The 143603-nt window shown below is 40.7% G+C and overlaps 7 protein-coding genes and 1 long non-coding RNA gene across 21 annotated transcripts in view; 5 read left to right on the top strand and 3 right to left on the bottom strand.

The window, feature by feature from the left end:
• Positions 1-59824, top strand: part of macrod2 (mono-ADP ribosylhydrolase 2) — a 424084-nt gene extending 364260 nt beyond the window's left edge. Inside the window, exons 9-18 of the mRNA XM_076891831.1 lie at positions 23942-24020; positions 30519-30557; positions 32191-32250; positions 36811-36849; positions 37278-37316; positions 39409-39651; positions 40197-40259; positions 56478-56513; positions 56932-56994; positions 58490-59824. Coding sequence (XP_076747946.1) covers positions 23942-24020; positions 30519-30557; positions 32191-32250; positions 36811-36849; positions 37278-37316; positions 39409-39651; positions 40197-40259; positions 56478-56513; positions 56932-56994; positions 58490-58509 — 681 coding nt within the window. The 3' untranslated portion in view covers positions 58510-59824. The remainder of the gene's footprint in view (positions 1-23941; positions 24021-30518; positions 30558-32190; positions 32251-36810; positions 36850-37277; positions 37317-39408; positions 39652-40196; positions 40260-56477; positions 56514-56931; positions 56995-58489) is intronic.
• A 15958-nt stretch (positions 59825-75782) lies between these two features.
• Positions 75783-112520, bottom strand: kif16bb (kinesin family member 16Bb). The gene is made up of 18 exons (XM_024804748.2): positions 112313-112520; positions 112172-112235; positions 111972-112079; positions 111716-111832; positions 110245-110342; positions 107162-107277; positions 106934-107076; positions 106535-106703; positions 105782-105901; positions 105464-105639; positions 105302-105361; positions 105153-105221; positions 99138-99257; positions 98974-99019; positions 98754-98891; positions 97354-97433; positions 92797-92885; positions 75783-75834 (listed from the first exon to the last, which is right to left on the bottom strand). Exons 1-18 carry the CDS (start codon positions 112357-112359, stop codon positions 75825-75827), a joined length of 1770 nt encoding a protein of 589 aa, XP_024660516.2. The 5' UTR covers positions 112360-112520; the 3' UTR covers positions 75783-75824.
• Positions 112521-112841: 321 nt separating this feature from the next.
• On the top strand, positions 112842-115328 carry mad2l1bp (MAD2L1 binding protein). The gene is made up of 3 exons (XM_004559780.4): positions 112842-113489; positions 114279-114559; positions 114664-115328. Exons 1-3 carry the CDS (start codon positions 113141-113143, stop codon positions 115189-115191), a joined length of 1158 nt encoding a protein of 385 aa, XP_004559837.2. The 5' UTR covers positions 112842-113140; the 3' UTR covers positions 115192-115328.
• Positions 115280-118509, bottom strand: ephx5 (epoxide hydrolase 5). Its single transcript, XM_004559779.5, has 10 exons — positions 118364-118509; positions 118186-118249; positions 117882-118098; positions 117621-117801; positions 117296-117505; positions 117093-117222; positions 116603-116814; positions 116353-116461; positions 115979-116104; positions 115280-115889 (listed from the first exon to the last, which is right to left on the bottom strand). Exons 2-10 carry the CDS (start codon positions 118206-118208, stop codon positions 115688-115690), a joined length of 1410 nt encoding a protein of 469 aa, XP_004559836.1. The 5' UTR covers positions 118209-118249; positions 118364-118509; the 3' UTR covers positions 115280-115687.
• Positions 118510-118552: 43 nt separating this feature from the next.
• Positions 118553-120263, top strand: cst3 (cystatin C (amyloid angiopathy and cerebral hemorrhage)). The gene is made up of 3 exons (XM_024804675.2): positions 118553-118817; positions 119427-119537; positions 119839-120263. The coding sequence occupies exons 1-3, from the start codon at positions 118620-118622 to the stop codon at positions 119917-119919; spliced, it is 390 nt and encodes a 129-aa protein (XP_024660443.2). The 5' UTR covers positions 118553-118619; the 3' UTR covers positions 119920-120263.
• A 764-nt stretch (positions 120264-121027) lies between these two features.
• Positions 121028-125468, top strand: LOC101488042 (cystatin). 4 transcript variants are annotated; one of them, XM_076891826.1, is made up of 5 exons: positions 121028-121244; positions 121319-121423; positions 121889-122000; positions 123659-123870; positions 124480-124644. In XM_076891826.1, the coding sequence occupies exons 3-5, from the start codon at positions 121994-121996 to the stop codon at positions 124627-124629; spliced, it is 369 nt and encodes a 122-aa protein (XP_076747941.1). In that variant the 5' UTR covers positions 121028-121244; positions 121319-121423; positions 121889-121993; the 3' UTR covers positions 124630-124644. The 4 variants fall into 4 exon arrangements, with proteins under 4 accessions (XP_076747941.1, XP_076747943.1, XP_024660488.2 ...); XM_024804720.2 differs by lacking the exon at positions 121319-121423 and adding an exon at positions 125044-125468 and having other exon boundaries at positions 121110-121244; positions 124480-124590; XM_076891828.1 differs by having other exon boundaries at positions 121028-121423.
• An 859-nt stretch (positions 125469-126327) lies between these two features.
• On the top strand, positions 126328-130127 carry LOC101464526 (glycine N-acyltransferase-like protein 3). Of its 2 annotated transcripts, XM_076891825.1 has the most exons (6): positions 126328-126477; positions 127155-127271; positions 127346-127453; positions 127550-127668; positions 127911-128045; positions 129275-130127. In XM_076891825.1, the coding sequence occupies exons 2-6, from the start codon at positions 127197-127199 to the stop codon at positions 129678-129680; spliced, it is 843 nt and encodes a 280-aa protein (XP_076747940.1). In that variant the 5' UTR covers positions 126328-126477; positions 127155-127196; the 3' UTR covers positions 129681-130127. The 2 variants fall into 2 exon arrangements, with proteins under 2 accessions (XP_076747940.1, XP_024660435.2); XM_024804667.2 differs by lacking the exon at positions 126328-126477 and having other exon boundaries at positions 126557-127271; positions 127550-127667; positions 127913-128045.
• A 9326-nt stretch (positions 130128-139453) lies between these two features.
• LOC143421810 (uncharacterized) overlaps positions 139454-143603 on the bottom strand; it is a 16058-nt gene continuing 11908 nt past the window's right edge. For 2 of the 10 annotated variants that reach the window (XR_013101388.1, XR_013101395.1), the window contains 3 exons: positions 141399-142380; positions 140192-140912; positions 139454-140049 (listed from right to left, as the gene is read on the bottom strand). This is a non-coding gene — a long non-coding RNA (uncharacterized LOC143421810). Of the gene's footprint in view, positions 140050-140191; positions 140913-141398; positions 142395-143603 lie in introns of all 10 variants that reach the window. The other 8 variants (XR_013101391.1, XR_013101397.1, XR_013101392.1 and 5 more) reach the window with 8 other exon arrangements.

Raw genomic sequence — 143603 nt, 5'->3', positions numbered from 1 at the left:
TTTCCAGCTATTCATAGTTCAGTATTTATAGTAAGGTTATGTTTTATAGGAACACCCCCCTCTTACCTGCTACTGCCAGTGACTTTTAGCTGAGCTAACATGCTGTAAAAGCTGTGGGGAACTCCTTTCTTTTCTAAAGCAACAAAGATTGTAGTTGGTGGGTCTTTAATTAATTAATAATGAAATGATATAGTCATCCACAATATTAGCACCTGTCCACTGTTTCTGCAGAACACTGACTATAGTTACCCTGAAACTAACAGCTAGTCAATAGATAGATAGCTAACTAGCATTAGCCTTTGCTTTGACAAAGATTTTTTTCACCTCAAAAACTGGAGAGAAAAAAACACAACTCTGTAGACTTTTGTTAAAAAGACGTTTTAGGGCAAAATGGGGGAATTGGAGGTAATGAAATAGGAAAGAGAACAAGGGTAAAAATTTGGTGGTCTTTCTACTTAGGTTGGCAGAAACAAAGAGGGAGCTAACAAGAAAATACAAGAAGAGAGTCCAAAAAATAGTGGACAAAAAAATGACATCAAAAGACAAAAGGATATTAAAAATATGACAAATAAATTAGTTGCCAGACCAAGAGCAAGAAAAATACAACTTTCTGGCAGGTCAATACAAAAGGGGGGGGTTAAAGCCATTGATGTGCAACAGTTTCTGAAGCTATGAAGGGAAAGAATAAACTGTTCCCCATTTTCTGGAGCTACACCAGCACTAGTTGTCTTTCTTCATGGGCGTCTAAGCTAGCACAAACACTGTGGATACGCCATTATCATTTAGGCTCACTCAATCCTCTCTGGTCCTTTGCTACACCACCGGCATCATCAGCACCCTGCAAGGCAGTGCAGACAACTGACAGTAACCAGTCCTACACAGCAGTCTTTCATTTCCCTTGATTTTAGTCTTTCATTATTATTCAGCATTCATTGTCATTTTCAGTTTTACACCCAGTTTTCTGTCACATTTAGCCTTAAGGTTTGGCTTTCTGTTGGAATTTACCCTCTGAGTATTCCGCTTTTGCGTGATTGTCAAAGTAGTGTTTCTTGATGTTATATTTAAAAAAGTAATAATAAAGTTTATCATAACATAAAACCTGTCTATGTATCAGGAACTCAAAGCTCGTACTGCTGGACAAAATTCACCCGCTGTCGCCAAACTCTTTGACTTTTAGTTGTCTCTCTGGCTCTCCTTGCCTGTAGCACGCCACAGCTGCACATTTCTTGGTGTTTTGCTCTCGACCCCACGCTGCTGGAACTGTTTCCATTGTTGCTGAATACTTAACCCCCTCAAAAATGAAAAAAACCACAAAAAAATTCATGGCTTCCAAATCAAAATTTTCATCCCCTTGGAAAGGAAAAAATGAACATAAAAAATACAAATAAGATGCTTCCACCAGGTGGAAGACTGCTTTCTTTCCTGGCTGCAGTATATGTGGACTGAATCTAAATTTTTGTGGCCTAAAACAGATGGAAACTTGACAGGCCTGTGCTGCATTTCTATAATGTCCAGAGTTGGCTGGTATAACTGTTTAGTCTAAATGAATGGCTGCACATATCTCATCTGACATTTTGGCTGAAGGATTCAAGTTAAACTAATAATAGAACAACTTAAACACGGTTTATGCAATTCTCTCTACTTATACACACAGTTGCAGGTTACATACTATATTGCGACAGTGAGAATATAATCACATGCCATGATAGCTTTAAAGACTCAAACTTCACAATGCCTCTTTAATCGTTTTTCCAGAATGTTCCGTGAAATGCAGAGGCGGTGTTTAGTGACAACAAACAGAATAAATGTACAAAGAAACTCTTCTAACAGAATGAAATATCAAAATTAAAGAAGTCAATGCAGATATACATATTTGTCTGTTTTTTTTTTTAGCTATATACTGTGGCAATGTGCCGCATGTGCATGATATTATGCAAGCAGTATCTCCACAATCATGTGTGGGGAGGGGGAAATAGATAAAATAATCCCCCTTTGATTTTGCTGTTATTGTGCCGCGTGTCATCCTTCACCCATCTGGCACACAATTAGGATTAAACAAACCAAGAAATTAGGAGCGCTAGTTTAGCCGAGCCTGACCACCAGAACCGGTTGAGCGCCAGTGTCAGAGGAGAAAGCACCGTAGCATCATGGCGGTGAAGTGAGGTGAAGAAATGGTGTGTGACTGGGCGGATATGACAGAAAGTCTAACTGTCACCTGGGGTCCCCGAGGCCCAGCTGCTCCACAGCCAGAGTTTAGAAGAGAGAAACAGTCGTTAACCCTGTCACATTGATTCAGCGCTGTTAGCTTGCTTCTTGTGACCCATACTGTGAAATAAAGCTGCTGAAGGGCTGTAATGATATCCCTTTTTGCCGTTGTCGCAGTCTTTACACTCTTATTTGCTCAGTGCGCTTGTTTATTGTGTCGTCAAAAGCCCAATGTGTAGTGTTTTCTTATTTCTGTGACATATTTGATTTTCTCCTCCCTGCATGGCTGCTCAACTGCCTTTTGATTTTCTGACACCTGGGATTGTTAGGAAATGCTGATAGAACCCAATGCCGTGTGATAATGAACGAATCTGCTGTCAGTCAGTGTTAGATCTTTCCACTTTTGTTGTGTTGTCAGTCAGGAAGTGCAAACGCACACACAGAGAAACATCCATTTACTTTTCCTCTCTGACTAATGCTTTTCTTCTATAGCGAGGAAGCTCTCACTTCTTTCTGCCGCTCCGTCTCTGTCCGCATGCTGTTTGTTCATCAGACGAACCATCTGCTAAAGTTGTGTGTTTTTCTCCGCACGCCGTCCCCTCGGCACACAGCTTCACGTGGCGATGCTCTGCCAATTATCTGATGCACGCGGGGTGCCCAGCCACGAAAGCCTGTGTGTTCACACCAGGTAGCCTCTCTGCGTGCCACCGGATAATAGGGCGAGCAAGTGGGAGACCTCTCTTCAGCTCTCCTCATCATTCACTTGGCAAACTGATTAACTCCTCTCCGCGACCAACGATAATCTACAGTATTTCATGGCCCATATCAGAATTAGTACGTCTTCATTTGCTTAAGCCAGTCTTTACTTGCAGCTGTGTTTGTGCCACGCAGCGACTGTCGCCCCTTGTTTTTGTGCAGTGTACCATGTAAAACAATAAGGCTGGCGTTAGCGCTTGTAATCACACTCATTCATCGTTGTTTTAATGCGCGACACGGGTAGTTTCAGAAATATTATACAAGGAGAAATGCGGCTGAATTTGATGGGAAGTAAATTAACAGGTCACAACGTGACAAATGTGGCAGCGCTCTGATTTATAGTGAATAAAAATAGAAAAGTATAGAAATGAATGTGTGCCAGTCTAGCACCAGCCACATCCCATAGAACAATTAATTTATTCATAAATATTTCACATACGGCGTTTAGGATCTTGTGTCAGTGTGACAGGGAATCACGTGCCACAGCAGACTTTCATAGCTGCCTTTGTGCGAGAAGATGAAAAACGTCTCTCCCACATCATCTCCTGCAATACTTTCTTATGCCCTCTGTATATCAGTCACCTCTCCCCCCCTTCAACTCAATCCATATCAATACTTCATCTAAATTGATTTGGATTTTTCTTTAAAGTTGTGAGAGTGTGCCGTGTAAAGCCTGTCGTACAGCATGTCAGTATTACTCTCTGGATTGATCTTTTATTTCATAGTAATTGGGAAAATTGAACGGGGAGATAAGCAAGGCAGTGTTGTTCAGAAGCTTTATCTGTTGTGCAGTATGGCTTCAGTCAGGTCACATGTGGTAAGAGTTAAAGGAGGGGGACCCATGCAGCCTGCTGAACACTGACTGAAATGTACAAGTGTTCCTGCAGGGGATGGGGGGGTGGCTGAAATTTAGAAATGTGATATGGGGAGGGGGGCTCAGTGGAAGAAAAACAAAGTTATTTAAGCCGCAAGCCTTTCCTTTTATTAAAATTGTATGACGCTCTTATTGAATTAAACATGTTTAAGGTGAGGGCAACAAAAATGACCTGTGTGGATTCAGCTCTTTCTCTGAGATAGTCATCTTTTTTTCACATTTTCGCTCAAAACATGACCTAACCTGTGTGGGTGTGCATTTGTGACTTTCCCCTTGTCGAAATGTCTTGTTTTTCCCCCCCTCATACAAAAGGCTTTCCGCTGCAGCTTTCCTGTTATTTGCTGGCATTTTTGAAGGTGTTATCAGCGAGCTCTTTCTTCAGCACTCCATTACATTCTCACTCTGTATCTAATAATCTTGTCATTTTCCACCACATTTCCTCTACTAAGCAGTCAATTAGTGATGCAATACTTAGCTGCCTCCAAAATCCTCTGAAAATTTGTGTCTAAAAGGTTAATGTAATTTCAAAAGCATAAAGTGGATGGAATAGCCTGGATGTAAGTGTGTCTTACTCATTAGAGTTCATCTCCACGCCCACTATCCCAGCCTGGAATGTGATGGAAAACAGGCATTTAAGCAGTCAAATTACTATGAACTAGATGACATTCACTCTATGCATAATTTATAGAGGAACAGAGATGCTGTAATTTAAAATACATCTATATGTATTTAAGGGGTGATTGTAAAATGCTTGTCGCAATATTTCATCTAACTTCCTCTGACGCGTTCTCGTTTTGTCTGGGTTTACCGTTGTTTCCGCAGAGTCAAAAGCATCTGCAGCCATTGTGTTCTTTGCAGTTTGTGACATTTATCAACATCACATCTGACAATAAAGGCGCGATGTTATGAAGATATATAATTGAAGGGTTATGAAGTAACACACTTGAGAAACCAAGCCTCATATCTGATTTGAAAGTATCCATCAGCGGTGTGATATCCCTGCTATAGCTGTTAGAGTTCTGGGTAAAAGCTTTGGGTCCCTGTAGGCAGCGTGTCTGTATTTGTTATTTTTAAAAATGGCACAGTTGCTCTAACCTGGAGAGACCGTGGATTCAGCTTCCATGAATAGAGGCATTTATTCTTTTCTGTTGCAGCACCCTTTTTGTAATGTTGGCAGATTAGGTGTGATGTCAAGATGTCTGTCAGCCTCGGTGTATTCTAGATTTGCAGATGCTAAAAGGACTTGATGCTACCTTCAGAAACCAAATATAAATTGTAATTATTCAGATGCGCCACTTACAGCGCTTCTTTAAACGTTTGATCAGATGTTGAATGCACTTTTCGAGAGGTTAATTTTCAAACGGAGGTAAAAAACAAACCCAAAGCTGTATGGTAAAGCTATTTAAATCCACGCTGTACTTCTCCACTTCTCGTCTTGCAAGTCGAGTTCAGTGAACAAAACCACATGAGCTGGCAGCTGCACTTACTTACATCAGGTTTCTTCACAATCCACTTCTAAGGACTGTGCTCGCGGCCGTTTCTCAAGACGCTGGTTTGTGATTTGTGGCATGCAGGACGGATCTGAAGGACAACCTTTCAGTTACAGACGGAGAACAGAGGCAGAGCCTGAATCTCCCCTTAATCTTTTGAAGTAACTGGTTTATGTCTGAATGTGACAGGTCACAAAGCCCGGACCCATGCTGATTCACCGGGTCCAGCTCATATTATCTTCAGTACTGATTCTTCACCAATGTGCTCTTTTGTTCTCCTCTCGCAAACCCATTGGTTCAAAGGTACAACCCATTATCCACTGCTAGCAAGAGAGTAAATATTTTCATCCTCCGGGCTCACGTTCACATTCAAACAGCAGAGATAAAGGCACAACATCTGCGATAGGTTTATAAAGCTTCAGACAAAAACTGAACAACAGAAAATTGTCTTTGGCACATTTTAAATGCATCTTGAACCTTTGACTCATTGTCACCCTTTTTATCCTGCCTCCCTCACTAGAGGATAGCGATAAGATGTCTCATATCCGTTTACTTTTCAACATTATTCATGCTCCTGGAGGTGTTTTGTAGTTTTGTTCCCAATGCAAGCTCAGTGTGCCTGCGCCAAAGGCTTTGGAGAAACACGAACTGATCCGAAAAACAACCATTTCCTTGTGAATAATGTATTTTTGATGTTGTTTTATGAATTATACAAAAGGTTAAGTTAAGTCATTCGAAGAACAGGACATTACAAAAAGAAAGAGCTTTGTCAACTCATTACTTTAGATGTCGCTGCATCACACATGTGAGGTGAGAGTGTCACTAATACCAATTAACCCACTAACCTGAGTTGTTGGGCAGGGCATGGATGGTGCTGGAGGGATAGGTATCATACAGAGACAGATGTTTTCTGAGGTTCTGTTGAGTTTTTGGAGTGAAAGACCGGCTTTCTAATGAGTTCCCTGATGTGCGAGCAGATGAAAGCGGTTGTCCTGCAGTAGCACGAAGCCAGATTTCAACTGTTACTCGCGGTTTTCTCTAAGTGCCTGTGTATATAATAAGGATTTCATCTTATTAGTATTTTCGTCAGACTGTAGCGAGCCTATTTTGATCTCGTGCCGTTGAAGCAGACACACAGGAGTTGCTCTCTCCTCAACAGAGCAATAAAGACCTGTGCAACATCCATGAGGCTGGAGCCATCCCAGATAAATTAGTTACCGAATTAGCTCCTGTAGAATTCACAGTGGATGTGTGATTGATGTGATCCCGGGTCTGACCTCTGCCCCTTTAAGCCCAAGGCTGTTGTGGGGACCGGCGCAGTAGTTATGATGTGTACCTCTCATCAGCCGGCAGCCAATCAGAGGGAGCCCCAGCCTAGCTCACCTCATGCTGAAACAGCATGATGGTGTTTTTATTAGCTTTAAAAGGATTATAATTGTGTGCTAAGTACTCGCCTGTCCGTCACACAGATGGAAGTTGAACCTTAATCCTCATTCTGGAAGATTTCCTGCAGTTTTAGGTGGAGAGGTTTTCATGCCTGTTTTTTGTCTTTTTTGTGAAACTTCAAAATCCTCTTTTCTCTCACAAACCCTCTGGGAGTCTAGTAAATGTCCCCTGGCACCTGGATAGCTGGGCATTCTTATAACACACCATAACCTGGGATGTTTAAATGACACCGTCTAAAGCACATCAACTATCAACTTTCTAAATGTGTTACAGATGTTTGGGGGGTTTTTTCCTCGACAATGTTGGCAAGCCAATCCTCTAAAGCACTAAAACCGAACAAGTCTGAAGTGTAAAACATGTGAGACGATTTATTATTCCTGCAAAACATACACAGTCCCACATATCGGCTTTAGCCTTGCGCCGATGGGACATCCACAGCTCTTTCTGCTTAATCTGAGCCGCTCGTATAAACCAGCTAATTAGAATTAGTTTGACTACACTTAAGCTCATGAAAAGCGTATCATGGACGTTTATCCAATGCTTAATTGACACCGTAAAGGAATACATATTCATAAACACACACACCGCCTGCTCAAAGCTGCCAAAAACTGAATGTCAAATTTAATTGGGGTGTGCTGAAAGATAGATGTGCCTGCTGATGTAAAATATAGTATATGTATATATATGGTAGTTTTGTTTCATTCATATTCATGCAGTTGCCACAATTACAAAAGTATGCCAATTATAACACACCACGATGAATTTCAATAGGTTAAAAAAATGTAAATTTGGGTTATCACTCTATGTTGTGACAGTTTATACTGCCTCCGTATACATTTTCTTTCTGCCTCAGTGTTCAGATTATACGGTGAACATCGTGCGTAGTACGTGGCATTATCAGTTTTTTCCTTGGGCTTCATGAAAAACCATCTCACCCGTTCATTTCCCAGCTTTGTGTTATTTATTTTGGCTGTTTTACTTGTTCTTTGTAGAGCGAATTTTTTGAATCAAGCAGCACAGATGAAGAATAAGACATTGTGATTGTAGCTGAAAGATCAATGAGCAAATAAATTCCTCTCTGAAGTCTGCACTCCTTTTTCATAAAAACCCGGCGTCGTTTTTCAATAGACTCGTGCTACAAAAACAGAAGGGCTTCACTATGTCGTGCTGAATCGTAATTTTTTTTTAAAAAATCGAAAAACACAGGGATGTTATCCCCAGAAACCTATTAAAACTCAATCAAATGAAATAAGAAAGGTGCAGAAATGAAAGCACTGTCAGACTCGGCGGCTTATCTAAGTGAATGCAGGAGAGATATACCTCTCAGGTCTGCATTTCCCTTGAGCTGCTGTGATCTCTTCTCAGCTTCTTTCTCAATATGTCATAGTGATAAAAGAGTTGACCGGCTGTGTTTCCGTGTCTGCAGCATGGGCTGCAGGAGAAAAGCTGTCTGCTGACCCCGCCGACCTGCAGAAACCGCAAAGCAGGAAGTGAAGTTTGCCTTTCGGATTCTTACATCTTACCATCTGCCTCGGTTTTTAAATGTACCCAACCCTACCGAGTTCAAATCAACATTTTGGCTGTCAGCCAAAATAAAATGAGGACCCAAACGTCGAGCGCACACTTGAATTAAAGGTTTTTGTTTCAGCGCACAGCGCAAAGGATGCACAACGGACAGCGTGTTACCGCTGCGTGATCGCTATTGTCAACATGCCTCTCTGTATGTTTAGGTCACAAAGACAGTAGGACACTGATGCACTCTGTGTCAGTACCGAGCCACAGCCATATCCCCGCGGAGAGAGACATATCAGAGCATACCACTGTCACTCTGAGCTATAAATATCTGACAAAGGACCATACTGCAATATGTACTTGTTGAAGTTCCGCCATTTATTTAACCCACTTACATTTTCTAGAAAATTCTATTTTTTAATCCTACAAATTGAATTGTATTGCGTCTCCGTCTTGCAAGAATTAACAAAAAGATTGAAGTGGAGATGAACAGATGAGATAGGCCAAGCAAAACAAAACCATTCCAGGAGAGAACGGATATCAAACTGAAGATGCATTTGTGGAAATAATTCTATTTTCCCAGCGCACAAAGATAAAGCGAGCGAGTGCTTCGGAGTGCAGACGTGTCATAGTCCTCTCATTAGCTTGCCATGGTTCCAGTTAGTATCTTAATTAGATTATTGGAGGAATTATGGGGAACTGGGAGCTCTGTTTGCCTTGGGCGCCTTTACGTTTGGTTACAGACTGTTTCCAACTAATTGTTTTGTTTTGTTGCTAAATCAGAGCCGCCTGATTTAATATGACCTCTTCTGTGGTCAACTGCGGCTTCAGAACAATTTTCCTTCTCTTCTGTTTGATTTATTTATACAAATGTGTTGTTTCTGTCTGGGAGGAAGACAGATAGAGAATGTTCTGTTGCAATCAAACCAAAACTTGCAAACACATTTCACAGTACATCAGGAAATTGGCTCGGGGGTTAGAGTAGAGGTGAGATCATTCCAGCCTGCTTTGTTACCTATTCTCTCTTTGTTGTTTTGGATTTCCATCCTTTTTTTTTTTTGAGCTCTTCATCTGTTGCAATCTTCTCAGCTTCAGTTGTCTGAAAACATAAAAGCTTTAGCCGAAAGGTCATGTTCCTAACTTGCACATGCAGGTTAATAATCCTTTATATTCAGCCAGAGTGGGAAATATAGCCTCAAAATTACATTGTGATGTTTCCAGAGAATTTGTGATAGTGATAATTATGATGCTATAGCTAAAAAATACAGAAAGACTTGCAGCAAGAAGTTTTTATTAGTGCAAACAAAATGAATGTTTGCTTGCCTAGAAAGCAAAAGTACAAAATATCTGCTTAACACTTTAGTTTAAAAGTAACTAAAGTAACAAACTAAACAATACCTAAAGTACCTTCATCTTGTAACTCTTCACATGATAAAACTGAAACTGGGATGTCGTATCTTGGATCGAGCCTTTTAACCAGATACATAAGGCCCTCCTTTACCACCATAAATCGCATCAGTCATGCTCTTACTGTGACATGGATGCAACTAGCGAGTGCTCCAGCAATGCTAAGTCGTCATCAGAGCCTTGGGTGCTCCGGTTTCCTCCCATAGCCAAAAGACATCCATGGGATTAGGTTAACTGGGGATTTTAAATTGGCCGTAGGTTCAAATGTGAGTAAAGAACATCTTTGAAATTTGGGATTTCAACAATAAAATAGTAATATTGAGAATGAAGTGGTGTCTTAATTCTTGATATTCCAACTTTGTTCTTGAGACTTGGACTTTTTCTAAAAACGCAGAAAACAAAATAAGAAAAAGATGTTTTTGCCCTGATGGTTTCCATTTCACTGAATCTGGGTCTATGAAGATTCGAGATGAATATTAATGCATGTGTAAAGAACACTGAAAGTTCAAAGGACCTGACACAGTTCTGTTGTAATAAGCGATCAGTGTTGGCCTATACTTGCTCAGCCTTGTGTTTCGTATGTCCAAGCACAGACATATCACAGACAGATTAAATTTTCAGTGGCTCCTCAATGCCATTTTCACCTCTCAGTGCAGCCAAGCGATGGGCTTCCTTTCAGAGATCCCTCTAACCAATCATGCCTAAAAAGCTTTCCAAAGTGCTGAGTGGAGGAGCACTTGAGTTTGAGGAAGGGTTATGTTCTCTGAGCAGCAGGTAGAACAGAGTGGTGTGGAGAGCGGTGATAAATATGGTTCTTTTAATACAATAGCTTTGTAGGTCAGTCAGCCAGCTTCCCCTGCAGAGCCTGCGCGGCACACAGACAAAGGAGCACGCAACCTTTAAAGAGGGATTTGAAAAGGTCAAAGCACAGGCATGCAGAATGGTAATATAGAAGTACGCTTCCAGAGGTCAAGGGTCAATATGGGCTTTATTCCTCCGTGCTACTCCGACCCTACATATGGCTGTATGGAGTATGTTAGGGGTTCTTTTTAATAGTATTTTCCAATGATTTTGCACTCCGTGAAACGTAACAGCAACTTTGTAAATTGCTTTAAACTATTTATCTCAAGAGTTTATTTTCCATGTGTGGTGTTGGGTTGACCCATTTCTGAGAATGAGGTAGAAGTAAGAAAATTAGTGTCCGCCCGGACCGGGTTAGAGGTGCGGTTAAGACAGGCTTTCACACCACATTTCTTCACTCCCTCGTAGAGCCTGTCCCTGTTCATCTTTACAGCTCAGATGTTGTTTAAAGTTGCAATTATCCACGCGTTATGCATTATTTTTCCCTCCTGGTTCATGCACTGGTTGTTATTTTTCGATCTCGAGATTTATATTGGTCCATGTTTTCCTCTTGATAAAGCATGCAGGATTTCCTTAAGACTGAACCAGCTGGGTCTCTGCCACATGACAGAATGCTCTCCCTCTTTACTCCACAGTCCCATGTGATAGCACTGCATGCTTAGTGACTCTTATTCCATTGATCTAATTAGTCCCTAGACACTTCTTTAACGTTCTGTATTTATCAGAAACAGTAATTAGTAGCTCACCTAGACTGGATATATTACTTTGAGGGCTGTGGATGTCCTTGTTTATTAAAGTATTACCAATAGTGAGGTGGGGGGGGGCTCGTTCTCATCCCCTGGCATTAGCCACTTGGTGAGTCTGCTCATTCATCATATACCCTTTCTGCAGTATGCTTTCTTCTCCTACTTATCCTTGTTTGTCTTTTTCTAAGTGCACATATAAAGCAATGTTGGATTAGCATAATTAATTACAGCAGCTCACAGAGCCCATGTTACACAGCTGTCGCCAAGTGTCACCCATCTCCTGTGGGTAGTTACTGAAGTATTAGGCTGGAAGACAACTGGCTCTTGCTTTGGTTCTAGTCAAGTTTAAGGAAGATTACAGGAGACAGTGTGGAAAACAGTTTGCTGGGCAACGGGAGGTCATTGATTTTCTAAGCGACAGCTTGACCAAAAAGGACACACTATTGATTAGAGTTTTCCTTGGGATATTTGTAGAAAGCTGGAAGAGACTCAGAAAGCTTTAAAGCACAAGTCTGTATATGTGCTGTATGACTGTCCACACAGACTACCACAACATCTCGCACTAATTTGGTTGCTGTAGAGATTCCCCTTCTACTCTACAGCTCTTTTTCTTCTAATACAAACACCTCTTTTTATTTATACCCCTGAACCTGCCACCTTCAGACGCTGTCTTACAAACACATTTTTTTCCTCTCCTTCTCTTTTTTGCTTCTATTATTTAGCCATAGCATCACATAGCAGCAGGCTCCATGCTGTCTGAACTGAGCGAGGGTCTGTGTGCACAGGTGGCACAGCCTCAGTAAGTAATTATTTACATCTTCTGGCGTGCCATTGCGATCTTACCTAGCCTTATTAACCTAAACACTCTTCTGCACAGCAAACAGTGGATGTACTGCACACATTTGCAGTTGTTGCAGTGAAGGCACTGCGAGTGAAGCAGTCATCATTGCAAACTGTTATAATATATTTAGATATAATATATATAAAATACAAATCTTAATAAGCATCTCTGCCATTGCATTGTTTACAGGTATAGGCCTGTTTTGGGGTATTTAGGTATATCATCATTTTTCTTCTTCAGTTTTTTTTAAAAATATGTTTCTTCATCAAAATCTGAAAAGTTTGTGGTTGTTTCAAAAGTTAATATTGTTTCATTTCTAAAACAAACTTGACAAAGATTGGCTTCTCACAGCTGCTGTCCAGCTTTTTAGACAGATTTTATTTGAGATATCTTACTCTAGAATTTCACTGTTTTTGTTTGTTTAAGAAATTTTTAATTTAGTGCCTTTGTTTCCATGAACTATCACATTTGATCCTTGAGCCTCAAACTGACAGGACAAAGGCTGCTGCTCGTGGTAAAATCCAGTTTAACCCCCTGCGAAGTCATCATGTCTCTAGAGGTACGACCCTCTAAAGTTACCAATGAAAAAAAAACAAGAACATAACAGCACTGTCTGATATCCCTCTGTCTCGCCCTAATGTGCGTTAGCTTTTTGCTTATTTACCAGTAAACTAATCATTGGATGCCACTGCATTTTTTATGTTTTGTTTTGATCTGGCACCAAGTGACAGGTTGGATTCACATTCAGGACTTGAGCACAGAGCTTGATTTTTCTCCTCTCCACACTAATTCGACCCACTTTATCAATTTATTATTACTTTTGAAAGTTGTTTTTGTTGTTTGGTGTGTGAAAGGCACAGCCCCGCCTATTTCAGTAACCCTCCATGAACTCTTTGATCAGTCAGGCTTCCAACTTTCTCTGTTGTCTTTTAAACTGTTATTTGCATCCACATTAGTACGTGTTTCTGCACGCTGCATGTACATTATCTGATATGTAAAAGTAAAATTTCTATTATATTTCTAAAACTATTATAATTTTTTTTACTTTTTTATTCTGAAGCACTTTGTGATATTTATCTTAAAAGTTGCTATATGTAGATAAGAGATTACCTACTTACTAACTTTAAGAAAAAAATAAACTAAATCTGCAACCAGTAAACACGTTGTCATACAGTGGTGCAGAAAAGGCTCCTTATTTTTCTTGGGTGTGAGTTTAAGTGTGTTTCTGTTCCCTGAAGTGCACAGGATGCAAATACACATAAGAAAACAGACAGTAATATGGATATATTACTGTCTGTAATATGGATATATGGATATATTACTGTCTGAGAGAAATCATGCAAATCACTGAGAGTAAAGAGTATTACCTCCTCCTCATGATTGTGCTAGTCTATATGCTAGCCTATATATGATAACAAAGATTACTTTTAAGAGACTTTCCTCACTCTGCATTTTGCAGGAGTGTATTCTAAATTTAAGGTCATGAAGAGTTGAACGCGATGTGCTCTCAGTGTTATCGGTGGCTTTTTGAGGTCTTTGGTTTTCTTTTATCTGTAGCTAAGTTGGATTTTAGCTTGACGGCACTCACAGCTGGATGCTTATTACGTTAACACTCAGCCATAAACGCCAGTAAAATCCCAGCCGGATGCAAACTCATTAATTCTTTCACATGTAAGCTGCAGATACTCACATCCAGAGTAAACACAAGCAGGACATAAAGTCAAAAACTAAGAAAAAGCACGTTCAGTGTTTTAGTTATTTGGCTCTCCATCTGCATTTTCAATATATTCAGTCATACGATAGAACTGAGATGTAATCTGCCTTCAGGAATTTATACCAAGACATATTAAATTTCACTGTTAATGCTTAGATAATTTTTTTTTAAATCTCAGATGCTAATGAAATCCAGATATCCAGATGTGCGATGTGCGTGTTGGGGCCAGCTGTAAAGGTAACCACTTTGTCATAATATAACAGCACGTAGCTGAGCCTTTGAGTGACGAGATCTTCTATTACACAGATGTTTGTCATCAAAAAGAAATATTTCAGTGGGTGACACTTATTTACACAAATCTGCATGGCTTACCTCTGCTTTGGTTGATTAACCCACTATAAACCTCGTGAGCCACTTACATCTACAATATCTAATCAGGCTTCCATCTGTAGAGCAAACACCTTCAGGCACCTCCTATCAGTCTCCTGCTGTCAGTTACAACACAGAAAGAAGCAAAACTACAAAACTGTATTTTAATCGCTGACTGTGTTTTGTGCTTTCTGTAAAACTCATTTATCTCACGAACAGATGGATCTCCTATCATTGTTGTACTGTTCAACTAAGCTGTGTTAACTACCTTTTAGCATATTATAGTCTGCAGTCAATATTCTCCTACATTTCTTTTATTTATTCACGATTTATGCGTCTTATAATGTTTAACTATAATCTCTATTTTGGTGATTGTCCTAATCTACAAGGCTGCCACTTTAAATAAACACACTCTCTACCGTTTGCATTAAACGGGACGTTTTAAATTTGCTTAATGCGTCCCCATTTCAGATCTTCATTCCACTTTATAAGTTATGTCAAACACCACCTCTGGTTTCAGGCTTGCTTTCATGTTTGATGTCGCCCACGCAACCATATGGTATTGCTCTCAGGATTTTTTCCCCTTTTTTGTGTTACATTTCTTGCCATTACTCACATCCTGTGTTTTCTTCAGCAGTGTGTAAATCTGTCAGATCCTCTCAGTGGCTATCGCGGTATTTTAACGTGAAAACGGCCCCTTTTAACACAATTCTTTTAAATACTCAGGGTCCCCTTTTTTTGTAATGAAAATCTCTGATAACTATTCCTATGACATCACAGGATGGTTTTTAGAAATATGATGAGAATATTTAAATTCCGAGTTTGTCTCTAAATGGCAGATAGAAGAAAAATAACAGATTTTGAATTTGACATTAAATAATGAAGTATTGAGGATTACTCAGACTGTCTCGCTGTTAAGAACTGGAAGGGGGGAAAAGGGAAAAAAGGGCTTTAATGAATCTTTTCTGTGAGGTTTCAGCCAATTCTAATGCAGAGACTGGATGAAGTAACAAAAGGGAAAAAATATTCATATTTCCGCCTGAAATTGTGGCTTATTATAAACGTAACACAGGGGTAATAGCTTCACTTAGAAGAACGTGTGTGCGAAGCAGCGTACTTTTTAATGCCTGCGCCTCCTGACCTTATGGCATTAAGCGAAGGAAAAAGAAAAAACAGGTGGGTAACACCTCAGAGAAAATTATTAGCATTCCCGTGTAGCAAGAGATAGGAGAGCCCACACGCTGTCTCACTCATCGTCATGCTCAAGTATTGGCTAGTTATATACGAGTAATGCACAGGATGAATGTACAGTCTTCTAGTAGTTGTAGCACAACTCTCTTTCCCTGAAGAAGCATGGATATGTTATTTTCTTTTTCTTTTTTTTAAAGATAAATTTTAGATCACCAGTGTCCTCTGTGCCTCTCCACAGCCTGTTTGTCCTCCATTTACAGTTCATGGCAGCCGGTGTGTAGTTCAGGGAATTCTGCTTTGGGGATCTGTGATTGGATTTCCATTCATCTGGCAGCTTTTGTGTAATACTCGAAGTGGAGAGGACCTGGCTGGATCACACCACATATTTCCTCCAAGGAGAGCCCCTTCAGAACCAGTCAGGCACAGGCAATGCAAACATGCAGCTGAAAAGGAGAAGCCAGACATGCCAAAAAATCATTCAGAGACTCACACTGACTGCTGCAAAATCCTGCGCACTGCAGAGGGATAACATCCAAAGTGATTTATCTGGGAAACAGAGAGATTTTTGTTTTCAGCGGTAAACATCATTGGGTTTAGATTACACCGCAGTTTTCATAAATTTGCCGCTGCGGGACCCAAAAGTATTCACTCTTGTGTGAAACTAGTATCTGACAATAAAGAATAAATAAATAAATAAACCACTGTGTTATGACTACATCAGCCAGCAAGGTCTTATAGGTTCAGGGTGTCTATACTCCACTTTCCCTCACAGGCAGCTGAGTTTACACTTATTATTTTTGGTTCTTTTTTTTTCTACTAGCATTGAGTGTATTTATTGTTACCACTAGAGGCAATGTGGGGCATTTTTGGGGGAGTAGTTTCCCAGGCTTACAACCAGTTTTATCAGCAAGTGCAATTGTGGGCATGTGGAAGCATGTTTTCATATAACAGATAATGCATATCAACAACTGATGGGCGATAAAAGCTAGCAACGATAGGGTAGGAAAACAGAAAATGAGCAGAGCGTCAGAAAATTCAAGGTTTCGTGAGGTAGGAAATGCATATGTTTCATCCAGTTGTGGAGACAAACTGTATTTTTGTAAAGAAAAGCTGGTATCATCCCTTCACACAATTTAAAGATGCGTAGAAGAAGACAGCAGCATAAATCAGGTAGTAGATATCTAGTAGTAACATCTCTTAATGAAGCCATGCCTTTTTCAATAAACTGTCTTTGGACTTTTCATAGAATATGTGTTTTTGCTCTACAGACAGCCATTAGTTGCAATGTTGAAAGATGTTACAATAGGAAAGATATTTGAAGTAAAACGCTCAAGAAGCCAAAATAAAGAAGTTAACCACATTACCTTGACTCAAAACAAAAAGAGAAATATTGTGTTTCCTTTTTAGCTACATAAAAAGGTCTGACTTTATGCATCCGTGAGCGTTTGAAGAAGTTATCACAGTACACCTCCTTCCACCTTAACACAGACACACACACCTCATCAGTATAGGTTGTTATAGGCCAGCGGCAGTCCAGAGGTCAGATCATTACCGATGCAGTCATGGATCATAGATACACCTCTTATATTCGTCCTTCCTTTATCATTCCCTCGTGACCTCATCTGCTGTTGCACTTCTCATCTTTAGGATTAGAAAACGAGCCGATCTTTCTCCTTCACACTTATGCTATTCCCTATAGAATCAACACAGGTATTCCATCATTATAATTATTTGACCATTCATATTAACTGGCAAATTTATCAGCGGTGGCTATTGCACCATTAATCACATTCTTCTTCATTTTGCAGAAGTAAAGCAGCCACTACAGAATATTACAGCTGTTGTGTTGGATGTTCTTAACATACTGAGGAGTCCATAAAGAAGTAAAATGCACCAGATGAACTGTGACTTTTCCCTGACGAAGTCATGTCTTTTTTTTTTTTAAATCAGATAGCACAGAGCTTGTGCTGCTGGCAGTGGGAGCTGGCAGGAACGGCTCAAAGCCTGTGAAAGTCAAATGCTGTCTCTCTCAGTCTGAGAGAACAATTTTTGAAAATGTGAGCTACAGTAAAATGCACGATGCCTGAAGCATGCTGTACTTCCAATTTTCGTCTACAGTGCCATGCAGCAATGAAGCCTGAATAATACGGTGGGGACTATTTGTTCAACTCTAATGTGTAAAATATGTGAGGCACATGCAGCATTTGTTGAATTAACATACAAATTGCTGATATATTATCTTATGGAATTTTCCAAATCTAGCAAGGCAGCGTTTTCTTGTCAAAACGTTTTATATTCTGCACTGCGTACAGCCTTAGAAGCGGCGCAGTGATGTTTTACACTGATGAAATAACCAGGCAGCTTACCAGAATGTTATCACTTCTATTTAGTCACACTGTGCTGAGCACTCATGCATAATTGTGTACATAAGCGTCTATCAAAATCGGAGGTCTGTTTTACAATATTAAGCCAACTCCATTGACGATCCCCTTGCCCTTATCATGATACAGTGGGCATCTAACGCCGACTGGCTTTTGGAAGTAAGAATTTGAGCTCAGCACTTTCTTCCAGGCTTTGGTCGTAACCGTGCCTTCTCAAAGCCCACTGTCAAGCTCGTCCTTTGATGTATGGATGGAGGCATTTTGTTCAAAGGGATAACCTTTTCTGGGCACTTCTTTGAAATGATAATTCACCAGTCTGCTGCAGGTGAAGCCGGAGCTCTCTCGGCAGAGAGGGCAATCAAAGTCAAATGGAGGAGCCACTCACGGCTTTGCCTGCGTAACCAGTGCCAGCGTCTGGCATCTACTGTCAGTCCTGCTCCCAGCTTAATCTCTGCTTTAGATAAACGGAGCAGGCACGGGGGATGTCACAGCGACAAGGAGACTTGAAGTAGCAAAACGTGCAACGGCCCGTTGCGCCATTGTGGTCGCGAAAGACCTAGATGTTTCGGCGTGGTTGTGTGTTTACATAGACGATACATAAACGCCATATGCAAGCTGAGTTTTTCCTTCGCTGCAGGCTCCGCGCATCAGTGGTGAGGGGGACACAGCTGTGTGTAATTACGTCAGTAATAAACCTGGATATGGTCCACCTGCCTCAGAGTGAACCCTCTATCCAATCCAGCACGTTCGACAACAAAGGAGACGAGTGCGCACTGATTATGGCTTTGATGATGCAGCTAGACGGCAGCGTTTTATGGAGATATTTCTGTCTCACGAATAATTCCCTGAAATTATTCAATCAGTATCAAACAATGACATGTGCTAGTAGTGTATGATAACTGACGTAAAAGACCCATATGTCACATATCGTCACATATGTTACATATGTAACGTCAGAGATGAATAAAACCCAAAAAAAACGAACACAATACAGTACGTATGGTATATACAGTAATATGCTCCTCTGCGCTAATGGATTGGTGACCTGCCAAGGTGTACTTCTACCCAGGGTCCATTCAGTAACAACCCTGAACATGTTTTGAATAAAGGGAATTAATTATTTCTGCTACAAATACTGTATATCAGTCTCTTGTTGCTGTCCATCTGGATGTAAGCTTTCAGGATTCTACATCCGCCAGCGCGCCTGTAACGAGGCGGCATAGGATACACAGACACAGCTCTCCCTTGGGTTCAGGCTCCAGCTGGCGGAGACATGCTAGGGCAACCTGTCCCTATTATTGTTTGTGACAGAACCAAGAAGGAAATGCAAGTAGCAAAAGTGCGTACGTGGATCCTGCATGTCAGATTCTGCTGGCAGTGCCTCCAATGTAATTATGGGCATGGGTGGCCAGCTATGACAGCTTATCTGTTAGCCAGCCAGTAGGTGTCTGCTGCACCTGGTGAGCTGCATGCCACAATGATGAACCACCGATACACAAATTAAAAATCACGTACAGATTTTCATGAAAACACGAGACGTTTGCTAATGGCAATTTCATATCGTCTCATGCTGCTCATGAACACAGCAGCACACGCGTCTGGCACCATGTCACAGAGCTAGCCACTCCCAAATCTTGTTTCTCAGCATTTCATGTGCCACGCTAATGAGTTACAAATGCATGGGGTGAACTCATGGCATTATCATTTTAATTAGTCTCATACATAGACAGTTTGGCTGAGACCTGTTTGTTCACAATTATAATAGAGAGTTATAGGTTTTGAGTTGATTAGGCTAGATGAACAAAGTGTTTTAGAGAGCATTTTAATGAAACAACAGAAAACAGGCATACTTCGTTGTAAAAATCACAACAAATTAATACTAATTCATCAGGAATGAAATACTGAACAACCTTTGTCTCCTTTAAAGTTGAGATTTTGTGAGAAATGTAACTAAAAAGAGACCCAACTAATTTGAAAATACTTTAAACCCGATACTAAATTGAACGTAGTTCAAAGGCATCATGTCAAATTCTAAAATATTAAGATATTATTGGAAAGTGTTAATTAGTGAGAGAATCTATCAAAAGTAAAGGCAGGGAGAGGCCTCGGAAGATAATGGGAAATAGTGGAACAGTTTATAGTTTACAGTAATGTTTTCCCACTTGGGGATTTCATCATATACATAATATTTAAAGATTCGGAGAATCTGGAGAAATATCAGCAATCGCATTTGCAAAGTGAAAGGCCAAAAACAGAATCTCTATGACTGTGTTGAAAACCAATATGCAGGAAATCAATGCCTTGGCAACGCTAAATCCACAAATCATAATTAAAACTTGGCCACGCAGAGAGAGAGAGGGAGAAAAAAACAAGTTCCCGAAATATCGCCACCTGCTCTGAGCCCAAGCTTGCTTATTTAAAATGGGCAGAGGTGGAGTCCAACTTTGGGCTCAAGAGTAGAAGAACCATCCAACTTTTAGTTCACAATTCATAAGCCAGGATTTGTAATGCAATTGGGGGGTGCCTAAGAGACTTTGCCAGTCTGTGAATATACGGGTTTTAGAACCATAATAAGTCATAATAAGTCAAAGGAAGTAAACAACATAATTTCAATGATTCAAATATTTTGATTTCTATCCTTTAAATCACTCACTCTCACACTTGGTGATTTTCATCTGTGGGAAGTTTACTAAAATAAGCATTGTGCACTATTTTTAATTAGCCCTGTTTTAAAAGTGTTGTGATTAGGATCTCAACACCTTTAAAACAGTGCTGGAATACATTAAAAGATATCTTAAATTTCACTTTAACTGCTTTTAAATTAAAGAAGGGCCTGTTTTGTTTTAATAAAGCATCCACAAGCTTACTCATGCCTAAGCAAAGACAGAAAACACATCATTTCTCTCAATAACCTTTGCAGCATTTCTGTTAATATGACCGTCCGCACTGTGTACAGCCAGGGGACCTGGTCCTTTTGTGCTCACCCTAACAAAAATCCCTCCAATCAGCGATGAGTAATGAGTGGGCAGGTTATCATGCAGTGATCCCAGCTTTCTAATTAGTCTTCCATTAACTTTTCCAACCTTGGTAACCACAGGGTGCACACTTTACACACACACACATGCACGATTCACATCCTCAAACTGAAATATGGGATCTCCACTCCAAAGTCAAAAATCTAAAATTAAGTATTTAATAACAGTTTATTTACTCTGCAGTGTTCATTTAATCCTCACGTTCACCCTGGTTGGCCAGAAATGGCTTTTTTGTAGAACCAATTTTCACCATGTCGTCCTTCCAGAATAACAGCAGTCACATTATGTGTATCATCCCATAAAATGATTTGTGTGTTGTTCCCTGTCCATGTAAAATAATGATTAAAACATCAGGTGCACAGGGGTCTGACTGTTATTCAGGGAATCTGTTAGATGGATCATTTTCCGATGACTATGCTACAATACCTGTGCACGCAGGTGACACGCTGCCTCTGTTTTTTTAAGGTACAAACTAGTGAAATGTACTTTTTTTTTTTAAAGAAAGAGTCACAGATCAGACCTTCTCTGGCTCTTATGAATTCTTTGCAACACTTTGTTTAGATACAGGCTGAATGTCAATGTTCAGCACCGGCATTTTTGGTTTCATTTGGCATCCTGGTCTAGCTGATGTCTGTCAAAGACCATACAATGTATTTCTGATCTGCAGAATAAAAGACGCTGCCTGAGCCTTGTGCAGAATGTGGACGCGGAGCAACAGAAACTAGACAAAAAGATTGACAAGGGAGAGAGAAACAGAGAGCGTATACATGACATGGATACAAAGATTTTCTGTTTTGTTTTTTTGACTTTAGCTCATATTCCCTCAGAGCAGTATTTCCCATTTTATCGCATCTAATAGTGCATACGCAGAATGTAATCAGCACCCCTGGTATGTGTGTGTCCAAATGCACGCGCACACCAGCCTCTTTGTGCGATGCAAAGCATGAATCCATGATTCATCCTGTTTCACAGTGGGCAGTCGGTTTTAGAATGGAGCGGCACAAAAGAGTGATGGAAATTCCTGGGGAGCTGCTGTCCTGTGGCCTTCCAGCACCCAGTGGTATGCACTATCTTGCCGTATTATTGCTTTTTCTGTTTGTCAGCAAGCCCACGACTTCAAAGGAGGCTTAAAACATTCTTTCATTTTCTGTCAGGGTTGAAGGGTTGAGAGAGTGAGTCTACATTTTATGAACAAAGCCCCCCCAAGACATCTAGCAAAATAAAATGTTACCATCCGAGATGCAGCTCCTAACATTTACTCCAAAGCACTGATCATAAACTATTAATAGATGTATGTCTGTATGAGCACCAGAAGGGTGTCTCTTTGAATTGGATCCTTGTGCTGGGTTAGGTCAGGAATGGGGGTAAAGCTGGTGGGCCCCCTTTATTCCACTGGAACATAAAATCCTGCACGGAGGAGGATGGCGAGCAGATAGCTAGCATTACGGCTGTTGTGTAAAATTGCCATTATTCAGTCAAGCGATTATCTGCTGCCGTGGTGTGTAATGCGTCTCTGTGACCGTGACTGATGCCTGCACATCTAAGACTCTGCTGGAGAAGGGTGAGACTGAAAGAGGTGACCTCTTTCTTCTGAGTTCTATGAATCGTTTTTAGATACACTGTCAAAGTGTGGAAAACACAGTGCCAGTGGATCTGTCTTAAACCCAAAGCAGGCCTCTTCTTTTAGAAGGTGAAAAATTAAACTTATGTAGAGGTAAATAAAACAAAAGTTTATCTTTCTGATGCATTTATACAGATTTATTCAGATTACATGATTATTTGCTAATATTATTAAGTCTTCCAGGCAACCAGACTTCTGTGTAACCTAACATCTATCCATCCTCTCTGTGCTTTAAGGTTGAAACCATTCAGTATTCAGTGTGCTTAGAGTTCCTAAGTGAAAAACATAACAATTATGAATTTAGACTGGGCCAAAAAAACAGCAGAGGAAATAGCAGGTTAATTAATATTTAATATTTGCAACTATAACTTCTTGCCAAGTGAAGTGTAGGAGTCAGTGAGCTCATTCCGCCATTTATCTGCTGTTTGTTTAGTTTATAAAATAGAAAGGAGCCTTCATAACCCCCTGTGCTGAATTTTGTAGACCTTTTTTTCCCACTGGCATACAGTAGAATACATTTGTTTACTTTATCTTAGCAGCAAGTAGAAACCCATGGCAATAACAGAAGACAGTAGGCTGTGGCATCATCAGTCAAGTCACTTTATAGCTCTGGCTTGTTTTAGGCTCTTATGCATCACACAGTTTCAGAGGGTCTGATTGGGGCCAAATTTATTAGCATGGCAAGCATAAAGCCAGATGCATAAAGAACTAACTTCAGTGACAAAAACAACAAGGAAACTTGAAACAGATGGTATCCCCCCCTCCACCCCTGTGGAGCTCTGCTTCCACGTAGAGACAGAAGCACCTGAGACAGAACTGTGGCAAGATGCTTGGAACAACCTACTAAATAACAGTGCACTGACACAGTGCAGAAGACCTGCCTGTTTTAAAGGGAAATGGTAGCGGCTCCAGATATTTCAGGGTCTGACTGAAGTTTAATAGCTAATGAAACGATCCTTGTTGTTAGTTTGGGAAGCATTCTCAGAATACTGTTTTTTATGACATCGAAACAGGAAATAATAAGTCAAAATCTTGTTTTATATTAAGCGCTTTTGATTTCACAAAATATGTATCTGTGGCATTTAAATGAGGTTTCAGTACAAAATGTAATTACTCCGTGTTTTTCTTTTCAGCATTTTTAATTATGGCTTTATAATTAATTTGCTACTCCTCTTGTAATTTTCAAGTTTATTCCTTAACTTTTAATGTTGATTTAATGTCCGTTCCCATACAGAGGCTTATGCCCTTATCACACGCCCCATTAAATAATGCCTATTCTGATGTAATGTGCCGTACTATGTGCCAAAAGTTGTCCCAGCTTGTATTGTTTAGATGGTCTTTGGGGTAACTAATTAGATTACCGCATGGCGACCACTATTGTCAGATCTAAATTTGTCCGGTTAGTTTTTCTTCATCAGATTCACAGAGAGCCCTTTCAGCAATGAACATGCTCGTTAATTACTCTTCCGTATCTTTTCTTCTTCCCGTGCAGATCAAACGGGTCATTTTCTGCGTCTTCCTCGAGACTGATTTTGCCATCTACAAGAAGAAAATGTCTGTCATGTTTCAAGGTACGTGTAATCACTCGCATCCTTGCTGGATCATTACATTTCTTCTGCTACCTGACACTTTGTTGTTGAATTGATTAACACGCTGACTTTCTTCAAGTTTTCCAAGTTTTGGACAACCTGTGATGTCACCGCCTAAGTAACTGAACATATGCATACATGTGTTCAGTTAGTTAGGAAGTGACCTTGTGTATCCTTGGAAACATCTGCAGCGAGAATTATCCTGTTCCTGGAAGCAGTAGTGTAAGGACCTGTCAGGTTTGGGTGACACCTTCAAATGCAAACATATTCAGCGCAACCAACCGCGCAGCCTTTGGGGAGATTAGCGGTGAGAATTTATGCCGACAAGGTTGATAAAATAAGTGTCAGGTTCTCTACATATTGCCTCACGATCTACCTGACCTATAATAGCTGTCTAATGGTTCGTGTGCTTGCCGTGAATGAGCGAGCTGATATTTCACGTGATCACTGATAGTTTGATGAGAATTTAATGCCGGATTTGATTGACTGTAATAATAGTACACAACAGCAATTGTCTCCTGAAAAAAGCTAAAATATTCCGGGATGCATAGCAACTGTGACCATCCTCTTGGTTACTGCTCTCCAATTGTGTGTGTGTGTGTGAAATAAACAAACATCCATTATCTTCTACTCCCACTCTCCTTTCTGTCCCTTGCTCAATTCCCTCCCCCCTTTCATGCCATCATCTTTTTTTCCGGGGACCGGGAGCAGTCACCAGCTCTGATGGGGGTTCCACAGAGGATTGAGTTGAATAGCTGGGGAGCTGAAAGAGGCTGGCTGGCTTCACCAGCCTAGCATTACCTTCCATTTACCTCACTTTTCACTCCTCACCTCCCCAACGGAATACCGGCTCTCAGGCCTTCATCTCGCTGCTCCCAGATGGAGAGTGTTTTGTTCTCCCTGCACTCCCGTCATCTCTCCCGCTCCCCGCCCAGACTCTTCCCTAAAAGATTACATTCCGAAGAGAGACCTTAATTATACTGCCTGCCCCCATGCACCCAGCACCCGTCTCATCATATTAGTGCTTTGAGATGAGAATCTGGAGCTGTTGTTCTCCAGTTATCACTCTCACCATTTAAAAAGTGCTGTGAGTGGATAAATGGCCTGTATCTCCCTGTGATTGGGAACAGGGAAGAAGCAAAATGACAGCTTGTGTGTATGCGTGTGCGCGCCACGTAGGGCATTCAGAAAAGTTTTGAGACTCACATTACTCTGAGCAAAATCTTTAAAAACTATTGTGTACCAAAATGTAATGAGTTGCTAATAAGGGAGGCCGAGGTCAGTCTTTGATTAAATTTGGGGTCATTTCAAAAGGTTACTACAGCACACACCGTGATGCAAGTGCTTTTGACATCAGTGTCTTACCTGTCACGTGTCCTTTGACCCCTGAGGTCAGGGCCACCTTTGCCCATCTTTCCTCTTTGTGGGCAGGAGAGGATAATTGGCTTAATAAGCATGACATTCCCACTCAGGGTCACTGTCTTAGTTAGCCAGACACCTTCACACCGCCCTCACCCACACCTCTTTTCATCTTTCACCTCATCTGTAAGTTGAAAGAATTTAATTCTCTGTCAAAACAAAACTTCTTTCAAGTTTTACCTTAAGGAAGAAAAGAATACTAAAATAATTACTTATGCTGTGAATGTAGACACTCACAGAAGCGACAGGATTCGTGTGTTTTATCCAGCCACGCTGCACTACGTAGATGGCTTCCAACAGTAGTTGAAAGGTGTTCTTTGAAGAAAGAAGTGCTGATTGGTATGATTGCATCATGGTAGGTAATGCATAACCCCATAGTGTGAAAAGACTTGCATTTAGCCTGCGCAGAATGGCAGTAGTGAATCAGAGGCTGTGAATTAGCTCTGCAGGTGTGCTCGAACACTTTCAGCACGTCTCATCATCCTCTCTGCTAGTGATAGACAGTCAGGTAGATCTTACGGCAACACTGAATGCATCACACAGAGACTTGAGACCATTCTGTCTCCTGCAGCATCCTCTCGCTTTCAATAACCCTCTGTCACGTCTGCACTTCCTGTTCTCCTTACTTATTCTCACACACGTCTCCCTTTATTCCTGTGCTACATGCCCATTTCCTTAACCCTTCACACCCTTCATTCTTCCCCATTACATTGAGGAGAAGCTTCTCCATCACCTCCTTTATTTGCATACTGTTATAGAGCTCTTGTGAATGGTGGCCTTGATCTTTCTGTAATTTGTATGTGTGTGTGTGGTTATGCGAAACTCGGGATCTTCCCCGTGACATCAGTTTCAAGGATGTCTACAGTGGCAAGTACACATACAATGGATTTTTTTTTTTTTTTTTATTGAAGTCTTACTATTCTCATTTTTCACAGTATAGCCGCTTTCCTCATATTCAAGCAATCTGTCAAGTGACAATGACTGGAGCAGGAATGTGTAAACAGGACATTTGCATACAGGAAATTGCTTTATTACAATGTGCATTTCCACAAGCTGTCAGTGTGCGAGAGCCAAAATACGGTTACTCCTTTGCAAAGGGAGGAAACTGAAAAATAGCCTGTGCTGACATGAATACTCAGACACACCTGCATGCAGGCACATAAACTGTGGCACACGTTCACAAAACAGGAAGTGGATTTTTTTAATTTGTTTTTTTAAAGATTAGAACTGCCTGGTATTTGAGCAATGGAGCAGCTGTTTGATGAGTAACGACGGAGTCCTCACAGTCACACAGAGTATTTTATGTAGCTCGTGAAGATCGGCATGCTTTTGGATCTTTTGGAGTCATGAGTTTTCCCCTCTAACATCAACAGTGAATCATGCAAATACACGAACAAGCTAAAGCACACAGCAGCACAAGCTGTTTGTTGTTGGGGTTTTTTTAGAAGGCGAAACTATCAAGTATGAACATTAATTGATTAAGTAGCAGAGCTCAATCAATGCAATTAATCATAAAACACGATTCTATTATGTATTCTGATTGGCGTGATTGACCACACGCTTCCCGTGCCACATATTATTTGCGCGTATGGAAGCAGTCAGGCATCTGTAGTTGTAGAGAGTGAAAGCATGTTGAAATTGATTCTGGGTACACTCCTCCACTAATATGATCCGGGTGGCTGCCCACAAGCTGGGCTCCATCTCGTCTTCTCCTCAATCAGCCACACTGCTGACAATATTAACACAGACCACAGGACTGCAGAGGCTGCTGCATTCTCTCCAACTGTTTCACCCACTTTCCAGTTGACATTTATTTACATAGCTTTTTAATACACACTGTATGTTCCTCGCCTCTTAACCCCTAACCCACACACACGCACACACCCACCCGGCCATCAAATGTCCATAGTAAAAGAACCCCCTCAAACCACACCACTGCTGTTACAGCAGTAAAGCTGTGGTATGCACAGGCTTTTATCACACACATGTAATTTGTTGACGGAGCATATGAAGGGCTACAGGATCCCTGTGAGGGGTGAAAATGAAGTCTGTGTTGGTTTCACGAGGCTATCCCTCAGGGCAGGGAAATGAGGAGACCACGGTGTGTTAGTGATGTTATTGTCAGGGAGCACACTGAGTCTCTCAGTCAGCTTCGGCAGATACGAGGTTCCTGCTTTAGCCCTTCATATTTGAAAAATGTTGGGAAGCCTGTGAATAAATCAGACATGAAAATGGACAAATGTTATGAGCTGCTTATCTGTGTTTTTGGTGTTGGCTGGTCATGGTCACTCGCTGATAATTTAAACGTTCAGAATTGCTCGGTTTAGGGACACTATTTAAATTTAAATATGGCCATATCGTTTCTCACAAGGTATTCCTATTTGTGCGTGAATATGTAACCCTAAAGGAATAGTTCATTCATCGTCTATTAGGAATTTAATGATAGGGTCAATACTTCTTTCCAAGAGTCAGATGAGAGGATCAATAATACTCTCATATCTATTTGTTAAAAAGCTGGAGACAGCTAAGCTTAGCATAGCATAAAACACTGGAAAAGAGCTGAGCTCCATCAAAAGTGGAGAAAAAATACTGAGGACCGTGCAAAAGCCTTGCAGCAATTCTTATTTCTTGTTTATTTTGCTTCCAAATAGCCAGACTGTCTTGTCATTTTTTAAAGTGGTCTTGCACAGTAGTTCTGATAGTCTGTGCATGTTTATCTTTTTCACTCATTTGTACACCACCATTTTCAAAGGAGTGGTTTTTAGTTTGTTAAGCCACTGGACACTGAACCATGAATCATTCAAACATAAAACAGGCACCTAACTTGAGGGATGACTCAGTGTTGTGTCTACAGACAGCTTAACAAAAAAAAACAGTTTTAAATTGTATCTTTGGGCATTTTGTTACTAGAAGCTTCTCACAAAAACGCATCATTTGTTCCAATTTCTTTGGTTGAAGCTATGAAAAATGCCAAAGATAACACAGCCCGACAGACATAAAATATTATTTTTGCACCAACAGGGTGATGCCCGAAGAGCTGTTGACCAAAACACTTGACAGATCTTGATATGGTGTGCAGTGTGTTCTTAAAAAAATCTCAGGTAACTGGACAAAACAAGTATCTGAAAATCACGACCATGGTCGTTCAGCTGATCCATCTACTGTTCACTGAAACCTCATCAGATGTGCTGTTATTGGAAGCGTGGCTTTCAAAAAGCCATTCATAAGAAGGGGAAACATGCAGAAAGGGCTAAGGTATGCTAAATTAAACAAGAACTGGACTCATAATCAGTGGCAACATGTCCGATCCACTGTGCTGACCCCTTTGGATATAAGGGGGGAGTTGCACATTAGATTGTACAGTTTTTACTGTACAATCAGTTTTCCCTATTTTTACCTTATATACTCAATTTCTATATATGTTTGCACGCTTCGATAAATCTCTGCACCGACTTCTAGTTTTCCTAGAAAATATAAAGAAATGAGTGGTAGCTCAAAACTTTTGCACAGAACTGTACCTATACATTATTATTGGTCCAGTTCGGGAACATTCCTGGAGTTTCACTGTCACTCCGATTGGATAATTATTTAATTTTGCTACGTGGTTGTAGATTTCTCTTCCCCTGCTTAGAAAGTTTATGCTAAGCTAACCATGTACCAGCTATTGTTTCGCATTTAGCATGCAGACATGAGAGCAGAATCAATCTTGTCATCTATTTCTTAGAGCGTGAATAAGCCTGTGTACTGTCAAACAGCTGATCCTTTCTCATCAGTTATCATATCACGCCATCCTGTTTAAATGTGTATGCGTTTGCGATTTCTTTGGTTTTATGGCCTAGAAAGAAAGCAAGAACCAAAAAAAGGTGTCACACGGGTCGTTCTGGACTAAAACATACTGCACCTTCCCTGTATTGAGCCGTGATCATAGCAGAATCATGTGTGGCCGGAGATGAGACACCTGATGTTTCCATTCTTGCGCTGTTGTAGTACTGTATCAGTGGACCTTCCTTTGTTTCCCCAAGCAGGGTTAGATTAATGCACTGTACCCTTTTATTCAGTGTTATACAAAAGAAAAGCCTGTCGCTGGATCCACTGGGAGCTCTGATGGTTACACTTCTACAGAACAGATGACAACAGCCTTTCATCAAAGCTAACGCTTGCTTTTGCTTGTTAACCACAGTGCAATCATTTCACAGACTCCTGCACAGCCACACACACACACATAAAAATACACGTGCCCTCACAAATAATGTAATCCATTCATATGAACTGTGCACATGAAAAAGGCAAGTACACATGTACTGTGTATATAGTGGCCTGACACAAGGCATCTAGAGGCATGCTGAGCTGTGCAAGATCTGAGTGTCTATGAGTGCGTATCGTGTGTAGGAGCCGTGAGCAGGCATCCACAGTTCCTCTCTCGCCTCATCTCTCACTCTGCAGTTCCTCCTGAAGCATAAACATCCAAAGCATCCGTCTCATCTCGCACTGTGCAACTCAACTCATCCACCCAGAACACCTCTAGTACACTCAGTCTGTCTCACACAATAGACTTACAGACAAAAGAAGAGAAAATCAAAGGGGTTTTTTTTGTTTTTTTTTAAAGACGCAGTTGTCCACGCCAGCCTGGAGTCCTTGTATTTTCAGGAAATGGGAGGCTTTATGTCATTTATGCTGAGCCTACCAGCATAGATATAATTGGAAAAGAATGTTTCACGAATGTGACCCCCTCTCCCCAAACATATACCCACATACTCAGTCATTTGGTGTAATAACTCTCGATATCCGAGGCCATCTGGTGGGAAATTGAAGGAGGTTGTTGAGTGTGATGAGGAACAGGAGGTGAAAGAGTTTCAGCGAAAAGCTTTTGGAACACACAAATGTGATCGTATTTCCCCGATTTACAGGGGTGGGTGCAGGTTCGAGTTTCATTGTTTGGTTTCAGCAGTCGGCATCATAACACTGTGATATTCTAATATTATAATCATGTTGCCATGAGTCGGCTCGTGCATTATAAAAGAGCCTGGTTTGACACGCTGTCGTTTTCTCCCCCTCTGCCAGACAATGACATGGAGGTTACAGAGGAGCCGCCGAAGGAAGGTGAGTGACAGAATATTTCATGGTTGCCTTTTCACCTTAACACCTCCATTAAAGCACACAGAGGGTGAGTGAGTGGTGTAGCTTCAGCTTATGACAGTGATTTGCTGGGTTTCGCGAAGCAGACGAAATTGAATGTTTATGCATTTAGCGACAAGTTGAATCCCAGGCCTGACTCATCGCTGTTAAAAATACTTCATGTCAGGTGCATTACATTACAAGAGCTTATATCAAAGCCAATTCCCAACACCATTCTCTTCATCCGGCTTACGGGCACAATGCCTTCAGACCACCTAAAGCGAGCGACAAAGAAGCAGCAGAGCTACATCCCTCCACAGCGTGCACCGGGTGATAGCACAAACACAAACTGTCAGCGCATAATGCTTTTATCAACACACCATCTTGGAACGAAGCCTGAAGGTACCAGATACTGCTTATCAGGATAAACTACTGACATTTGTCTGTGCGCTGATGTCCTGAATAAGCAATGACACAAACTGATGGCCACATAGAAGCGCGTGTGTGCGTTTGAATAGCAGAAACAATAGCCATAATAACATAATAACAATAACAGCAGTTTGGTTGTTACTTGCAGACGTACAGTATAAAATTCAGTTTTATGAGCTGTTTGATAAATGTTTGATACCGCCTGTAGCAATTCTCTCCAAGGTAGAGTGTTGCAAAGCAGTACATGAAGAGCTTTTATTTTATTTTTTTTAATTGTGATCACAGTGGGATTAGCAGTGAGGTTTTCCCACATCTAACTGCTCAAACCTCATAGTACATGTGCAGCCATCTGAGCGAAAAGCAATGTTAGTTTTACAGTCTGCAGAAGAAAGTCTTCAGATTACTGTAGATGTAGAAACGAGGGTGCTATCAAAATGTTTTCCTCCAAAAGTCACCCCCATGATCTACCAATTACACGCATGTGTGTTTTCACTTTGGGTGAACATAAAAGGGCTGTTTTATAAGCGCACTGTAAAATGTGATATTCCAAAGTGAAACAATGTGGCTGAATCGTAAAGGCTTGGTCGAGAGGAACTGTTTTCTTGTCTTGACCAAGTGTGCTGGGTTTTTATTATTGTATTCCTCACCAGCTATTTTATGCTGCATACAGTACCACACTATACTGAAACAACCCCTGATAATTCCTGGCTCTGTTGTATCATCATACTAGCCCTTTCCTGGTCCAGTTTGGCCTTGTTTGATGGGCTTCTGCACTGGTGCCAAAGACTGGCCTTTTATTCTGCTCCATCAGCCAGAGTTTGAATCAGTCAGCCTGGAAGCTATTCAAAGGCTCAAATGACTGCAATTCTCACACGGAATGACGCTTTTGTCCCAGACTGTGGTCTGGAGTTGGTGTCAAAGCCTCACATTCTTCCCCTTTTCTCCCACCAGCGTCATTTTTATCAGGCAGGTATAAAACAAAACACATCATGCTCTCCCACGGGCTTTTGTCGCGTGGTCCACAGAGACAGAACGGCCAAGAATAATCACTGCTTCAAAGAGTCAGCTTTACTCACACCATCTCACTCACCTTGATGCCAGAACGACATGCTCCTTGCTTCCTGGTAGCGTTTTGGGATAAGGATGTGTCTGCTCAACTGAATCACCATTTATTTTTGTTGATTTATAGATAACACAAAACCACCTACCAAAGCAGCAACCGAGGAAGAGAGTGAGGACAACACCAGAGGTAGAGTGCGCTCGTTCTGACTGTGCACGTTTGTTCCGGCTCCTTCTTCTTAACGTGCCAGGGAAACTTTACTGGCAGAGGAAACACTGATATGTGTTTACTTTAAAAACAATTGTTGTGTGTGTATAAAGTAAAGGAGCGTTCTCTTGGTCAGTAATCTCTTGCTCTTCTGATGCCAAGTTCCTCTTTGGGGAAATGAATACAAGATGAAGCTCGGTCTTTTTAAAAGAATGTTTTCTTAGAGGCAAACTTGTTTAAGAAGCCATTATCTGGCTATTCTGCAGTTTCAGCCCCTTTGGATGTGTAATATTGAAACAATTATAGGCTTCTCCGATACGATGGACCAAAGATAATTAGATTCTTACACTGGAGGGTGTTAGTAGGCAATTAAAATCGTACACCATCCATTTGTCTTCAAGCCTTAAGGTTGCAAGGAATTTTTTGAAGATAGCAGTCATGGCTGTTGTCTTTGGGGAAACCGTTCCTCTCACTGATTGTGAGAGGCTGGTCTAGATAGTGCAGTCACTTCAAGGGCGCCACAGCATTCTGTGTTCCTCAACAAAGCACAATAAGTCTTTCTCCCTGCCTCTTCAACATACCTTTGCCATAATCCACAGTAATTCAGTATGATTCACAAATTCAATCATCAGCATTAGAAGGGCATAAGTATTTTGTAATAATCTTTATAAATCCTAATTTATCAGGCCCCGCAGCTTAATAGTAACTAATCCATTCACAAAAGGCCTTGGCACAGCTTTCTAGCATGGGAACAGTCAGTCCTTGACACAACCTCTCTCACAGGGAGGCAATGAAATGATTTTGTGCTGCCTGCACTGTAAAGGTTAGGTCTGGTTCAATGTAGCACATAGGTGGGATTAATCATCGAAAACACTCAAGATTGCACAAAGCAAAGGAAACGCTAAGTGCAAAAACAACCTGTCAGTTACATAAAACAGACATTATAAGGTGCTTGAGAGCCTCGTGCTACTTGTGTGTACCAGAGCAAGCTCTTCTAGCAACTAAAATATGTATTTCACTCTTTCATGCACTATAGTCATTGGTGTAGTGAAGGACCTTTTTGTAAAAAAAAGCATCAACTCTGCAGCAGAGTTGATGAAGTGTGTCTGTCAATATGCCTCTGTGGGATCCATTACTCTTCAGGGAATTCACGCCACAGTCCATGGGTCAGATATGAGGGGCTTTTAGTCACAGTACCGATGAAGGGAAAACATCAAGGTTTTCACCAATGTTTTGCCCTGATAAATACACTGGTTAGTGGACTGAAGGTAATTATAGGATCTCTCCGTCCCACACAGAAGCACTGCTGCATTTACAGCTCTTTTGTCACCTCACAAGCAAAAGGCCTCTTTCGCCTCAGTGGACTCAAGGAAGGAGACAGTTAAAAGCACACAATTAACACATACACCCAGGCCAAACATAAAAGAGCAAGTAACCTGTGGTAGAACTCACCATTCAAACAACACAGCAGCTTCTGTTTTTGAACACTAGACAGCATCAAAATACAGCTTATTATAATGCATATATTTCATTTAATTTTCAAAAAGGATATTCCACTACACAGCATAGCATACATGATGCACGATTAAGTCATATTAAAAGAACAACGCAGGTGGCTTTCAAGTTTGATCAACAGCATTTTATCTCTTCTTCAAATGAAGCTAACATGATCCAACGTCATCGGCAAACATCCCTGGGGAGTATTTGAAAGGTGGGGGTCACAGACTGACTCTGTGTGTGTGTGATGAGCTGTGCTGTGATGTAATCCACATGAAACAGAAGCACAGCATGCAGACGCCACAAGCTATAGAAAGAAAAACCAAGAGAGGTAAAAAGGTGGCTGAGACACGGAGGTGAAAGCTGGCACGGAGTTCCAAGCTGGACTCGAACCTCTTTAGAGCACACCTGAGTTGGCAAGCAGCACTACAGTGCCCATTATTTGATATCAGATTGGTATTAGTGAGATTAGTGTGTTACAGGACACAGTAAAATATGGACATTAAGCCAGAAATCAATGCCTGTTTGCCTGGAATGCTTGAGAGTAGTGGGAAAGACCAGGGATAGAGAGGGGGGGATGGTGAGAGATGGCACAAAGTGGACATGCAGATTAATAACGCTACGTGTGGACAGACAGTGAGCCTCTCTGTGGGATGCCATCTAGCTCCGTGGTACCCTATAAAGCATCTCTCACAAACGTGCTTACTCTTTACTCTGTGCACACATACCTCACGTGCAAAAGGTCTTTGAACGATTGCTATTGCTCATGTTTTTCCTTTTTCCTTTACAAATGTCTCATGAATTTTTCACATTCCCTCATTTTTTATCTTTTTTTCCTGTCCTTTGCTCCACGTTGCTTTAATAAAAGGAATAGTAGAAAGGCCTGGGGGAGGGGGAGGGGGGATTGGAGCCGAGCTAATGGTTGGATGTGAGTGTGTGTGAGTGTGCACGCATTCCAGCTAACTTGTTCCCATTTCCATTTATTCCCGTGTGAGATATTGCTTTTATTTACTAGTAAACATCAACTACAGGTGATGTTTACTTAACAGGCGTGCAAGTAGGGTACAAAAGGAAGGTTGAATATCAGCCTATAAATTGTTTATGTCCTTGTAATACTGTAGCCCTGAATGTGATGTAGACATTAATAAATCATTTAAGTGTGTGTGAGACGAACATTTTATTCGGAAAAACATTGCGCTTTTGCTCAGTCAACATAAGTGCAGGCGAGTACCTAAAATTGCCTTTTTGTCACCATGTTTCTTGAAGTGGAATTCATCAGAATATTGACAGTAAAAGTCTCGAGGTGTTGCCCGAACCCTTCTGTGTGAAGTATGTCAGACCCTTATTTACAGTGATGACAGTATTGTATAGCGAGCACTGGGGAGGAAAGCTATGGCAATGCTGCCACCTGGTGTTTCGTATTCATGGATGAGCGATATCCTAAAGGTGTTATTTGGGTTTTTACCTTTTAAAGAGACAGCATTTAAATTGATCTTACCTCAGAGCCTTTAGAAGTCACATCTGCACAATACATTTATTTGTTTTTCCTTCATTTTTGCATGTGGTCTTTTGGTGTGTGTGTGTGTGTGTGCATTTCATCCACAATCTGTCCCACGTTTTCCTTTATCACAAATTGAATGCAGTTTCATTCAATAAGCCAAATACAAATGATCAAATAACAAAGAGGAAATTACAGTCTGCCTTTTGTCATATCTGATAAATTGTTGTTTGGGACAGATAGATACTTTGGACAGATACAAGGCCCTCGCATAATTTTAAACAAAAAAGGTGACCTCAAGGCTAGCGGAGGATTCATCTTAAGTTGTTTTTCCCCCAATGAAGTATTCTTTTCAGCCCCCTGTCTGTGGCTCTATCTCAAATGCCAGTCATGATTAATAGAAAGGCTCGCCATCTACTGTGTGTCACCAGCATTCTGCATGATGGACAGAGATACTTGAGACAAACATGCAGCACTGGTAGAACTGGCCTTTTTCCCATTTAATGGAGGCTGGCATTTTTATTGTTCTGAGTGCAGGGCAAAATTGCATAGATATGAAAAATGGTTTCTCTCTGCAGCTTGTTAAAAAAGCAATTATAGAAGCTGCACAATAGCCATTGTAAAGCATGTTCTCTTATTGGTGTCATGGCTTTCATTTACTCAATTTGTCCCAAATGTCATTGGTTTATGTGCCTGTCTGTGTGTAAGAGTGCAAGAGTGCAAGAAAGCGGTGAGGAGGGTGGGAGTAGTAACAGATAGGATTTTTATTCATATCAAATTCTGCCTTTTGTGCATCCGGTGGACATTTCTATGGAGTTCAGTTTATAGGAGGATGTAACAGGATAAAGGCTGTAATGACTTGAAATTATAGTTTGGTGATGGCAGCACCTGTGTGTAATGTACGAGTAACGTTCTTCAAATATATGTGTAGCATATATATGCTTTTATATAAAAAGCTGTAAGATGATTCATTTTTATTTGTTTATAACCAAAACTGCAAAAATATTTTTATTCAGTCTAGCTGACCAGGGTGAGTTTGGGCAACACTACAACATCGGCATGTTACCTTATGCACGCAACATAAAGTAACATGCCCTGCAAATTTTCAAAGCACTACTGTGGCTTATTACTTCCCCAATGCTACAAATTTAAGAGCCTCTTTCTTATAACAAAGACCCAAAACTGCTGTCTTAAAGCTAGATATGTTAAAGACCTCCTGTGTTAGTCCCCTGTTGTGTTTATGCAAAATATAGAGTAATTAAAATGTTATTAGAAACATCAGTAGCAAGTATCTGTAAACTCAAACATGGACAGAAAATCCCAACAGTATAATGCTGTTTCAGTAATGAAAAATAACTTAAGGTTGGACGTTGCTGCTTTAAAATGCGGCGTCAACACCCTCAAAATAAATCCTTTGCATTAGGAAGATGAAGAGCTAACAGTGATCATTATTATGACTGTTTCCTTTGCTTTTTAAAACGAATGACTGGTATTATTCATACCGATGCCTCTGTTTGGCTGATGATTTTTTTTCTCTCCCTTTTCAGGTACAGAGGGAGGAGGTGATGAAGATAACGGTGACAATGGTAATGTAGCTCTACGGACCATTAGCGCATGTTCTGAGCCTCTCGGCTCTACCGATGCTTCTTGATGTCATTTGTCATCAAAAATTGAATTTTTTTTCTTTGTTTCAGTACAGTCTTTCCATCCCGTGTGTCACCACTCTAACAAAAAAAAAGTTATTTTATCACAGAAGCGTGGAACAAAGAAATCCCTCAATTATGTATGGCTTTAGAAGTGACATTCTTTTTCCCTTCGTTTTTGTCACTTAATTTATGCATGTCTTTGTGGATCCATTGCTCTCATACTGTAGAACAAAGGCAAAGCTACAGAAAGAGATGGAATGAAAAGGCTGTTTGAGGTGATATCGAAAGCCAAGTCTATTCAACTCCAGACGCTGGCGCTAAACCCGTATGTTTTCTCTTTTGAATTTCTCTTGTCTTTCTAAATACAGATGAACCTCAAGATGTGGAGATGGAGAGTCAGAGTCAAGGTAAAGTACAGTTACAAATCAAGGGTCCAACGGTGGAATTACGTGTTGTCTGGGTGCAGACTTAAGCTACGTCCGGTATTTTTGAAAATGGAGATTTTCCGTTTTCGTTTTTTTTTTTAAAAATCCCGTCCACACGTAAACGCAAAAACGAAGGAAACCGCTGCTAGGAACATGCCAAAGCAACAGGTGGCGATATTCCTAACCGTGTAGAAATGTTGGCCAATCAGAAGTCTAGAAGCCTGGGTGGGAAAGAGTAAACAAAGATGGCGCATTGAAGCGGAACAGTCTGGAAGGGCAGAAACTGTGTCTATATATAAGCATTTAAACACTGCAGAGAGTAGAATTAACAGTAATGGCATTTTGTCTAAGACCGCCATTGCAGAAATCCATTTCACCGAAACAATAACGTGACTCACATTGTGACGTCAAAAAAGGCGCACACCTTTGACGCTGGTTTTCTCGTCCACACGGAAATGCAAAAACGGAGTTTTCGAAAATTTCCACGCTGGCAGGAGTTATTAAAAATCCCCGTTTTCAGTGACCGAAAACGCCGTTTACGTGTGGATGAAAGGTGCAAATAGAAAAATCTGCTTTTCAAAAATATCCCGTACGTGTGGACGTAGCCACACGTACGTAGATTACTGTACCCAGCACTCACTCAAATAGAATTTTAATCATTACTTATTATTAATCTCTGGGTCTCCTCCACAGTGTGTTATTTGTTTTTTGTCCTGTCTTCCTCCCATAACCCCCAACTGGTCGCGGCAGATGATGGTTTCTTCCTGTTAAAATAGGAATTTTTCCTTCCCACTGTCACCAAGCGCTTGCTAAAAGGGGGTCATTTGATTGTTGGGGTTTTCTCTGTATTATTGCAGGGTCTTTACCTTACAATATATACACCACATTGTTGATGTGATTTGGCAATATGTAAGTGAAATTGAATCGAATTGAATTTGATTGAAGCGCACAATGAGAGTTGACCAACATCCAGCTTCTCAGTCGCTCGATCTTTTTAGAGTATTTCTTCCTTTTTAAATCCAACCTGAGCCATCTTGTCAGCAGAGCAGAAATAAGTAGTACACACTGTTTTAAATGTGTATGTATAACACATCCAGAGGCTCTGATGTGTTGTATTGTGCTGACAGCAAGAGCCTCAAATGAACTGTGTGTGTGTGTGAATGTGTTTTAAAGGAGCAACTATTAACTTTGAGCCAGAACCATTTCTCTTTTCTGAATATCCTCTGTGCTGCTGGTATATAATTAAGATTCTGCATTTGCATACTGGCAGCGCCTCGTCTCTCCTCTGTTTTTGTTTTATTCAAATCCAATCCCATTGACAGCGATTTGACAGATAGAGCTTCTCTGAACATGAATTTTGTAGATATTCCATGAGCAAGTTATAGCAAATGCTACCCTGGGATGGTATCCAAGAGCTGAGATATGTAATTACTTTCTCATGAGACATAAACAGAGAGTTAGGAGCTTGGAAGAGCAAAAATATACAATTTAAAACAACACCTGCAAGATAATTCTGCAAAAAAAAAAAAAAATGCTGCTGTTACATCATTCTCAAGTGTGTGTGTACTGCAGGTGAAATCCAGCCACCACAAATCAATATGATGTTCAATCTGTGGTCTTGGTTACTTAGTAAAAAATGTAGTCTTTGTGCAAAAACCAATATTAGCCAATTTATCTACATCAGATACTGTTTTCATCCACATTTAGCTTTGTGTTATTTTTTACACTCATATTTTGTTCTTTGACTACTAATACTGTACATATTTTTGAATATAGATGACTTTTCTTTAAAAAGTTAAAAACTCTTTTTGGCTGCACGCCCCCAAAAGACACCCTTAAAACCTCCACCATTCCAACTCTTTTGACGATGTTTCCTTCTTTTCTGTTACTTCCATTTAAACTGACAAAGAGCTACCTGTTGGTGTGAATATGTTTGACAGATTTCTGTCAGCAGTAATGAAGCACAGGTTGGTTTTGTGCCACATGTAGCTAGATTTAATAGTAAGAGCTTTGACTCCCAGTGTCTGAATTAATCCTTCAAAATGCACTGCCATTTATTTATTTGTGCCTTTAGATGGTGATCCAGCAAACGCAGAGCAAAACCCAGAACAGTGCGACAGTAAGAATGAAGTTCAAAAGAAAGATGGCGATAAAGACACCGATGGGGATAAAGACACCGATGGGGATAAAGACACCGATGGCGATAAAGAGACCGATGGCGATGAAGAGACTGGAAATATCAATGAAGGAAGCCCCGCCCACGATGAAAACAAAGGTCAAGAAACTGGTACCAACGACAATACAGAGGGGAAGAAAGGTATGTACAAGAGAGCAGTTTGGCTGTGTGTTTTATCCATTCGCATCAAAACCTCTGAGATACTCAGTGTTGATGATAAAAATGATTTCTGATGATGATGATTTCCTTGTTTTTCTGTTGTTTCTTAAATTACAGTTTAATATCCGCAGGGTATTAGGCAGGAAGATATGAATAAATCAGTTCAGTTCATGAAACGTAGTATAGTAAAATAACTAAAAACTAAAATAACTAAATGGAAAAACAGATTTTAAGATTTTTTTTCTTTTTATCAGTAATGTAATGTTACAGTACAGAGCTGGTAATAAATGCACAAACGTCTCAGCTGTACAGACAGAAGAAACAGACCCAAGTGAGGAGGTCTTGGATCTAAACTGTATGCAGACCGAGCCTCACGGTCCACAGCACATGCATGTTTTAAGGCATATTAACAGAGCTGCTCTGACTGAAGACTAGACAGGCTGAGCTGGGGTTTTTTGCAGGCCAATGAAGACTCTTGTGTCATGTTAGAGTAGTGTAGTGTAACATCTGCTTCTTTTCCTTAACAGAGGAAGTGCAGGCTCCTCAAATGGAAGTAAATGTTGTGGAAAATCCTGACGACAATATGGAAGGTAAGATCTGATTTGTTGGATTTGATTTGTATGAATGTGCTTTTCTGGTCCAGTGTGATGCACTTGTATACTTGCATACTGAATTTGTATTTTTGTTGGTCTGTTAGTAGCACTAGTTTATACTTGGAATCAGTTTCTGCCCACCTGAAACATCAATCAGTATAGAAAGTTACGACTGCAGGGAACCACAAGTGGCCAAACACATCTCCAGCAGCCATGATGGTGATGCTGAGAACAGCCAGCATCACATTACAGCATATTCTAAAGTTATCAGTGACTATTATGACTGTGTGGAATCGGCATTGTTCTTTACTTGGCAGATTTTCCCTGAACTGATCATTTCAGTCATAAAAATGACTGTATTTAGCTGTCAGCTTGGTGAAGACGGCGACAAACCGTCTATTTCTCACTTTGATTAGCTGGTATCGCTTTGAGTAACTGCAGCCACTCCAATAATCAGGCTTGCTCTGCAGACTAATGGTATCAGCATATTTATCCCCATACCTTGCATAGCAATGATGCTGTGTATCATAATTGTAGCATGCTAAATCACAGCCTTTGGTTTTTACTACTACTAAAAACGTACTATTTAACTCATAATGCAATAGTGCTCTTATTTTCTCCTAGCAGAGTCTGGTATGGAGTAACATTTTAAAGCTTCTGATTTGTGTAATAGATAGCTTAACGTAGCAAGAAGCTAGGATTAGAAGAGACTTTGCAGGAGAGTCTTGTGTCAACAAATCCTTTGAAAAGTGTTGAGTCTATATCCAGGGCCTTGCATGTCTTATTGCTTTGTCCTATAAACCAACACTGATGTCCCAAACAACTGAAAAACAGATCAATGGGCTAAACCATTGGGTTATTTGTACTTCATCAGTGTGAGCATGGGCACTCTAGTTTATTTGTGGTCATCCATATACCCTCCTGCTGCTAGGATGGCTAGGCTCAGGTAGAGCAGGTCATCTACTGATCAGAAGGTTGGTGCTTCAATCCCTGGCTTCTCCAGTGTGCATGCCAAAGCACCTTTGGGCTCATTAATTAAAGTGTGAATGACACAAATAAAGCATGTGTAGGAAAAAAAGTACTTGTTATAGAAAAGCGCACCATCTAACCAGACTATCTAAGAGTAAGGAGTATATACTAATCCACAGATGGAACTTTTTAAGAAAACAAATGTATATTTTATAGTACTTTAAGCTCTATATATGTGTACTTATTTAAAATATTTTCATGTGCAGTAAGAAAGTGTATTAAGGCTAGATGTAAAATAAAGGATTGTTATGTCAAGTATTCAGACATTGTTGTTGTTAACCAGAATGAAACCACTAAGTATGCTTTACTATAGAAGAAAACAATCTCTTAAAGTAATCTGCTGAAATTGTACTTTATAGTTACTTTGTTGCCATCTCTTTTTTAGCAAAGTTTCCATATATGTAGCCGTTATTTATTAAACTTCTTGAAGCCATTCACTTACGGGCTTCTCTCAGCATAGGCAGTTTGTTTCTGCACAAATAGATTATCTGTCTTTGTTACCACATTTTTCTCTGGCTGAGTAATTCTTTTAAGAAGTTAAGGCTAAAGTTTGGAACCCCAGCCACCCCACTTCTACTAACACAAAGGTCTCAGTCACTCTCTTGCCTCTATTTCACTTTCTCCTTGACTGACATTCAATTAATTTAGGGTGAGAGTGAACTTTCCTGATAGATCTGTCTCAGATAGCCTTCTCCGTTCTCCCTGAAAGCCAGTGAAATATAGCCTTCAAACTCTACAGGATTTTCTTCAGTGGAAAGCTTCACTCCACCCTGTTGACTGCCTCTTGCCTGAGCCCGCTACTGTCTGTCACCGTCTAGGCTTCCATAGGCTACATACTGCGTGGTGGCACAGTCGGGCGGTAAACAGTGGTGCCACTCCTGATTGCAGGCAGATTGCATTTGGTATAGATGAGCAGCAGCCTTGGACGGAGTGCAAACCCAAATAGTCTGAGATATTGAATATCATGCAGACCAACACAGCTTGGCTTAGCCATTCGTAACCAGCTATTCACAAGACAAGACCAAATGATTCCAGAGCAAATAACCTTTTATTAAACATAAGTGTAATCAGGCTGCCTGCTCATGGCTGTAAAGGTTAAATCTGCTTCACTGAAAGAGGTAATATAATAGTTCATAATGATGGGACGAATGCATGAGAAATCAAACAATTTGAGGATATAATATGAGGTTGCTGCACATATACACACATATGTCTGTATGTGAAGCCTGTGTGTGTGCACACAGGGATCTTCTGAGCTTCCATGTGTGACCTTCTGCTGGATTTTCAACACTGACATGACATTATATATCCACTCTGTACATTAGGTTCCTCTTCATGTTACTTATTGATTGCTTCTGTCAAAACATCAGGCAGTAACTGAAAGCACAACGTACCTCGGTTAAGTTTTGTAACAGATTTGTGCATTTCTAGAGTACATAAATACCTTTGAAGATTATCTTGCCATTCAGTCAAACAGACGTTACATCTATCATATCTTATATTTGCCTCATTTCCCCAAGAAAGGACTTATGTGTCTTATTTAACTTTTAATCTTTGATAAGCTGAATTATTTTTCCTTACTTTTCAAACTGCCTATAACTAGTTAATAACTTATGCTGGTTGCCTGGCTTTCCAGTGCAGCCTTTCTTTGCAAGACTACATCTCCCAAATTATTCACAGACAACTTTTATTTTCGTATCCCTCCTTCCCTCAATGGGTTGTTGTCCTCCATAGTGTTCGTCCAGTAGCAGCATGGATTCTGGTCCGCGCCACTCTGTCGCTCTGAGTTTGACATTGTTGTGTGTTGCATTGCAAGTGCAACAAAAAGCCCTTCTAAATCTTTGAGTGGCCAGAGCGTATGGGCTGAAACTGATTGGAAATCGCTCCCAAATGTATCTTGGATCCAAACTGCAAGAATGTTGTCTGTTGTCCAGACTTTCTAAATCCATTCTGGATAAAGTCTGAACGTGCCATAAAATGGATTTGGGCTGGCAGTCTGTGCAATCCTGGGTAACTTGGCTGCATGCACTAATCTCAAATGTGTATCCGTAGGATCAAAATCATTGGAATATGGTTAATTATATATATATACATATGTTTTTTACCAGTGATCTTGCCTTGCCATTTCCCATTATGTGCCCTCTTAGTGTGAGCTAACATTACTAATTCAATCATCTCCAAAAGTCTGTTTTTACAAGAATTTGCCATATCTGACTTACCTCGCCGCCTGCCAGGAAGACTGACAGTAGCAAAAATACACCTTTACTTGCACTTCAAAGACCAAAGGCACTTGTAAACAAGCATCTGGCTTTGGGCTCGGTGCGTGTGTGTATGTGCGTTTGAGTTTGTGATTGAAAAACAAAAAGAAACAGAGAGGTAATTACCACGAATCCCATAAAAATGCATGAAAACTGATGGCCACGGAGCTACATTGTTTAATATTTCTTCCCCAAATGTATTACAAAATCTTTTTTTAAACAATTCTTAGCTCCATGTATCTGGTTGTTAATTGCGTGAATTTTTTAAACACTTTCTAACCTGCGTAGTAACCCTATAATTTCAAAACATTGACTGGATTCGTACGCCATGTTGAGCTTAACTAGTGCTTTAAAGCATTGCAAATGAAAACTCTAAACTTCAGTCTGAACATTAACGAGTTAAGATGAAACCATGGTTGCCAATTTGCTATCAGTATCCAAGATTAAAGATAACTCGGATGCCCCTAATCACAAAATCAAGGGAAAAAATCAGTTGAGAAAGGAAGACTCGTTGGCTCTTGTTGAGTAAAGCTTTCTAATTTGTTGCTGGGATAATTGTTCCGTTGTGTACATCATTTTATTGACCACAGAGCAGGATTTGCAGTAACTGTAGCAGACATCAAAGAGCTACACTGTTCCTGAGGTTGTGGATGCATCCTTATTTAAAAATTACCCACTTGGTATTTTCTAGTCTTTTAAACATTCATACCAGGAGGCCACGCTGATTAACCTCATAATGAGCAGGTTACAATATTCATATTATTATTCACATTGAAGGATTCATTACAGACAGACTGTGTATGTCTCTACAATTTTCTTAAAAGGCCATCCTGTTTTCCACTTGCACATTTATATCTGTGGTCTCCCAGTTGCCAACAACGTTGGTTGACACCCCGTAGCTCTCACGTAGCTCAATATTACACATATGGAAGTGTGTATCACAGCTAAGCATGTCAGTCCCAGAAGAATCACACTAAATATCGCAAAGCTGAATAAAACAGTTTTGTGTTGTTCGTTTTCACTGTCGTCATCTTTGTAACTTGTTAATGTAATAATTTATTCAGTGAGTCAGGTTTTATCACTTCGTATTACCAACTACGTCCATCTCGTGTTTATCTTTCTCGCCTGTTTGTATACTGTAAATATGTTGCTCGGTTCAAGTCCTCCTGTTCTTAACTATATATCTATATCTGTCTGACCTCAATGCAACTTTATAAGCATCTAAAAGCAATAACTGAAGTGAAGATTATATTATGGGTTTTGATCTTGAGTATCTGTGCGAGGAAGAGATATATATGGAGGAAGGCACAGTAATATATATGTATATCTACACACACACATCATCTTGCACGAGAAATACGATTCTTTGCCTGATAGGAGAAATGCTATAAAGGCTCCACATACTGAATCAAAGCCTAAGCAGCCTATATTTATGAATATTCATAACACACTTTAGAATGAAAATCGCGGGGCTAGATTGTTATTGTGTTTGGAGGATCTGTTCAGCAAGCCTTGTTCTGGTGACTTGTGAGAGTGGGCACCCGCTTCAGTGAGCTCCTGGAACACTCATAAATTAAAATAAGACTCTTTGCCTAAAGCTAGGAATAAATAAATCTGAATTGTGAGCAGAGATTGTTTTTCCTTCATGCAGCATGATTTTCCTACAGTAGTCGATAGCTATTGTCTTAGCTCCAAAGGTAAGATTTAATGGCTGCAAAGGTTCAATGTCACTGAATAAACAGCAGCTCGTCCATAATTTCTTATCAGGTTTTTAGCTGGCTTTACCTACGAGGAGCTTTTGCATGTAATAGATTGCAAATGTTTTATTTATTTTTGTGCTCTCTGATGATATTTATTGTTACGTGCTTGTCAATTTAGTATGTGAGCATTAGACTTGCTCAATATATTCCTTGAAAACATTGCTCAGGAAACCTTGCAATTAAGGAAGCCAGAATCTTCTATATGTAAGTGATCCTAAAATTTTCCTACCTTTGATTAAGCTGGCCTCTGGCAGAGGCTGAACAGGGTTGAAAGGAGCTCCTTGACTATGGAAGGAGGCTACTTTAGCGGGGTGGCTGGGTGCAGACCAGACGGACAAATAAGGGACAGACTGTAATGGGATACTAAAGCCAAGCAGAAGGAAGCTTGCAGGGGAGACAGAGAGACATACCCAGCAGGTTATCACAAACATTTTAGCCTCAACACAGCAGAGACAAGGCCCCATTACAAAAATACAGAGCTTACATCCCCCCTGCTCCTCTGTCCCTTTTTTCTTTGATTCCTTTTCACTGCTCAGACTTGTTCTGTTGTTTAAAGCATCACAACAACTAAAGAAAACGCAACTTCATCATAATTATCCAAGTTTTCACTTGTTATTTGAATGCCTTCATGTCACAAACTGCAAGCACCAAATGTGTATTTTTTTTCCCGCTGCCCTGGTGGCCGGGATGTTTTGAACATGCCGTATTGATGGCCGTGACTGCTTTATTTAGCACTGTGGCTTCGCCACAACCACTCACAGCTTACTGTATGCGATGTTATGATCAAAAAGCCCAGCTGCATCCATGAGTACCATATGGTGCCCAAGAACATGCACACAATCCAGCTCTCGCCACTTCACAAACAATAACAAAAAAAGTTTCAAATAGAGGTTCAAAAAAATCCCCTTCTAACAACCGTCTGGAGAATTGGTTGCATTTTCTTGTTAGGAAGGTTTATTTGGGGGGATATTGATTTCTATGTATTTTACTTCCTTATTGTAGCAGCTTGAGTGGTAGAGACCAACAACAAGCCTAAATGGCTCTTCTGAGTCCAACGCACTCGGAGACTCGAAGTTCCAGTGAATTTATCCCACAGTTACTAGTATACTCCACTTAGAGTTTGATGTCGCTTTGCATTTATGGTCCTTTGTCTACAAAAGCAAAAAAGCTTTACTTAATTGGTTGTATTGCACCCCTTTGTCTTGGTCTTTTGTGAACAGTGGGATACTGGTGATGTAAACCTAATTTTGGAGAGCAGCGCAGCCTTTCCTGTGGCTAAGGGTTGTCAGCACACAATTAACTTTTGGCATAACATTGTATACTGTAACACTGTGTGGCTCCTAGGGGAGCAGGCTGCCACTAAATGAAGATACTAGGCTAAACTTATATTTTATAGCCTTTTATACCGACTGTGAAAGTTCAGTGTGAGCAGCTTTACCAGTCACATGCTGTGGCATTGTTTCTGAGTACCGAGTGGTCACATTAATTCAGCTTTTCTCCTTATTATTAAAATCAGTTTGACTCCTGCTTTTGATGTACTTTGGCAATTTTGGGTTACTCTGTATCAAATAAACATAACAGAGATAAAAACACAAACGTTTCTGAAGCTTCATCGTGAAATCCCCACTGAAAAAGTGTAGCATGTTCATATCCAGTTCATTTAGACCGATAATGGAACCAGCAGTTAACTTCGTCTTTAAGCTGCTCACACACAGTTCGCATCGCCAAAAATATTTATCACGATATATATTTGAAAATTTGCGATAACGATATAACTGACGATATAATTGATGCGAGACAAAATACAACTCCACAACATTACTAGCGCAAAAAGACAACCTTCCATTTATTTTCACTTAAACAAGAAGCTGGTTTTTATGTACATTAAAGCTTTATAAAAATGTAACAGTGCAAATGCAAATTCCTTGCTGAAAGTTTAACCAAAAGGCATTTCCACTAGAAATGGGCTGACATGTCCTGAGCATAACCATGTATAATATCCACTGAAGTTAAAAAGAGGTGCTTTGCAACATTAAACTGCAGTGTGCAGTACGTATTTTTCAGACCATAAGGTGCACGGGATTATAAGGCACATTAAGCGAAACAAAGCAGTCAGATAAATCAAACTTTATTAAACTCATTCTTCTTGCTTCCTCCACTTCTGTACCATTGATTTATTAATGAATGAATTCTGCTCTATTCCCATGTTGTTGCAGTATATTAATGACTAACCTCGTATTGTGGAAGGATTATCTCAGTTGTTCTCCTGACTGAAGTTTGGTCCGTTTACAGCATCCTGCCATGTGATTGCATTTGTCTCTAATTATCAGGAACTTTAACGTTAACTTTTATAAGTGGAAAAGTGTTAGTGTTCGTCCTCCAGCTTCACTGTTTATGTTATGCTAACATAGCTGTGTCGCTAGCGATCACGTAGCACATCATTATATACCAGCTAGCCCAACTTCAGTAACCCTACAAACGCTGCTGTTTAGTTTCCTGTCTTCATTTATGTTGGAAGTGATAGCAGAGCTGTACGTTTGAATTTTTTCAGAAATCTCTCAGTCAGAACATGCAATATCATGCTTAGGTAACTAGCGAAACTAGCGAGCTAACTTCCGCTAGCTTCCTGCTAACTTCTAACTCCGTTAAATGTAATAAATTTTATTTTCATGGATGCCTGGAAGTTAAACTTCATAGTTTCACCTGGTTAAGCAGCAATGCTGATCGTTTTATTAAAGATGAAAGAATTTAGACAGTTTTTAACTCTCAGTGATGCTGCAGTGTTCGTTTGGCCTGAAGAATACGGAGTTTAGGACCCAGATTACTCCCAGATTTAAGAGCATCTTAGTCCGACAAATATGACAATAACAACGGCCGCTTGCATGTTCTGCAAAAAATGTGCTTTGTTGTGTATCTGACGGACAAACACCAAACCAGTTCCACATCACTGAAGTTGCACCATTTTTACAAACCAATTCTGGTTCATCTGTTTCACTCAACAATCGGCCATGTGCGTATGAAAACAAAGGCACTGCGCATGCGCGTTTTACTCCCATTCTATCGCGATATTTCATTTTCCTATCGTTGCCTAACATTATACCGGTATTACCGTGAACGGTATAATATGGCCCAGCCCTACGAGTTACCATGGCGATTTAGCCAGGTTAAAGAGAGCTACTGTGGCGCTTCTGACTTGAAGCTCGCTCCACGTAGCTTGTTAACTCTTTCGCGTCGTTTCATAGCACAACCCTCTAGTCAGAATCGTAATGCCAACACAGAAGCATCTTGAACCTTCTTTCTAATGACCGATAGGCAGTGACTCCTCTGGCTGCAAAAAAAAAAGTATACATATACAGGAAAACATCCCTCCTGCTCCTTTTATCCGTGACCTCAGTAAACACTTTCCTGTCAAGGCTGAGGATACAGCCGTCTTACAGTGGCACTGAGAGCTTTGAATGCACTGCAACTCCACAAACACAGAGAAATAAACGAACCATCTTCACTAATGTGACAGCCCATTGCGCATCATTTATGCTGCAAAGTGTGAAAAGCGAACCACATACTGGAACGTGCTGCAAATATACAGAAAAACTGTTAGTAGCAACCAAAAAAAGCACTGTTGTCGAGGGGCACTAAAAACTGATGAACATGGCTAGGTACAGGCTTGATGTTGCCATGGTGACACATGAAACAACTGACTCTACTACCTAGCAGTGTGCAGCTAAATATTCTGTATTTGAACACCTAAACAGTTCATATATTTCCCACATAGCAGCCTGGATCATTTTGCATTGTGGAGAAACACAGAACGCTGGTCATTTAGTTGGAGATGGAGAGCAGCACACACTGTCTACAGTGTCCATTACGTTGGCCACCTTTGGCCCAGAAGCTGGCTTCAAAGAGAGGGGGCCTCATCCAACAGGCTACACTTTTTCTCTTCTTCTTTGAAGCTCCTCTTTTGATCAGTTCTCTTATCCCGTCCCCACCCACTGTTTGGTTCACAAAAACGGCAAATGAATCAACTCTCAGCAGAGAGAGAATTTGTCAGCCAGAAGAGAGGCAACAAATGTGTTTTTGAAATGTCTGGAACATATTTTAGTCACAGTCACCGAGGCACACGTATTATAAAATACACACAGACACAAAAGACGCTGTTTGAGTGATGATGAGTGATCTCTGTATGGGTTCCCTGTCTCCTGGAGGGGGAGAGGAAGACTTGATGGGAGACTTGATGTCTACAGTTTTTATAGAATATAATGAACTGATTTACTGAAAATTTAAATATTCATTAGCTGCAGTCCAACATTATACTATATATAACATCAGCCCAATATTGTCTTCTATTGTCAAGCTCAGTTCTGATGCTCATGTGCCAATTTTTGGCGCTTTAGTTGGGCGGGCAGGGTCCACATGGGCACCCTGACTGTTCTACGGCTATGCAGTCTAACACACAACCAGCTGTGATGCACTTTATTTTTAAACTTTTCATCAGTTTGAACTACAGTAGCTCGTCTGTTTGGACCACATGGCCATTTCTGACCAATGACCATGTCGGTGGTTCACCACTGTAATTTCTTTGGACCAGTTTTGATAGATACTGATTACTGCAGTTTAGGAGACGCTCTGACCCAGTCGTCTGGCCATCACAGTCTGGCTCTAGTCAGACTCACTCATACCCTAACGCTCACCCATTTTTCCTGCTTCTACCACATCAACTCTGAGAACAAAATGTTCGCTTGCTTCATTAGTTTCAACTTCAGTACCATACAGTTTTTTGCCGTCATGCTATGTCATTAAAATGTATCACTGAAAATATATCTGCAGAGAAAGAGGGTGAACAGCTTCATCCTTTATCATGATGTCTCCGTTACGTCCACGTCCACTGCTGAAATATACGTGGTGCTTTTAATGAGGTTCGCCAATCAAGCTGCTCCTTTTCTGACCTTTCGGTGATAAACAGCTGCTCTGCCCGGGCTTCTGTTTTCTCTGCAGTCTAGACAAGCACTTTGATTATATTGACCAGTCCAATCCATAAGGAAAACCTTGAGCTGCCCAGAAGAGGCATCACTTCATAACTGCAAGTCAATGCATAACTGCAAAGACGGCAACACACACACACACCCGGGCCATCCTCTGCAAACATGCCTCTTCCACACCTCGCTCAGACGTGACGTGTCCCATTTTAATGTATCACAGGGGTTAGCCGGATCACCTAGCGCCGGATTCATCTCTCCCCCTGCAAGACCGTCTGTGTCTTGATATAGTAAACCACAATAGGTATTGAAAACAGCAGCGGGCATCTACCTGCAGCAGGCCCTTTAGCAGCACAGGGAGAGTCTAAAGATTATGTAAAGTAATTCAGTGAGTGATGAGAGAGGAGCAGGCCACCACTGACAGCAGGTTTAGCAGGTATGTAGGTCACACAGGGGGAGGCCTTTTTTGCATTTTTCCCTTCCGTGTCTATTTTTGTGTTGTCTCCCTCTCTTACTTCTTTACTTAATCAGTTATTCACTTATTCCTTTCATCTCTTTGCATCACAGTGTTCTGGCTCTTTTTAAAAAAAATCCACTCTGTTGTCTTCTGACAGACGGTGGTGACTTTCTCACACTACCTTGGACGAAATGGGCAATAGAAAAAGACTAAAAAGAGAGATTAAGGAGAGACTTTGCCAATGGAGACAACATTTTTACTGGCTTTCGTGTTTCTTTCAAACCCTTTGCATTATCAAAGGATTGCCACTGGTCATTTTTGTAGCATATCTGAACCCCCTTCTTCTCTTGCCATTGCTGGCTGCCTTTTAATCATCTTCACTTCTCCCCGAGTAGTAGCTTAACCCCAAAGCAGATGGTGTCCTGTTCTCTTTTCACTCATTCGGAGTACTTTGTGTTTTCTCATCTTGTCAAGCATGGCCCAGGCCTCTGTAATGAGTTTGGGCCTTTTCAGTCTGTTTAGAGGACCCTGACACAACTCTGAGCCGCCCCACCGCAGCCACCACTACAAGGTTACCCAAACCCGCAGGGGAGCACAATGCTACTTAGTGTCCACAACCCCTTGGCCTTTTCTTGGGGAGAAGAAAGGCAGAATATTAATGAAGACTCTTGGCTTTTCAGGAGGATAGCAGTAGAGAGGGGCGGTCAGTGTTTACTGAACAGGCTTGTTTTCATCTCCCTAGCCCGCAGGTCACAGCTCAATGCTCTTTAATTGGCTCAGATTGTCAGACAGTGTTCCATCTCGTAGAAGAGAAAACTCTAGCTATCAAATGCTGCCTCCAGCACCACCATCACCCCCTACTGCCTCCCTTTACAAAATCCCCTCCTCTTTTTACTGCTTTGAGAGTGGCAGCTCATGCAGCTAAGCTATTTCCACAAGCATGTACTACAAACTTAAAATTAACATATGAAAATGGGTTGCTTTCCACATTTACCAGCTCATTAGTTCTTTTGGTTGGGCACTTGTTGAGCTCCACCCATTCTTGTTTTGCCTGAGCAGGGATGTCTTTAATTATCTTTGCAGTAGGCATATCAGACCCAAAGCTATTAGCCCATGCAAAGTTCAATGAGGGACTCTTTGATACTTGTTAAATATACATAACCCAGGACAGACCAGTCCCGAGTCCCCCATAGACCACCCAGTTTAAATAATTTTCCTCTCATCCCCCTGAAAAGAATAGAGCACCGACAGATACTGGCATCGACCTTGACATTTTCCTTCTTTTTTCTCTCAAGATAACGTGCCATTGAACAAGCCGTGGCCCTCCAACTGCATCACAAAAGCTCCAAACAACAGACTGAACTCAGGCAAAATAGAAGTACTTAATGCACTCGGTGCAAGACGTCGCGCATTCTCTAGTGAACCGTTCATGTGCTGATGGCTTTCAGTTGTTCCTAGACTGATATCGCCATGGCTCATGTTCATTGTTAGAGTGGAAGCAGCTGGACACCTGTGTGATCTGCTTGGGATCAAAGCTCCGAGATGTTTTCAGACACAACAGACCAGCCTGCCATGCCATGCTTTAAGGATCAAATGAACAGAAGAAATTCTCCTAAGGGAACTGACACTGTAGAGCGCAGACACTTCTACACCTCGATCGATTTCTTTTCTTTTCTCTTTCATTTTTTTTTAACTGCTCAAGATGACGAGATTAAAAAAGACTGTGAGATGTCCTGTGGCTAAAGGACAAAGGGAACCTCCTGTTCTGCTCACGGCTCCTGTCTGGAACATTAAACAGAGACGGTTCCCATGCTGCTATGTGGGTGACCCATGGGGACTGCCTCCCTTGCGAGCCGGCTGAGTTGGAATGACAAGACCATTAAAAGTTGCGTAAAAGCAGAAATGCTGGTGGTCATGACAAACACCATTTAACAATGATGAGTACACTTATCACACAAAAGCTACAGCTAATCAAAAATCCGTCTCCTATTCAAACATTGTTTTCACATTTTAACTCGTCGCTGCTGCAGTTCAAACACACTTGCTGTCGTCACTGAATATTGTGCTGCGGTATACTAATGCTGACCAACAAAACGCTAACTACCGCTTGTCTAATAAATGAATGGAAGGTGGGGGGATGTAATTTTCTGCTTGTCTGCATGCGAGGGTGACTTATGCCCAACTCTCTTCCTTCCTCTCCCTTCTCTCATGTGTGGAAATGTGAGCGCATGCAGTTTTCCTCCTTCTTGATGGTTTTCTCTCCAGGATGTTTTTAACTGAACTTCTAAAAGGCTGAAATGACAGAAAAAAATGTTAAAGAACTTAAAAGTTAGTTAACGTTTGAAATGTTTCTGATATTCCGGGTGACCTCTGCCCATCTCTAAATTAGTCCGGCTTGATCTCCGTCTCCTTCGTCTTCACCAAAACACGATGATATCATGACCGATAATAACTGATTACAGTTCAAATATGTGGAATCAGATCAAAAACCCTTTTGGAAAATCTCATTACCAGTCACCTCATCCAAGTTTGCCGGTCTCAGTGAAGTCGAGTCTCTCTTTTGCACGCCCTCACTCATAAATTTGGGGTCGCTCATCTGTTGGGATGGCAGATTTTGCCACCTAATGTAAAGTCTTTCATGCATAATTGATCAGTAATTCCAGTTATGACAGCACATCTGAAAACTGCTGTGCTGATTAAAGAAGCAGTGCATTTGTCTAGTTCGGTGTCTGGGATTAGAGAAAAAACACAAGAGATGTCAGTGTGTTGTAATAAAAACATCATAAAACATAAAACATACTAAAATTATGGATTTCATTATCTTTACCCGTAAGATTGGAGCATAACTGGCAGAAATCTTTGGCTTCTATAAGTTGTGAAATCTTTACATTTTAAGATTTGTTCATGCGTTGTTGCAAAAATTAACTAAATTTGCTAACAAGCTGACAGACAGACAGTAAATAAGGTTATAGAAGTATTTGAATTATTCCTATGATAATGTTATCGTGAATGAGCCTCGTGGCCGTGATCGTTCGAAAGTAAAAATCTGATCTCTCGCAGCCCTGAAGTGTTCTGCTTTCTTCACAAAACAACACAAAGTGGCTTTTAGTAGAGCTGAAAGAGAATTAAGAGACCTTGTTGCGCAAGTGTACGAGAGGACAAGTACATTAGAATCTCTGTTTTACGAAACAGGTCCTCAACTGGCAATTTTAATAAATGGCAGCAGCAAAACACCAGCCTCGGTGTCAAAATTGAAAAGGTGACTCCTGCGTCCTGGCCTTCAAACCAGCGTACAAAGAAAAAGACCAATTTCCTCCTACAACAAGACAACGACCCAAAGCGCAGCTCCAAGCTATGCACGAAGAATTTCGAGTGGAAGAAGTCAGCTGATAAGCAATCAGCAGAGAGGCCAGCACAGTCACCAGCTCTCAATTATTTTGCCCTCTTTCTGTAGACTCACATTAACCCATGTACATACAAATTCTGTAACCAGGGCTGAATGCTCGTAATTTACATACCAGCATGGAGGCTAGGGGTCACCATCAAGGACCCCTCAAGTCCTTGGTATTAAAAAACATTGCTGTAAGCTGTCCACTTTCCCCGCTGAGGGAGTAGTCAATTCACTCTGTTTTTCTTCTATTTTTCTTATCTGCCCTCTGTGGACTGTGCTTCTCCTTCACCAGAGGCCCATTTTTCTTCTCCCCCCCAAAAAAAAATCTTGTTTATGTGTTTACCACAGCACCCTCTGATGCTCCTCTAAATGATAGCCCTTTCACTGTCAGCACACAGGAGTCAAATTAGAGAACGAGAGAAACCAATGCTGCTGTTCCCTCCAAGCTTCAGTCAGAAAGAAGCTGAAGCCACAATCATCTGAAAATCTGAACTTTTTTTTCCTTCGTTTTGATCAGTGTTGGGTATCGAAAGGGGAGGAGGATGCTACCCAAGCTCCAAGACCGTGTTGTCATTACCTAGGAGAGAACAAAAAAGGAGCATCTGGAATGAGGCCGCTGCTTCAGTGAGCTCCTGCTGCTACGCGTAGACACGCTAAGCTAGTTCATACGACGGAGGCTGTATTCCAGTGTCGGGCACATTTCCCATGTCTCGCCATCAGCTTTAATGCACATAGAGATTATGTGGAAAAGCGTTAATGAACGGCATATCATTTGATGCGTATGCATAATTAATTACTTCACTATTGATGCCATACGGGTAACACATCCAAAACACATCTGGCACAATGTGCGTGTCATGCTTCCTGTCAGTTTAGTCTATTACAGCAGGAAAATCTGCTTCTTTGATTAATTTATAATAAGCCAGAAGACATTAAAGGGAAATTCTGGGTTATTTAGAGCTGCTTTCCTTTTCTGGTTATTTTTCATCTGGATGAGTCATTTTGGTTGGTTCTGATAGCGTTTTACTTAAAGTCACGTCTGGGATCTGGGGACAGGCTGGCAAAAAATTCAAATTAAGTTTTAAATAAGTTCATTTAAGCCAGATAATTTAAACCAATTACTACTTGGAGGAGACAAAAAACAGTTTGAAGCGCACTTGTCGCACTGCTGGCAAGCACAAACGAATCAAGATTTGTAGTCTACATATGGTGCGTGCGTTACTATTTTCCCACATCAATTATGCTCCTAAGTATAATTACGTTATTACTGATAGAAATCACAGGCATTGTGCCAAAGCAATAAAAAATAACATCCAAGTTATAAATAACCAGAAGATAAAAAGGACATAATATAATTCCAAGGCCGTTTCCATGCCACAGATCAAACGGTAAAAGAAAGCAGGGGGATATTGTTGTTGCTTCATCCTTCCTGCTTTTCTGCAGTCCTTGAGTCCCGGTGGTGTCTTGGAGAGGAGAAATTTATCCCAATATGTTGCAACAGATTAAATCAGTTTTATACTGAAGAAGCAGTATAATGGATTTTCTACACAGCTGACAGAGTCCTAGTGAGACAGCCAGCGAGGGAAAGCTATTGTGCAATGCACAAACTTTCATCTCGCTTTGAGGACCTTAGATACCTGCAATTACAACCGTGAGTGTATAATGACCTCAACCGCAGCCTTGTTCCTCTGAACATACAGAACACCGGAGCAGCCTTAGACTCCATGGTTGCTTCTATCATCCCGAAGCAGTTGTATTTGTTTACATCATCACCAGACTGCCTGGGGAGTGTGGTTATTTTTATGGTCTGCTTTGTTTGGTTGATTGCTGTTGCGAAAGGGGGGAGCGCGAAGGTTTGCTCTGGGAGTGACTACGAAGGAGTTGTGCGACTACAGAGGTAACGGGGAGGATAGACGGGGAGAGGGAAGCGTGTAGAGGAGGGTTGGGGGCGTCTGTGTGTGTGTGGTGGGTGGATGTTGGGGGGGTCTCAAGCTGCCTTATGGGAACGGTGGTTTGTAATTAATTTTGAATGCATCTCTCTCCCTTCTCAGATTTTGTTTTGTTCCGTTTTGAAGTGTTGCACTTCAGGAGGGCGCTGAAATTCCAGGCTTGAGAGTTGAAGCATCAGGATAAATGGAAATGTTTGCTCATGAAATCCTGGACTAGTTCCAGGATGATCGACTCTGTTGGTCATAAAGCATTTTGACAAAAGCACAAAGAGTCGCTGAATAATCCTGAATAATGGCTGCGTTTACCCAAATTTGAGTCTGTTTAACCGTATCCGCGTGCACGAATCGACTTTTAGAATAGCTAACATGTGCGTATTTGTGTGTTCTCCATGTTACAGATTCTCAGACGAACGACACTGGCACCAGCAGTGGAGGTGAGCCGAGATTATGCGTTTTCAGAGTAGAGACTCCCTAACAGCCTGACAGCCACATCCCTTCCTCAATTTCTTCCCTTTTTTCACAACACAGTACATATTAGCCTTTGATTATATAAAAGATGCATTTAAATTTTAGAGCTGGGAAGCTGCAGACAGCATCAGAAGTCGGTTTTTTAATGAATTCACATATTAAAAAAATCATTATGAGATGTTCGCATAATCTTCAGTCCTGATCTGAAGCCGTCTCTCTTAGCTCCACTGTAACTACAAACCGAACTCAGGCTCACAAGCTTGGCGAGGCAGCGCTTGTTTAGGTATATTGATGCTTCTTGGCACAGAAAAGTGGGAAGGGCTTCCTGATTTTCATGGCCTCTTGTAATATTTCCCCGCTCTCCTTTCTTTTACTCCCTTCTAGGAGAGACGAACGATCCTGTCGAGGACTCGGAACAAGCTGATTCAACTCTAACTCAGTCCAAAGGTAAAAGCTTGAAAGAAGCACTCACACCCGCTTACTGGCTCACACTGATGTCACACACATCTCTATAAGTGGATTCTTATTAGTGGCCACAGCTGCTGAATTAAAATTCACTTCTTTTCGAGAATCCTCCGCTTCGCACAGCCAAGTGTTACCCAGCTTCACCCTACTTGTCTCCATTCCCCCTCCCCGTCTGTCTCCATCTCCTTGTCTCTGTAGGGGCAGGCAGCCGGCAGTACGTGTTCCTTCAGGGCCAAATGCATTTGTAAATCCTCTGTACCCATTTCAGGTCTGCAACTATAACCCTGATATTTTAGTATATGCGCGTCGGCATGTCTTTGGAGATTGAGTATGATGAATTACCTGCACCCTCAACTATTGGGCATTTAATAAATCAAGTGTGCAAAGCATATTGTTTTAACATGCAGCCAAAACAGACTGTAGGGGTAATAATAATGCCAATAAATCATATCTGATAAGGATACTACACTGGTCTTATCCTCAGGTCTTCGTTGAGATTTAGGCTAATAAGACAGCATATAATTTGAATGTAGTCATCTATGGAGGGTGCTATTAATTTCTGTGAACACGCTTGTTCTCTGTGTGGGTCCAAAGAAGCGATGAGCCAAAAAAGAAAAAAATGGCTTTCGGATTTGGGCATCGTATAGTTTCCAGGTAGAAAAAATTCATTTAAGCAACTGCTACGAACAGATTGTTGGTGTTGAATAAATAGGACAGGGAAGCAGCATATGAAATAACTTGGCAGAGGTAGGTGGGTTGGTGTAGAAAGGAGAGAGCTTAAACAATGCCAGACAAAGCAGCCAGGAAAAGGGGAAAAAAAGCCTGTTGCTGGACAACCGAGTGCATCAGGGTGGGACTGTGTGCGAGGGAGATGGTTAGTTCATAGTGTGCCGTTAAAATTAGCCAGAGTACAACATCAAAACTTACTGTATGACATTTTTAGAGCAAAGTTGATGTGTTGTTTTATCTTCAAACACAAAAATCACGTCATTTGCGGTGAAATGGGAACAGAGGAAACGGATCTGCCTCGATGTCTCTGTCTGCCGCACACAATTTTTCGAGCATCACTGAGCTGGATTTTGACGAAGCTTTGAGTTGTTATAAAGTACGTGTCATCCCTGTTTACTGGCATTTACAGATTAGTGCTTTTGTTTCATTTGACTTGTATTTATGTACTCCTTTACAGTCTAATGCAATCCACAGCCAGAAATCTTGAACTCTTTTCACAATAAAGACAACATTTGACGACCTCCCCTTTACCCTTAATGATGATCAGTATATATCAATAAAGACGTGGTTTGATGACCAACAGTTTTTGGGTTTTTCCACTAACCTCTGATGATGCTGATGCTGATTCTGATTACGCCAAAAAAACCCCAAAAAAACGTTCAGTTTAGAAAAGAGCTTCAAGGGTTGCTCCTAGTACGCCTCCAAGACAGAGTGTTGAGGAAATGTCTTGTCATTTGTTTCCATCCAGGCACTGAGAAGAAAGACTGACCAGCTGAAGGGAAGACAATCAGCCTCATCTGACAGCCAGCAAACTGTGCGAAGGCCACACTGGTGTCAGCCTGGCCCATGTCAGTATGGGCTCTGACACTGGCCCAGGAAAACCAGTTACTCACAAGATGCTCACATTCCCAACTTTACTTACCCTCCCCTCTCTTGGTTAAACTATTCATCCCTGAAATATGTATGTACTATATGTATATGTATGTACAAAACCTTACTTATAGGACTTGAACATATCAACCAGAAAAGATGAGCCATACCTCACTGTGTGTTAGAGTCATACATCATTCTGCCCGAAGGGTGCAATGAGATAAACCAGGTTCAAGTCTTGCTATTTGATAAACCCACTGTGAGAGCATGGCGAAGCTGTCATTGGACAACAGCCACAGCTCCTACATGTTGACACTCCCGGCTGGGTGATGCTAAACATCAACCATCCTTTTTAGTTTTTACTGACGCCACCAGTACAGTCACGATGGCGCTCGGTAGTGGGACGACAGCCTGCATTTGTAATCTGCTTTGGAGTGCGACACACTGACACCTGCCACGTCTCCTCACACACCGCCGCAGCTTCGATTTCCATTCTTTAGTCAGATCGGCCAATGCCCCGATTCGCGTTGCGGTCTGTGAGGCGACGTGCCGCTTGCCAGGCCTTTCATCTGAACATCACTAATCAAGTCTCATCTCCGCTGCTGCCGTGACTGCAGCTTTACTCATTTTAACCAGGAAACTGTTCATTAACGCCCGTGCACATAAACGAGGATGTGAGTGTCTTTTCAACAAATCGATTTGAGTCTTCTTTTTAATTTCCCCTCCCTCCCCTTTCCTTTTTCTTTGCCATTTCCAGTGCATGCCAGGAAATTGCTTTGAACTTCACCTACATAAACAAGAATTGCAGTCTTCTTCGCTTTCGCTTGTCTTCTTACCAGATTGTCTATAATTGTATCGAATGAATCTGCCTTATTTCATATCAAATTACAAAAAAACCATCACAATCACAGACCTGAGGAGGAGATGTATGAGTTCTTGGTTGTGTATTGCTTGCAGATGATTTGTATTTTTAAGTACATGTAATGGCTAACACCTGTTTTTTTTTCCTTTCTTTAATTTTTAAAAAAGGGGTTTTGGTTTGTTTCAAATGTTGGTATGAGTCATTAATTATTTTCAGTGGTGCCATACTAAAGATCAGAGAAATTACAGTTCTTAGAAATGATGCCTTCATACTTTGATGTTTGCTTTGCTAAATTATAACACAAAAAACAACTAATAAAATTTAAGGTGGAAGCAATGGGTCAGCTTTTAATGTACCTTGTTTTGTGTCTTGATTCGTTGCCATCGTCATGACAGCAGCGTATGTTTTATTTTATTCTAATAGCGACCAGCACAGTCGGTTTCCTCTCAGCTGTGTGTGAAATTCAACAACTGTAACAGAGCAATCAGTCGTGTGTCTCTGGGCAGTCAGAAACAATTAGTCTGTCCTTTGATCTCCTGCATGCTCACTCCCTGGCCCTCAGGCTCTCCCTTGTATCAAACGAGACAAGATATCTGGCAGAACCTCTAACCCCAGAGCCCTCCCACCCTCTGAGAAACGCCTGAGACCTCACAAAAAGCTTGTTACCACAGTCTCAGTCTCAAGTTATCAAAGAAGCTCTTATCTGCAACAAAACCAGCACGTATATAAACAATTAGTCGCTGTGGCCACAATTCAAAACCTGAAAGTGGCTACACAGCACCTTATACTTAAACTCACCTTTATTTGAATCTCTGCTGCACACTTAACGCAAAATCACGTGACTGCCTGACACATACAATGCTGCAATGAGAAAAAAATACATGAACACAATAAAACACAGACTTCAACTACAGTACAGGAATGTGCAGACATTTGATGGTCTTCAGATGGTATTGCATGGTAGCTCAAAGTCTGATGGTACTTGTCATAGTTCCATCATGTTGACACAGTCTCCAACACGACTGGTTGAAATGCAGCCTCAAACAAAGCGTCCACTGTGTGTAGACACTCACTGCTGTATCTCTGCTGACCTCCTTCATACTTTTTGACAATGAACTGAACCAAAACGTATACATTTGGATTTTTCACTCCATAACACCTGTTGCCACTGATTTTCAGTCCAGTTATTGTGTTACTTAGCATACCTCAGCCTTTTCTCCCTGCTTCCCTTCCTTATGAATGGCTTCTCGACAGCCACCCTCCCACTGAGGCCGTTTCTGATGAAGCTTCAGTAAACAGCAAATGGATCAGATGAAGTGCCAGATGCATCTATCTGATCCTGTCTTTGGTGGATTTCTCCTGGATTTCTCCTGATTTCTTAAGGATGCGATTTTTGGATGCTGTTCATCAGCTATAGATACATTTTTAAAGGCTGTTGCTTCTTTTGTCCTCCACTTGTCCAGTTTCCTTATTTTTTATTTAGTATGCTTAGATCTGCCAGGTTTTCAGCTAATAGCGCCTTGGGAATCACCTTGCGTTACAAAAATACTATGTTATGCTTGTCAAACTGTGTTATGTTTGGCATTTTTCATAGATTCAACTAAGAAATGAGAACTAATTCATTTCTTGACAGGCTGGTGTTAAAGTGCCTAAAGATACAATTGCAAATTGGTTCTTTGCTAAGTTGTCTATTATATGTGGACACAGCACAGGTTCAGCACTTGAGTTAGGAGCCTTTTTATTCTTGAATGATTCATTTGTTAGTGTTAAGTGGATTTAAAATAAAAAAATATAAACAATTCCTGGGAAAATCGTCTGGTACAAGGACTGGAATGGAAGTGAGTGGCAAAAGCAGCCAAAAGAAAGCCTGGAGAACTATCTCTCAATACCACTTTAAACATTACAAGAAGGTCCGGCTACTTGGAAGAAGAATACAAAGCAATGAGGGGTGGCTGAAGACTTTTGCACAGTACTTTTTGTCCAATTTGAATCAAATTTGCTGACTTAATGACACCCCACATATTAAAAATTAATGTGTGACATCACCTACTGGTGTGTGTGGACCTGCATGTTGAAGCTTTTTGGACCCAGAAGTGAACACATTTAGAAGAGAAGAGGAAACTCAAAGTACTTACCTTACACTAGGTCAGGAAAGTGCACAGCACAGACATAGGTGCCTGCTAATCCGTGCTAATTAACACACTAATAAATCAGTCAACAAAATTAGAGCATAGACAAGCTATACCAAATAGTGACACAGTAAGCAATATTTTTGTTCACATTCTTTAGAAAAACACCACACTACAAACAGTCGATACAGTTCATTAACTTGTATTAGCTGAGGTGAAGTCTCAAGTCAACGCCAAATAAAACGGTCACGCCACTTACTAATGCAAAACCTTTTGCCTTAATGAAATCTAAAGGAGTGAATCATGAAAAATCTTACTCCACCTCCCTAGACACCCGTCTGATTCACCAACACCAGGTTTCCATATAAATTCACAAGCAAGAGTACCAGTATGGCAGCTTTGTGTGGTTCAGTGTAAATAAGCAAAGGTGTTGTCTGAATACCATTAAGGCAGTGTTATAGATACATAAAAGGAGAAAATACCCAGCCACACTCAAAACCTCTAAAAACTGAACAAACCACTGTTTTGTTTTGATTACTCTTGGTACTCAGAAAGGGGGACATCTACTGTTACTACTGTGACAACAAGCATGTGAGGTATAATTACAACTACTTTGCTAGGCGGCCACCAACTCCCCAAAAAGAAACAAATTCTTGCATGTTTCATTACCCAACAGAAATGGGCATTCATCAAGAGCTGTTGGCTTTGCTGATTTACGCCGTAATCCAAGCACGAAACAGAATGATAATTAGACAAGAAACAAAATTTGGAGGAGACAACACAGGCTGCTGCTGCAAAGAGCTTTAGGTGGGGAAACTTTATGAGTGCAAAGCGAAAAACTGTACTTTATAAACATAGCTGCTCTCCTGATTGCAGTATTTGCCATTAGCTCAACCCTGGTTGCAGGTTATGTATACATATCATTTCTGTACATGTGACCTCAATGCTCTTTAGTTCAGAGAACACCGAGCTCAGATGAGAATGTGACTCCAGAGAGAGGTAAGGTAAGACGACTGTGTGCTGCAGACGCCTACTGCACTAAACGTCCACCATGGCTGGCCCGGATGGCTGTCAACAGGTTTTGTTGTGTCATAATTGTGCAACAGCCACTCAAAATGATGGATACGTGTGCAGATGAGTGTTGTTAGACCACTGGGTTGCATACTCTTGTATTAGTGTAATCACTACATTACAAGTGCATGCTGGCATGGTTGGGCAGTTGAGATCCCAACTTCTTGAAATACAACACATGTTTTTAGAAAGCTGAGCTAAGTTTCACTAACTAGCTAACACAGCATTTTATATAAAGAACATCATTAAGTCAAACATGGTAGTGGTAGTATGACGATGTGGGACTGCTTCGCTGCTTCACGGCAAAACCTGTAAAAGACGCACCAGCCCACCATGTCCATTTCACATGTATGCAGAAGCAGACATACAGTAGCAGCAAAGGGAGATAATATATTTAAAGCCACTACAACTTTTGGATGTGTACACTTCCCATTTTGGAGCGGCACATTGTGAGATGGACATCCTCAGTTCACGCCCAGGAGCTTAGGATCACCTGGGTTATGCAGCAGCACAGTGATCCAGAATACACCAACAAATCCACCTCTGAAAGGTTAAAAAAACAAAACAAAAAAGATTTTGAGTGGCCTAGTCAATGTCCGGACTTAAATCTGATTAAGGTTGTTTGGTATGGCCTTAAAAAGTTTGTTCATACTTGAAAGCCCTCTAATGTGTGTTGTGGAAGTTTTCCATTTAAATAAAGCCTGCAGATGAGCGGTGAGCGGTAGCTAACGTTCTTTAATCCAAACACACAAAGAGCATACAACCAAGCTTGATGGAGAGCCTACATGACCACGGGGCAGGGTCAGCAGAGTCTCTCTCTGAGCCTAGCATGGCTCTCAGTTAAATACCTTCTCCAGGAACAAAAGGCAGTACACAGCTGTTTCACACCTTAAGGTTCACACTCCCTTGCTACTTCCCAGAGTCCTCGAAGAGACAAAAGACTGGTCCTGTGGAGTTCCTGTTTCCCCCAACATCCTTACTACATCCCCTACCATTTGTCTTAAGTATGAGTGTCAGACATGTTAATACAATAAAATAATGTGATTAATACCCAAGTAAAAGAAATTCTATACATGTGGTTGGATTAAAACATTTCTGCAAAGAAGAGTGGGTCAAAATGTATCCACAGCTACTGTATCTGATAGGCTCATTGCCAGTTATTGCAAACACTTGATTGCAGTTCTTGCTGCCAAGGGGGGCATAACCAGTAGTATGGATGATTTTCCCTTAATAAATGAAAACATCATTTAAAAAAATGTATTTTGTATTTATTCAGGTCATCTTTCTCTAATATTAAAATTTGTTTGATGATCTGAAAACATGTAGGTGTGACAAACATGCACAACCTAAACTATAAGACTAGGAGGACACCGTCAGACTGCTAATCAACATACAAACAAAAAGTTTGTCCTAACAGTGGGAAAAAAACTCCAAAACACACATATTGTGCTGTTTCCACCAGAGAAGCATCTATCAAATATGGAAACATGATGTTTTAAATATTGTGTTGTGATCATTTATATTTGATAACTCAATCAAAAGCAAGCTTTAAGAAACAGGTTTCCCATCTGCTGGGAAAGGCAAATTTAAAACCAGAAAGTTTCACATGGTGTTAGCAGCCACCGTGTTTGTATTCCTTAACTTGTCGCATGCCAAGCAGATGTCAGCAGTGATTGTCCCCGGAATGGAGACTGTTTAAATTTTAATGTCTTCATTTAAATGTTGCATGTCGGAGCAGAGGGTTCCCTGAACCTGAGCAGTAGGTAGTGTCGGGGGAAACGGCTTCAGCACAGACTCGCTGCTGCGCGCTCGCTCCTTTGCATACAAAATATGTCAACGCTAAAATAACAAACTAGTTAGAAAAAAACCCCCACTTCTGTCCTACTTTATAACAAACAGTGATGGATTTTCTTGCTTACATACGATTTTTGATGTTAAGCAGCTCTGCAACAACAGGTAAAGCTACTACACCTGCTTCACTCTCCAATAAATCATGAACACACACGATAGGGTGGTTTGTGTGTGTTACAGTTGTGCTGATTGACATGTGTAGGAGTTAGCGTCTCGTTAAGCTGCTGTGGGCTGATGTGATTCGCTCCATTCATTCCATTTTACAAATGAAAGCTCTGAGGACCTCTTCTTATATAACCATGAATTACCATGTTCTCTCGCCTTCTTTAAGCTCTCTCCACTTCTCTTATAACTCCACCCACCTTCTCCCAACTCTCTCGCTACACTACAGCAACCCAGTGCCACAATAGCTGTTAACACACCGCAAACAAATTGGAGAGAAAAAAAAAGTGTTAAAAAAACAGCTTTAAAGCTTTAAATCCCAGCGCTAGATAAGCTGTTTTTATCTGAAGTGCAGAGTTTGTCCTTCATGAAAATTCATCGTCCACACAAGAGGCAAAGGCAACACTATAGGTGAACTAAGCCGAGATAAACACTCTAATTGGGATGAAAATTGACGCCGTTCATTATGGATGCCTGTCTTCAAAGGCGGCGAGAGCCACTGAAATGTTGAAAGGAAATTGACTTGCAGTGTTGCTAGTTTGCTTTGAACATGTGAGAATATGTCGATTAAACTCCACCAGCACAAGACGGTTATGCAGATTCCGTTTGCTGTCGGACCAAAAAAAAAAGCATGTTTGTCTCGTGGTGATGGCCCCTCGTGACGAAAAGAACAAAACAGAAAGACGAATAATGATTTCAATCTCTTTATCTGGCTTTCTGTTGGTGCTCTAATTATCAACTTGATAATATGCTTCTTCAGGTGATGTAGCAAATTCTCAACGATACTTAAGTTATAGTAGAGAGAAGACTGAGCAGCTCATTGATTAAAGTATAGAGGTGGGTGGATAATCCTAATATCGATATCATGTTAGGTGTGGCTGTGTGCAGACAGGAATAGGGCCCAAGGTGCAGACTCCGGAGACAGTCGTGAACTCAAAATGGCTTTAATGTGATACTCAGAATATAACATAACTGAAAAAACTCAAAATAAACTTAAACTGGAGGAATGACAGAACACACAGCAAGGTAAACAGTAGATCGCGACATGGACACAGAGAAACACAGGGCTTAAATACACAGAAGGAGCAATCAGGGAATGAGTAAAAGGAGGGAAACACAGCTGGGACAAATCAGGCCTAACGAGACCAGGGGAAGCAAAACCAGACACATTAACATCAGACATGGACTTCCAAAGTAAAACAGGAAACATAACACAGACTCACAGGCAGGCACTATAACAAAGGGAACAGAGACGTGGGACCAGGGCAGACACAGACACTGACTGGATGTGGGGATACAGCAGACAGGGGAGACAGCAACATGGAACACAGACAGAAAACCAGAACACTAAAACTCTAACCAAACCCCACCCAGAGAACCTAAACTAAGAATGATCCTAAAACCCATAAAGCAAAGCTAGAAAATAATGAAATAACAAAATCAAAGAACCAAAAACACAAAACACTGGGTCAACGAGCCAGGGACCCTAACATATCAACGCTGATATTGGTGTCGATCGATACTAGCATGATAGTGATTTAGTGGTCATTAAAACTGATGATGATGACTCACTACCGAAATTTGCAGAAATCACAACGCACAATTTAACCACCTCTAAGCATGATGACAATGCGCGAAGACAGCTGTTCATCCGACCTGCTGCACACACACGGGATGTCCGGCTGGGAACCGAAGAAAGCACACAGTCAGGTCTGAAGTTGTTGGTATGAGCGTCACTCGTGTTTTAGCCAAAGGTTGTTTTATGTTCCACGTTAATCGCATGGGAAGCGACACCCATTAGTACCGGGTATTCAATTAAATTTCAGCAAGAAGCAGCAGGACTGGCGGGTGCAGTCCTGAGAGACTTGCAGCTCGTGAGCACACATCGAGAACACGCCCACCTCCAAGTTGAAGAATATTAAAATTTTGAGGTGGCAGCAGGGGATTTATCTTGTTTATGCAATAAAAAATTTATACTCTCCTTCAAAGTGACAAGATAGAGGGGAAAAAAATAATTTAGGCAGTGGCGAACAACCCCGGGTACAACTCCAATGTGCAAATTAAAATTTTTGAAAAGTGTCTGAAGTGGCCTTCAAAAAAAAAAACACGAGTGCTCCGAGGGGGGGAAGCAGTTGCATGTGGAACGAGATCATTGAATCCACCGTGAATGCTTTTCGCAGGAGGGTTGCCTTGTCCATTCAGCTCCACAGCAAAGCGTTGGAGGCTGCTGGTGATGGTCACGGTGCTTCAACCTGCAGCTCCAACCTTCAAATGGTAGTAACACATATCTCATGCATTTGTTTTTCTCAATACCATTCATCTCGCTTTAGCACGCGTTTGATCAGCTCTGTAAATATGGGTCAAATCAATCATCTTTTAAACACAGCAGTTCCTGTTACTATGGTGCTGCTAATTGTTGAAGAGGAGCAGGACCGGCTTGGCTTGGAAGCTGTCACTATTTAAAAAAAACAGAAGCATATGTTGCTTTTATGTAAACTTGGAAAGTAATCAGGTTAAATCATTTTTCTTATGATCGGTTTATGAAAAGTTTAAATCATCGCTCGGAAACTGAATTTCTCTTGATGGAGTATTTCTGTTGTGTTTGGGCTTTTAAAATGATTATATTTGTAATATTAGATGTAAATGCGTCCAGCGAGGCGAGCATAAACCTAGTCCCTAGGAGACTGCTGCATGAGCTGGCATCTTCTGAAAAAAAGTTGCCTTGGGAAAAAGGATAAAAGCTAGGCTATTGTCTACCATAGGGATTGTGGAAAACCCATGTAACCTACCCCTGTGGATTCCGGTGAGGTTACACATAGTTATATAGATGTGCACAGCTTTTTGTGGTCAGAAATGGCTGCCACCACGGTACTCATGCTAATAACCAGTGTAGGTTTGTGTACTTGCTCATAGTTTCTATTAAACTTACAATTAGTGCTAACTTGAACTTACAGTTTAAAGTACTTTAATTTGAATGTGCTTCGTAAAAGTGAAATGAATTAAAATTCAGAGTTTAATGGATCCACTTCAGCCCCTCAGCACAAAATACTATAAAGTGTCTGCTCATCGCTGCAGCTTCTTTGTAAGACTTTCTAACCAAGCACAGAACTGGCAGGCAGTCTGAGGAGTGAGGCGCGGACTGCAGAGGGCCAGAGGGAGGCCGCTGGCGTCATCACCTTCTTATCACTTTTTGGCTGCACGATCGTGCAAGAAGGATGGGAGAACTCAGGTTGCACAGGTACAACATATACTGCAGAGGGAAAGTGAGAACCAGGACCTTCAACAGGGGTGCCAAACATACGGCCCGGGGGCCAGAATGAGCCCAGCAAAGACTCCAGTTCAGCCCACAGGATGGCATTGGCAAATGTGAAAGAAGGCATAAATTTCAACTTTAAAATATATTTTAAAAAGTTTTACAGCTTTTTCATGCTGAAAAAGACCGTGCATAGGAGATAAGATAGATAAGATACCATCAAAGTAATTAAGCAATAGATAAACATGTAAATTAAAGAAAAGTTAGTTGTTTTTTAAAAAAAAAAAGAGCCACCAGAATAATTTACACATTTTTCTTTAGTTTAAGCCCAAAGATTCGTGCTGACATACAAACCTTTCATGTAGAAACCTAAGAAATATTTTTTGTCATATTTAAACAGGGATTAAAGGTGTAGTCAAACTGTTTTCACTGACAGAAAAGGCAGTTTCATCCCTGACCTACAAGAAAGCCCAACAGTAACATTTCACTGCTGTGAAGCAACGGAAACACAGCAGTGAAATTTGGGCACAATAATAAAAAGATTCACTTACTTTTTTTTTTTTACTGTATTGCCATTTCCTTTGCTAAACTGTAGAAGTCTTTAGTAACTTTCACATGTCTCATTATCTGCTTTTTGTCACTATAGTGATTTTGTTATGTCACAGCACTCATCGGGCACATTTTAGAGTGAAACTGTACAAGTCTCTCTCTGTTTTCCCTGCTCCTCACTGAGCAGTAAATTAGGGCTGGGCAGAGCATGTCTCTAATGGTTTTCCCATCATCTTTATAATTCACAGGGGTGGTGTTCACACCTGACTTCATTCCACTGCCGTTTTCAAAACATTGCTTGGTTCAGTGTAAAATAAGTAATTTCACTGGGCTGTGAAACGAATGCGTGTGGCGCGGCTGTGCAGCAGTTAACTTGTTTTGCTGCTTTATGGCTCGAGCTGTTTACAGGCGAGATCAGAAAAAAGCCGTCAGGACTAATGTACAGCCTCGTGTTTAACTGGACACCCATCAGCAACGTCTGCTGATGAGCGTTAGTTAAATTGGCATCGTTAGCTGCACGTTGTCGTCATTATCCTATAGGTCAAAGCTTTTATGTTGAGAACCAACCCTCTATTTGGAACACGTGAATAAATGCATGTAGCTTGTTTGAGTGCAGTATGCCCTTTGCGAGGGAGTTACACTGAAACAAGAAATTTAAATGATAATATTTCTTTATGCAGCACTAATAAACTAAGTGCTATTAGGAAAGGAATGACAAAAATGTTGCTCCCCTTTTTACAATTTCAGAAGTAATTATATTTTTTTTCCATGTTGATTTTTTTTTAAACCAGAGAATAACACCCTGAAAGCCTAATGAAAGAAAATGAAAAGCAGCAGCTCTAAAAATCCTCAGTAATTACACTGGACATTAATAAATGCATTAGCTTTATTATGCTCTAACTTTTTGAGCTGTTTGGTTATGCTGATGTTCAAATTCATTATGGCAAAAAAACAAAAAAACAAAAAACCTGCCACCTGTAACTTGAAGTTACCACGAAGTGTGGGAATGAATCATCAATGCACGGAAAGATCGAGAACTTGCAAGCCAAGCAGAGGGGAGACCGGGGTTTTCACCTTGGCCATCTAATATGAATGGACTCAAGTATACAGAGACTGAAAAGGATACATTAAGAAAACATTAGGCAAGTTGGGGTTCAATTTAAATCTCTACTTTTCATTTGCCAGTTTTTACAAAGTCAGGTGTCATTTACATGTGCAAACACTTAAACAGATAATAATATATACATTTGTGTGATGGGTTAATCTGCATGTCCCTGTCAGGTGGAAACGGTGCCAATCCTGAGACAAACAATACTGTTTTAACAGGATCCAGGTTATTTCTCAAACTTAGATTTCAAGTCTAAAATGTGGGCGTTTCCACTGGTTTTCTTATTTATTAAATATAAAAACAAAAAAATAACTAACTGCCTCTATTTGCCCTCCTGTGCTGAACCACATTATCAGGTTAATAGCTGATCTCACTACTTACCTCTGCCTACTATACTCTGATGTGTGCATGTTTATGTCAGTCAAAGCGTGGCAGAAACCCCACTTCTCATATTCAGTCAGGCACCAGCAGCTGTAGTGACACAATAGAGCAGTTTGAGGACTGGTAAAAACCTTTATTTATCCAAAAAGTGAAAATCTTCAGATTCAGGAAGTCTTTTGCAAGAGTCTCCTGGGCCACAAATGGCAACTAACATGTTTTCGTCCCATGGCAGAAGAAACCAGCTAAAAACATGCAGAAACTTGAACCATCAGCCCTCTTGCTGTGACATAACTGAGCTCTGACAGAGACACTCAGATCAGTTGCAGATGTTACAGTATTAGAACTATGAGTCCTTCTAACCCAACGCACCACCTTGTTGGTCTGGACACTTATGTCTGCATTTTGGTCTCTCGTTTGCAGACTCAGATCAGTTGACATAAAAGTTGCTGTTTGCTCTATGAACACTCTACGAGTGAAGCAAACAGCTGGTGCCACATTCAAAATTTAAATCAGGTAAGGTCTGTTTGTTTGGGTTTATTTTTTGTGAGCAAAGTTATGACTGCACCTCCGAATTCAGGCTTTGCTCTTTCATCGGCTTCTGTGTACTTAGAGGCTGAATTTCACCGACTTTAATGTGACACCAAACAGCTCGAGCAGTGATGGTGCATTTACTATCAGTATTATCTGCTATCAGGGCATCACAGTATAAAGCAGTGGTTTCTGATATCTCTGGCCATTAAACTGTGCTGCTCATGCTAACGTTTTCAAATCTAAACCCGAGGAGGAGTCGGAGCTTCCTTCCTGAGAAATGAACAGAAATGTGCTGTAGGCATTTTATCTGAATAAATAAAAATACTGCTGCTGTAGTGACTAAATCCATTGTGGTAATTCAACACCAGGCTTTATTAGGAATACTAAATCTGTACTACAGACAAGGCCTCAATCAAACCAAGTAACATTATAGCCCACTCTGTATGAAAATGAATCTTGATTATTTTTTGTGTTTATTTGCATGGATCTGTTTTAATAATTCTCCTGAAAACCCCGAAACAAACAGTTCTCAGAGGAGTGATTCTGCTGAATTAGTTTGTCTAAAATATGGTAACTAGCGCTGCCAGTTTAACTACAAGTGTGTTAATATTACATAGTTTTTTGTTGCAAATGGGCAAATTCACAACACTAATCAACAAAACGAGTCACCATCTTAAGAGCTATTCGAATGCTGGCAGAGTCCTGTGCCTGTGTGATTAACCTAACCACTCCAGGCAGCATGTTGGCCATTGTCAGCACTCTCGGTTGCCAAAAAAGTTGCCACAAACTTGCACTGACAAATGAGTCTAAAATGTAACACCGATTCCAGCCTCTTTTTTTTTTGCGTGCTTTTTCTCCTGTTGTCACAGCTGATTGTTGACAGTGCTGCGAAGAATTGCGCTTACTTAATTATTTTTTCCAACAAATTTGAGATTACATCTCGTTGAGAAGCAGATAAGCTTGATTGCTCGAGCATTTCAGCATCTCGCCTGTCACCGCTGATGGAACCTTCGGGGTTCTCTGGTGCCTCCGAGAACTGTTGCCGTAGCAACAGGCTGTAGTATGCATCCAGAATCAGGTTGGTAACTTCAGGTGAATGAAGAGAGGAAAAGTGAATGGGACGCTCCAGTCATCCTGTCCAATTTTCCGCGGCACCGTTTGCGGAGAAAATGCGCAAAAGGGTCAAGTTATGATAGGCTGATGTAATAATAAACTGCATGTGATGATGAAATAAATAAATGCACGGCTGGAATAGTGCACTACAACCATTTCACACTTCACAGGTGAGTAGCAGTGTGGTTATGACACCTCCAACTGATCGTGGTAACAGTACACTACTGCTGGATTTAACTTTTGACTAGGAGCTGCTTTGCTGTGAAAGGCAAATTAGATATATCAGACCATTAGGTGGTGGAGGTGACATGCTCCTCTCTGAACCCACCACCTGTAAGCCACCTTTCCCTATTACAGGGCCGCCATTGCATTCATTTCTCTCTGTGGAAAGTTAACAGTGAGAAACAGCTATCTGCTGTGGTAAGTATGTGTACGTGGTGTGACCCTTAGGTGCACACTGTATGGGTGTTTATTAATTCACAGATAAGGGTGGAGGCCGCTGTTCCTTCCCACTAGGATTCATTATTTTCTGTTCCCAACTCCTGCTGGTTATGTTAATGTATCGTGAATTTCCATAACAAAATAGGCATCAAGGTAGGCAGAAAAATCACTCCAGCACAGCATGCAATTTAAATGTGCCATTTCGCAACGAGTCATTCAGCAGTGAAGTGTGGATGGTTACAGACGCGCTAGCAGTCATCATCCCGAGCTACCGCAGGGGAGGGTGGAGGGTAAAGCACAGCAAGTAAGGACATTTGTCAGTGTCCCCTTTGCTTTTTTAAGCACCGTCGTCTTTTGTCCTCTTTAACGCTTCGCTCTCGTTAAGCTGAATAACTCAAAATATATTCTTCACATTTCATTAAAAGTGAGACTTTTCATTTGTTTACTACGACAGTAATGGGAAAACAATTCAGGGAGCTTAACACTGCTGTTGATTTATTTTGATGATGCATAGCATTAAACTCGATTAATAAATATGATTCATTTAGCATCATTGTCAAATTGTCGAGCCTCCTGGAGAGGTGCTAACAATTCAAGCGAGCTGACTAAAATGACACCAAATGCCTCCTTTCAGGCTTTTCTGTCACAGAACGCCACAGCTTCTCTGCTAGATGCGACTCAAGAAACACCTCAGACTGCAAAATACAGGGAGATTTTCTCATTCGGTGTTAATTGGCTCATTTATTATTTAGAAATGAAAGAACGGGGATTAGAGCAACTTGCCTAACAAAGTTTGGGTCTGTCGGTGCGGAGATGTGACAATGACATTAATGGAGGGAGGCTGGAGTGTCTGCAGACAGTCCATGCAACCCATCTCTCTCTTGTCAGCAGGCTAAACGCCTCCTGCCACAGCTGACAACTTTTGCAATTGATTAAGTCAGTCTTGTTGACAGGACGACACAAGGTCACAATTATGATGAATGCTCTGCTGATTCTTTTAGTATTATGGAAACTCGGGGAAACAGTTGAATCTGCTTTTGTTGAGCGTATGATTATTAGATTGGACAGTCAACATGCGTTAATTCTGCCTGTTCATGCCAGATTTATGAAAATGAAAAAGATTTCAGAGTTTACTTGGATGAATCTTAAACACGTCCCAATGTTGCACATTTCCACACACATACACGCACAGAGGCTGAAGCAGAAGGAATGAAAATTAAATTTCTGGAGCTGAATCGGTTTATTCATCGTACCATTTCATTGTGCATGTATCAGTTCACCGATCTATTAATGTAGTCTGTGGGCCTCTTTCACCTTCAGCATCTGCGCACCTCAACATCTCCCATCGCTCCAGCTCTTCACGGCTCAATACTCTCTGCTCTAATATATATGACCGATCCTTTCAGAAGCCAATTCAGAAGCTAACCACCACATTCCGGGACTTCTATCAGGTCCTGATAACGTGAGGTTTGACCATCTGTCAGCGCTGTGACTGCTGGCTATAAACTTCACGCTCTGTCTTTTTATTCATCTGTTTCTCAGAGGAGAGATGCAGCCGGCGCCCGAGAGCCACAGGCGGAATCAGAGACGAGAGAGAAATCAATTACTGCCTTTGCCTCCGCCTAAAACAAGCCGTGTCGGAGACCATCTACAAAAGGAGGACAAAAGGGGCCAGTGGCCCCTCAAACTCTCAAACCTCAGGAGACGGGGCGGAGAGCATCCTGTCACGAGCTCTGACACACAGCCATCACTGCCACCGGTGCAAAATAGGCCCCTGTCACACCTCAAAATGGGATCCAGCCACTTCATGTGCAATCAGGCCTGTATCAGTGATTGATGACCACAAAGAAATAGGAGAGAAAACTGAAACAATTTTGAAAAGTACTCTTTACAAAATAAGAATACTACTAGCTACTACTTTTCTAGAGTTATGAAAAGAATGTGCTGCCATTAAAGAAATTAATAGCCGTGTGTCTGTTTGTGTCGTTTGTTTGACCTTTCGTTCTGACATTACCGGTTATATATTTGATAATTTAGTATACAATGGATTTACCTTCAGAATGACTATCTGCCACAGCCAAAGCCTATTTATCTGTCTGACAGCCAGAAAATAGCTCAGTTTTGAGACAGCGGTAATAATATAGTCAAAACATCCAGAGCAGGGTTTGACATTAAATTTGTCAGCATGAAAGCTCTTTTTCATGTGTTAATGTTTCTCTGTTTTGCATAAAATAAGTCCCTGAACTGCATGTAAGGAAGCTGAAATTAACTAAGAGCCATTAGAGAAAGGAAACGTCTTCAAATATCTTTTTTTTTCTTGCTGAAAGAAGCTCTCGAATTCAGAATGACCGCAGAATCTGCAATCATAAATGCTAAGTGAATGAATACAAGTCCAGAATGCAGAACTCTTTAAATAAAACAGGAAATCTGTACTGAAAAAGTGAAAGCCTTTATTCCACAGTTACTACTGAGCCCTGATTGCTCCAAACACTGAAACCTAATTCTTCCAGCACCCTTGTCCGGGAGCCAGAGAGTTAAGCAGCGTGATCCTCACTAAAGTCGAGCCACAGAGATATGGACTCGATACCATTCCTTTATTTTCTACACCCACATGTTCCAAACAGCTGGTAAGGCCAGAGACAAAACGCAGCATCTGGCAGGGGAGACTGTGGACCCCTTGCCACGGCGTGCATTTGTGTCTGTCTGTCTTGGTATGTGCAAACGGAATGGGTGTGTGCACGGCGTCCACAGAGAGGAGATGTGTCACAAATCGCTGCTTCCATCCACGCGCCAGGGACAGCGTGCCCATCAGCTTAGCATGATTACGGGCATGAGAGAGGCTCAGATTGTGGGATGCTGGAGCGTGAAGGCACTGGAGAGGAACAGAGAGGGACGTGGCAGGGCCAGAGAGGAGGGCTGGAAGAATGGAGGGGAAGCCCAGCTGGCGGCTGCTTCTAATTGGGCTGAGCAGGTTTCCATGGCTGACCAGACCCATATGCAGTGCGGATCTAAAGAGAGAGAGGCCCGCAAACAAAGTAGCAGGGCAGGCCAGGCCGTTGGGGTGGTGGAGAGGGGGGGGGGGGGGGGGGGGCGTAAAGCGGGCAGGGGGGCGAGAGGCTGGTCACACTCCAGTCGTCACAGCCTCTTTGTGACGGGGGCAGAAAGAGCCAGCTGTCACCCCCTGACAGGAGTGCGCACACACACACACACACACACACACACACACACACACACCCTCCTCGATGTGAACTGATAACACAGGCTCAGTGAACACACAAAACAGAACAAAACAGAACACAACAAAAACAACACACTTATGAAACAACTACTTTAATCAAGGCATCCGGCACTTACCGAGGGAGTAAATGAATAGGACGAATAGGACACACACACACACAAAAACATGAAAGAAAAGGACCTGATGAGAAGAACCAGGGGGTATGAATGTTTCGCATTCTTCCTGCCGGATATTTACTGCATGCCATTGGAAACAATTAGAAGTGATTAAAACGGAGGTGAACTGACAGGGATGGTGTCGATTCCCCTGCCTCCACCAAGCTACTACCCACCATGGCTGGTAGATGAGGGTACTAGTGCATGTCCTGCTGAGGGGAGGGGGGCGAATCGATTCCCTTCACACTCTCAGCAGCATTAATTAATGATCTGTTCTCTGTATTGTACAGTGACTGGCTGTCATGCTATACCTTCTCTCCTAGCTTCGCTCCACTCTTCCTCTCCTGAGTCCTCTTCCTTCCTCGCAGGCTACGTCCTCCTTTCATTTTACAAAGACATAACACAACGCAGATGCACTTAAACACAAACGCTGACACAAACAATAAATGTTCCAATAAGGATTAAAATATTGAAACTGAATATATGTTTGCATGGAACATAAATTCTTGGAGCGTCATTCACAGGCCTTTGTTTTTATTTATTTGTTCCTTTTACAACCAAGCAGATGTCTGGAGGGCAGACCACAATCATGTTTATGAGAAGGGAGAGGGAGAAGAGGCAGCAAGTCAAGTCTAGAGACCTGCGCGGCTCACTGGTGCCCCCTACTGTATTAATAAGGGTACTTGGCACACAGTGCACTACATGCTCAGCTTTAATGGGGACCCAAAAAGGGGGGGGGGGGGGGGGACAAAAAACGCATTCTTGATATTTTCTTATAGCCTCAAGTCTGCAGATTGATTTCTCTGTTCACAAACGTGTCAGCACTTTCTGTGTGGATACAAAAAACACATTCAGAGAATATGCATAACAAAAGTAGGCAGACATGTTTGGTGTTCTATCAACATCCTCCAGCCCTTTGACACTGGAGTCGGGTGTTTTAAGAATCCAATAAATCTGAAAGTTTTCAACTATGACTCAAGAAGCTTAATTATATGTGAAGCACCTTTATTGCATTTTATTCATACCCACTCCTACTGACGCGAGTGGTTAGGCGAGGAGCTAGAGGAATAAGAAGAAGTGACTGCAGGAGTCTCCAGGGGGCTGAGAGAGACAGTAAACTAAGCCATGAAAAAAAATCAGATCACCTTGAATTTGCATAAACAGTCTTCAAACGGCTGCACGGAGGGTATAAGTGTTAGCCATCCAAGCCTGAATAACTCCCAGTCGTGGATTAGTATTGGGTTCACCCAGGTCATTTAACACTTAAGACAGTCTCCGGGGAGCCTATTCATGTTGGACAAATTGTTTTGCCTTTACTGCAGCTCTGCGATGTACACGGGTGTTCGGAGGAGTAATTTGCCTCCTGTATTGAGGGACACTTTGCACCCTGTTCCTTCCACTGAGACAGCAGCGCCGTATCAAAAAAAAAATTAAACGGAGGCACAAGCAACACCAGCACCAATTACACAGAAATAGTAACTGCATGGGTTAAGGACACGGAGAATAACGAGTGAATGTGTTGGCTTTCCTTCTTTCGGCTTTAAGACAAGCACACGTCAGATGAAACATGGAACACAGACCTTAATGAACCTAGTGAGGACTTGGAGGTGGACATAGCTTGTCAAGTTAAAGGAGGAATGAGAAGGTTATCAAGAAACTGTGCGCGTGTGACCTGCAGAAAATTGCTTTTGTTGGCTAAGAGTCAGTTTAGTTTGGCTTTATGACACTGTAGAGAACAGGAACATACATCCCTTTAGCATCCTGCCAAGTGGGATTTACTGGGTGTAAACACATTTCCTGTTTGGCACAGTGCAATCATTTGAAAACACGAAGGACCTCCAAGATATGCTGAATGGTCAAGCATGTTATTTTGCTCCCTTTTTCTTTGGTCTCATTTGCATCAGGTGAGCCAGCAATACTTCTGCTATCCAGTAGCAATCATTATCCCTGCAGAAAAACATTTGCAACAAAATGCATCCCCAACTGAATACAGTAGGAATGTAAAATAGATTTGTTGCAAACTAATTATGCATTTCCCATGCAATTTATAACACAGCAATGCCTGCAGTAACACTTAACTTCTGGAGTATGATTAATAGCACCACGCTGGAAGCTGGAAGACTGGAAATAGTAGGTGTGGAGAAGGAGCTCACATCGCCAGCATCAGCAGTCTAGACCCACTCCTTCTGTCACCACTCTCACCCCGCTTCCCATAAAAGTAAAATGCAGCAGGTTTGGAAAACAGCCTTGTCCTGTTTGTCAGAGGGCTTGTCGTAAATATCGTGTTTGTCAGGGCCCCACAGCAGAAAGCTTTGGTGATAGCAGTCATCACCACCATGCCACTTCATCTGCTAGTGCCAGCCTCACTTAGTGCGAACGATTGTTTCAGATAGTGCTAATTTGTGGCACTGCAAGGTGATAATCCTTTACTTACAGCCTCAATGATTTTTTTCTCTTCCAACTCGCAGTGTGTAAATGACAACAGCAGAGCTTTGATAAGGTTTTTGATCAATACCATTATGAACGTTTTTTCCCCCCCTTCAGTGTGTAATTACATTAAAAAAAATCTAATTCACCTGCTCAGCAGCGGAGGACAGTTACGGTTTAATAGAAAAAAAAGCAATCATAATTTTGTCAAGCTAAATTATAAAGCACTACTATCAGCATCTCTTGCATTGGTAATGAATTAACTCAATTTCTTTTGGAAATAATTAAGTAGATCACTCATCTCTTTTGTTAATATGTGGCTTTATTATTTGTTTCAATTACCGCCCCGTAGGAGCCATGACACAGATTTATCAGTGTTGTTGCAGTTGGCTGCTTGGTGGCTCATTATTTGATGACCTGTATTTTTCCCAGCTATACTTTAGTCATGTATATTGTTGGACCATGAAACTGAGCTATACGCCCGATTTAAAATCACGTCATTGAACAACAGTCCTCGCCACTGGCGTACGCGTGACGATAGTATTTATCACATCGTTCAGTGTCTTCCTTAATTCACATTTGTAGCTGAACCAGCTGATGTTAAGATCTTTGCGAGGCCAGGTTTGCACTCGTCAGCCACCAAGGCAGTAAGCTTTATTGCATCTTTGTACCTGGGAGAAAGAAGATGAATACAGTTATTGACCAGAACTACGATCATGCAGTACTGAAGACTGTGTTCCTAAGGGGCAGTACAGCATTTATAGTTTTACACTAGTCTACTCTATTTCCAGCAGGATAAACACAAATCTTTCGCCTTCATTTATTCTGAAATGAACAGCGAGATCCTGTCCCATCTCCACAGACACAAATGAGACTCCCGAGCAGAGACCTCAAGGTCAGATCACCATGCTCCAGAAAGGCTCCACTGAGCATAGCATTTCAGACTTCACTAATAGAAAAATCCATAACAAACACGAATAGCAAAAAAGCGCATTCTTTATTCTTGGGTGGTTTACATGAAGCCACCGCAGAATTGCCTGGACACGCAAACAGGGCTGTTTCAACTTCGTGCTACTTCAATCAGATGCAGCGCGACACAAACAAAAATCCTGTTAAAAGGACATCCCTGCCTCTTCTTATGGACATTATGCTAACCCACCAGTGCTCCACTGACTTCAGCCCAGATTGAATCACCATTATAATGGCAACGACACTGACGTTTGCCCGCTAATGAATCTAGAAGTCGAAATAGAAGTGTCATCTTTCCAAATGAAATATGCTGACATGACACACACATACAGACAGCTGCACCATGTGACCGTCAGCCATTCTTCTCATCATTCACTAATCCCTCAGCTTATTTACAACGAGCTGACTTTTTGACTGGAGACTCATAAACCGCAGAGATGCGATCGAGCTTTATTGAAGGGCACGCGTGTGAAATATCATTTTCCACGCACCAAACACAACAGGAAACTCCTAATAAGAGACACACATTAACACTTCAAATGTCTGTGATCATTGCAAGCCCATATAATTTACCCTCTAAAACGCTCTTTTTCATTGCCTTATATTCATTTATTTTGTCTTATATGTGCAAAGCTCTTCAGTTAACCATTACTCATGAATATCTGAAAATCTCTCTTTTTCCAACTTTTATGAGAGTCTTCAGAAACTCCTCTAAAAGTGCAGCCACTCAGAGCAGCTCCTCTTCTCTGTGACCCGCTGCACAGCACCTCCATCTCCTTTTATTAGAACATGATCAGAAACTTTCAAGGTCTCAAAAGACTTCACTGCCAGCAGCAGAAAAATATGATCTGGGCCGCCGTTTTAATATGTCAGCTTGTACACGGCACATTTAGGGGGGGAAGAGTTGCACAAAAGGTGGCCATACAAGAAAATCGTTAAGTTGAAGCTAATTAGCAGTGAGAGTAATCTTTTTATTTGTGTATTGAAAACTAAATGAGCTTACTGTATAACAAAAATGGTCCCTGGAGCAATTAAAAACACAGATGAACATCTTAAATAGTCACTTGAGGAATATTTTGGCAATAAGTGTTTAATCGGTTCTTCTTGAGCTCGTATATTAACATCTACGGTGTTTGTTTTGTTATGCCATCGCAAGCACTGATAAGCTCTAAAGTCTCTCTCCTGTTACCTGTGCCAGTCATTTTGATCAGCAGGGGCTAAGCTTGGTTATTCATGTGGCCAACAGTTTAACTACACACCATAAAGTTCAACTGTACTGCCGTGATACAGAAATCAAGACTAAATTAAACGTTTTCGCTCCACTGCCAGTTTTCTAGCCTTAAATATTATCAGAGTGAGCAGTGACTGAAATGCTAGCTTTTACAAGTCAAATTTAAATGTCACATTTCATCGCAAACTTTAAAATTAACTTTGACATCTAATAAATTAAGAATGCATGTTTTATAAGCTCAATGAAAAGCTGATTTTTTTTTTAAAAAAAACCCCAAAATTCATGCTTTTGCCTGGAGGTCTGGTTAAATCAAACTTTAAGTGTTTTTCCACTTCTTGTGTATAGACCAGAACTGTCACTGGACTATTAGCCATGGCGGTAAGGAAGCCTCTTATGGAAGTGCCGGGTACAGTCACAATCAACAGATGGCGAGCACTGTCTCTTCCCTCCCCCTGGGGCAACAGTAAAATTGAGCTTGTGAAATCTGTCACAATCCATGGTGGTAAATGTCTCGCAGTTCCTGCAAATGCTAATGAAGCTCATGTGAGGTCCAAAACCGAGCAGGGGTGGGCAGGGAGAAATGGAGCCCAATTTAAAAATGACACTGTGTGACAAACTCATTCTTCTAGAGGGCAGAGAGTTTTCTATGGCCTGCGGACACACAGGCACAAATGAGCGCAGTCGAAAGTTGCCAGTGACATTCAGGTCACCATTGTGTCCGTTTCCTTTGAGATCCACCCCCCTCCCAACATGTTCCATCAAAAGCCTGGATAAAACCTGCCATTACAGGCAAACACTAGACTTCATTAGATGGCAGGATGGTGACAGAGTTAAGTACATTGCCCTCCTATTGAGTGACATGAATTTAAACAAGCATGGATGCACATACTGGACACAGACCATCACTCAGCTGGATTGAACTTGAAAAACAAAATGTCACCCTTCAAAAATGGCACTGAAAGGACTTTTTGTTTTTAAATATACTAAACATATCCAGATTTCCCACTGCTTCACATGCCCACACTGAGTTAATTATAAAAAGTTCAGTGTTTTAAGCTACTTTTTCAAAGTATCAGATCAATGAGAAGTCCTCCAAGGATAAATAACATGAAAAAATGGTGAGCACTGAGGTGCAGATGAGTGATTGGGTAAATATGTTAATGTACATTATAAATGGAGCATCTTTTATTGAAAAAAAAAAAGTTAAACAAATTTAATGATTTTCACTGAACTAAAGTCTCAAGATTTTTCTCTTAAGGGAACTTAAGCCAAGGATAAGAAACTTTACTTAAGCAGGTTCCATGAATCGCATTTTGTTACTTGTGCCCATTTAATGGATACATGTGATCTCAAAATCCGCCCACACCTGCTTCACCTTCCCTTTGATATAAAACCCAGCATAATAAAAAGCTCGAGTCCAGAACAGTCAAAGACTTAAAGTGAAAACATAACTTTTTGGAAGACTTGACAGATGATCAGAGTCAGACATTTATTATTTAGCCATTTAATAGTGAGCGTGTGCAGCACAAATTTAAATACTCCTAAGATATATACCTCATACCCATCATTAAATCATCAGCATGATAGCATGAAGGTGTATTAACAACCAAAAGACAACCAGCCCTGATATTACAAACATCATTGTGTCATTACAACTTTTGCACTGAGGTAGCTAGCAGCTAGCCTGAGCAGTTCAGAGTAATATCACCAGCCACAACCAATTTAAGTCAGTCAGTGCCCAGTAAGAAAGTCCCAGACTTACATACCGGAAGGTGTATAGTTAAAGTTAGAAACGTGATAGTGAAACATGGATGTGTTTTTTCTTCTTAGTTTAAGAAAATGCTTAAGTAGCCAAACAAGCAGCTTTAAAAATCACCAGAGTACACGGGTAAAGAAATGTCTGGCCTTCAAGCACCGCATGCTTGCAGTAGCACTCCTACTAGAGCCAAGGAAAGGCAAATCAAATCCTGTACTCGCCTAATTTTATGCATGTCTGCATCACTGGGTAGACATGAATACAGTTTTGATCCTCTGTGTTTAAGGTTATTGTAAATTACCTTCTTTTTTTTTTTTAAAAGCACTTTGGAAAATAACAGTTGGCACTGTATTTATTTCAAGGTTTTACAGGTTGATTTGCAATAAAAAAAAACCCCCAAAAAAAACAAAAAACACCAACTTTATCAGTATTCGATGCTGATCTGTTAGCCTGTTTTCCAAAGGCACGCTGTTAATACCAGGTTAAATCTGCAAACCAGCTTCTCCAACAGATTGTTTATTGGCTTAACAAGATGTTTTCTTATTCAAGAGTATCCTAATTTGTAAGTGGGAAACAGACTCTCCAGGCAACAGAAACTAAAGGAGATGGGGGTAGTTTGTCAGAGAGAAACAAATTTAATTATTAAAAAAAATTATATAAACATCCTCAGGACCAATTTAGCACCATGCAGTAGGGTAAAAACGAGTCTCCAAAATCTGAAAAACAAAACAACTCAATCGAACTACTGGGGCTACTGTGGGGCTGGAAAGATCAAAATAGCCTTAAAGATTTAGCCCGTTACAGCTAAGCAGTGTCCAAACTGCCTATAGGTCACGTTCTCATGATTCTAAAGGAGGTGGTAAACAAATTACACTGTTATGTGCCGTCAATCGTGGTGCGTTTTAAGGCCGGAGAACCCAGTAGGACATCACACTATAATCACTAGACATTCAAAGCCTGTCAGTGGGAAAGTATCAGCTGTCAGAGTGAGTGCTTCCTTTAACCAGGCTGTGCACAACAAGCGCTCCTGTCCATTGATAGACAAACACGCAGCGATAGTAGATTAGCCGTGTTTCATGATTAACAGAAAAATACGTGATTAAAAAAAGAAAATTTATCCAGATGCAACTTGCCTCTCAACTGTCAATCCTGAAGAATTACATGAAAACCAAAAGAGGCATCCTGCACAATACAGATGCAAGGTTATTCAGATGTCAGCCAAATGCTGCGAGGAGGAAACCAGCCCACATTAAACATGAAAAGCACAATAATGAGTACAGTTCCCCAAATTTTAATAATAAGTGTTATGTGATACTGGATGGAGAATTTATTTTAAAGCCATTATCAGATTTTGGCAGAATTTATTAACTAATCTGCAAGAGGAAAGTCTCAATTTGCAGTTTAATGTAAACTAGTCATAACCTGTGACAATATTTGCAATAAATTAGCCTTGATCTAATGTGAAAATGAAAATCCTCAACACTAATCTTTGTGTGGCATGTAAGAAACAAGCCTCATTTTCAATACATGAGATTATGATCAGTCTGCCTTTTGCGTTTTATTCGCAAGAAAGTTTGATATACACTAGATCGTTTGAATGCTAATTAACTGTCAAGCAAAAAGGGAGAAAATCTTTTACATCCCCGAGCTTTCATTCTGGTCCAATCCGCTTTGCTACAAGGTGTGAGGAGTTTGAGTCGAGCCCAAATCTCCATCATTCATGCTGGAGCAGACAAGGGGATTGATTGCACTATATTGCCCCTGCAATTTTCCTTCTTGGATGGGGTCACTCAGTCAAGAAAAGGAGCACAATCTTTGGCTTTAACCCTTGAAATGTGATTTAAACTCTAGTTCTTTCCCGGAGACACAGCATGAGCAACCCATCTGTAATTTTAGTTCTTCTACAAGGCTTGTCATCAAGTGCACAGTGTTGACTGGCAGAAGTAAAACCATTGACCAATTGTACAGGTAGTACAAATACAACTTGACCTCAGAAACCGATTGCTCAGTTGCAGTGGAGACTCTTACATCCAGTGGGGGCACAGGTTTATGCAAAGTAAAGAGACTGGGCCGAAAGTGAAAATGAGTCAAAAAGAGCCAAAAAGAGATGATAGGAAGACAAAATGACAGACTTTAAAGGAAGCAATAAAATGCATCAAGCTATTTTTGCTGTCTGCATTTCAAGTCTCAACCATCAGAGCTCATCTGCATTTTAAGTGGTAAAAAAAACAAACTCCGATTTTACTTTAACATATGCAGGGATTTATTGAAAAATTTAAAATATTAGAATTTTGAAAATGAATAATAAATACACAAACAATGCAAGTCATCTTAAGAATTTGGTCACATGAGACATTTAAAAGGCTTCAAAAACATTACAATGTCTATTAAAACAAATGAAACTGCTAAGCACACTTCTTTGATCTTCAGTGCTAGACCTTCAAACTATTTTCTAAAGACATCAATGCAAGAACAAAGAAATTCAAGCGTTTTAAAGATAAAATCTTCCAAGTGCCAAAGTCACGCAACATTAATATCACAAAATTTTAAAAAGCAAACTTCAAAATTCACATTTTCATTATAATTTCATAGCGAAAAAAAAAAGATTCTTTGCACTATCTGCTTGGGATGCACTTTTGCTCCCTGTGAGTGAGTTTTCAAGCTGGGCTGTTCATTACTGGCCGTTCAGTCCTTGATCAGACATTTGACAAGTGATTAATCAGGCGGGCGGCCTCAGCGGAGCAACTGAAAGTTAATTTCCACACTTCTGCATGCGGAGATGAATTTAAAGCATGTGCACTCAGGGTAGCTGCCTTAGTCACGCTTTCAGGGTGACCCCTGCCCTGTGCTTTTGCAAAGATTACATCCAGCCTGACAGGCCGGTTCTCGTTTTCGTCGTGCACCAGTATGCAGCGAACATCCGAGCACCACCGAAGAGTTAAGCCGTGGAAGTGGGGACGGCAGGGAGCTGTGGTGACAGAGTGTGAAAGTGAGTGACAGACAGCATCCTCTCGTACCAGACCGAGGTGTGTATCTGTAAGTAAAAACTGAGCCACGTGCTTACTGTGGGTACTAGGACTGATATGCACTGCTACACTTGTGTAAAGTTTCAGCTGCACCTCTCCCAGAGTGGTTTCGTGATTCATATTACAATGAAGAAGGTATATCAGATCGGCAAGACTCTTCTGAAATTGACAGCAAACCCTTAAACCAGCATCCAGCAGCAGCTCAGGTACACTGACCCACCAGCCTAGAGACATCTCTGCTAAGTTTCCATGCAGCAGTGGGTGCCGAGGTACCCTGCAGTCCCCAGGGCAGATGATATTAAGTATGGCCCTACACAACAACTGAGTATGCTTTTGACTGTAGGTATAGACAACAAGGACGCTTTCTTCTGTAGCACTTATCAAACGCAGACTTTGGCCTGCTAGGCCTATCTGAATGTCCTTCAACTGACACAAAGGGAGGTGATGGAACAAAACTAAGAGACCAGATTCAGAGGTTAGTGTGTAAAGCGCAGATTCCATCAGGATCAAGAGGGCAGACTGTGGCTCTGGTTTGTTGCATTTAGCTACGTTCAGCCAGTAGAGAGTAAGAATCTTCTGAGTTGGGAGGCCTGAAGTGGAGATGACAGACTGTAGATGGTCCATCATGCTTTGGGGTGGCAGATTTTGCAGGTTTGCAAGGGAATCAGGAAATTTTATCAACGTTTGAATGAAAATTTGAACTGTTTTTGAGTTTTTAAGTTCACAGGTAACCTCTTTCACACTGCTGTGCTTCAGTTGCAACCGCTTTGTAATAAGTTCATCTCCTTGTTTCACATTACCATCAACCATGTTTCGTGTTGACTCCATATCCCACATACTTTCATTCCTTTTCAAGATATCCCCTGAGACAAGCTGTACATCATTTGGCAATTCATCAGCCTTACTCAGGGTTTGTGTTGGTGTCGGGACAGGGAGTTGTGCGTTTTCAGGATTAATGCAGCCTTGAATCATCTGAGCAGCCTCCTCAGACTGAAGGAGTTGAATTATATCCATCTGGACCTGCTGTATGAGAGGCAGCTCTTTCACCAATGAAAAAATGTGACTGTCCTTTAATAGAGAGAAGATAAAGCTGCTTCTAAATGTGGAGAAGACATGGCTGTCCCTTAAAATAGACAGAACACTGCTTTCTCTTACCAGAGAGATAAAATTGTTTGACCAACGAGCCCCAACAGGTTGAAATCTGAATTCTGTGACTTGCTGCAATACAGTGGAAGAGCTCCAAAGCAGACGTCCTGCATCCTGGACAATCCAAAAAACTCTGCTGAACAAAGAGCTCAGCTTCAGATTCTGAACTGCAGCTGCTGCAGCCTTTGTCGCACACACTCCAGGGATCTTCTCTAAATTTTCAGATTCATCCATCTCTCCACAGCTACACTCCTTCGTGATGGTGGTTTCTTTGGGTGGACAAAAGCCTGTGTGACTGTCAAGAGGCTTTGTGTCAAGCTGAGAATGAGTGTTGCTCTGTGGGAGGATAGACATGGAGCTGGTTCCTCTGCTGCTCTGCAGGTGGGACATGCCACTTAATGAGCTCCCACCAGAGCGAGGTCTCCCCTTGTAGCAGTCAGTGCCATCATCTTGGATCTCATTAGCATTTCCCTCTGGCTTTGTGCCACATCCATCACCCAGGCCCAGGACACTTGTCTGCTGGAGGTTGGCATCCCCTGACCAGCCCTCTTCTCCCTTACAGCTTGCAACTTCAGTCCCACTTTGAGCTTTCCTCTCAGACCTGAGCCCAGGCCCTGATTTATGACACAAGTCCCGCTCCTGGCCATCCCTGGCGCTTACTCCATTCTGCAGGTTCTCTCCATCCGATTCAAAACTACCGTGTGAGATGAAACGTCTTCTAGGTAGCCCAGTGTCCTAGTTTACATTGAGTATGTGGAAAACAAAAGGACATTTTTAAAAATGACTTTCAATAAACTCTCCTTAAAACATGTGTATTCATTTATATCTGAATCGAGACATGCATAGGAAAACAAACTGAAGAACACCGCATTAAGAAGCAAATATAGAACAAGTGTACTCTCATTGCAAAATGCTTTCACGAAATGAGTGTCATTTTCTTTGAAACCTCTAAAGGAAAGTTTAATAGGCATTAAATATGTGCATAATAAAAAAGCAAGAGAAAGTATTTCATGGCTCATAAAAATCTATATTAAGCCTGGCTGGAGAGGGGGTGGATATTGACATTTGCTCTGACACTAAAAAGGGACTAGAACTTCAGTTGTACAGCGACGATATAGCACTGCATTAAACAAAAACTGCAAATCCAAGTCTCACTATTGGCACACTGTGTTTTAGCTTTAATACATTTCCTTAAACAAACAACAAAACAACTAAGTCATATCTAATTCCATGCAGAAATCAGCAGCAGCTTTATGACTAAATCCCTCCATTATCTTAAGTTTGATTTTCTTTTTGGCAACTGCACAAAAAAAATAAATAAATATAAAAATATGCATACATACTGTAGTCGCAAACGTTCTTGCTGGGGTAGGGGCAAGACAGACGCTTGAGGCTTTGGACATTACTTCTGCATTTTTAGCCGGATGGATGTGTTGGCTGAAGAGACAGCAAGCATAAACAATATTCAAAAACTGTGTCAATGGGAGGATGTGGGAGCACAATACAGCTGCAGTTATATGCTTATATGTGTTGCTAGGGTCTTTGTTTTCAAGAAGCAATTTAATTATTTGCTGTAGTGTCACACTGGAGACATCAGCTTGCATAGAAAAGACAAGGCTGCAATACCCTCCCGACCCTATCCTCACAAAACCCATCCATTAGATTTGAAAAGCAAACAGCCCAAATGGCTGGATGAGATTAGAGCCACTCGACTAGCTGTGAAATTAAATAGAATCTGTGCATGTTGATTTGAGGATTTACATACAATACTCAGCACTCCAGAGGGAGGAGCAGAAACCAAATATACAGCTGAGAAAGACTTCTGACAGTAAACATTGGCTTTGGCTGAGATTTGTATATAAGCAGCAGGTTGATGAAGGGTGCAAGCGGGAGCAGTAAAGCATTGACAGCATCAACAAGAGGGACACAGTGCAGGTCCTGCTGATGATTAAAGGATTTTTGCAGATCCTGAGGATCAGTAGAGAGGATGTCCTGTACTCTGCGATGTTTGCTCACCAAAGGAAAGAAAAAAAGAGAAAACAGGTACTGGGATTCCCAAGCTGACCACATTTTTGCAATCAGTGTTTCCTGCTGTTCACAAATTGTAGCTCACATGCAGAGGCTCAGAGTTCTGTGACATGGCTTCATAAAATCGGTACACAGAAACTGATTCATTAACACCACCACAAAGTACAGTTTGCCTCCCTGTTGTTTCCCTCTGTTCCTCCATGGCCTCCTAATCCTTGTGTTGATTGCGTTCCCCACTGTTTTCCTGGACCTGCTGCTATCCAACCCACAGGCTAAGCTCTGTTTCCACCCACGTAGTCATACAGACACCACCACAGATTTTATGAATTGTGATATACGAAGTCCTAGGTCAGTTGACGTGCACCCTGCATCAGATCTCATAGTATAATCTAGGTAAAAATACATTGTGCGGCCATTTTTAAAAGATGTTCATTGTTGACTTAATGACTTAAAGTGAACAGAAGAACAAAGAATAAAAAGACTGACATTCAGAGCTAGACAAGTGTTAAGTTACACAGGAGCTCCCAAAGTGAGGAACTTTAACCAGTGAAATTATACCATTTCAGGTGATGTAAGCTCGTAATAGCAGCTTGTCAGCGGTCAAAAATGGAAGAGAGAAAAATGCTGGCACTTGGCCTTCTGACCAGAGATGGAGGATACTGAGAGGGTTGTCAGATAAGGGACTTTCAGAGCATAGGGGGCCATTAAATGTTGTTTCGGGTCAAACACCAGTTGGCTGGTTCCATCGCTGGAAGCGCTCACAGTCCAGACTTTCTGGGTTTGAAATGGCTGCATTTCAACTTGGACTTCAAAATTGTGGCTCTGCTACGCAGTCCATTTAATAAAGTATGAATCAAACACAGTGGGGTCCCTTTTACAAGGGAAGAAGTGAGTCTTATGGGCATAGATTTATACACAATATGAAAGCATATGACCTGGCCTCTACAGGCAACATGGCCCTTTTCCTGCCTCTCCTAGGAATATCCATCTTATGTCTACATACTGAAAGCTCAAGTCATGACATTTATAGTGCATTTGGAAAGTTCTCAGACGCTTTGAATTTTTCTACATCTTCACATGGATACAGTCCATTTTTCTTCAATAATCCACACACAAAGCTATGAGCGTTATGCATACTGACACACCTTTAGTTTGAAAGACTCGTTCATCTCTCCCGAATCTTTCAAGTTCAGTGTGACTGGATGAGAATCACCAGTTCAGAAGCCTGTACTACAAAGGATTTGGGGTCTAGCAAGGGGGGGGGGGGGGGGGGGGGGGGGGGGGGAAATAAAAAATAAAATAAAAAAATAAAATAAATCACAACCACAGGTTTTCGGTACACTAAGTTACCATTGTGCTAACAGGGGTACAGCAGGGTAACTTATGCTGCAGGCCTTATCTGCTTCAGAACAAATTGGTTTTGAGAAGAGACAAACAAGAACGATATCACATACGGACCAAACTCATAACATCACCATTCCTAGTGAAACAGCTTAGCCTGCTTACAGTTATAAATTCTATTTTTGTTTTTCTCTTTAATTGCTCTTGATACTTAATACTGCCACAACTGCAGATGAAAGAATAAGGCTAAAATGGTTTTACACCCAGTCATTTAACAGAATAAGCAACCATAATTACTCCCTTCACCTCAGGTCTTAATGACATCTTAATAAGTCTATTATAGTCAGCATTTATATAGCACTTTCCCAGTCTTAGCTGACCACAATGTTAAAGTGCACACATAATCATAAAGTGCCTTAATATTCTACAGCTGTACAGACCTACCACTGATAACCATCTTTGTGTGACTACCGTATTATATCCTTCCTTTGTTGTGTGGGCTACTAGACTCCACTGACACTTGGTTTTTCTCGGCTGTATTTTGCCATTTTGTTAGATTATAAACAGTTGGCCCCATAATAGATGGTGAGTAAGGACTTTGGTTCTCGTGGCATTCGGCTGTATTTTACCTCACAACAGGCTGTTACGTTCCTTTCAGTTAGGACCAAGTTCTCCATCTCTACCATAAAGGACTGATTGGTGAAGTGATGCAATGACAGTTGTCTCCATACAAACTCTGAAACATTCACTGTGACCACCGTCTTCCTGGCTGCTTGTCTAACCAAGCACATTTGTCCCACATTACCCCACTTGCCTGGTTGGCCAAGACAAACTAGTGGTTTTAAACTTCTTCCACTGGAGAATAATAAATACTACAGCTTGTTATAGCCTGTTCTGTGCCTTTACACAAGATTTAGGTGTATACTTTGACCTTGTATCCCAGTTTGCCCTAAAACTTAAGACCTAAACCATCAAATGTGAGATCTTTCATAAAAACCTTTCATGTCCGATGAATACAATCAGGCACAAATGGACTCTAAATTGTAAAAGCATCTCAAGGACTGCTGGTAGGAGGATGAATCAAAGCCCAAAGGATCTGAATAACCCTGTAAATTAAATATTTTCAGTATTTCTTAAATTATAAAAACACATGAACAGTTCTTGCTTTGACATTGTGCAGAATCATGTGTAGATTGATTAACAGGGAAAATTAAATTAGACCGTTTTTAAAGACAAATCTGAAATCTGAAAGAGTGTACATGCCTTCCAAATGCACATTTCATATTGTCCTCTAATATTTATTCCAAATCCCTGAAAAGGCTAGTGAAGAGAGATTTTGCATTTTTGCTGTTTTTTAAAAACCCGCGAGTAATTTTAGTCTTCAAACATCTGAACTGGCTACAAAGTCATCTAATTTTGTATCATATTCAATTAGGAATTCGATATCAATGAAAGGACTGAGTTTGAAATGTTATTATGCAGATTTGTCACAACATCTGGAGAGGTGATTTTACCTTATTCTTGGAGGCAAAGCCAGGTGAGGAAAACAAAACGATTTGTGGTGATGCATTAAGCCTCTTCCTGCCCAAATTATTAGCGCTCTCAAAAGTGTGCAACCCCACTGAACAGGCAGGTTGCTTTTGGTGCAACAGAGCACCTCCCCTAGTAGCTGCGAGTCCTTTCACTGATGGCTTTTGTCATTCCCAGACCCCAACAGATCTCCAAAGCCAGCATTTGAATTTAAATGATTTGCTCTTATTTATTGTTCAGGATCATTTCCAAAATGACTCAGTAAAGTGAGATCCATTCTGTCCTTGCTGCGAGGGAGATTCTGCTATGCAAATAAGTAGAAAAAAAGATTGAACACATATCTGAATACAAAGCGAAAAAGTCCTTCACTGAACCATTATGCTCAAACAGTGCATATGGGCACTTTGCCAGGTGAGAGGAGGCGATGTTAAATACAATGAATACATCATTTAATATTTTATGATGTGTGTTAATTGACACCCAGAGCAGAACCCAATAACCAAAGTTTATTTTGCAATGTGCCTCATATGCATTGCATGAGTTTTTCCTTCTGTCGACAGTCTCTCTCTGATCTGCTATGAACACTGACAATCTATCTCCACCACTCACCACGACTGACTTCCTTTCTCCCTTTAGCAACAGACCAAGTTTCTGATGTAGGATAATGAAGACACTATTCTGCCAACATAAGCCGTGTAGTAACCCATATACATGTGTATTCACCCTTTCATATCTAAATCAAACATCACCAGACCAGTGGATCGGGAAGCAGGTGTCAGACTGAAAGCAGTATTAATCACATGAGTAGGATGGGGATACTGCGGTGTGAAGGAAATTATGTGTCAGACAGCTCCACATGCTGTAAAACATCAGGGTTAGCAGATCATGAGACCAGGGATGTCTCTCAAAACGCTCAGTGTTAGTAGGTGGTGAATAAGATTTTGGACATTAATTCACTGAACACTGAGACACTGGCATCAATCAACACTCACAATTTCAAAGGAGTGGCAGGGCATGAAGATTTCACCTTACCAAACGCTGATAAACATCATGGTACGCTATTGTTTAAAAATAAAAAATAAAAAAATAAAAAAATTTTAAAAAAAGGGGGGGGGAGGGGGCTGCAGTGCAAGTACCTTTTTTTTTGTTGGCATATAGTCAAACCTCAAACCTGGTTAGCTATTCAAAATTAGAAAAGAGGCTGCTATTTTGCATCACTGCTGCTCATTAAAACAGTCTTTACTCTACCAAATTCACAAATCAAATACCAATAAATGCCAAAAATGTGATAGACAACAGAACGGTTTGAAGCAAGTGAACTGTACTTTAAAAATAGATAAATCAAACACCCCTTGGATCATTCATTACTGATGATACAGAGAGGAAAGTGGGGGGGGGGGAGAAGGCCTAAAAAGAGAAGAATCTGCTGCAGATGGAGTAAAACAAGGGAAACTGCATAACTACTAATGAACATTAGTAAACCCCCCCCCCACTTTTTTTTTTTTTTTTTTTTTTTTTTAAACTGTATTGTGGGAATTTTCAGGGGAGCTGAACTTTAAGCTTGTTGCAGTAATTTTGAAAATGGGACACTGGGCAGGTCACTACCTAGTGAACAAGGTGCCATTCTCGGACATGCCCTTGGTTGTAGGAGAGCTGCCTGCTCCGATTTCCATGGGCTCAGCAATAAGCACTACAGAATGGCTTTTTGTATGTTCCCACCTCTCCTCACAGAAATGGTGCCATGATTTATGTCTTTGATTTGGTCTGTGTGCCCAACGAATGCTGCTCAATAAGCAGGCACGTTGCGGAGATTGAGGTGGAATGAATGCAGTTATGCTGGGCTCACAAAGTGCAGAGAGCCATTACACATGTCTGCATATGTCTTACCATCGATTTTGCACCATCGCCTTGGACAAATTCTCAGTAGAGTTGGACGAGTCGGTCACAGATGGGCTGAACACAGATGGCAATCCACTCTGCAGACAACAGAATGACACAGCACTGAAATCTGCCTCGGTATAAGAAACAAGTGACAGCTGCCTATGTTACATTTGCATTTGACCAGAGGTTTAGTTGATGCGTCTTCATTTTTAGTGTTTGCAGAAATGTCTAAACAGGTAATAGAAAAATACCGTATGAATCCATCGCACATGGCTAAAATAAAGTGGTAGTACGTAAAGTATTTCATTCTTCAATACAATTTCCATATTTAGTAAAACTGTATTAATATTCAGACAGAACACTTTAAAATATATATATATTTTTACACAACAGATACAGGCTACAGTCTAGATGTGCTAGCACATATTCAGACTAAGCGAAAGTGAAACTCTTGAGACCATCTCATTTAGAAGCGATGTTAAAAATGAATGCTAAAGAGTCTCCTTGGAACCACAGTGGGGCCTGGATGCCGGTGCTTTACTTGGCTGTAATAGCGTGCCGCTTTCAATAATGCAAAGAGCAGAGAGCTGTCAAAAGCCAGAAGTACAACTGTGTCTAAAATGGTGTGTGAATCAATTTTACAACATGAAATGCTATAAAGCACAGGGTGCTCAAAGTCGCAGGCTTGACAGTCCATTCACTGACAAAGTTCTTTTTTTTCATCTCGTAACTTTACTGAGCACTGATACTTTAATAAAAGTTCCAATTTCTTAGTGTGATCATTTTAGCAACATTAACATTGTACTACTCATTTCATTCGAAGTGCAAAGCACCAGGGTTGATAATCAATCACGCTTATAAAATTATTCATCCCCCAGTTTATTTGGCTGAAAACACCAAGCTACAAATATAGTTTTCAATGTTAAAGAGGCTCAGTGTATGGTGCCTTAAGTGCTCCATGGACAGCCTGAGAAACTCAGCCCTCGTCCACCTTTCCACTACATTAAGGTGGACCGCATCTGACATTTCTTTAACTGTCCAAAACCAAAAATGTGACATTTAAACACAAACGTTGAGAGAGAAGTTGTGGAATACGTGTATGCTTTAGTTACATTTTCAACACTTGTGTGTAGCCAAGTGCAACATTATGATCTTCTTGGAGACTAGGTCTGAAAATGTCCACTCAGTGTCATGACATGATTTCACTGTGCTATAAAGCTTTGAGTAGTGAGCAGCCAAGCAACATTACAGTCTCTCAGCGTCATCTAATGGTTTCAGAGCTCCTTTTGTTAACATGCTCCCCTAGTGTTTCTCATATAGAGGCTCACAGAGAATAGTCTTTATTTTACATAGAGAAGGTAAAACACTGTATTCGCATTTTTAAATAACTAACCTTACTTTTCCTTTTTGAGGTGGTTTGAGTAAATCTGCGACAAAGACGTTTTGTCATATCTTGAATAGATGAACCTTTGAAACCTACTCAGCAGCAGCTGCACCATACAGGATTTTAACAAGAATCTGTAACACACCGGGACTCACTCCACATTCAACTTCTAGCTACAAATGGCCACATGAGTGAAATAACTCAAGCATAATGATTCAGATTTTCAGATGTTTTTTCTGTTGATCAGCGTAAAATAAATCCCAATGCCTGCTACCATGTAAAAGACAAAAATGTCAAAAGGACTCAATGCTAATTGTACACTGTTCATTTTACAGCATAGCTCTAAATATTAGGGGTGCAACGATATTCGTATCGATATTGAACCGTTCGATACAGTGCTTTCGGTTCGGTACGCATATGTATCGAACAATACAACATTTGTAATTTATTTTATCAACTTTCCTTCTGACGATGCTGTCTGTGTGGAGCGCTCAGTGAATCTGCGTTCGACTACTCCGCCTAGGCTGCACTGTCGAGCGCAGATCCACTGAGCGCTCAACACAGACAGCATAGAAGGAAGAGCGCAGGGCAAGCTAGCAAGACAGAAGTTAAGCTCTCCTTGTAACATGGACCTCCCCCACCCTCATTCAGATCTGGCGTTTGGAATTATTTTGGTTTTCATGTGACGTATGACCCTGAAGGTAAGCGAGTCATGGACTCAAGTAAAACAGTATGTTGGATGTGCCATGCAATGCTCAATTACATGGGTGGGAACTAGTGTGTTAGCGCAGTTAGCTCGTTAACGTGTTGGCCGTCTAGCCCCATGCACGGGGCGATCGGCGGTAGCTCGTTAACGGAGATTTGCCGTGTTGTGGCGTTAAGGTCATTTCAACGAGATTAACCTGAAAGCACTAGTGGGAACACAACGAATATGACTGCACATTTACGCCGACATCATCCTAGTGCAAAGACAAAAACAACAAGCATGCTACTAACTTTAGCCGAGTCATTTAGACAGCTGTTGGCACATGATTCTCCTTATGCTGCTGAGAATATAGCCCAGAAGAAGCGGATAGTATAGCTTTTATTTTGGAAAGAGACATTTCTCTGTAATAAACTCTTTTCCAAAGATGAGTGATTCCTCAATCAGATACAGGGCTTGCAATATCGCTAGCCCGACGTCCCGGAGCTAGCGATTTTTTTCCAGTCGGGCTACCAAAATCTATCTCTGCCCTGCCCGTCGGGCTATTGTAGGAAAAATATATGTCAATGCTTTTGCATTCTTTCAGAAATGTAGCTGGGTAATTATGTCATTGGCATCGGTGAGCCACTGTCAATATGTGACATATTGAAATCGCGTTTGAATTTGCGCTTGTTTTTTTGCTTTCACTTTGCAAGCGTGCGAACTGTGTATAGAGAGCGACAGCACTGATCTGTGAGTGATGATAATTTGCGCACCAATTCCTCTGACATTGTCTTATTAATCGTTAGCTTACTATGCAAACATGACAAGTGAAATCTCCCGCAGCAAGCTTAAACATGTGAGAGGTTGATCGCGCAGAGAATCGCTGAGTTTATGTGAGTGCGTGTGTAAAAATAGCAGGATATATATTTGACTACGATGACCTGGATGACTGAGAACCTTCACAGACAGATATATATTTTAGTTCTGCTGAGCCAAATAAGACAGGTCGGGGTGAAGAAGTGACAGCCAAAGAAAAGCTTACCACAAAACGGAGAAGTTATGACAAATCAGACTATAAGGCAAAAAGAAAGTGCAGCTTTATGGTTTCATGGACAAAATAATTTCTGTGGCTGCAATATGACGAGCTAAAAAAAACAACACGCACAAGGGTTAGGGTTAAATTTAAAAACTGTACTTTTGAGTTAAAATATATATTTATAATTTTAATAAATGACAAATTAAAAAGGCATGAACATGTTTTTTGTATCGAAAAAATATCGAACCGTGACACCAAAGTATCGAACCGAACCGTGAATTTTGTGTATCGTTGCACCCCTACTAAATATATATGGAAAATAAAAAGTAAATGAGAGATTGCTCTGTCATTTTAAAAGACAATTTATTTGTTGCCACAGTGTTGATGTTAGAGTTGTTTTTAATTTACTGGTATTTATTTTTCATTCAGTTTAAACTAATTTAGCATCAGTATTTGCTGACTGTAGCTATATGCAGTTTAAAAATGTTCAGAACAGTGAGGATAAGAGCTGAGCACTTGCATATTCTGCATGTTGCATTTACATTACAACATTTGGATAAATGAGACTTAAAGCCATATTGTTAAAATGTTTAGGTTTTATTTCATTAACAGATGTTTTTCACACCCAGTTTCAGTTTTTAGTTACAGTTGAATTAACCGTAATAAATTTGAACAGTAACAAATGCTGTGGCAGACTTGCAGTTGTCGAGTAAATCCTCGTTAACTTTTTAATTGATTAATAGCGTCAACTTTTTCTACTTTAATACTGGATGAAATGTATCCAAGTCTTCTTACATTTATTTTATCACCAACTAAAAATATGCCTTCAATAGATTTTAAATCAGGAATGCTTTACATTGATATATTACTGCAGAGAAAACAGTGCCTGCAGTATCCAAGAGTGTGAGGGAGTTTGTGCTTTCACACAATGCTTCTTTAAAAATACTAAAAGCCAAGAGGAAGCTGTTGCAAAAAGGACGAATAGCAGCCAGCTTTGAAAGGCACTGCACCTGGCCTCCTTTCAGGAACAGCAGGAGGCTTTTCTAGCGTGAGAAAGTTCTAAAGTTGGGAACATATTGTCCATGATATGAGCCAATTATTCAAAAACAAAAAGAGAGTTTTATATAAACAAGCAAAAACCTGCACCAACTGAAAAGCTCATAGTTAATATTCTGATCAAAACAAAGCCATATGGATCCCACTGGTGATGTGGTGGAACTTTCTCATGTAGATTTTGAACATGATATCAATATGAGTAATATTTGTCAAAGGTAGCAGGCATTACAGCAGGTAGTTATGGCAACAAAGAGCATGATGTTTACTTGCTTTTACAACATTACCAGCAGAAAATGCAGCTGAGGCACTCCCCCCCCAGAGACACTACACTTTAGAAAAAGTCTAGTAGTAGAAGACTCGGGATCTTTTCTGCATGCGGTGGTTTTTAGTATTTTACCATACCTGGTATTTCAGTCTAAGTTGGGAAGCAGTCGGTTGGTTAAACCAGAGTGTGGCTCCTTTTCCCAACTGTATGATGGCACCTAAAAGGAGCCCAAAGAGATAATACATGAAAAGAAAATGGGAAAATACCAATTAACTAGTCATTATGAACTTCATTACTATTTGGTGTCCAAAATAAAGAAAGAAAGAAAAATAATATGATGTGATTCATAGGGAAAACTGGTACAGTCAATGACAGATGCCGGTGACAAATCTGCCAGGAAACCTTTGGAGGTGTGGCACAGTCTGCATAATTTTTCTGTTGCCATGAGAATCTTCCCTTTGTTGTGGGATAGCAGTGACCCATATCTACACTGAACACTGGAGAAACTCGACTGAAAGCACAAAAATCCCCCACACAGTTTCGTCTGGTGAGTTAATGAATTGCCATCAGGAACACAATCCCCAACATGATTGGCAGTGGACAAGACCAGGGCGATAATTTACCAGAGAAAATGGTCCAAGGAAACTTGAGAAGTCTTGTAAAGCTATAGAATTGAAGTGATATTGGGGTTTATATATATCAGACTCACGTTCATGTGGCCATATCCACAGATTTTCACGAGGTCTCTCCCGCTTTTCCTTCTCCTCTCTCAGCAGAGCGACTACTAATCTTGCTTCTACTAATGACTTCTGACGAGTGACAAAGTACCTGAGAGAGCGGCCTGTGATGGAATCCAGCTGCTGTTGGGCTGAAAATTACTATCATTTGTTCAAGAAAATAGGTTCAGATGCAGCCATTTCTGAAGGGGATATTGGATAAATTGAAATGCTTATGAAAGGGACTAGCATAGCCAGGCCCTGTGCTGCCTGGCTCTGTTTAAAGTTTTTATCTCTCAAAAGCCAAGCAACGGGGATGTGGAAGCAGGAAACAGTGAAAGCTCCCAGCCCTGGCAAGAAGTGCCGGCTCAGGGGGGCCAGAGTTCCAGCCCGGCTTGCCTCTGTCCTTTGAAAGGTTAATGTTCTGGCCCACTTCAAACCTGTCGGCCCTATCAACTCCATCTGCCAATTAAATGGAGGGCCTGGGGCTTTGTCTGGAGCTTTGTCCGGGGCCTCTCGCCCTTCAAAATGTTTAGTAAAAGAAATGGCATCTGCCCTATGGAGAGCTGTGTTCAGAATCCGCTCATGCCCCGAGTGCACGGCAGTAGGAGAACCGGGGAGATAAAGTGGATTTCATTTGAAGATGTGATGCAGCGATCATATATAACTGCATTCAAAATGGATGAAAGTCGTATTGGCTCCCACAAGCCAAAGGATTATGTATGAATGAGAGAGAGAGAAATCTTTTTTCTTATAGATTTCCAGCACCAGTGTTCATTAAAGAATGTCAAGAGTACATTAAATATTACAGAACTGCTTACCCTGAGTCAGCTGGCAAGGATCGGTGACCACAGAGCCATTGACTAAGCACAGTGCACCATCCTGAGGGAACAGGGTTACAGTCCCAGCAATGTTCTCAAGCACACAATGCACACTGAGGAGCCCAGGCCCATGGAGCACTACAGTACAATTGTGAAAGTCAGTATAAGAAAGCAGCTGCCAATCTGAAGTAAGAAGCATGTCGTTAAAACCCCAACTCACCAATATCTTGGGTGCATGATGCTTTGCCAATTATGGTTCTGCCTTCCTATAGATTAGAAGATCATAAAAATACACAAAAAGTTATTGTGTGACAAAATAATTGAGACACTTTCCGATTAAATCAAGAGTAGTGCATAAATATGAAGCTCAAATAAACTATTCACTTTCAAGTAATAGAGGGCGATTCCAGTGCTTTGCAGATCTTCACCAACACCGATAAGGTGAGGCAAACAGCAATCCAACACCACTCCACTCCCCTCCTTCCTCAGAGTCACCGTCTCCTCCTACAGAGAACAAGAGAACATACCACAAGACAAAAAGCTTATTTAATAGCCTGTAGCTGGAGTGGCATACAATATAAAATAAAAATGCTGACAGACAATTAATGGCAACCAGCAGAAAGCTGAATTCTTTATGACTGCTCTTCCTTGCCTGAAGGCCAAGCAGAATTGCAGCATTCCAACCATGTGTCACCATGAAACAGCAGATTGGCTACCGGCAAGAGAGACACTATAAATCATTTAGATTATCATGGCGAGAGTCAAACTGTACATCGTGATCAGTGAGTGCGACAGACGCAATACGGCTCACCCAACACACACACACACACACACACACACACGTTATAACATGTGCTGTTGCCTTTAGTGGTACATGGCAATCAAAATACTATAGAGCTTGTAAAGTATGTTGCCGTTACTTGAAGATGGCAAACCTCCACTGCTTTCATTTCAATTTACAGTGTTGCCCAAAGCAGTGTTGTATGGAAGGTCACACTAAAGTGAATGCCTGTGCTTATTTTAGATTTTTTTTCCACCATAAAACATTGCATGAGTCAGCACAAATGTAAAATAAATAAATAAAAAATAAATAAAATCACAAATCAATTAGTGAACAGCATTAAAGAAATCACCACATTTAACTTATGGATCATTACTGCTCTGTAGTTGTAGATAAATCAGAAGTTAAATCAGAAGTCAAAAAATAAGAATTTACTTTACTGTAAAATCTGTTAAGGATACCTCTGCTAAATAATAATTTGATAGTGTTCTCTATGGAAATCCGATAGGTAGAAATATCGATTTAATCCTCAAAAGCCATTTCTAAAGCTCAGGAAAGCTACACTTAAAAGTCTGATCTGCTTCATATTCCGCTTCACTGCCTCCAGCAATTGTTGCAGAGGAAATGTTGCAGCATTAGTCAGGCAGCTATACTGCATACGTGTCTGTCAGGCAGTGATATTCATTTTACTTTGTATAATTCCATTCTTTACTTGACTAAAAAGGTATGGTTCAGTTAAAGAAAAGACCTGACAAGCTGCTGACTGAGTAAATACACAGAGCAGTTCATTTGCAAATTATAAAACAAGAAATTTAACACTTTGCTTCGGATGAACTGTAGGTTTAAATGACACAGAACTGAGCAATAAAGAGAGAAACTCAGCTCTCTAAGCGTTTAACCTTTTCCTTGCAGTGTAATGGCTGTTGCTCTTGAATAACCCAGAGTCTACCCACGTATGAGTGCCCTATGACAAGTATCCTCCTGTTAAACTGGTGGACCATTGCCTCACATTGCCACGGATTAGGAAAAGTAACTTTCAACCTCATCCTGCTGCTCTATCGAATAGATTGGACCGTGAAGCGAGAGACGCGTCCACCACCAGCACCACCTCTCTCATCAGCAGTTGCGAGATGGAAGAAATCCTTTTTTTCCTAATGAAGAAGGAGAGGCATCGACCACAGCCCCTGTACTTAATTAAAAGGGATTTTTCACAGACTTCATTAGGAGGTGAGGAGCAGCCTGGCAGATTAATGCACTGTGTCCACTTTCCTCAGACACCAGGAACAGATGAGATCCTCTTATTTTCCCCTCACATTCACACACTTGCTCCTCACCACACCCAGTCACTCTGTGTGTAACGCAAGGACACACTCTGTGTTCAGACTCAGGCAGCTGGTGAACATACTGTAATTAACCGTGGCCTGGACCAGCAGCCAGTCTTGGGCAGCATTTAGGATTCCATTAAAAGCCATCATTTGTGGTTGGGTAGAATTTTAATGGACTTTACAGCACTTTGACAGGTCAGGTTCCTGACTTAGACAATATGCATTTCAAAACACAGTCAACCAATCGACTTTTCCGACTTCTTTGTCAAGTGGAGCAACTTGCCAAAACAGTCTATGAAAAAAATAAATGGCATTTAGATTTCTTTGTCACATTAAAAAGGTTGAATCCCAGATTGCAATGTTTTTAAAAGTTAAAATGACATGTAAAAGAAAGGCACGTTTTCAAATGGCATAAAGCCTTTTGTTTGCAATGAATGCTAGTTAAGAATTGAATAAGAATCAAAGAGACCTGGCACCTCATTAAAAGTGATTTATTTTTAATATGCTTTGTTATCTGGGAGCATACTACATGTGAGAGCTGAATTTCAACCAACTGGTTATCAACTGTTGTTTTATTAGCCTGATATGCCTTCTAGCCATCAGCATGTGGTCATGCATTCATGCATGCAGTCAATAGCTGTCACATGCAATGCTTTACATAACATGCTGAACTTTCACCGATTCAAGGAGACTGCAGCGACATTAACTGTTATCTTGCCAATATGTCAAGTTTAACTGATTTTAGGGACAGAGCAAGAAGAGTGTAGAGGTGAAGTCAGGACCGCTGTAATAAAAACAGATTGTTATTTCCATCTGCATAATTTATATTTGGCAGTATGGCCCTCTCCTCCTTCCACGTGCATAAATGGAAAGCAAAAGGTGGGGAGAGCAGCAGCAAGACCTGGCACAGAACGGAGCAAGCAAGTGTCAGAGACAATCCTGCAGTACCTGGAGTTGAGGTAGGTTGCAAAGTGGCTTGCGTGTTCTCCAATAACTTCAAAATAAAGATAACTAAATAAAACCTAATCCTTAAGAGACAAAAACTATTATGAAGTCATCGACAGCAAAAATGAAATTAAAATATTCTGGAGAAATGAGATCCAATCAGAACTAATTAAGTTGTGTTAGAAAGGCAGGCCGGGTTAGTTCCCCCAGGCGCTATTTGTAAACTGTACAACTAACTCCCATGCTCAAAGTTTCTCACAAAAACAACAAAATATTAACACTGGGGAGGAAGAGAAGTCATATGGACACTTTGCGTTTGATGTCAAGGAAAATAAGTCTTCCTGTAAACCCTGTGGAACAACACTCACAGGTCAAAGCAGAACAAATTTAAACACTTTATATTTTAAATCAACTGAATCAACTTCATAATCAATGATCTCATGATCTCTGGTAAACTAAAAGAATTCAGATGCCTCAAGTACGACTAAAAAGGCGTTTTAACAAAAGGCTATGATCGAAACTGAATCAAAATTTGCTGACAAAATTAACACTGGTGGATTGCAGGTGTACATTAATGCAATGAGCTAGCACTGTCATCAGCTGATTTGTCAGGAGTCAGTTAAGAACACCTTTGTTTGTTTTAACTATGCTCAGTATGAAAAAGAAGGAAAATCAGTTCAGTTTTGTGCCAAGATTTGCCCACATGTGAAGAAAGGCTTATACAGCTTGTGAAATGCTATAATAATTACATTGTGTTAACTGCTGACACTACAAATAAAATTCACATTAAACATAGCGAGGCTCAGAGCGGGGTTTAAGTTGTGCTGTTGTGCTGATTGTAGCATGTCTGGGAAATGCAGAGACTACGACGATCAAAGAAAAGCCGTGGTTCATTTTATCTTACTGAAATAGAAGTCCCTCCCACAACACTGTGTTACAAGGGGACCCAAAAGGTTGGCTGGGGGAGCAGGGTGCAATTCTGCTCATGAAGTAGGAACTACTTACAAATATCTGTGCGTGTGTGTGTATATTATAATTTTGTTTAAGGTTCCCCCCACCCCCACCAGCCTCCTTGCAGTAAAACATTTAACTTTACCCTCTTCCTGCCTTTTTTGTTCTCTCAATCTCTTGCCGCCTCCGTCTGGTAAGAGGCTGCTCCGGAATCCATCTCATATTAATTACTTTCTCTTTCCCACATGCCCTGTAACCAATCTGGGAAGCTGACGATGAATAACTTTGCATTCTAAATCTGCTTTGAATACAGAATTCAAAATTCTGTTTACACCGCTCTTGGTCAACTTGTCTCCTTAAGGCCTGAGCAGAAATTCTCATCAAGCTTTCAGCAACAGGAGGACCTGAATTAAACACAAAATATATGAAACTTGGAGATGTGGAGAAGATGGTTCTTAAATTAAAAACCCTATGCTAGATATAGAGAACAGGTAATGTACATAAAACCCATTTCCAACCCTTTTTCCTCATATGAAACGTGTTGATGCCATACTGCATCTGCATTCAACCTTATAGCTAAAGCTTTTCCCCCCTTAGGTGCTTTTGCTGAATTTTAAAATGACCATCTTCCATTTGCACTTGAGGTGCATCTCTGTACTGATCCTAGTACAGACTTCACCTCTAATATCTGCAGCATTCCATGCAGGAATCCCACTTATCATTTTGCACCCAGGCAGAATGCAAATGCACAAGAAGACAAATGTCAAATCCATAAAGTCAATCATCAAACACTTAGAGTTTCACCAACACAAATGTGCCTACCGGTCACCAGTGCACTGGCCTTTTCACCTAGGTGTCACATTGTATCATGCATTTTAAACAATGTGTCTACATGAATGAGCACAGCTGTTTAAAAAAAGAAAAAAAATAAGATGGGTGATGTTGCCTTTGAGCATAAAGTTATCACTGCTCGAATATGCAAACAGATTTATACCATAGTAACTCTAATTAACATGCTGGACAGACAGAAATGAAAGTACCATATGTCAATAATCAAGACCTCTTAATTAGGATCCGTGACAGAAGCTAATGAGTTCCGATACATGCCCGGGAATAAAAGGGCTGTCAAACCACTAAATGTCACCTACTAACCACCATCTGAATAGAATGTTAATTATTCACCGTACACATATAGCTGACATTCATGTGTATGGTATTTAAATTCTTACACAATGTCCTCATAAAAGCAAAGTAAACCTCTTACTTTGCTGCTGCATTACTAATGGCTGACACACACACATATTCAGACATCATTCAAAATCTGAAACAACAAAATAGCTTAACGCCATGAAAAACCACTAAAAGGAATGCATTAATAGCATGTATAATGACAGAGACAAGAGGTCACGCCATACTTTTCATGACTGGCACGCTTCACGGTTGAATGCATAATGCAAGACGCTTCTTGGCTGAACACAAGGAGACCCAAACAAATGATATTTGGTGTTTTTTGGGAGGTCGGGCATAAACTCAGCAGAGGAACAGAGTTAAGTTTCACTTTCGGCTGGCATTGCTGCCATTTTTTGTTTCACCTTGGAGTCTTTCGAAGCTGCTGCCACCCCATTTTTGCCTCAGAAAAGTCATATTTGTTGAGGGAGAAGACATATCTGTTCTGTTTCTCTTTGTAATGCTCCCCAAACACTGTTGCAACCCAACTTTACAACCATTATACAAGCTCCCCTTTTGGATGCCACTTGCATCCAAATAGATGTAAAAATTTTATTTAAATGCTAGACTGAGTCTACTCCCTGTGAAGCAGTTATTCACAAGACTTGCAGTGACACCAGCTGGCAGGATCTCCTCACTGCAAGCAGTAAAACCTACTAAGACTGCTTTGGGGAGCTTGCTGCTTTGCTGATTAATAGTGTTAAAAACCTTTTCTATACTCTGTGCCCTCCTGTTCTAATCACATATCTTTCTGCTCCAAACTTTAAGTGGAATCATTTTTATATCTTTCTTAACATAATTTATTATAACACAAATAATTCCAAAGAGGGACATAGAAAATTAGGCAAGCAGCAAGGGCGCTTAACATTACTCTTAAACTGCTTCACATTTTATTCTAAAGTGTTTATCCCAACTCTGTGCAAAAGAAAAGCAGGTACAGGGGTTTGGGCTGTCTGTACATCTGATTAAATGGAAGAACTACAACAAACCTATTCAATGGAACAATGCAGGGCAACAAGTACTTCTCTCCGGTCTTATCCTCTAGCTCATATCCAAGAATCAAATATAACCCGCTGGCATTTGTGAGTCAAACACACCAATGGTAAATTGGCCCCGAGGATTCTCAAGCAGACGTTCATATTTAAATGCATGAATGAATCATTTTTGTACCTGCAGAATATTCAGTGTCTCCCTCCACGTGCTGCTTCTGTTCTTGGTCAATGCTACTGCCTGGAGGGACTGCAGAAATAACAGGTTTATTATTTACAAAAGGGAACTTCAAAATGCCTTTCATTTCTATTCTGCAGAGGATGACTCACCTTTGTCTCATTCAGCTCCTCCTTTACATCCACAGAGGATAATGGCACCTCATGCCCAACCTAAAGTAACAGCAAGACAACAATACAACCTACAAAATAAGCTTTGAACAAGAAACACTATAAGATGTTTATGCCTCCTGTGAATGTGAGCATATGCAGGACCTGAGTGGCTTCTTTTAGTAGTTGATTGAGTTTGGTAACCTCTGACTGCAGTTCCCTCATCACCTTCATACTGCCATTATCGTTCACTGTGGGAGAGTTCACTATGTTTTTAGTTTGACTGGCAAAACGCAAAGTGTTCAGGGTCTCCATGTAGTTCACATCAGCAGGAGAAATGGCTGCCGGGGGGGGGGGGGGGGGGGGTCATCAAGAGAGGACATGTTCATGAGGAGTGTGAAAACAGAAGATGGAAAATAAAAGAATTATGTGGTTAATAATGCTTCCAATATCAAAAACAGGTAAGAATTAAGTAATACATACTTGCTATCATAGTAGTCTTAGAGTTTCCACCCAGGCTGTCTTTTAGCAGCCATGTCAGCACAGAGTCTCTGTAAGGAATGAAGATCTGTTTTGTTGTTGACACTCCTACACCAAGGTCAGCTGAGAGTATCAAAAACAAAAGTACTCAGTCAAATACTAGAAAGGTAAAATGTTTCATCCACAAGTTGTATATAAATTCTGAGAACTAAATGCTCACTACTAAATATGTATTCTTCAGAAAAAGGCATCTAATTATCAGTGGAATATGCATTTCAACCATAATTTCAAGGGTCGTTTATTTTGTGTTTTAAATTACTTGACTACTTAAAAGATAAATTCAGCCAATGTGATATCCCTCACTGGTCAGTGAAGTTATGTCTAAGCATATCTTGCTTAATATCCTTTTTTTATCCTGTAATTGACTGTCATTTGCAAAACAAATATTAGTATTAATATTAGAAAGTAAAGACTGAGACATAAACCCATCTAAAGTCTTTACAAGGAAGCATCCCACAAACATCTCAACAATAAACCTCATTTTTAAAAAAATAAGCAGAGTCGCCCTCTGCTGGCCATTGTAAAAAGTATAGGTCTAAGAGCCCTTCTGCTGCACAGCTACATCCATCTTTCATATAGATTTCTATGTAAAGAGTTTGATTTGACAGCTAAGAAAAAAAAAAAAAAAAAAAAAAAATAGGGTTGTAAATAGGTCCCAAACAGTAATTCCACAGCAAAATGACTGACTGCCTTTACCTAGAGCTGAGATCACATGTCCCAATGTGACCAGAGATTTGTTTATGTCGGCACTTTCCTTCAACCTGCCTCCTACTGTGCGTGTGGGATCAACTTTCTCGCTGCCTGCCAGGTCTACCAGGTGGATCTTACTCACCGTCTCGTATAACGGTTCTGCATCACACCACACCTGTCCCAGGAAACAAAAAAGGCAATATCACAGAAGAATATACTTCCATATACAAGTGATATCACAAACAGAGAAAATGAAAGCTTGTGAAAAATAACACCACAACAGATCAGGTCTCATTATCTCATAAAAGTCTCAGCGGTTTTGGGGGACGGCTTTTGTTAACACCCACAGATCTCTAGCAAACATTTTACTTTGGCCAAATTCAAACATCAAGCACTGTGTTTCACCTGGGTGAACATTATGGTGAAGATGGCATGAGAGCGCTTGCTGAAGTCATTCACTCCCCTGCTGGCTGTGGTGCGCTTGGCATTGCCGAGAATGATCAGGCCCTCCACTTCACTGTAGCTTTGTACTAAATGCTTGGACAGATCTATGAGTTATATATATTTTTTGCATCAGATTTTATGCAAACACAGCTAGGATGGACATAGAATACAGGATAAAAACAGTCTTACTCTCTACATAGGGACCATGCCTAGGATGCTCCCTCACGCTCAAGCCCCCATCATCTGTAGGTGATGCTCTCTTTTTGAGAAGATCCTGCATCCGCTCATTGCAGATCTCAAGATAGCTGGTACAAAGATAAAAATACAATGTAGAACCATGATTTATTTTTAAAAAAGGTGACAAAGATGCAATGGAATATCTGTTTTCATTGTTAATCTGCATGCCAAATACCAATAAAGTTACTATTAACTCTCTAAGAAAAGAGATGCACAGTGAGGCCAAATGGTTCTTCTTATGGCGTTCTGCATGTACTGGCAAAAGAAATAATGAAAAATATGGAAAGCAGGTTTGACAGAGTGCTTTAACCTCCTAAGACCTGAACTCTTCCACGGCATGCATTTTTAATTTCTTTGATATTTGGGCTGATTGGGACCTGATAAATATCAAAACAAAGAATTACCAAATGTTTGGGTTTTTTTACCCAATTTGTTTCTGAGAAAAATGAGAGCCACATATGAGGATATTCATTTGAAATTTTGATAGAACAGTAGCAGTATAATGTCCTCGTAAGTGGATATCAGGCCCCTGTAGAGCAAAACTGAGTATTTTGGTCTAAATAACCCAAAATGTGATGTCCACATATGTGGACGGCAGGTCCTATGAGGTTAATCAAAGTTATGGTGCATCTGTGCAAGACGCAATGGGACTAGTGTCTGATTCAAAAACAAACAATGTGGGGCATAAAGTAATTAGGCTTTAGAGAAGCATGCATGGCAGTAATAAAATGGGAGGAACCATGCCCTGCTCATGTAGCCGTGTATGTTTTTTCCCAGCACAGGGCTGAGAACTCAGACAGCAAACTTAGCATTTTGTTGTTGATGTTGTTTTATTTTGATGTATTCTGAGGGAAAAAAAAAAAAAAAAAAAAAACACAAAGTCAAGCTCTGCAGCTTCTTTCGCTTATAAAAAAAAAAAAAAAAAAGAACAAGTACAGATGTGTTAATTGTCAAATGTTGTACCTGAGTCTTTTTAAGATATTCTATAAAAATAAAAAATAAAAATAAAAAACACAGACATGCAAACGCGATCAAATAAAATCCAATTACAGAGTTAATTTAAATGCAAATAATGTGCCAGCAGTGCACATGCAAACAGATGGCAAAATAATGATTTCAAAGTAGTTTGACTTAAAAGCAGCAATCTAATCTCCTAACATAATAATTTAGGGGAACAGCTGGGACATAAAACACACTGTGATGAGACTAGATTTCATCTGGGATTTTGAACATTACAGGGTTATAGCAATAAAACGTTGTGCCTTTTTCTGGTTTCATTACATTTAGGCCTTTCAATTTTTCTAAATGATGTGACTGTTCCAGCAAAGTGAGAATAATGATGAACAGGAATGGGTTTTTTACCCTTTATTACTGCTGGCTCATGTATATTCTACAATCAAGAACAACTCAATAAGAATCATCACGGATACATCACTCTGACTTCTGAGTTGAGTTACCATCGGCTAAAAACAGTAGACCTTTGCACAAAGTACATAGTTTCATATAAACAACAGGAAAAAGTCTGTATCCAGATGCTCTCCAGCAACACCAGTAGTTTTATAAAACTGTTTAATGCCCAAAGTCTTTTTAATTCACTGGCCTCCATGTCTCTTGTGAAACAACAGCATTGCACACGTTTTTGCTTCATATCCTTCGTTCTCCACATTCTGCATGATAATTAACCTGCCCAGCAAAGCAGAACCACCTCTTTAAATTTGTTTCCCTTCAAACTGGATGACAATTCTCTCTGAGATTAATGCTTATATAAAGTTTCATTTCAATTCAACTCAAGCTGAATTATATAGCACCAATTGACAAGAGCCATCTCAAGGTGCTTTAAACCGTAAAGATCCTACAGTATTCTGAATAAAACCACGGCAATCAGACGACTCTTTATGAGCAGCAATTTGTGACAGTGGGAAGGAAAAAGTCCTTTTTAACAATTAAAGTTTTAAACCTAATCTTAAAAGTAGAGAGGGTGACTGTCTCCGGAACCAAACTGGGATCTGGCTCCGCAGGAGAGGGGCCTGAAAGCTAAGGTGCTACCTCCTCCCATTCCAGTTTAAGAAACTTAACAACAGCAAGTGAGCCAGTTTGAGAGCAGAATGCTCTATTGGGATAATATGATGGTATGAAGTCTTTAAGATACGATGGGGCCTCATTATTTCAGACTTTATATGTCAGGGGAAGGATATTAAATTCACTTCTGAAGAGAACTTAATATAGAGGAAATGTGCTTTCTAGTCCCGGCCAGTAGTCTTACTGCAGCATTTTGAATTAACTGAAGTTTTTGGTGGAAATTTTTGGAACAACTTAATAATGAATTACAGCAGTACAGCCTAGAAGTAATAAATGCATGAACTAGTTTTTTTTAAGCATCACTCTGAGGCAGGATCTTTCTAATCTTAGAGATATTACACAAATGTCAGAAAGCAGTCCAACATATTTAATTTTTGCAGTGAAGGACTACAAGATTCCTTTTTAGGGCCAAATATTGCAACACTGGGTTTGTCTGAATTTAGAAGAAATTTAAATGTAACCCAGGTCTTGATGTCATTAAGCTAACCCTAATAACTGATTTTTGTTATCTGGTCTCATGGGTAAAGAAAGCTGGGTACCATCTGCATGGCAATGAAAACCTATGCTATGCCTTCTAATGATACTGCTGAAGCAATTTAATGACGCACATATAATGTAAATATAAATGGTCCCAGCACAGAACCCTGTGGAACAATGACCAAGCTACATGTGTTAAAGACTCCCAATTTACATGCACAAATTACAATCTGACAGATTTAAACCACTGGAGCACATTTTCTTTATTATCAATGCTGTGTTTTAATCTCTAATAACATTTTGTGGTCAGCGGTATCCAATGCCACACTGAAGTCTGTCAGGACAACCTGAAACAAGTCCACTGTCAGAGGCTATAAAAATAATAAGGAAAAAAAAAAACTTGAAGGTCCATCACTGACAAAAAATAAGTTTCTCTCTACTGAAATATGATTTCTGAGTTAAGTGTGATGGTTCTTTACCTGACCTCTGTGTGGAACATCACGGCATCGCTCTTGCTCCTGTGAGATATCTCCCAGAACAAGCCTTCACAGATCCGTGGGATTAAACCTTTATCGTGCTGACACATTAGAAAGGAAACAAAATGATACAGACACTTTAAAATGACAATTATGCTCCTGCTATGCTCTTTTAATTTGGGTGTCGTACTATGTAATGCTGTGCCATGACCACAACTCAGTATATGCAAAGTCTGCTGAATAACACAAACAGCTCATCCTGATATAGAATTACTGAAGCATAAAAGCAATTCCAGTCTGAGCTACATGCCCCCTTGTTTTAATTACAAAGTAACAGATAGTAAGCATTAAAAGCCATATATAATTATCTGGGATGTTGACAGCAGCTCTGGTGATGACCTTGCAAAAGTCTCCTGGTAGACAAGCTGAAACCTCACTGATAATGTGAAATTCCCATTGCTGCGCAAGGTGAGGAAAAAAAAAAAAAAAAAAAAAGCGGTGGGTTGCTGGCCTCATCAAATTTTCTGATTAGTAAGGAGAAACAAACACACCTGATGAGGCCGCTATCAGCCAGCCTCTAATGCGACGAGAAGTCAGTGCTGTGTGCACAGTGGGGTTAGCACTACTGCAGTGTTATCTGTAAAGAGCTGTGACATCCCATAATTCCCTGATTATGGTCGGGTTTATTTACAGGTCACATTCGGCATGCATTTTGAAATGAGGCATGAAAAATAGGCCCTGTACCTCGAATAAAAACAAAACTAAAAAGAATGAAATGCAATTTTTCACCACAAATTATTCACATTATTCTGGTAAAAAAGGACAAAAAAAAACTGAATGAAAGGCATGCACCTTCAAAAAGGGCTTATCACAATTATTGATGGCATGTCAAAGAACAGACTTGAACCATTGACTCCTACAGTGAAGGGATTCAGTCCCTATCCACAGGGCACGATGACTCACAGAAACAGTGTGAAAATGAATGTGAATAGTACCGTACGCCGTGACCTTTACAGTCACCAGCTCTCAAACTAATTCTATGTGAAAGTTTGGACTGATGTGTGTGACAGAGCTCTCCATCCCTGTCATCATAATGAAAGCACCAAATAAGCATCTTTGAGATCCATGGTTTCCCTCAATTCAACTTTGAGAGACTCGAAACAATATTAAGGTACCGGGACACCACAAAGGCACTTAAGGTTGTTTTTTTTTTAATTTGTCACCTGCCAGTAGATTGGAAGCTTTAAAAAAAAAAAAAAAAAAAAAATTTATTAATTAATTAATTAAATATATATATATATATATATATATATATATATATATATATATATATATATATATATATATATATATATATATATATATATTATATATATAAAATGCATTTTAATGAAAAAAAACCCCCACACAAATCATCAATAAATTCCATTTAAACTTTTGTTACAATGTTTGCCAAGTTAATAGAAGACCTTACTGAAGGACCCATCATAGTGTAGGACTTCCCTGAGCCTGTTTGCCCATAAGCAATCACGCAGGCATTGTAACCCTCAAATGCAGCTTTCAGGACTTCAAACCCCAAGTCTCGGAAGATCTGAGGCAGCAGAGAAAAGATTATTTAAAAATGAGGAAAACAGTTCTTTCACACTAAAGTCGTGGTCGTTAACCCCCACTAAAAATTCACAAGGAATATAAAATCTCTAAACAGGTGAGATATTGAACAATCCAGATACCTTCTCCTGGGATGCAAACGTGGGACTTCTTCTGTCAAATGAGTCATATGAAAAATCATATGAAAAGGTTTTCCCTGCGCCCTTGAGCTCGTCCCCTCGAACTGTGGGCTAAAATTATAAACGCAGGTACCGCTGACTTTCAGTAATAACTTCATTTACTGCAGTATAGTGCGTTTCATTTTGTGATAATAGACCTATACCTTTTGAATGGTTGCTGTCTTCTCCTTCATATGAATTATCACCTTCGAGGATAACTGCTTTTCTCTGTGAAAAGTGTATGGGGGTGACAGACAGCCCATTTTGAAAGCTTGGTGGATAATAAAAGAAGTCATTCTCCCTACCTTTTGTTCAATGGACGGACTCGGACTGCTACTCGCACTGAAGTCATTATTAATATTTTAAAAAGAAATCTGGCAAAACAATGTCCAGCCGCTTCCCCCACCTTTCTTTGTGCTTCTTTAAAAGAAACGTTTGGATATCTGTAGAAGTTTTCACTGCTAATTATCACACCTGAGGTTTGCCCTTGTTTTCTCCATGTACTGCACAAACTAACCGCTAGGGTGCACCCCAACTAAATTCTTTTATTTTTGCTCACCTTTACAAATAACGTGACTGTCTGATGTTCTTTAATGAGGATCAGTCAATATTTATGCATTTAAATGAGACTTTAACTGAGTTTCAAGTAGTTTAAATATCTAATAAATAAAACAGTAAATAAATTCAATGTAAAAACACGCAGGATTTATTTGATAAAACCCAATACTTTCTAAATGGCTAGAGGTGAACCTAAGGTGATTTGAATGAGGCAGTTGTAATTGCTCCAAATGAGACTCAGGAGTTCAGTTTATTTTAGCCAATAAAATGTTTATTTAAATGGTCAGGGGAAAAAATACGTTGAGTTACTTTAACCACTTAAGGAGCTGTTACACGCTAGCACAGTTAAAGGAGTTTAATAGACGCCTTATTTGAAATTATAATCAGTAAGAATAAACGCATTTAAGGGTGTTTTGTTTGAGGAACCAATAAGAAGGCCGTCGGTAGTTTAAAGTCATCGTTTGTTTTTCTATTTTTTTATATGTGACGTGAATGTGGCTTTTTTTCCCTTTGACGAGCATTTCCCATGATGCACCGGGAAAAAAAGACGTAACCCGGCGCGGATATTCAAAACTATGGCAGAAGACTCGAGCATATTAAAAATAATATCAAGCTCCGAGGACACGGAAAATGTGTCCACTGATAAAAGCAGAGACCTCGGGATAAAGAGACGCCTTTCCTTCTCCTCGGAAAAGGATATTAGCATAGCGGAGGCACCGAAGATACCGCCTGAGGTCCAAGCTGTATCCGAAGACCCAAACTCAAGCCGAGTTTCCCCGGAAATCAGCAAACAACGTTCCCCAAGTCCCGTAAACACACATTTAAAGGGTAAAAATGCTGTAAAGTTAAAAGACGACTCTTCTAGACAGCACTGCGTGAACGACACTGACGATAAGGAAAACACCGCTATACCCGCCGATCAAAGTAGGTGACATAACCGGTGTGAGTGCATGTGTTCCCCAACGAGGAAGGGGGTGATCACAGTAGACCCACTGCTGTGATCACGTTTCTTAAACTATATTAAGGTTTTGGTCTAAGGATATTAGTACTTTGTGGTTATTTTCTTGATGTAAATTTGATTTCAAGGGAGAAAACAGCTAGAGCTACTTCTGTTGTTCTACACTGTACATTTTGGTATCGACTCGGTACCGAGTAAATACAGAGTCAGTTTTGCAAATACTTTTAACCTATAGAGGCAACTTTTGTAGGGAGAGCAGTGTGTCATGATTTATCAGATGAATTATCGTCAATATGCAAATGAACACATTTAACGACCATTAAATCACTGATTTTTGTTTCTAACTTTCTGCTATAATTATTTAATACACCAAAAACACACCTTTCTGTTTTTGGTGTATTTTGAAATTGAAGCAAATAGTTTGTTATTTAAATGTGCTGTAGGTCATAAATAAAACAGACGTGACAGTCAACTCAAAGACGTTCAGGCATTTTTCATGGTGCATGTTTGAGGGTTTAAAAAATTATTTAATATAATTCAGTTTTACACACTGAACTGACGGGACTCTCACACTAGTAGTGATCCGATACTATGGATATTGGGATTGTTTAGCCCAGCTCTATCAGCTACATCAGAAATGCTGCAGACCAACACATCCTACAAGTCTACAAATATATAATCTAGTGGTATAGTAGATGGGCTTTTCAGATAAATGTTAAGCTGATTTTTTGTTTGTTTGTTGTTGTTTTTTCCAGATAACACAGAGGAGGATAACGCTTCTTGTCAGGGAGGTTTTAAACATATTAAAGTGACTGCCAGTATACAAAGTGATGCAGAGGACAGAGATGCCGAGGTGGTGAGGAGGGCACAGGAGGAAGGCTGCGTGAACGTGGTCTTCCCGGGGACTGTAACTCAGGAAGGCTGCTGTTGTTTCGTCAGCGAGATCCTCAAGTGCATCCTCTATCAAAGACAGCAGCTGCCCATGACGTATGACCAGTTGGTATACTCCCAGAGGAAGCAGCAAGCGTCGGTGCAGGTGAACAGGAAAAGTTTATGGTAGATGCCTCCAGCTGTTCAGTTGACGAAATGTTGGTGATGTGAGATTAACACGACATGTTTGGTGTCTCTTTTGCTTTTCAGGATAAAGACGTAGTGAATCGAAGACCGGTGCATTCAGCAGACATGGACTGGCGCAAGTGTCAGCAGACCCTTCAGGAGCTGGAGGAAGTGCTGCAGCATCTGGAGGTGCTGTTCTCCCTCAGCAGGGTGCCCCGTGTGCTCCTGTTAATGGGTGGCTCGCTTGTCCTCCCCAAAGAGCTGTACGAGATAAACATGGAGTCCCTGGCATCATCCGGTGGGAATCTGTGTCTACGGGTGTCATCGTGCTTGAGGCAGATCTTCCGCACACTGTTTGTGGCTGACCTTTTGTCTGACACCAGACCTGTTCGCTTAATGCCCACCACAGTCTTGGTGCTGGCTCACAGGGACTGTGGTGTAGGCTGGTTTCGACCCAAACTCCAATTTAAAGTCCCAACTCGTGTAAAAAAACAAATCATCGTTCTGTCTAGCGATCCAAACGTCTGCAAGGAACCAAGGGCGGAAGGGTCAGACTGGGAGGATTATGTGTGGTTTCAGGCACCTGTGACTATTAAGGGCTTCAGTAACTGACCCTAAAAGTTGGACAGTAAGTCTTTAGAGTGTAGCACTTTCTTTCTGGTGCTTGTGTACTACAGTAAATGTTAACAGCAATCCAAGGGAACTTTAAACATTTGTGTTTTTTATTAAAATGTACATATTTTAATCAATTTCGACGTATTCTTTTGTTTCAGAGTATGTTCATTCAAACAATAGTGAAATAAACAGTATGGTGTGCTACCCTTTTCTTTTACAAATGATCGTTTAAAAGAATGTTTGTCCTCATTTAACACAGAGCAATACACACACTATTAGTGCAATACATTTTTAATGACCAAGACTTCTTTATGCCAGTGTCATCTGAGCATGTTTACATATATCAAAAGCTTGCAAATGATTTGAGTGTCACGAATCAAGTGATAAGATGCTGCGTGGTGTAAAAATGTTCAACTTAAGGATTTGTATGTCTCCTGCTTGAAATAATAAAGGACAGATGTGCTATAACTGGTCTGCGAGTTCACTGAGGGCTTCAGGACTTCTCCACCTTCTTGACAAAATTGAACAGGTCGTCAGCGAGCAGCTGGGGCTCTTCAAAGGCTGCAAAGTGGCCACCCCTGGGCATGAAAGTGTAGGACTGGATGTTTCGGTACCTAATTTGTGCCCATGACTTGGGGCAGTGCATGAGCTCATTAGGAAAGGCTGCAAAGCCAGTGGGCACAAAAATCTCTGTCCTAAAACAAAAAATATATAATGTATAATTAGAGGCATCACATGACATGGTAAAACACATGTGTAGTGTGGAGAGTACACAGTGACGTACTTAAAATCCACTCTGTTGTTAAGATTACTCCCCAAATTCTCTTTGTAGAAGCGCATGGACGAGGTGATGGAGCCTGTGGTCCAGTAGATCATGACATTTGTCAAGAGGTCATCCAGGCTGAATTTTCTGCACAGATGACACAATTTCTTATCAGTCACAAACCAGCAGCTATCACAAATCTTGCTGAATGAAAAACAATAATCCGTAATTGTTAGAGCTGCACCGATCTAGGTCGATCCTTGCCCTGTTGACTAGTGTCGGGAAAAGGGACACCTACCAATATTTTTAAAAAACTAAAATATTTGCATAAAATCAATTATTGATCAAATTGTTAATTTAAATATCTCCACAGTCCTAGAATTTAGAAACTGTACCTCTCCAGCCCACCGTCCTCCAGATCTCTGTTCTTCAGATCGGCCCAGGAGGAGAACTTCTCCAAAATCCAGGCTGCCAAGCCTACAGGAGAGTCATTCACCCCACAGCCTGCAACGACAAAGCGGTATCAAGAGCTGAAATCACTAAATTTAAGGTCGATTCTCTTACATTAGCTTCTGTTTGACCTTTTAATCCAGTCACTGTGACTATCAGAAACACTGAGCTTACTAAACTGTGTTATGGTCACACCTGCAGTATCTGGTTTAGTGGCCTGAATGTGAAAGTAGCCCGATTCTCTCAGCATCTCAAAGACGTTCTTCTCAAAGAAAGGGAACAACCGGCGAACATCTTCCCGACTCAAACCAACCAGGAAGGGCAGATACGGGCCAATCAACAAGGACAACAGGACTTTGAAACCCCTATTTGACATACACATGTTTAGGTGGAGACCCTTCACGCACCTGCAAAAGAGAAATGGTGGGGGGGAAAAAAGACGAGAGAAAAAAACGTTACCAAGGTCACAGCGAGTTAGTTAGTGCCAGTTTTCACATTAAATCAGCTTCACTCTTCAGGAATTTGCACAGCCATTTTTTTTTTGTAAATCTGTCCGCACAGTGCAAACAATGCTTCACAGTTCCAGTAAGAACTGTCACAATGTTTCCATTAACACAAAGCGAGCGAGGGACTTTCTGTTCCAGCGAGTAACCTGTGGCATGTTTTCTGTTTTTGTTGCACTCACTGAGGCTTCATCTGTGCCATGTTGGTGGTGATGAGCGAGCCCCAGTCCCCTCCCTGCAGATAGAACTGAGAGAAGCCCAAACGCTCCATCAGCTTCAGGAAAATCCGGGCGGCGGCGAGGCTGTTGAACCCTGGAGCGGCAGTGGAGACACATTTGTGAATATCTTCCGCCAGATTTATTTAGAATTAGTAGACGTATTCTACCTTGTTTATGAGAGGCTTCTGAGAAACCGTAGCCAGGGATAGACGGGCATATGACCTCAAACACAACACCGTCGTGGCTTTGCGTGAGAAGCGGCAGAATCTTGTAGAACTCGTAGAAGGAGCCGGGCCAGCCGTGAACGATCATGATAGGCAGAACCTTCTGATTCTCGCGGTGTGGTGGACGCACATGGATAAAGTGCACGTCCAGTCCTGACACATGAAAAGCAAAACAACAACTTTAATAATAACTGCTGATTGATTATTGCGCAAATATCTGTGTGGGTTGACGTACATCCAGTATACTCACTGCTGAGCTGTTATGTACCTTCTATTTTGGTTTTGAAGTGTGGATACTTGTTGAGCACTGCCACCTGCTTTTTCCAGTCAAACTCGTGTCTCCAATAGGAAACAACTTTCTTCAGATAAGTGGAATTGAAGCCATAGTGGAACTTGCCATCTTCTAAAGGATCTGCGTAGCGTGTCCTGTCGATGCGCTCATAGAGATCCTGTTGATCAAGAAGATTGCTTTGCATAACTGTGCCCAAATATTGTTCATTCAGAAGTTGGATTACCAGCTCAAACCTACCTCGATCTCTTTGTCTGAGGTCTCCACTTGAAAAGGGTAGATTTTCTGATCTTCTGATAGTGTCTTCTCCCCCACTCCCCACCATCCGTCCCCTAAAGGAATGGTTCTTGGTTTTTTTCTTTTGTACACTATGTAGGCCATTATTCCACCTGCTGCCACGGCTGAGCCGATCAGTAGCTGCTGCTGCTGAGCAGCACTCAAGCCAAAGAAAGTGTCCCTGCAAAGTGTGGGGAAATATTAGGGGAAACTTAAAGAACAATCTATTTATTTGTCCGTATAATTGTAAAGTTAAGTGCCGCCCTACTTCAAAACCTGCAGTCTCTGCATCGTGCTGTTCCAGGAGTGGGCATCCACAGGTGACTTTAGACCTGGACAATGGGACATAGGTCAAGAAGGCTTTTTTTTTGTTCCCCTTTTTGTCACGCAGCAAAGCGCTTCAAAAGTCGCGTGTGGAAATTAAATCCGAGCGAGATTAAACATACCTTGTTTTCGATATGAGTAGTTTGATTTCTGCAGATAACCGCGGGAACCTGGGTGCTAGTCGTGCAGAAGCAAAGAGTGCGAGCGAGTTCGCAACAACAGCCTGGATCAGACCCGATCTCTGATGCGGGGATTGCCGATTCGCTGCGAGATATGCCACTCCTCGCGCGCGGTGACGTCGATGTTTATATAACTGGGAGGGCACGGTGGGCGAGTGTTTCACTTCGTTTCCTGTGTTTGTTAGGCAAAAGATAGAAAATGTGGAAAGTCGCTTTGACTGTTCTTGCGGCCGCTTTGGCCGTTGGGTATGGGGCCATGGTCGGGGGCTTGACAGACGCCGATATCAACGATGAAGACGTGCAAAACGCTCTCCACTTCGCCGTCGTCCAACACAACCGAGGCAGCAACGATTTGTACCTCAGTCAAGTGGTAGAAGTGATCAAGGTTCAGTCACAGGTGAGTAACGGTCAGATTCGTGAATAACTGAATTGTTCTTTAGGGGAAAGCCATCCAGTAAACCATCGTAGTGATGTGAGCCCTTAAGAAAAGGCCTGCGAAGCGCCCTTCAAAGGTTTCACTTTTAACCACTAAACTAAAGTCCTAGTGGCCGTCCGATGGTCGTTACATACAATTTATTTGCTATATGCCTTCTTAATGGCGTTGGTACTCCCCAAAACATGGCTGGCCTCTTTAATCTTCCCTAATCCTCTCAACCTAGCTTGAGCAGTAGGTCTGCAATGTTCTGTGTACCTGTGTGGAGGCAGCCATTGACCCGCCCGAACAAAAGAGCAGTGTGGGTTTAGGAAAAAAAGGAACCCGACAAAAGCACATCTTTGCTAAAGATTGGTTAATATGCTGACGAGTCATGTATTTATTAATTTTTTTAAGTTTATTTGGCTCTCCTCTTGAACTCTGAGACAAGGCTAGCGTAGCAGCGTGTTGATGTTTGTGTTTTTTCTAGTCATTGGTGAGCTTCTTTGCTCACGGGTGGTTTAAAGAGGAAGAGGAGGAGGAGGAGGAGTTAATTTGCTGTAAATCTTGTATTCAATTTCTTTCCCATTACAGGTGGTCGCTGGCATCAAGTACGTCATAACTGTGAAGATGGCAAAGACCCCCTGCAGAAAGGATGGTGTAGAGGAAGTGTGTGCAATCCACACAGATCAGGCAAAGGCTAAGGTACTGATGGCATCTTCTCAAAAGAAGCAAGATATTTGATCTGTTCTTAAACATCATGCAGCAGCCTTGTAATTAAAGCTGCATTCACACTGGAAGTGATTTGCTCGATGCACATCTCTTTGCAGCTGACGACAGGTGTCCTGTTGAAAAGTGATCATGTGAAACAAATTGATTTCTGATGTTTCTATGTTTTGTTTATTTCATAATAAATCAAAAAAAATTTTTTTGCGTACTTGACATGATTTGACAACACCACCTGAAAGATCCTAATGTTAAATGTATTGTCTGTTTTTCCTTTCAGCCCTACCAGTGCACATTCGAAGTGTGGAGCCGCCCATGGCTTAATTCCATTGAGTTACTGAAGAATGAATGCCAACACTGAGATCTACGTGGGACGCTAGAACGAGAACGCTTGGGAAATCTTACCTTTGTGTCAGAATAATCTTCTCTTAGACTGCAATGCACTTTCCTGTAGGTGGAATAAATATATTAATATTAGTATTTGCTGCCTTTACTACTGCACTGCTTAACTAATCAAACTTGTTTTAAATTTCCAAAATCCACTATCCAGTGTTACAAACTAGGTCTCCCCGATTTTTAAAGAAGCAACTTTGCCTCATCAGTAAACCAAGCAAATAACAAACTGTTGTGTAGTCAAACTGATCATGAGCTGCTTTTTTTTTCCAGATAATTCAGTTTTGAAATAAAGTCAAACTTGCACACAAACTTTAATGTGTCCATGTGGTAAATGCACACAAGGATGACGTTTTAGCTCAATAGAGCTTCTTTGTTGTTGTTGATGGTGATGAGTTCTCTGGATACCTACCCACTGACTAAGAGGAAGGAGAATGTGAACAAATCTGGGACAGACATGACTGACAACAGAAAATGCCATTCACATTATTTTCAACATCTATAAGGAGCTTTGTTTAACCACTCTCCCACTGCTCTCAGTCTACCTAAACGTTGGTGGATAGAGCAGTTGAAGTCAACGCAGAAGCTTGATGTCAGATCATGGGTCAAGTGCAGGTTTGGTGCCCTGTACTCAAAATTAAAAGTGACCAATAAAAGACAAACTATGCAGATTAGTGCAGAATATGATGGAACTACAGCAAATAAAGACTGCTGGTAAGAGATGGAAGTCAGTGTAGGCTAATTCAACTACAGAGGAAGAGGGAGATGTGCATTTGTCCTTCACGCACTCAACTCCAAACACACCACTTCCCAGCAGTCATCTACGTGTCCCAGATAAGCACAGTCTTTGTCCCACTTTTTAAAGTTGTTGCGATACAAGAAGTGGAAAAAATATTTCTATATTTTATATTTATTTTTCCTGAACACTCCATGAACACGCTAGCAGATTTCATTATATCTTTTCCTACGCAATAGAAAACAAACACGCATTTTTTATTTTTATTTTTTGAAAAAACTTCTGGCGGTGAATTAACGACGTTATTTTTTATGACAGGAAGTGGCCTGCTACGTTTATTTCACAAGTTCACAACCGGAGCAATGCGGGCATATCGTAACCCTACGGACTTTGCCTTAACTGTTAATAATTTATAAAGGTTTCTCCATTTTGGTGGATTGGGATGTTTTAAAACATTAGTAAGAAAACTCCGGTATCCAAACATGAAGGTCCTGAACAGAGACGAGCTGCAGGTCGCTGAAGGAGTTCTGCTCAAACACTTACCGAAGAGTTATAAGGTATCTGCGACATAAACCGCGTGTCTTTGTGCTTTACAGCCTCAGCAGCGCTTAAAAGTGTTTCGTGCTTTCAGGTGTACGGTTTCCTGTACGGAATCAACAGGAACAAACCGACTACACTAGAAGTTGTGGTCGATACGTGGCCTGATTTCAAAGTTATCTGCAGACCGGACCCCGGGGTGTGTTTAAATCCCGTCGGAAAACTGTGAATAGATTTTCTCGACGGAAATCTTTCGCTTGTCACGTGATTGTGACAGCTTTTGTTTATTTCACGGAACAAGCGTGACCTGAATTTCATGAAAAATATGGCATACTACAGTACGGATGAACAGAGTTTGAGGAAAATGCTGACAGATGAGAATGCAGTTGATTGGAGCACTTATTTCATGATAGGAGGTGAGCTCAGATCACTGCAGAAAATAAGCACGAAATAAATATGGTGGCTTTTACGTCACTACATTTGACAGCTGTTACTATTTACACAGTTTTATAGACAGAGCACACACTTTGTACAATATTCTAATAAAAAGTTTAATAATCATATGGACATGTTTCCTGCATTAAATACAAACTGCTTGGATAACCTAAATAAACCTAATAAAAAGGAGAGAAAGAAATTAATGTGAATACTTTCCATTTGACAGGGTTTGATGTTTTCCAAGGGTCTTCTGGCAGAAGAGTGAACCACAAAGTCTATACTTCGGTGCATCTGTATTTGCCAGACACCAACCATCTCCACATGTCAACGTATGACAGGTATAATCTGATCATTAAGATTCGCTTTAAGTTATATCTGTGTATAAGTCATGATTTAAAAATAAACCCAAAAAGATAGTACACCCTGTGTCTGTCATGAAACGTCTGTGTGCGGCAAGCAGGAAAGGACCCAAATTTAAGAGTCAAGATTCTTTATTTGTCACATGCCTAGTTATACGAGTACAACAAGCAGTGAAATGTGTCCTGAAACGCTCCTCGACTGTGCAAAAAATAGAACATTATATACAGTAAGTAAATTATATACAAAAAGAGGACATTATGTACAGTAAGTAAGTGAATTTTATAACAATCTGGAAATTTTCAATTGAAAATCTGAAAGTGTACATCGTGCGAGTGGGATGTTAAAGTGTCTTGTGCCTAGTGAGGGTTAGGGTTCAATTCCGACTCGTCTAAAGTGTAGAGTTAAGTGCGTCCCTACTCCAAAATCTGCAGTTTTTGCATCATGCTGTTCCAAGAGTGGGCGTCCACAGGTGACTATGGACTTGGACAATGGGACAGAGGTCAAGAATGCTTTTTTTCCCCATTTTTTTTGTTAACGCTGCCCAGCGCTTCAAAAGTTGCATGTGCAGAAATCAAATCAAATAAGTTGTTTGATTTCCGCAGCTAACCGTGGGCAGTTGAGTGCTGTTTGTGCAGACGCAAAGAGCCTGAACGAGTTCACAGCAACAGCCTGGATCATACGTGATCTCTGCTGCTGGACTTTTCCTATTATTCTCCTTCTAAATGTTATTGGCGGTTGGCAAACAACAGATGGGGCATTACTGCCATCAACTGGTCTGGAGTATGAACTGGACAAAAAAACAAACAAACTCAAATCCTCCCAAACAATTTACCCTCTTTTACACACTGGAATAATTCCTGATAACTTTCACTTCTTAAGTCCTTTTACAGTAAATCAATGAGATCTAGTTTTGTTTTTATATTACTGAGGTTTGGGGACAGTTGTCTTCTCGCCACCTGATTTTTCTGGAGTTGGAATTACAAGGACCTCGATGTGAACACAGCCATCTGTCTTCACACGAAGGATAACCCTGATCGGGTCGTACAGTTTTTGTAACCCAACAATAACAAATAATTATTATGTCTGTCTTCTTCTTCTGTTTACATCCGGTCATCCCAATCCCGTTGTTTGCTCTTTTTTCGAGGAATGGCAGAGACAGACACGAAAACACCTCCCTGCCTAGCCTTGATTATTTTATTATTATCCTACTACTGATTCTATATATCCAGTTCAGGACATTCTGTTCAAACTCCCTTTGGCGAGAGAATATCCTTCTAAACATTATCTAGTGTGACGTGTAAGCATGTAGCAAAAACCCTCAAGCGCTCTATGTTCATTCTCAATATTTCAGCCCAGACATACAACTGGACAAGTCGTTTTAACCCTCAAAACCCAGAGCGCCAATTCGTTTATGAGCACATTGCGTTGTGTATATAAAAATAATAAAAACAGCTTTATTTAATCATTTTCAACCCTAACATTCCATAGTAGTCACATTTCTCTGCTGTGGGGATTGCCGATTGGCTGCAAGATCTCTGCCAGATGTGCCACTCCTCCGGCACAGTGATGTTCATGTTGATATAACTGGGAGGGCACGGTGGGGAGTGTTTCACTTCGTCTCCTGTGTGTTTGTTAGGCAACAGAAACAAGATGTGGAAGGTCGCTTTGACTGTCCTTGCGGCCGCTTTGGCCGTTGGGTATGGGACCCCGGTCGGGGGCTTGACAGACGCTGATATCAACAATGAAGACGTGCAAAACGCTCTCCACTTCGCCGTCATCCAACACAACAGAGACAGCAACGACTTGTACATCAGGCAAGTGGTAGAAGTGATCAAGGTTCAGTCACAGGTGAGTAACGGTCAGATTCGTGAATAACTGAATTGTTCTTTAGGGGAAAGCAATCCAGTAAACCATCGTAGTGATGTGAGCCCTTAAGAAAAGGCCTGCGAAGCGCCCTTCAAAGGTTTCACTTTTAACTACTAAACTAAAGTCCTAGAGGCTGTTACATACAATTTACTTGCTATATGCCTTCTTAATGGCGTTGGTACTCCCCCAAATATGGCTGGCTTCGTAATTTGTCACGTTAATATCCTCTCATCCTCTCATCCTAGCTTTAACAGTAGGTCGGAAATGTTTTTTATGCTTGTGTTGAGGCAGCCATTGGCCCGCCCGAACAAAAGAGCAGTGTGGGTTTTAAAAAAAAAAGGAACCCGACAAAAGCACATCTTTGCTAAAGATTGGTTAATATGCTGATGAGTCATGTTTTTTTAAAAGTTTATTTGGCTCTCCTCTTGAAACCTGAGGCAAGGCTACCGTAGCAATGTGTTGATGTTTGTGTTTTCTCTAGTCATTGGTGAGCTTCTTGGCTCACAGGGGACAGTAGGGGTGTTTAAAGAGGAGAAGGAGGAGGGGTTCATTTGCTGTAAGTCTTGTATTCAATTTTCTTTCCCATTACAGGTGGTCGCTGGCATGAAGTACGTCATAACTGTGAAGATGGTAAAGACCCCTTGCAGAAAGTATGGCGTCGATCAAGTGTGTGCAATCCACACAGATCAGGCAAAGTTTCAGGTACTGATGGCATCTTCTCAAAAGAAGCAAGATATTTGATCTGTTCTTAAACATCATGCAGCAGCCTTGTAACTAAAGCTGCATTCACAGTGGAAGTGATTTGCTCAACGCAGATCTTTTTACAGCTGAAGGCCGGTGTCCTGTTGAAAAGTGATCGTCTGAAACAAATTGATTTCTGATGTTTCTATGTTTTGTTTTTTATTTCATAATAATAAATCACAGTTTTTCTGCATACTTGACATAGTTTTATAGAACTTTTCTGCTGCCCTCTTGTCGCGATGTTGCTGTGAATCCCTTTGAGTGTGTAATGCATATTAATCTGATCGTTAAATACTCATGTTCTTAATAGACATTATGCTATTGGATAAAAAAAAAACCTAAAGCATTTATATGTGTAAATAACACCACCTGAAAGATCCTAATGTTAAATGTATTGTCTGTTTTTCCTTTCAGCCCTACCAGTGCACATTCGAAGTGTGGAGCCGCCCATGGCTTAATTCCATTGAGTTACTGAAGAATGAATGCCAACACTGAGATCTACGTGGGACGCTAGAACGAGAACGCTTGGGAAATCTTACCTTTGTGTCAGAATAATCTTCTCTTAGACTGCAATGCACTTTCCTGTAGGTGGAATAAATATATTAATATTAGTATTTGCTGCCTTTACTACTGCACTGCTTAACTAATCAAACTTGTTTTAAATTTCCAAAATCCACTATCCAGTGTTACAAACTAGGTCTCCCCGATTTTTAAAGAAGCAACTTTGCCTCATCAGTAAACCAAGCAAATAACAAACTGTTGTGTAGTCAAACTGATCATGAGCTGCTTTTTTTTTCCAGATAATTCAGTTTTGAAATAAAGTCAAACTTGCACACAAACTTTAATGTGTCCGTGTGGTAAATGCACACAAGGATGACGTTTTAGCTCAATAGAGCTTCTTTGTTGTTGTTGATGGTGATGAGTTCTCTGGATACCTACCCACTGACTAAGAGGAAGGAGAATGTGAACAAATCTGGGACAGACATGACTGACAACAGAAAATGCCATTCACATTATTTTCAACATCTATAAGGAGTTGGTGGATAGAGCAGTTACACTTTTAATCACTTTGGAAAAGAGGGGAGTTTTTGTCTAACACTATAAAACATATTGGACTTTGGGTGACCAGGGTTCCCACTTTATGTAGGACTACACTGCATGTTTAACCCTTTTCCCACCTGCCCTGCATTCTGAGACACTATCTTACATTTTGATTAATCTCAGTTAAAGTCAATCCAGAAGCCTGTTGAAAGTCTCTTTAATCTGAGGGTTCAGATCACAGGTCAAGTGCAGGTCAAAATTAAACCATTAAAAGTGACCAATAAGATAAGCTGTGCAGAATATGATGGAACTACAACAAATAAAGACTGCTTGTAAGTGGTTGAACTCAGTGAAGAAAAGAAAACTCACTTTAGGCTTATTCAACTACAGAGGGAGAGCTGAGATGTGCATTTGTATTTCGAGTGCTAAACTCCAAACACAAAATTCACACCACCTGTCAGCACTCATCTACGTCACATTGTCCCACGCAAGCACAGTCTTTGTCCCACTTTTAAGTTGTTGAGCTGGAAAAATATATTTTAGATTTCATATTTTTCCTGAACACTCCATAAACACGCTAACGGATAAAACAAACATTTTTTTTAAAAAAAAACTTCTGGCGGTGAATTAACGTTAGAGTTAACGTTAAAGTTATTTTTATGACAGGAAGTGGCCTGCTACGTTTATTTCACAAGTTCAAACCGGAGCAATGCGGTCATATCGTAACCCTACGGACTTTGCCTAAACTGTTAATAATTTATAAAGGTTTCTCCATTTTGGTGGATTTGGGATGTTTTAAAACAGCAGGTTGTGTTAGGTATTTTAGTACCATGGTAGCATTTACTGGATATTGTTTTATAGTGACATTATGCAGGAAAACTCTGTCATTCAATAAGGCCCCTTTGTTTTAGTTGTTTTTCTCTTTGACCCAAGAATTGATGTGTGAGAATCACAGGCTGGTACAAGGTTGAAATACCACAGAGATCACTCCCTCAGCTACATTAGTTTCTTAATCTTTTAGACGCCTGTTGAAGGCCAAATGGTTTGTTTCAGATTTCACTAATGTAAGAACTCTTCGTTTTGTGCCTTGAAAATATGTCGCTGAGATAATCACAATTGTAGCTGAACTAATAAACTACACAAAGGATGCTTCTTCACCCAAGGGCAGGAAGACGCTGCCTTATCTTGGTCTGTACTGGTTTAAACTGATAATCTGCTGTCTCATGAATTTTACCCTCTATATAAACTGTTGTACTTGTGAATAAAGTTGAGTCACTTTGGGAAGACAACCTGAAGCAGTCTCTGTTTTCTTGTTCTCCCAAGCTGCTCCCGAGCTCGTACTAACACGCTGAATGGCATGCTTGAATATTACTTGAGAATATATTTGACTGTGTTACAGACTAAGGGACATTCTCTGCTGATAGACGTCCACGCCTCGGAGGAAGCCGATCCACGGAGTAGGCCCTGGAAACAGTTTCCTTCAGGTTGTTTAAAGTACATTAGTAAGAAAACTCCGGTATCCAAACATGAAGGTCCTGAACAGAGACGAGCTGCAGGTCGCTGAAGGAGTTCTGCTCAAACACTTACCGAAGAGTTATAAGGTATCTGCGACATAAACCGCGTGTCTTTGTGCTTTACAGCCTCAGCAGCGCTTAAAGGTGTTTCGTGCTTTCAGGTGTACGGTTTCCTGTACGGAATCAACAGGAACAAACCGACTACACTAGAAGTTGTGGTCGATACGTGGCCTGATTTTAAAGTTATCATCTGCAGACCGGACCCCGAGGTGTGTTTAAATCCCGTCAGAAAACTGTGGATAGCTTTTCAAGACGGAAATCTTTCGCTTGTCACGTGATTGTGACAGCTTTTGTTTATTTCACAGAACAAGCGTGACCTGAATTTCATGAAAAAGATAGCATACTACAGTACGGATGAACAGAGTTTGAGGAAAATGCTGACAGACGAGAATGCAGTTGATTGGAGCACTTATTTCATGATAGGTGAGCTCAGATCACTGCAGAAAATAAGCACGAAATAAATATGGTGGCTTTTACGTCACTACATTTGACAGCTGTTACTATTTACACAGTTTTATAGACAGAGCACACACTTTGTACAATATTCTAATAAAAAGTTTAATATTTATGTGGACATTTTTCCTGAATTAAATACAAAACTGCTTGGATAACCTCTTGCGAGGAAAAAGAAGAGAAAGAAATTCATGTGAATACTTTCCATTCGACAGGGCTTGATGTTTCCCAAGCACCAATGCTTAAACAAGTGTCTTCTGACAGAAGAGTGAACCACAAAGTCTATACTTTGTTGCATCTTCTGTATTTGCCAGACGCCAACCATCTCCACATGCCAGTGGTTGACAGGTATAATTTGATAATTAAGATGCACTTTAAGTTATATCTGTGTATAAGTTATGATTTTAAAAACACGTTAAAAAAGACCATCCTGTGTCAGTTGTAAGGTTATACATATCGGCATTTTTTTTAATGGCTGTCTTTAGCAAGTCTTAAAATTAGGTCACACAACATATTACACTGTCATGACCTAACAGAAACTAAGCCATAAAACAGAAGCTGTGTAATAAGGTTCTGCCACAGCATTTCAGTCAGGTTGAGGTCTGGACTTTGTTCCATCTGTTCTTTTCAGTCATTCTGTGGTAGATTTATTGCTGTGCTTGGGATCATTATCATGTTGGATGACCCATTTTAGGCCAGTCTTTAGCTGTCAGCCAGATGTCGCCACATGTAACACTACAATGCTTTAATATACAGAGGAATATACAGTGGTCTACTCAAAGACTGCAAGGTGCCCCAGTCCTTTGGCTTCCCAGACTAATGGGTTTTAATAATTGCCTCTTTAATATTATTCCTACTTGGCACCTTACCAGCAAACTGCTCAAGCTTCTGCTTTTATAGAGGTTTACACACTTTCTTCTGATACTTTGATTATCAACATCTGACTGCTGCTTACCTTCCTCATTCAGTGGAAATAGTAAAACCCAGTATGAAGGCAAAAACACGCCAGTCCACTGTGGTCATTTCACACTTAGCCCTTCCAAAATTTGAAATGTATTAAGTACATTGCAGGGTCATTAATCGTCAGAAACTATTAAGGTAGTCGGCTAGTATGTATTTACATGATGTAAATGTGTTAGTACTCTCTTTTTAAACACTTACTGCAGATTACTGCAACTTACCGTAACTTCTACATGCATGTACATTTCATGGCTTGGAGAGGCAAAGCGACAAATGGACACGGTGGACCGGCATGTTTATTACATGTTTTGCAGCGAGATCAGGTTCAATAGTAATAGTATAGTTAGTTTTTCACATACTGCTTCTGCATTTTGGCTCGGTATTTGTTCAATAAACAACGACACAGTGTATTATCTTATGTTTTGTTGATCTGTGGTTGTATTTACCTTATTTTAAGCTCTAATCAAGACCAAATGATGTTTATTATGTAGTTATATATAAAATATTAGACTTTAAGGAGACTGTACATTTTTTCACTATGACTGTAAATATGCTTCAGAGCAATGTAAATTATATTGCTTCTCAACAACTTTTCTTTTCTTTTCTTTTTTTTTAAGTGAGCTTGAGTCGAGGATTTCGTCTCTTAATCTTTCCCACGTTGACTTGGTGAATAAAACCTGGAAGTTCGGAGGAGACGAGAAGGGTTACAGGAAGATTGAAAACCTAATCAGTAACTTCCCATCATGCTGCATCACAGACAGCCAGGGTCAGCCCGTGTCCTGGATACTTGTGTATGATTACTGTGCTCTGGGAATGTTGTATACGCTGCCAGAGCACAGAGGGAAAGGATACGCCAAAATCGTGATCAGCACTTTGGCCAAGAAACTCCATGCTGAGGGTTACCCGGTGTTCTGCTACATAGAAGAGGACAATGTGCTGTCCTACAAGCTCTTTAAAAACATGGGCTTCATTGAGGATCCTTCTTACAGGGCTGCATGGTTGGAGTTCAATTTTTCAGATTAGAGTCAACATCTTTTATATGTACGTCCAACATTTGTATCACGTTGCGCCTTCTTCATTTATAAAAATAGTATTCAAATGAATGCAACCCTCTTATTTATAAAAGTGTGATCACTTCTGGTCTGTTTCTTGGAGAAGACACTGTTTCCTTGGGGTTTGCTTTTGGTTCAAGCCAACTTCTCTGAATTTCATTTTGATATATTTGTCAAAATATGGTGTGAAATGTCCACTTTTCCCCTATTTCAGAATAGTAAAGAACCTTTCCACAACTTCCTGGATCAACTCCAAAAGTAATCTTATCTAAATAGGCTCAATCCCCACTTTTGATAACTTTTTGCCTAGAAACAATCAAATCAATCACATTACCTGCACAACAGAGACAATGATGTAAACTTTTGATAACATTAAAGCATTTAAAGGAGAAGTTTAAATAAAACAGAGCTGCACTGATTTGTACTCAGTAGCTTCGTATTGTTCATTAAGGTGCTTTCTTTAAGGGGGTCACCACACCGGATCATTAACCTCAATCCGAGTTTTGGCCACTCTGTTGTGGAATTATCCCGATCTGCATAAAGACTTTCTTCCTGGGTTCCTGACACAACCCTTTGCATTTATCTGGCTAAATCAGCTGTGAATCATAAAAAACAACTAACATTATAATTAAGTACAAACATTTCAAACTGAAGCTAATATGCTTCTAAAAATGGGGACAGTTTAGTACTTCATTAAAAACTGAGGGGAGCAAATAAAGCTAACTTGTCTGTGTAACCATGAGGTAGGCAAGACTGGACAACACGTTCTCACTCCCAACTCGTCAAACGTGTGACGCATGGTCAGGCTCCCTCTGCTGCACTTATGGACGCGCAGGGTACCCCTCTCGCGTCGGGAATTGACGTGAAGGGTCCTCCGATTGAAGAGATTGCCGGGAAGTGCCTGTTGTCGGTATATTTAGACATTTTCCAAATCACATTGTAGTGACGTATACAGAACACAATAAATTATATAATGTAAACAACTACCTGAAAAACAGGTAGAACGATACTTTTGTATCGTTTATTGCATTTACGGAGGGAGTGATGTATGCTGGGTAATGGCACAGCTAGCGACTGGGTGACTTTATTCACCCGCTTCGGCTGTTATCAGTCCATACATTAGCGTTATTAGCACAAACCAGTCCCATAGATATGGGCCATCTCCTGCTAGATTGTTCAGAAGGTTGTTCTCATCCATCCAGATGGAGGATCACTAACAGGAGCGTGGGAAGACTCCAGAATCCACTCTGGCTGGAATCCGGTGGATATGCAGTGTGTACAGGTAAGACCGTTTAAACGGACAGCATTTATAGAATGACTATTAAAAGGCAGCGAGTGTCAGTAATGTTAATGTGGTTATGTTAGTAATACACCGAGTGCTAATATAACAGCTTTAAGATGCATTTGTAGATATTATTACGTGTTTTACCGTCTTTATGGTGCTAGCTTAAAGTTACGGTGTAAACGTTAGCTTATATTGGAGGAAAGCTGTTACTGGTTAAACGATGTTAGCACAGAAATATTAGCTTCTGTCATGACTGATGAAGTTACTAGTTAATAAAGTTTTCAGTAAAGTGTTTAATCGCAGCCACAGATTGACAGCAAATATCTCGGTTAGCTTCAGTGCATCTATAATAAATATGTGCAAGTTTCAGTGCTTCGTTTAAACTGTATGATACTTGTACTGACCCAGGGTCAGTGTAAAATACAATCCTAGCTGTGTGAACAAAGCCTGGCTCCTTTAATCCTGCATCACAAACCACACGATGCAGGTTATTATTACTCTTTCCTGCTGGCACACCTGTCACACCTGAGAGTCAGCTAGAAACTTACAGTGACGTGGACATCATGCAAAGACTGCCAGACTCTGTAATACTGCAAATGATCAGTGACTCAGGTTAACACTAAACTTTAAACGGCACCTCTGTGTCTCTGTGTGCTGAACATCTAGGATTGAGTCAGGCTGCATTGACTGTGGGACTTTAATGTGTTAAAAGCAGGTTGAAGACGGCTCAGAAACATTTGAAGATTAAAATTTAGCATTATGGCTGCTGGTGGTTTGTAAAGCCTCTACTCAGCTGTATTTTTGTTACTAATTTATGTTTGTTGTTGTTTAACACAGATTTCAGAAGAGCAAATATGCTTAATAGTTTAACTAGATTTCATTTGTCAGTGTGGGACTGCTGAGTCACCTGAAGAACTCATTTCATTCATTCTCCACATGATGTTCATTTACAGAAATGTTTCACAGGAACTGATTCCTCCCAAAGGTTGAACTAGTGTGTTTCCATAGATTACCTCTGTATGAATGTACTTCTTAAATGAAGGCAAGTGTTTGTCCTGTTTTGTTCCTCAGGTACAGTACGTGATATCAAGGGCAGGCGGTCAACACTGGGGGAAGACAAGAAGCAGACGTACTTCCAAGAGGGAGCTGCAGTGAGGTCAGAGGTCAGAATCTGAAACAGCTCAGGTTTATATTTTAGAGGTTATAAAAAATCAAAATGTATTTATAAAGAAACCTTTAAATAATAGTCATAATTATGATTATTATAAGAAATATCAAACATTTAAGTGGATTTTCTGTTACACATATTGTGTTAGCCCTGCAATAAACTGGCAGCCTGTCTTTGTCCTGTATCAGCTGGGATAGGCTTCATCCTCCCGCGACCCTGAATTGGATACATTGTATTCCAATTATGTAATCTGATCATTTACAAACTCAAGGTTTATAATCAAAATGTAAGTAATAATTATAAAATGGGAAAGCAGAAATAAGTGTGACATGAATGTAAATGTGTGAGCTGACATAGAGGACAGCTACATGTAGTCTGAAAAACCTTTGTTGTCAAGTTTGCTGGTATATCAGCACGAGATCTTCTTACATAGAAGAGACATTAAAGTCTCTAACTCAGTGAAGCATTATTGGTCCCGTCTGTTTGGATAAATATAGTAAGTTGATGTATGTCCATTTATTGACACATTTTCTTAAGTGCTTATCCAGCTCAGGATCACAGTGGAGCTGCAGCTGGATATGTTCACTAAATAAACCTTACAAAAGTCAACAATAAACCTGCATCCATGTACGTTGTTGTCCACAGGATGAGAAAATCAAACTGGAAGACTGTGGAACATGTTAATAAATGTTTGTGTGTTTATGCCTGTGTCTTTCACAGGAGGCGCTGGAAGGTTTCCCTAATAGTTCCTGGTGAATCAAAGCAGAACCATAAAGGTTGCTGGATTGCATGATGGCCTTACCCCTGAGCAGTCATCCTGTTACAGGAGGAACCAGTTAGAAGCTGTTTTCAAAGTAGCTGAGCAGATTTCATCTCAAGTAAGCAATTAAGTGTTTGTTCGTTTGTTCTGCCACTTAAAGAGCATTTAAGGACGTCTTTCGAGTGTCCAGTTGAATTAATTCTACTGGCTCTCATGGTCATTTGTGATTATAGACATATTTTTCATGTTCATCCAGCTATTTAGTAAATTCTATCTATTTAGTAATATCCGTCAGCTATAAAATGTAATATAAATATAAAAATATCTAAATATCTCCTGTCCTTTATGTTTTAATGATGTAAGTCTGTTTACATTAGCATTCCTCACATATCAATGAGATGCTGTACAGTACAATCCTGCTGACACAGCAGAGGGATAACGACGGCTATTCAACATCGTTACACGACACATTCGAGCTGCATGATGCAGACAAAGTGACTAAATCATCTTTTTTGTGGTTTATTGTCTTCAAAGCAGCAGACAAAGCCGATTGCAGAAGATGTCGGAGAAGAACTTCAGGCCGTGGACTGAAAAGGTATTTTTTTCTTGTTATCAAAAGACATTTGGAGTGGCAGCTTCTACAACTGGTTGTGCTGAAGTAAAGCTTACAGTCTAAGAAATCACAGTGTTGATATTCAGCACAAAGAGAAAAGCTCACTTGTTTGAATTAATTTACAATCATAGTTTTATAAATTCTGACTGTAAACAGCTTTTACAGCTTTGATATTGTTTGACAATCGATATCAGGTGATAGGGTTTAATTTAAAGGTTTCTGTGTCCCAATGAGCCATTCACACTGATCAGTGTCAGTTTAACTGTAACACATTCATTATTTAGATTCAACAAAGAAATAACTGAATGTAAAAAAATGGCAGCCCTCAGGCAGGTTTATAGAGATATATGCATGCATTATGAAATTTATGTATCCCAGATAATTGTTATTCATCTAGTCATGGCAGACCTACCTCTTCCTCCCAAGTTAACTGCAACCCAAAAGAACTAGTGGGGCTATTTACACACTCACAACCAGTGTGGGGTAAAAAGAGCCACCAAAAAGCTGTCAGCCACAGATGTGCTAGAAGAGTTAGAAACTCTACTTATGGAGAAACTTTCTAAGTCTAACAGGGGACAGGTACTCCTGCCCAAATAACATGATATAACCCCACATACAGCCCAGCCATAAAGTGAACCAAGTCATTTAGTTAAAGACAGCATGGGACCAAATGCATGTAACCAGCCTGCACCCACCTGACATTTCTTCCTCCTGAATTAAATGAATGAATGGATGAAAGTTAAATGACTACAAACCTAAAGCCACTAGTTCCCACACTGGAGCTCCCTGACACTGTGTGTTAACCGTATTTAGCTTGTATCAACAGTTGTAACAGGCTAAGCCACCTGAGACACTGCATTGAATGATTGTTCCTGTCTTAATGGTTTCAGCTCAGATGTTCTGCTTTTTCCTTTCAGTAGATCAAAGCAGCTCGTGCTCCTTCTGCTTCCAATTTAGAAGAAGAAGAAGAAGAAGAAGAAGGCGAAGGCTTCAGCGAAGTGGCGTTCATGGTCTCAGTGAACAGTCATGGTCACACACTGCATGTGGTTTTAAAAGCAACATGTCTGTTCACCACAACAATGGAGATGTGTAATATTAGTGCAGCTACGGTTTGTTCTTGAACATCAGTTCTGTTTTCTACTTTGATCACTTAGACCAAAAAAGTGTTGTTTTCAGATTCTTTCTTTTACATCTATAAAGCACCTGCTCATTTTTTATTACAATTAGTTTCACATGAATGTTAGTATTTCCTTTATGATCTTTTAATGCTTACACCACACTGTACATGTCTACATTAGAGACATTTCTGTTACCTGTGTCTGTTGACTCGGAGCTGTGAAATGTTCTTTTATTTGATACACAATATGAAGCTCATAATTTTCTTACAAATAAAACTCTAATGACAAACATGAACAGCTGTGCTTATTTCTGAGACATGAGTTTTTGAATGTGTTCATATTTAGACAGTGTGCATCTGTCTGCTGAAACTGTAATGGTGAACCTGAGGTGATGGTCAACAGAAGGCAAATATATACAGTGGGGCAAAAAAGTATTTAGTCAGCCACCGATTGTGCAAGTTCCCCCACCTAAAATGATGACAGAGGTCAGTAATTTGCACCAGAGGTACACTTCAACTGTGAGAGACAGAATGTGAAAAAAAATCCATGAATCCACATGGTAGGATTTTTAAAGAATTTATTCGTAAATCAGGGTGGAAAATAAGTATTTAGTCAATAACAAAAATACAACTCAATACTTTGTAACATAACCTTTGTTGGCAATAACAGAGGTCAAACGTTTACTATAGGTCTTTACCAGGTTTGCACACACAGTAGCTGGTATTTTGGCCCATTCCTCCATGCAGATCTTCTCGAGAGCAGTGATGTTTTGGGGCTGTCGCCGAGCAACACGGACTTTCAACTCCCGCCACAGATTTTCTATGGGGTTGAGGTCTGGAGACTGGCTAGGCCACTCCAGGACTTTCAAATGCTTCTCACGGAGCCACTCCTTTGTTGCCTGGGCGGTGTGTTTTGGATCATTGTCATGTTGGAAGACCCAGCCTCGTTTCATCTTCAAAGTTCTCACTGATGGAAGGAGGTTTTGGCTCAAAATCTCACGATACATGGCCCCATTCATTCTGTCCTTAACACGGATCAGTCGTCCTGTCCCCTTGGCAGAAAAACAGCCCCATAGCATGATGTTTCCACCCCCATGCTTCACAGTAGGTATGGTGTTCTTGGGATGCAACTCAGTATTCTTCTTCCTCCAAACACGACGAGTTGAGTTTATACCAAAAAGTTCTACTTTGGTTTCATCTGACCACATGACATTCTCCCAATCCTCTGCTGTATCATCCATGTGCTCTCTGGCAAACTTCAGACGGGCCTGGACATGCACTGGCTTCAGCAGCGGAACACGTCTGGCACTGCGGGATTTGATTCCCTGCCGTTGTAGTGTGTTACTGATGGTGACCTTTGTTACTTTGGTCCCAGCTCTCTGCAGGTCATTCACCAGGTCCCCCCGTGTGGTTCTGGGATCTTTGCTCACCGTTCTCATGATCATTTTGACCCCACGGGATGAGATCTTGCGTGGAGCCCCAGATCGAGGGAGATTATCAGTGGTCTTGTATGTCTTCCATTTTCTGATGATTGCTCCCACAGTTGATTTTTTCACACTAAGTTGCTTGCCTATTGTAGATTCACTCTTCCCAGTCTGGTGCAGGTCTACAATACTTTTCCTGGTGTCCTTCGAAAGCTCTTTGGTCTTGGCCATGGCGGAGTTTGGAGTCTGACTGTTTGAGGCTGTGGACAGGTGTCTTTTATACAGATGATGAGTTCAAACAGGTGCCATTCATACAGGTAACGAGTGGGGGACAGAAAAGCTTCTTACAGAAGACGTTACAGGTCTGTGAGAGCCAGAGATTTTCCATGTTTGAGGTGACCAAATACTTATTTTCCACCCTGATTTACGAATAAATTCTTTACAAATCCTACCATGTGAATTCATGGATTTTTTTTTTCACATTCTGTCTCTCACAGTTGAAGTGTACCTCTGGTGCAAATTACTGACCTCTGTCATCATTTTAAGTGGGGGAACTTGCACAATCGGTGGCTGACTAAATACTTTTTTGCCCCACTGTATCAATATAAAACAATATTGAAGTAATGTCTTTACCCTGTGCAGCGTGTGGACGCTGTGCACGCAATCACCTTATTCACTGTAGTAAACATGCCCCGCTACCTCACGTGACTGACTGTCTCCATGGTTACATCGTATATTATTAGCTATGTAAACAGCTTCCAAAGATACCGCCATAGCTCTCTGCAGCTGTAACACTTAAACACTTTGCAAATCATTTCATGTTTTTGATAGTTATGAAGACAGAATATGTTTCTAAGGTCATGCTAGGCGGTTGCTATGGTGGTTGCTGTGGACTTGGGTGGACCGCGTCCGATTCCTGTTATTAGCTGTCCGCCGCAGGAAGGCTGCGTTCCATTTACAAGTAGTGACAGTCTGCCGCAACTCGAACTCAAACCCCGCTTTGTTCTTTAATTATAGGCCTTTTATAGCCGTTCATGACACGCACACACACACATAAAGCACTTTGCCTCACCATGAGAATGCAAGTTTACCTAACCTAACTGTAACCCATGTGAAATACAGGGCTGCAAAATCCCTTTTTGTAATCTAAGGCTATAGCCTGTTATTGTCACAAGGGGGCGCTGTGATGCAGTCTTGTGTTCTGACGACCTTGCGTCTAGTGCGCAGGAAGTATTACCTCTCTCTTCCTGTGAGATCTTCCCTCTGATGGCGGTCAAGTACGTGTCGGAGCGCATGGAAAAAGTATCTTGGCCCCGAACTCTGACCACAAAGGGAATAACGTCTGTCAAGTTATTTGTGTCTGAAAATCCCGATTGGTTTTTTTGAACTACTAGAAGAATTCTGGAGAACCACTGACGGCGAGAACAGCCCAAATGAGATCCTGGATGATCGTGAAATGGTGTGGCCAGCCATGCGATCGGATTGTGGGATTTGCCTGAGAAACTGATTCAAGCAACCCTGGATTACAGATAAGCCCTATGCACTACTTTTCCTACCCGGATAATAGGGTTTGCACACTGACAATTCCCCTACAGTACACCTGTTTGGGTTTTCAACGACTTTAAAGGACAATTCAGACTGGACAATTCAAACTTCACAACAGGAACACTTTAATCTGTTTCATTCATTCCAAAGAGCTCTGATACTGTTCAGTATAAATCTTCCATTTAAATGTCTTTATTTTGTTTTGTTTTACATGTCTTCACCTTTAAAAATGCACTATTAGTGTGCAATTTGGGTTATTGTGTTGTATATGTGTATAAATGGTACTGAGGCAATAAAGGTCCCAGTTATTCACTTCCAAGCCAACTCCTTTTGTGAGTCTCCAAAACAAAACCACCTCCTGAACCTAGAAAGATGTCTAGGGTCTCTATTTGAAGTGAGAGTGTACTGGTCCTGAGTAGAGGCGCTACATAACCTTAAAGTATCTGATATAGGATAGAAAAATGAAGCAACCAGAGATTTAATGATGAAGACTCTGGGTTCTGTAGTTCACGTTTTACAGTCCTGAATGACTCTTTGCATATGATTCATTGAAGAGGAGTTTAGAATGCACTTTACATTTAGACTGTTGCTGTTTCATTTTTTACATTGTTGCCGTGTTATGTCATGAATAAGGTTCACCTGCTGGGGGTTTGATGGATCAGCTGGACAATACAGTCAAAGACAGACTTCATTCATCATATGCAAGAATCCTAGTTGGATTTTTGTTGTCACTCATGTTTTTGAACCAAATATTGAAAACAATTCTGACAGACTGGATACCTGGTCAGGGTGTACGTTACCTTGTACTCAAGCATCCCAGAACAGAGCCCTGCCCCACCATGAGCCTGGGTGGATACGTGGTTATAATATAAAAGGACCGATACTGAATATGAATATTTCATGAAAATTGAATTATAATACAAATTAGTAATAAGGGTTTCTCTGCCCCCTTATCTACCCCATACTCAAAGAGCTGCGGGCAGAGAGGGTGACAGGCGAGGATGGCACTGAAGAGAAGATGCTGGGTTTCTGGAGTCTCCTGGTCCTGTCAGTATTAGTAGGATGCATCTGCTGTCTTCTCGTGGATGCTCACCTACCTTGACTCGTTCCAGCGTGGTATGGATTTCCCAACACTGCGGACAGTGGCCCACGTCAGAGACGTTTAATATTGATTACATATGTCTGAATTGCTAACCCTAACCCTAGCTCAACAGACCACAATGCCCTGGACTGTCAGTATTATTACATGCTGTGAACATAAGTACCTTTGATCACAGTTTATGTTGTAAAAGAGAAGGAATATTGGAAAGAAAGATCAACATTGTGATATTATTTCTTCCAAACTGACCAGAAACATGCTTGTCAGACTCTCACAGCAAAGGATCAGACTCACTGTGCATGACAGCTCGGGCCAATGATGTCTGTCAGTTGTTTAGTGCTTCTGTACAGTTAGGGTCACCGTCTCTATTTCAGAATAATTAATATGCAGAAAACACTAAAAGTTGATTGTCTTCCAATATTTTAGCATAATTAAAAAACTTTGACTTTGTGAGTACATATTATTAGTCCTAATGCCAGTATGAGTCTTCATAACTCCTGCTTTGAAATACTGAACTTTAAAATTGACCTGATGAAAGATCATTTACAGTGGCACTCTGTCAGGATCATTCTGACTGTAAGATCACTGTATTAATCTGAATCCTTCTGAAATGTGCTGTGAATGAATGCTGATGCAACTCACTGTGGGAAAGCTGTTAATAAAAGGAATCTGTGACACATGCAACACATTCACAGAGGAAGAGGACACAAAGGGAGGACACGCAGAGGCTGTGTTAAAGTCAGAAATCCAAATCTTTATTAAAAAACAGGCGGCGGTTACAAACAGGAAGACAAGCAGTCCATCAAACAGTCTACAGGGTCAAACATACAGAGAATTCAAACAGCAGTAAAAAATAACTGGACACTGAAAAACATAAAGCAATGTGTGACGCAATAGAAGGAAGCAGCGCAGTATATTCACTGAATTATCATCAATTACAAAAGAGAAAAAGGACGATTTCTAAGGATCATTTTCTTAAATGCAGTTAGAGTGTGGCTGGTAAAGATGGAAACATACAGAATGTAAACTGTGTGAGTTTGGTGAACTTTGTTAGTAACAAATGAGGTAAAAAAAAACAAAACAGACAAAACACAGAAAGAGGCTCTCAGTATTCATTAATAATTAGAAAGAAAAATTCTGGTCGTGGATTTTTACAGTCTTAGTTCCGCTCGCTGTCATCATTATAATCATCATGATCAATGGCGAGGTCCTGAGGTGGGTGGGGCTGTCTCTGGTGATGTCACCATGAAGGAACAGCATCTGGCACGTGTTGGTGAAACATCCCAGTACACTGGTGTAGTTTCCTCTCCAGCTGTTTGACATGTGACACTTGAACATTAAGGGGAAGAAGAAGAAACAGTGTTAGGTCAGGTGACCACTTGGTTTCTAAAGTAACTGACAGGAAGTAACCAGGCCGTTAGAAATGGATGGCATGTGTTTAGAGTTACTGTAGTTGGGTAACTCTACTTACCAAAAGCAGCAGCACACAGATGAAGGATCAGATGCTGAATGTTGCAGGAACATGCTCGTGTGGTGGTCATTCAGTGCTGCAGGTTAGACAGTCCAAGACTGATATGCTGCCCATCTGAGAGTTTGAAAACACACATGCAAAGATTTATTTTGTATTACAGTCAAAGTTGGATGTTCATTTTTGTCCTTTAAAAATGTTTGTGTATTTGAAAGCACTAACATTTAAGGATGACTCTAATCGTCTCTCTCTAAGAGTGTCTCCTTTAAAGGGGAGACAAGTGTATCCACTGATCCACGTCACTTTACCTGGATGATGACTCCTCTCTCCCTCACTCAGAAACACTCCTAATATAACCAAGCAAATAAATAATATTGAAGATTTACTTACATCATTACAAAAACAGCAAAAACATCTCCCTTTGATTCCATTTCTCCATTCCTGCTGAACATCAGGCAACAAATATCTCAATAAATCACAGTAAAATGTAAAGCACATGTTTTCTCTGCTTTGTCTAACCTCTGCAGAGCCTCTGTCAAGAAAAACATAACTGTAAGCATAAAACAAATATACATTCATAACACGTCACTGGACAAACCTCGGTCAGTTGATTTCCTCTGTGCAGTGCAGACGAGCATCAGTCAGTGAGTGACTCTGCTGGTTCTTCTGAGGAAACACCACCGTCTCTCCACACCGTCACCATCTGTGAGCACAAACTGCTGCTCTGCCAGCATGTAGGAATCACATATCACACACACAGGGGTGAAGAAACATCAGAGCTCAACTTTGGATACTTTAGATCTAAACAGATCAAAGCAACTCTTAGTTTCAACAATCAGTGAAAAGACAAACAATGATACCAAACTGATTCTGTATGAATACAATATGGTATTTTCAATACAGCTGTCAAATTAATTTATTAAAACTAATACAGATATATGTATATTTCTTTTGATAAATTAGTTTGCTAAATTATAAGAATATATTTTTATTTTTTTTTCATTTAACAATTGCAACTGAAAGAAATTAAATATTGAACAAAAATATATTGTCACATTCTGAGCATGCTCAGCACGCTGACAGACTTGAAGTTGCTACAGATTTTAAGAAGTGATAATTATAGGGAAGAAACTTCTCTTTTTCATCCGTTTAATCAAACATTTGATGCCTCAGCTGTCTCAGTCTATAGCGTTCTGCAACTACAACTAACCTGAAGCTTGGATTTGGCTGCAGGTGCCCCTGTACATCCTTCTCAGCAGCACACATGTGGGTACCATTTAATCACACTTCTTCCTGAGCTTTGCTTCATCACAAGACCAAAGGTGGCATCCTGTGTCACAGTCTTATCATCATCCAGAAGAAACATTTGAAGAAACATCATGGAAAAGAAACATTTACGCACCTCCTGGTTTTGTTTTCTGATCCTGCAAAAAGACTGAGGACAACAAAGCCCAGAGAACACGAGATACACAATATCCAACATGGAATTTTTGAAATAAAGTCTGCAACACAGAAAGAGCTGTGATCAAGCTATTTATTACTGCGCCAACACACATCAAACATCACAGTTCAGTCATGTCAGCGCTGCCACAGAAGTTGTGCTCCTGCTCCTTTATGCATTCCAAGGAAGAGGGAGGAAGTTACAAACTGATCCTACCACACTTCAACGGATCAATGGTTAAGCTGTTTTGTGCCCTTGGCCTTATCAGCACCTGTAAAGGGAGTTGTTTTCTCAAACTGCTGACGCTGAAGTAAGTTCATCTAGTTTTAGAAACTTTCACTGAACAGTCTATAACAGTGTCACAACTAAGCATATGCATAAGCACTTAAATACTTAAAATGAGAATAACAGAACATTTCTATTACAGAGGCTAGAGCCTGTCCCAGTAGTCACAGGTAGAGCACACCTGGACAGGTCACCAGTCTGTCAGAGGACTAACACAGAGACAGACATCAGAGTAACAAATCTATTTAAAATTAATGTAAGTTTGCTGCAGCTGTATGTATGAACATGTGTTTCTGTGCTCACAGTCCACCTCTCAGGAACCTGCAGTTCACTTTTAGTCTACTTTAAACAGACCTCACAAAAGGCTGATGTGGCTGGATCAGTAGTCTGATTTAAGTACGATACCTTTGGCCAGGGATTACTCTGGTGCATCGCTTCACTGCAGTCTTACGTATTTTCCCCACACCTGAATAAAAAATACTGATATATACAAATAACAGCTTCAGCTGATGCAGCCTGACTCAATCCTAGATGTTCAGCACACAGAGACACAGAGGTGCCGTTTAAAGTTTAGTGTTAACCTGAGTCACTGATCATTTGCAGTATTACAAAGTCTGGCAGTCTTTGCATGATGTCCACGTCACTGTAAGTTTCTAGCTGACTCTCAGGTGTGACAGGTGTGCCAGCAGGAAAGAGTAATAATAACCTGCATCCTGAGGTTTGTCATGCAGGATTAAAGGAGCCAGGCTTTGTTCACACAGCTAGGATTGTATTTTACACTGACCCTGGGTCAGTACAAGTATCATACAGTTTAAACGAAGCACTGAAACTTGCACATATTTATTATAGATGCACTGAAGCTAACCGAGATATTTGCTGTCAATCTGTGGCTGCGATTAAACACTTTACTGAAAACTTTATTAACTGGTAACTTCATCAGTCATGACAGAAGCTAATATTTCTGTGCTAACATCGTTTAACCAGTAACAGCTTTCCTCCAATATAAGCTAACGTTTACACCGTAACTTTAAGCTAGCACCATAAAGACGGTAAAACACGTAATAATATCACTGCGGTAAAGTGAGCCGTCATTTGTGAGCCGCGGTCAAGCCAGCCGCCTCCTATCCGCCGCATAAATTTCCTTGCGCTTTTACACCAGTCTTTACGGTAGCGCCTTTTCGCTTTATATCCTGATTGAAAGCCTAGACTCGCGCACACATGCACGCGCGCGAACAGTCACACGCACGCGCGCACACAAATTACAATGGAACAGCCCAATACAGCCATCGTGACAGTCTGGTTGCATATTCAAAAATTCATTAAAAATCATTCTTAAAAGTTGATGCCAAGCTTTCAACACAATCCTCTTCTCGGACACCTACTGTACCTGTGTGCCAATTTTCATCCAGATTTACTGTAGAATTCCTCAGAAATTAATGGAAACATTTATTCAATCTAATACAGCCAATGCACTACAATTGTGTCAATTTTCAAAAATTCATTAAAAATCATCCTGAGTAGTTGATGTACAACTTTCAACACATCCCCCCTCTGGGACACCTACTGTACCTGTGTGCGAATTTTCATCCAGATTTACTGTAGAATTCCTCAGAAATTAAAGGAAACTTATATTCAATTCAATACAGTCAATACAATAGAATTATGTCAATTTTCAGAAATTCATTAAAA

This window comes from Maylandia zebra, linkage group LG13 (genome assembly GCF_041146795.1).
Source record: "Maylandia zebra isolate NMK-2024a linkage group LG13, Mzebra_GT3a, whole genome shotgun sequence".
Taxonomy (NCBI): Eukaryota; Metazoa; Chordata; class Actinopteri; order Cichliformes; family Cichlidae; genus Maylandia; species Maylandia zebra.
The sequence above is the reverse complement of the archived record's forward strand: the minus strand, read 5'-3'. Positions and strand labels throughout refer to the sequence as shown.

What these genes read in the sequence shown, in the direction of transcription:
- LOC101464526 (XM_076891825.1), top strand. Translation starts at nt 127,197, where the DNA reads ATGAAGGTCCTGAACAGAGACGAGCTGCAGGTCGCTGAAGGAGTTCTG. An exon ending in ACTTACCGAAGAGTTATAAG is followed by an intron (nt 127,272 to 127,345) that starts GTATCTGCGACA and finishes TCGTGCTTTCAG; the next exon opens with GTGTACGGTTTCCTGTACGG. An exon ending in TCTGCAGACCGGACCCCGAG is followed by an intron (nt 127,454 to 127,549) that starts GTGTGTTTAAAT and finishes TTTATTTCACAG; the next exon opens with AACAAGCGTGACCTGAATTT.
- mad2l1bp (XM_004559780.4), top strand. Translation starts at nt 113,141, where the DNA reads ATGGCAGAAGACTCGAGCATATTAAAAATAATATCAAGCTCCGAGGAC. An exon ending in CGCTATACCCGCCGATCAAA is followed by an intron (nt 113,490 to 114,278) that starts GTAGGTGACATA and finishes TGTTTTTTCCAG; the next exon opens with ATAACACAGAGGAGGATAAC. An exon ending in AGCAGCAAGCGTCGGTGCAG is followed by an intron (nt 114,560 to 114,663) that starts GTGAACAGGAAA and finishes TTTGCTTTTCAG; the next exon opens with GATAAAGACGTAGTGAATCG.
- LOC101488042 (XM_024804720.2), top strand. An exon ending in TGATCAAGGTTCAGTCACAG is followed by an intron (nt 123,871 to 124,479) that starts GTGAGTAACGGT and finishes TTCCCATTACAG; the next exon opens with GTGGTCGCTGGCATGAAGTA. An exon ending in CAGATCAGGCAAAGTTTCAG is followed by an intron (nt 124,591 to 125,043) that starts GTACTGATGGCA and finishes TTTTCCTTTCAG; the next exon opens with CCCTACCAGTGCACATTCGA.
- ephx5 (XM_004559779.5), bottom strand. Translation starts at nt 118,208, where the DNA reads ATGCAGAGACTGCAGGTTTTGAA. An exon ending in AGAAGCCTCTCATAAACAAG is followed by an intron (nt 117,223 to 117,295) that starts GTAGAATACGTC and finishes CTGCCGCTCCAG; the next exon opens with GGTTCAACAGCCTCGCCGCC. An exon ending in ATGGCACAGATGAAGCCTCA is followed by an intron (nt 116,815 to 117,092) that starts GTGAGTGCAACA and finishes TCTCTTTTGCAG; the next exon opens with GTGCGTGAAGGGTCTCCACC.
- cst3 (XM_024804675.2), top strand. Translation starts at nt 118,620, where the DNA reads ATGTGGAAAGTCGCTTTGACTGTTCTTGCGGCCGCTTTGGCCGTTGGG. An exon ending in TGATCAAGGTTCAGTCACAG is followed by an intron (nt 118,818 to 119,426) that starts GTGAGTAACGGT and finishes TTCCCATTACAG; the next exon opens with GTGGTCGCTGGCATCAAGTA. An exon ending in CAGATCAGGCAAAGGCTAAG is followed by an intron (nt 119,538 to 119,838) that starts GTACTGATGGCA and finishes TTTTCCTTTCAG; the next exon opens with CCCTACCAGTGCACATTCGA.
- kif16bb (XM_024804748.2), bottom strand. Translation starts at nt 112,359, where the DNA reads ATGACTTCAGTGCGAGTAGCAGTCCGAGTCCGTCCATTGAACAAAAG. An exon ending in GTCCGTCCATTGAACAAAAG is followed by an intron (nt 112,236 to 112,312) that starts GTAGGGAGAATG and finishes CACTTTTCACAG; the next exon opens with AGAAAAGCAGTTATCCTCGA. An exon ending in TACTAAAAGAAGCCACTCAG is followed by an intron (nt 105,362 to 105,463) that starts GTCCTGCATATG and finishes CTGTTACTTTAG; the next exon opens with GTTGGGCATGAGGTGCCATT.